The sequence below is a fragment of the Canis lupus genome, chromosome 15 (assembly GCF_048164855.1).
Source record: "Canis lupus baileyi chromosome 15, mCanLup2.hap1, whole genome shotgun sequence".
Classification (NCBI taxonomy): Eukaryota; Metazoa; Chordata; class Mammalia; order Carnivora; family Canidae; genus Canis; species Canis lupus.
Genome location: NC_132852.1, coordinates 46,792,445 through 46,922,158, shown reverse-complemented (window position 1 = coordinate 46,922,158; position 129,714 = coordinate 46,792,445). Strand labels below are relative to the sequence as shown.

General features: G+C 45.4%; 7 protein-coding genes, 1 long non-coding RNA gene and 1 pseudogene across 21 annotated transcripts in view; 6 read left to right on the top strand and 3 right to left on the bottom strand.

The window, feature by feature from the left end:
* The window catches only part of GIMAP4 (GTPase, IMAP family member 4), a 20,830-nt gene extending 14,733 nt beyond the window's left edge, over positions 1-6,097 (top strand). For both annotated transcript variants that reach the window (XM_072777019.1, XM_072777020.1), the window contains 2 exons: positions 2,139-2,208; positions 4,318-6,097. In XM_072777019.1, coding sequence (XP_072633120.1) covers positions 2,151-2,208; positions 4,318-5,249 — 990 coding nt within the window. In that variant the 5' untranslated portion in view covers positions 2,139-2,150 and the 3' untranslated portion in view covers positions 5,250-6,097. The remainder of the gene's footprint in view (positions 1-2,138; positions 2,209-4,317) is intronic.
* A 13,852-nt stretch (positions 6,098-19,949) lies between these two features.
* On the bottom strand, positions 19,950-26,080 carry GIMAP6 (GTPase, IMAP family member 6). Its single transcript, XM_072777018.1, has 3 exons — positions 25,696-26,080; positions 22,790-22,874; positions 19,950-21,691 (listed from the first exon to the last, which is right to left on the bottom strand). The coding sequence occupies exons 1-3, from the start codon at positions 25,867-25,869 to the stop codon at positions 20,925-20,927; spliced, it is 1,026 nt and encodes a 341-aa protein (XP_072633119.1). The 5' UTR covers positions 25,870-26,080; the 3' UTR covers positions 19,950-20,924.
* Positions 23,233-27,401, top strand: LOC140605064 (uncharacterized). The gene is made up of 3 exons (XR_012007832.1): positions 23,233-23,381; positions 23,655-23,911; positions 25,895-27,401. It is a non-coding gene; the product is annotated as an uncharacterized lncRNA (long non-coding RNA).
* Positions 27,402-41,151: 13,750 nt separating this feature from the next.
* GIMAP2 (GTPase, IMAP family member 2) lies at positions 41,152-46,936 on the top strand. Of its 3 annotated transcripts, XM_072777013.1 has the most exons (4): positions 41,160-41,319; positions 41,749-41,912; positions 43,166-43,201; positions 44,274-46,936. In XM_072777013.1, the coding sequence occupies exons 3-4, from the start codon at positions 43,174-43,176 to the stop codon at positions 45,251-45,253; spliced, it is 1,008 nt and encodes a 335-aa protein (XP_072633114.1). In that variant the 5' UTR covers positions 41,160-41,319; positions 41,749-41,912; positions 43,166-43,173; the 3' UTR covers positions 45,254-46,936. The 3 variants fall into 3 exon arrangements, with proteins under 3 accessions (XP_072633112.1, XP_072633114.1, XP_072633113.1); XM_072777011.1 differs by lacking the exon at positions 41,749-41,912 and having other exon boundaries at positions 41,152-41,319; XM_072777012.1 differs by lacking the exon at positions 41,160-41,319 and having other exon boundaries at positions 41,337-41,912.
* Positions 46,937-61,004: 14,068 nt separating this feature from the next.
* LOC140605061 (GTPase IMAP family member 5-like) lies at positions 61,005-69,899 on the top strand. 4 transcript variants are annotated; one of them, XM_072777015.1, is made up of 4 exons: positions 61,005-61,220; positions 62,977-63,111; positions 66,191-66,236; positions 68,150-69,899. In XM_072777015.1, the coding sequence occupies exons 2-4, from the start codon at positions 63,022-63,024 to the stop codon at positions 69,034-69,036; spliced, it is 1,023 nt and encodes a 340-aa protein (XP_072633116.1). In that variant the 5' UTR covers positions 61,005-61,220; positions 62,977-63,021; the 3' UTR covers positions 69,037-69,899. The 4 variants fall into 4 exon arrangements, with proteins under 4 accessions (XP_072633116.1, XP_072633115.1, XP_072633118.1 ...); XM_072777014.1 differs by having other exon boundaries at positions 66,188-66,236; XM_072777017.1 differs by lacking the exon at positions 62,977-63,111.
* Positions 69,900-74,481: 4,582 nt separating this feature from the next.
* LOC140604512 (GTPase IMAP family member 5-like) lies at positions 74,482-75,191 on the bottom strand (annotated as a pseudogene).
* Positions 75,192-91,925: 16,734 nt separating this feature from the next.
* TMEM176B (transmembrane protein 176B) lies at positions 91,926-100,339 on the bottom strand. Of its 3 annotated transcripts, none has more exons than XM_072777009.1 (7): positions 100,184-100,339; positions 96,991-97,202; positions 95,175-95,285; positions 94,784-94,840; positions 94,341-94,577; positions 93,288-93,407; positions 91,926-92,933 (listed from the first exon to the last, which is right to left on the bottom strand). In XM_072777009.1, exons 2-7 carry the CDS (start codon positions 97,192-97,194, stop codon positions 92,841-92,843), a joined length of 822 nt encoding a protein of 273 aa, XP_072633110.1. In that variant the 5' UTR covers positions 97,195-97,202; positions 100,184-100,339; the 3' UTR covers positions 91,926-92,840. The 3 variants fall into 3 exon arrangements, with proteins under 3 accessions (XP_072633110.1, XP_072633111.1, XP_072633109.1); XM_072777010.1 differs by having other exon boundaries at positions 96,991-97,199; positions 100,184-100,334; XM_072777008.1 differs by lacking the exon at positions 100,184-100,339 and adding an exon at positions 97,831-97,888.
* A 373-nt stretch (positions 100,340-100,712) lies between these two features.
* Positions 100,713-105,017, top strand: TMEM176A (transmembrane protein 176A). Of its 5 annotated transcripts, none has more exons than XM_072777006.1 (7): positions 100,713-100,856; positions 101,582-101,783; positions 102,210-102,320; positions 103,343-103,399; positions 103,540-103,761; positions 104,269-104,376; positions 104,716-105,017. In XM_072777006.1, exons 2-7 carry the CDS (start codon positions 101,598-101,600, stop codon positions 104,755-104,757), a joined length of 726 nt encoding a protein of 241 aa, XP_072633107.1. In that variant the 5' UTR covers positions 100,713-100,856; positions 101,582-101,597; the 3' UTR covers positions 104,758-105,017. The 5 variants fall into 5 exon arrangements, with proteins under 5 accessions (XP_072633107.1, XP_072633105.1, XP_072633108.1 ...); XM_072777004.1 differs by having other exon boundaries at positions 100,715-100,856; positions 103,483-103,761; XM_072777007.1 differs by having other exon boundaries at positions 100,847-101,160.
* A 24,116-nt stretch (positions 105,018-129,133) lies between these two features.
* AOC1 (amine oxidase copper containing 1) overlaps positions 129,134-129,714 on the top strand; it is a 7,844-nt gene continuing 7,263 nt past the window's right edge. Inside the window, exon 1 of one of the 2 annotated variants that reach the window (XM_072777001.1) lies at positions 129,134-129,272. The gene's annotated coding sequence lies outside the window, so the exon portion shown is untranslated. The remainder of the gene's footprint in view (positions 129,273-129,714) is intronic. The other variant, XM_072777002.1, reaches the window with a different exon arrangement.

The window sequence follows — 129,714 nt, the reverse complement described above, 5'->3', positions numbered from 1 at the left end:
CAGGAATCAGTGACCTTTCCCCAACAATAGCTACCCCCTCACAGTCCTGGAAACCCTGCTTCCAAAATTCCTTAGAGAACACGCTGTCCCCAAACCCCTCCTGACTCCCAGGTATATAGTGAGCCACCCCTCAGGGGCCTGGGTCAACTGCTCTTCCTGCCCACAGGTCCTGGCCTCGGGCTTTAAAAAAAACCCACCATTTTGCACCAAAGACATCTCAAGAATTCTTTTTTGGTCGTCGGCTCCAGACCTCACCCCACCAACCCTCACCTATATTCCAAAACTTCATCACTTTAACTATTTATAGAATATATAAATAAACTTAAAGCTTTCAGGGGTAGAGTTGGGTAAGCAGACAGAAGTCACTCCGTGGGGAGCAGATGGGAGATGTGAGAAGTACAGCTCACTGTCACCTGCCCCAAAGCCAGCACCTAGGTCAGGCCCAGAGGCTCTCTTTTTTTTTTTTTTTTTTAATTTTTATTTATTTATGATAGTCACAGAGAGAGAGAGGCAGAAACACAGGTAGAGGGAGAAGCAGGCTCCATGCACCGGGAGCCCGACATGGGATTCGATCCCGGGTCTCCAGGATCGCGCCCTGGGCCAAAGGCAGGCGCCAAACCGCTGCGCCACCCAGGGATCCCTCAGAGGCTCTCTTACCCAGCTAACCTAAGTGCCTACTCAGACCTGCCTCCAGAGGGAGGTCTGAGCCTCGCTCAGAGTTGGGGAAAAGGAATCTTAGGAGGTGGGATGACAGAGATGTCCCCCCACCCCCCACCCCGCCGCCCTCAGGTGACTCTCGGCAGTTCAGGAGGAGCTAAGGACCAATGATGCTTGTTTTGTTTTTATGTTTTGTGGGTTTTTTGTTTTGTGTTTTAGAGAAGGAGAGGGGGCAGGCAGGGACCGAGGGAGAGAGAGAGACTTAAACGGGCCCCATGTCAGCATGACCTGAGCCAAAATCAAGAGTTGGCCACTTGACTGACTGAGCCACCTAGGCTCCCCTGGATGCTTATTTTTAGGGAGTAGGAGAACTCAGCCCCCAGAGTCAGTGCCACAAAAGTACAGTCCTCTGTTTTTACATCGGAATTGGGATAAACAGCACAGCACTGCAGAATGGAGAGAACCCAGGGGCACCTGGGTGACTTAGACCCTTGAACATCTGGCTTAGATCATGATTTAAGGATCATGAGATTGAGCCCCGCATCATGATCTGTGCTGGGCATGAAGCCTGCTTAAGGTTCTCTCTCCTACCCCCTCTGCAGCTCCCTTGACTCACTTAAATAAGATTAAAAAAAAAAAATATATATATATATATATAGAGAGAGAGAGAGAGAGCCCACATGCTGGAAGAAGGACCTTAAGAAATACCCCAAAACCTTTTGTTTTCCTTTTCTGTTATTCTACCTACCTACTCCCTAGCACCCATCACTAACATCAAGTTTGTGGCCAAAGCTGATCTTTAAAATTGTGTGATTTCTCTTCTCAGTGTACAAGAAGCTGTTTCTTATTCCTTATCCTTACGGGATAAAGAAATGAACGACTCTTCCTACAAAAGAAATATCTGTCCTTGTAATAGTATTTAGATTTTTTTTTTTTTGATGGCTTCTTATCAGATGAGCCTGGCCTTAACAACTAGTATTTTCAGCCTGTCCTAGTCAAAGTCCGCTCCAATAAGAGTTCTGTGTAGGGAAACAAAATTCAACCAAGTAAATTTGAAGATCCAGTTGGTCTTATTAATGATTCCTGAATCAGGCAGCACCTTATCCAGCAAATAGAGGGGACAACCACTGACCTACACAAAAGAAAGGCACAAGGGCAGAGAGAGGTCATTAAAATAGAAGAAGAAAGGAATTTATTAGCAAGGAATGCATTGTTTAGGCACTGCTGGCTTCAGACAGTCCTTAGGATTGACAGGAAAGGGCACCTGGAAGCAGTGCCTATGAAGTCCTCGAAGCCCTCGAAACATTTGTTTGTGTAGAGAAAAAGGAACAATCTGGAGAGTGGAGAAGCATTGGGAAATCAAGGAGGAGAAAGCAAGAAGCCAGTTTACAGAAAAAATGAAACTGATGGCTACGCGGGGTTGAGGTTTCTACTTACTTTCTATTTCCCTAAAATGACATGTCATGTTTCTTTCTGTCCAGGAGTTCATTGCAATGGCAGCCCTGATGTCCAGTGCAAGCTCCGGTGCCAGTGAACCCCTGAGCAGCTTCGGTGAGAGGGTGTCCGGCCCAGAGGGAGGACAGCTATTAGGGGGTGTTCTCCTGCACTGGCCACCAGCCCTCATGCCAGCTGGAGCACTGTACCCCATCCCCATGTCTGATTTCCTCTCCATTCACTCTGGACCCTCTTGCACTTTCTCCTGGTAAAGGGCCTTTCTGTTTCTCCTCCCCTGATTTTCTGCTCCCTCTCTACCAATGCCCTCAGGATGTCCTGAGGTTGGAGTCTTCCATGGTGCTGCTAACTGAATAATCATCTGAACTCCCATCTACATTTTTCCTTAGATAATCCTCACCATCCTGTATTCAATGTTCTTGATTTCTGGAAGTCACTTGTCTCACCCCAGGATTCTGGTTATCAGATGCAGGCAACTCTGCATTAGGGTTGGTTCTGCTAATCCTCAGAAGGAGAGGGGGATTCCCTATAGATTTCGTGGAAGCCAGAGTTGGGGTTCTGCAATCTCTCTCCTCTATTTGGTATTTTTAAAAGAATATTCCAATTGACAGGGTAGATGGAAGGGGACAAAATGGAAGCGGAGAGACCACCTGGGAGCCTCTGGAAGCATGGATGCTGATGGTAGCTTGAGCTAGTGTAGTGGGCTTCCAAGTGGAGAGAGGCACAGATTTGCAGGTGAAGTCAAGAGAACACGCTGCTGGGCCAGATGTGGAAAGTAAAGGAAAGAGAAGAATCAAGAGCAGTGCCTAGATTTTTGGTCCGAATGGCAATATTCCCCCTGAGAAATAAGATGGGGCTTATAACAGTGTCTGGAATTGTGAGTGTGGTGATGTATGCATCATCTTCAAGCCAAAATGGAAGGTTGTGATACAGGATTCCTCATGCAGAAATCAGCCTCCTTCAAGGGCTATGCGGGTAGGGTCCACCTTCTCGGAGAAACAGGCTCTCAAATGTGATTGCGCCCTGTTTATCCATCCCAGGGGTCCTGGCTCTGTGCTTAACAAATACTGAAGCCCAGGCCCGTACTGACACAGTAAGATGTGCAGAGGATCACTGAATACCAGTGCGGAAGAACTGCATAGATGATTTGGAGTTGCACTCAAGGCTCAGTGGTTGTTCCGAGAACAGAGTTTCTGTTGCTAGGCTGCGCTGTGCAGGTGTTAGCTGTCGACTTTCCTAGGAAGAAAATGTGCTTCATCTGGTGAAAATAAGAGAGGATAACTCCATCGATGTATGGGTTTCTTCTTTCTTTTTTGATCTATCGAAGAATTTTATAGTCCCTTCAGAGAACTGTCAATATTTTCTGGCTATAATTCTTTAATGTCTTAATTTAGAATGTAAAAAAAATGTAGGTAGATTCTAATCTAAGGTCTTTATTTTTTTAAAGAGTTTCTTTATTTATTAATGAGAGACACAGAGAGAGGGGCAGAGACACAGGCAGAGGGAGAAGCAGGCTCCCTGCGGGGGGCCCGATGCAGGACTCGATCCCAGGACCCCGGGATCATGACCTGAGCCAAAGGCAGACACTCAACCACTGAGCCACCCAGGACCCTGAAGGTCTTTAACTTTAAATGAAGGTATTCTGTTCTCTCTTGGGTCACAATCCCTGACAGGATGGTCACACATAGGAACTAGAAAGGGATGCTTTGTCTTTCTGCCCTGGCATCCCTTTTGTACCTCGCAAGGATGGGATGGTTTGTATGACCTGCCCACTTGACTCCTTAATGGATAGAGGAAAAGTTCCATTTTGAATACAGTTTGGGGAAGGAACTCCCACTGAGAGGTCCCAAAGTCAGATTTCGTGTTACTTCCTGCATGGCTCTGATGACCAGCTACCAGCAGCAGCTCTGAGTTCTCTTCTTGAACTATTTTGTTTCCTCTTCTGTGGGCTACTTAGCTATAAGAGGTAAGAATAAGAAGCTCAAGAGAATCCTGGAAAGTATTTGGCCCTTTCCCAAGCGCTGCAAGAGGAACCTCAGGCTGTCTATAGACTTTCAATAGGCTTCTATAGAAGGGTGCTGAAGTCACTCACAGGAGGGGAGCCTCAGGCAATAGAGGAGGGGGTTGTATGAGGGGGACAGGGGCCCTGCTGGGGAAACAGCTAGAGGTCCATCTTAATGCTGTGGCTTCTGTTTCCTGATATCCAAGGGCTTGGATCCCAAGACTGCAGAGACTCACAACTGAGACTTGTCTTAGTGGGAAAGACTGGAGCGGGAAAGAGTGCAACAGGCAACAGCATCCTTGGAGAGAAAGTGTTTCATTCCAGCATCGCAGCAAAATCTGTCACCAAGGTCTGTAAGAAAGGGAGCAGCAGGTGGCATGGGAGAGAACTCATCGTCGTGGATACGCCTGGCATTTTCGACACCGAGGTACAGGATGCTGACACGTGCAGAGAGATTGCTCACTGCATCCTCCTGACCTCCCCGGGGCCTCACGCTCTGCTCCTGGTGGTCCCGCTGGGCCGGTATACTCAGGAAGAACGCAAGGCCATGGAGAAGATTCTGCAAATGTTTGGACCCCGAGCTCGGAGGTATATGATTCTCTTATTCACCCGGAAAGATGACTTGGATGGCATGCATTTCCAGGACTACTTAAAGGATGCTTCAGAAGATATCCAAGAGCTGGTGGACATGTTCCGGGATCGCTACTGTGTGTTCAACAATCGAGCAACAGGAACTGAGCAGGAGGCTCAGAGAATGCAGCTACTCACCCTGGTCCAGCGCGTGGTGATGGAGAATGAAGGAGGATGTTACACCAATAAGATGTTCCAAAAGGCTGAAGAGGAGATTCAGAAAAAAATCGAAGTGTTACAAGAATTTTACAGAGCAGAGCTAGAGAGACAGAGAGTGCAGATAAGAGAGGAGTTTGGAGAGAAAATCAGAATGCTGGAGGATAAACTGGAGCAGCAAAAACGACAGGAAGAAATGGAGATGAAGTTGGCAGAGAGGGAGGCTTTCTACGCTCTAAAGCAGCAGAATGCCAGAAATGAAGTTGAGAGTGAAAGTGGGATACTTGATATCATCATGAAAGTACTGGAGATGGCTTTCCATGTTTTCTTCTACCTATTTAAGGAAGATTAAACTGAATGAAAAGATCTCCTTATTCCCTGTGTGTTTCCTGGTGGTCTTGCCCCACCTCTACCTCCCAACTTGTTCACCAAAGTCAGAGTGCTCCGAGTTGTGTGTCCCAGGCTCTCCCAACTAAAGTGTGTAATAAAGCTCACTGTCAGCAATTGGTAGAGGTCTGGTTGACTTAACAGAAGAGGGATAAATTCTCAGTTTGTGGAACTCCAAAGCAGAAAGTACTGATGCCCTCTGCCTTGTGAATTCTTCAAAGAAGATGACCTCGAACTTTCTCTATTGCTCCCTCATAAAAGTTTCTCCTCTAGATTCTTTCTAGATTGCTGGATCATCTCCCTCTGCTGCTTCTACCACTTATTTTTGCCCTTAGGACATAGTGAGGATAACCTTAGCCATAGGGTTGGTTAGAAAGATCAGTTCTGTGTGTTGGGTAATCTATAGATGGAGATACTTATAGAACTCTTTCCACATGATTGGAAATATGTGTTTAATTATATTTTTACAGAAGGACTCAAATTGTTCCTTACCATCTGCCCCCTGAAGAACAATGGAGCATCTGGAAAATAGATCTCTCAGAACTCAACTAAGTAAAATTCCAGAAAGAGTGGATGAAAGAGATTCAACACATAAGAGAGCAATGTTCAGACATCCAAAGCAGCTCTTTGACCAACCTCAATGCAAAAGTATTTGCTGAATAACCACTTTTCCTTGTGAAACCAATTGTTGCCATCACATCTTGATTATTTACTGCTTACTTATTGCTTTGGAGGTCATCCCCACATTGCCCACCCCCACCCAGTTGAATTGTTTGTTTACTGTTACTACAATAAATCTTTTCTGTTCTCTCATATTTGTATAAAATTGGAGTCCACTCTTTCTTGGAAAATACCACTGCTATATCTTCTAAGAACACAGGGATGAGTTTCATTTTTTTTTTTTTTGTAAAATTTCAAGATGATTTCGGAACTAGTCTTCATCAACCTTCAAGACATCTCTCCTCCTCTTTCCCGGAACACTCCAGCCACAGTTTCAGCCCCTCCACCAGTCCAACACCACATTCTCCTTGATTCATTCATTCTGCACTAATAGAAATCATGTGTAACCAAGATTTCAGAGACCTTTCTGGTTTTCCTGGTGCAAAAATTCCCCTTTGTGATATGGATAACAAAAGTAAGAGGTGCCTCTATCCCTTTTCTCCTGGGTACTTCTCACCTAATCATTTCTAGGGCTTCCCAAAGCACATTTCCATGTTCTACCAACATGTCCTGGTGGAGATATGTGACTTATGCCAACTCTCCTTGCTCTGCCATCTTGAAATTGGCAAGCCACTTTGCTTTGAATGAAGGTTTAAATATAAAACTTAAACCTTAAATATAAACCTCCCTTTAAAGCAATGTAAACCTTCATTAAAGCAAAGCAAAGCAAACCTTCTCTTAAAGTTTAAATATGCCTCTCCCTTATTTTCCCAAACCACAAATGAGTTTGGACTGTACATTTACTAAAAGTTAGCAAAGGCTTGAGGATAAGAGAAGCATAACACAGAAAACTTACATTTTGAAATAGCCACTCAGAGGGAGACAGATTTGATTGCACTCTGCAGAACATAGGTGCACTTTGAGTGTACCGTTTCCATCATTGGAGTTTCAGGCAAAATTCCATTATGAATTTAACATCCTGTTGTGTTATGACCTTCTGTAAGCAAATATTTCATCAAAGAGCCACGTATAGCTCCCCAGAAAAAGTAAATGCAGGCTTAATCTGAAAAAAATGTCTTTAAGTGATTCTTTCCAGTATAAATACATTCGATTGTTCTCACCTTTGCCTTCAGGCTAATGCTGTAGGTGGAGCAGAGAAAAGGTTCTGCTTCTGAAATGCAGGGGAAGATGAGAGGCCCACATGAAGTACCCTGAGAGCAGTGTTACCCATTTGTCTACCAGGGTAGAAGACAGAGAGGAGGTCCTTGATAAATACTACACACTGTGGTTCATACAATAGGAAATGAGACATGGCATATTCCCGTCCCTTGAGTTTTAGGAGTTTATAGCTTTTCATCCATTCATTAATATTCATTGATTGTTTTACTGTGGGGTAGATTTTATATCATAGAAAACATGGAGAATCTAGAGATAAGTAAAACCAAGTTCCTTTTGAGAATGGCTTCACTCACTCAGCATAAAGATTTTGAGACTCATCCAAGTGGTATGTGTCCATAGCTTGTCTTCTTTTATTGCTGGTTAGGATTCCATTTGATGGATGCACCACACTTTGTCACTTCTGTACTTAGTCATCTTCTTTTTCTTCCTCTTCTTTTAAAGGATTTTATTTATTTATTTATTTGATACAGAAGGAGAGAGAGCACAAACAAGGGGAGTGACAGAGGGAAGGGGAGAAGCAGGCTCCCCACCAAGTAGGAAGCCCCACACAGGGCTCGATCTCAGCACCCTGGGACCATGACCCAAGCCAAAGGCAGACACTCAATCGACTGAGCCACTCAGGTGTCCCTCTGTATTTAGTCTTCTGCCCCTAATTGATTTTTCTCATCTCACTGCATTGGCTAAAACCTCCATCATGATGCTTAATGATAGTGGATGGCCACACTTGCTTTATCCTGATATATCTTTTGTGATTTCCAGTGAAGTGAGGCACTGTCTACAGTAGTATATAATGTGTGTGTGTGTGTGTGTGTGTGTGTAGAAACATTTTAAGAAAGTATTCTCCAACCACTTTTTTCTTGAGTGAATAGCTATCATATTATTTGCCTGAATGACTAATATGTTTTGTCAAGGCTTTCAAAAAATCATCTACGGAAATAACCTTATGATTCTTTTTCCTTCTATCTATTAATAAGGTGAATGATATTCTTAGATTTTCTAATAACAAACCAATTTTTCATTTCTGTTTTAAATCCTATTTGGTCTTGATGCACCACATTTAACAATGTGGTGCTGGAGTCTATTTGCTAATTTTTGTGTGTGGTATTTTTGTATTGATACTCAAGAGAAATAATGGTTTATAGTTTTATCTTTTTGTATAGTCTTTGTCAGGATTAGGTATCAATGCTATACTTCTTTTTAAAAAGCAAATAGGGAAATTTTCCTTAATTTCCAATATTCTGGAACAATTTAAAGAGCACTAGGATTATCTGGACATTGAAAGTTCGGAAGGATTTCCAAGAAAAACCACCCAGCCCTGGTACTTATTTTGTGGCCTGGTTCCTGAATGGCTTTCTCTATCTTTTCCATGTAAATTGGTCTATTTCAACTTTATCTCTCTGGTGGAGACAGTGCTGGTGATCTGTATTTCTCTAGAAAATTATCCATTTCATCCAGGTCTTCACATTTATTTGCAAAGAGATCTTAACTTTTTAAAATTTCCTCTAATTCAGGGATCATTACTTCTTATCATTTTGAAAATTTCATTTGTGCCTCTTCCCCTTCTTCTTCTTCTTTTTTTTTTTTAAGACTTTATTTATCATGAGAGACACAGAGAGAGAGAGAGAGGCCGAGGCACAGGCAGAAGGAGAAGCAGGCTCTATGCAGGGAGCCCGATGCGGGACTCGATTTCGGGTCTCCAGGATCCCAAACTGGGCCTAAGACAGAACTAAACCGCTGAGCCACCCGGGCTGCCTTCCCTTTTTTTTTTCTTGAAAAAGTTAATAGTTTTTTTTTTTCAATAAACAAGAATTTTAATTTGTTAGCTAGTTAGTGTTTTGTATTTTCTACTACAGTGATTCTTGTTTTTATCCTTATTATTTGCAAACTTGAGCTTTTCCTTTGGTTTTACTTCACTGGACTTTTCCAATTTTCTCCTGAGGTGGGAATTGAACTGATTCATTTCCATTATTTTTATTGAAATAAGAAGTCTTGGGTACAATGCATTTTCCTCCCCTCATTTCTCTAAAGGAGTCCCAGATCTGTTGCTAGATAGGATTTTCGTTATCATGGTCTTTAAGAAACTCTAAAGCCTCGGTTAGTATTTTTCTTTTCAATGAAAGTTTTTTAGTAGAAGGTGTTTTAACTTCCAGATTACTGTTCAAAATGATTTCTAGTCTTATTGCATTGTGGTCATAAAGTTTGTTTGTGAGACTTCTACTTCATGGAACTTTACTGATGTGTGCTAATGTTTATTAATACATAATCAATTTTTGTGAATATGCCATGTGTGTCTGTAGAAAGAGTATATTCTCTGTTATTTTTTTAAAGATTTATTTTTATTTATTTATGATAGACAGAGAGAAAGAGAGAGAGGCAGAGACACAGGCAGAGGGAGAAGCAGGCTCCATGCCAGGAGCCCGAAGCGGGACTTGATCCGGGGACTCCAGGATCGCGCCGTGGGCCAAAGGCAGGGGCGAAACCGCTGAGCCACCCAGGGATCCCCTATTCTCTGTTATTATAGAGAAGAGACTGCATTCTCAGTATAGCCATGAGATTTATTTTCTTTTTTTAATATAAATTTATTTTTTATTGGTGTTCAATTTGCCAACATATAGAATAACACCCAGTGCTCATCTAGTCAAGTGCCCACCTCCGTGCCCTTCACCCATTCACCCCCACCCCCACCCACCTCTCCTTCCACCACCCCTAGTTCGTTTCCCAGAGTTAGGAGACTTTCATGTTCTGTCTCCCTTTCTGATATTTCCCACTTATTTTTTCTCCTTTCCCTGTTATTCCCTTTCACTATTTTTTATATTCCCCAAATGAATGAGACCATATAATGTTTGTCCTTCTCCGACTGACTTATTTCACTCAGCATAATACCCTCCAGTTCCATCCACGTCGAAGCAAATGGTGGGTATTTGTCGTTTCTAATGGCTGAGTAATAATCCATTACTTTCTTCATTACATTGTTGACTCTTCTACCTCTTTATTTTTTGCCCACTCGATTTGTTTTGTACTGAGAATGGTGTATTGAAGGCTATTATTAAGGCATTCTTACTCATATCTCCTTGTATTTTCTGTAGTTTTTGCTTAATAAACACAGCCACTGTGCTCTGGGTGTGCACATTTTCTTTTTTTTTTTTTAAATTATACTTTTTCATTTATATAGAGAGCAAAAGTAGGGGGAGGGGCAGAGGAGGAGGGAGAGAGTGACTCTCAAGGAGACCCCACCCCCCGCCGAGCATGGAGCCTGATGTGGGGTTCCGCCTCACAACCTTGAGATCATGACCTGAGCCAAAATCAAGAGTTGGACGCTTAGCCTACTGTGCCACCCAGAGCTCCAGTGTGCACATTTATCTTAAGCATTATATCTCTGATACAGTTTTGTGAGCAAGGACAATGAGATGGGGGAATTTTAATTCTATTTTTAATTCCTCTTGAGTTAATAGTTGCTTTTGTAGGAAAGATTCTTCAGCAAGCTTATGCAAATGAGCCCCCTAGGACTTTAAGTCAATTGCTTCTTGTGGAGCAGTGTACATAGCAAAAAGTAAACATAGCAAAAGTAAACAAAGACTACATTTAATATAAAGAGAAGATGCAAAAAATTTTATTTTTCTAGTCTTTCCTATCTCCTATCCATTACTTCTAGGGAAAAACTATAACTAAACATTTAATCTTATTTAAAGTAGCCCAATCTGATCTGTTAAAGAGACCTCTCAGACAGTGTTCAGTCTCCCTATTTAGGTGACTTCGATATTCTCCTCCCCTCCCCCCAGCTATCACATTTCTCTCCTTCAGTGGGTGATAGATGTCTATGTGGTATTGGAGTTTCTTGAGAAAGTTAGGGTCCCAATCCTCAGCCGGTCTCTTCTACTCGTTGGATAATGTCCTGCATTTCTCAGGTTGTTGAAGTCCTTCAGGTACCCAACAAGGAGTCCACAAACTGGTGCAATCCAGAGTTAATCTCTCAGTTTAGGCAGTGCCCTTTTGGGGCGCTCCTTGGCTGGCTTCACCCCACTTTGGTTCTTGCTCATCTAAAATTCTCTATGGCTGATCTGGCAGGGACTCTCATTCAGCCTTGGACTATTAGCTGGAGTGCATTTGGCCGCATGTGAGAGAAACTTCACCAAAGTGGCTTAACAATCAAAGGATTCAAAGTTGATAGGACAGATGGTGATGTAACTCTCCAAAGAATTTGACACCTTGATTTTTGTCTCCTTACCTTCTCCACCATCCTTTGCAAGTAACTTTTGTCTCAAAGTAGCAAGATGGTTGCTTCACTTTCAGCCTCCCATCTGACTTACAAGAAGAAAAGAAGAGGGAACAATAAGGAAGACGGGATGTTACTTGTATTACAAAGCAAAGCAAACCCAGAAATCTCCACCAGGACTTCTGCTTCTATCTCTGGATCATTTGGTTACCACAGCCACATGAAACATTGTGCAATTTAGTATTTCACATGACACATCGCTTTTTTTAAATTAAAGATTTTATTTATTTATTTATTTATTTATTCATTCATTTATTTAAGAAAGAGACAGACAGAACACGAGTGAGGGAAGGGGCAGAGGGAGAGGGAAAAGCAGGCTCCCCACGGAGCACGGAGCCCCAGGGTTCTGGGTTCATGGCCTGTACTGAAGTCAGATGCTCAACTGACTGAGCCACCCAGGCACCACATGACATATCACTTTTGTAAGCACAATTGTAGTTTTGTTAGTAAGCAAGAAGGGCCAAATGGATAACACGCACATGACGAGCAACATGTGCCATATGTCGCTTGGGCGAATCTGCTCTACACCTCACTTCACAGTGACCTTGGTCTTCCCCCATGGTGAATTCCCTTGACAATCTCCCAACCAAATTTTCATGTAATTCTCAACTCTTATTTATTCACGCATGAACCAAGGAAAAGACAAGAAAATAAAACCTCAGAGCTTGAGTCCCGTTCCAAAACCAACAGAGAGGTTTGTAACAGACTAAATATCCTGCAGTTAAACTTTGGATAAACTATGAAGAATCAAATACTAGAAGGCACTGGAGGGCAACCAAAACCAGATAGAAACTAAAGATATTTCTGTCCTTGAAACTACAACAACTATACCCATGTTTAAAAGGCTTCCCCCCCCCCCCCAAAAAAAAGCCTTTCCCCAAGGGCACTCCCTAGACCACAGGTCAAGAAGTGACTAGAGCTCAATTATCCTGTATACTTCTTGCTTCTTGAACCTAGAGAGGCAGAATTTGGGAAACACATCTCATTGCTTTATTCTCCTTTCTTTCTCTCTGTTGTTGTTTCTTTTTTTTTTTTCCCCCTATAAGACAACGGAGTATTCCCAACTCTTATTATCTGGAAATCTACTATATAAAATGTCACTGTTCAGCCAATGAGACATGGGCTTTGTCGTGCAAATTGGGGAAGTGAGAGAATATAGACAATTGTTCTAAAGAAACACCCTGCATTATAAGGTGGTCATCTTTCAACAAAACCCTACTACTATTTTGTTAATATTAGAAGCTGATTTTATTTTATTTATTTATTTAAAAGATTTTATTTATTTATTCATGAGAGACACAGAGAGAGAGAGAGAGGCAAAGACACAGGCAGAGGGAGAAGCAGGCTCCACGCAGGGAGCCGGATGTGGGACTTGATTCCGGGACTCCAGGATCAGGCCCTGGGTGGGAGGGAGGCAGGCGCTAAACCGCTGAGCCACCCCGGGATCCCCTAGAAGCTGATTTTATATTTATTAGGTGGAGGAGGCAAGATGGCAGAAGAGTAGGGGTCCTGGTTTCATCTGGTCCCCCAAATTCAGCTAGATAACTATCAAACCATCCTAAACACCTATGAACTCAACCTGAGATCTAAGGAATGAACGGCTGCAACTCTACGAATAGAAAAGTGACCACTTTTGGCATGATAGGAGTGTGGAGAAGAGAAACAGAGGGGATATATTGGAAGATAAACGGGGGTAGGGAGGGAGCCTTTGTAAGCCAGCTACAGGAAAGTGATACAGCCCTGGGGCTCAAAATCAGGACCTGCAGAAATCTGCTCTTGGGAGAGCTTTCCCCGCCTGAAGAGTGCTCAGTGGTGAAACGGGGCCCACTCGCAGGCCGGCCAGTGAGGTCTCAATATTTCCAGAGGTAGAGAAAGAACAGGGGCACCTCAGCTGGCAGAGTTCCCAAGCGCTAGAGCAAGGAAAGGGGTTTAGGTCAGCGAGCCCGGGAGAAGGTTCAGCCTGTTGTGCCGTAACTGCAACCTTCCCACTGAGGGGACCCTCTCCGTGCTGGGTCCCTGCAAAGGCCTAGAGCGCAGCGCATCACTTTCATCCTGGAGAGGCAAAGCGGGCGCGCACTTGACCGGGTGAATGTTCTCGCTGCCAGGGCCCTGCAACGGCTACAAGTGGGGCAACCCTCCGCTCCCTCCGGGGTGGGCAAAGAGAGTATGTGCACAAGAGGGCAAAACCTCTCCCTGCCGAGGCCCTGCAAATTGTACACATCAGTGTCCCCCTCACCTGTCCGCAAGGAGGATCTGAGTGAGTGGGCACTATAGGAGTCTGCAGTTTGGCACGCGCCAGGATCTCTCAGCTCCGAGGCTGGAGAGCTGGGTGGGCCGTTTCCCGCCCCCCACCCTTATACCTCCAATAGAGAGGCGAAAGCCTCCAAGGACAAAGACCTCACATGGCAAACTGCTTACACTGAGCCTGGCCACCTGTTGTCCCGCCCAAGCATGAACACCTGTGAGCCAGCATAGCAGGCCCCTCCCACAGAAGACCAGCTGGAAGAGCAGGGGAACAGCAAGTTTACAGGGTACACAGGACAGGAAAGCTCTGGAACTAGGGGTGAAATAGTACATAGGACTCGAGGTTTCTCTCATGATTTATCTTTCAGGTTAAAATTTTTATTCTTTCTTTTTTCCCATCTCATTTTATCAACTCCTTGTTTTTACTTTTTTCTTTTTTAACTTTCATATTTTACAATTATGTGTTATAGTCTTCATTTTTGGCTTCCTCTTACCATATTCAATTTTATTTTGTATATATGTAAAATAAATAAATATATAAATATAAATATTGAATTTATAAATATATAAATTTTTGCTTCTTTTTTATAATTTTGGAATTTAGTACCTTCTAACATATAAACAAAAATACACTCAGAACCAGTGGACTGTTGGTCTACTCTGTGAGATTATATACTCTCCCCTCCTCCCTTTGTCGTTGTTTCTCTTTTCTGTTTGTTTTTCTTTTTCTTTTATCTTTTTCTTTTATTTTCTGCTCCCTGACCTCTTAAGAATTGTCCAGTGTGTATTTTGCTTAGCTTGTGGTTGGTATTTTTGACTCTGCTCACTTGAACAGCCATTCTACACAGGAAAAAATGACTGGAAGGAAGAATTCACCACAAAAGAAAGAACTAGAATTTATACTGTCACAGATCTAATGGATTTGGATTTATGTAAAATATCAGAGATAGATTCAGGATTACAATGATAAAGTTACTAGTTGGACTTGAAAAAAAACATAAAAGACCTAGAGAATCTCTTAGTGCAGAAAAGAGATCTAATCAGGCCGAAATTAAAAATACTCTGAGATGCAATCTAAACTGAATGCTCTAACAGCTAGGGTAAACAAAGCAGAAGAGAGAATAAGTGACATAGAAGACAAGATGGTGGAAAGGAAGGAAGCTGAGGAAAAGAGAAAAGCAACCCAAAAAGAGCCCATGAGGAGAGGCTCCGAGAAATAAGTCATAGTTTGAAAAAAAAAATCCATATTATTGGAATTCCAGAGGGTATGGAGGGGGGGAGGACCAGAAAGTGTATTTGAGCAAATCATAGCTGAGAATGTCCCTAATTCAGGGAAGGAAATAGGCATTCATATCCAAGAGGTAGAGAAGACCCCTCCCAAAAACTGATCAACACCCTGACATATAATAGTGAAGTCTGCAAATTTCAGAGATAAAAAGAAAATCCTGAAAGCAGCCTGAGACAAGAGATTCCTAACATATAGGGTGGAAAATATTAGATTAACAGCAGACCTATCCACAGAGACCTGACAGGCCAGAAAGGGCTAGCATGATATATTTAGGGTACTAAATGAGAAAAACGTGCAGCCAAGAATACTTTCTCCAGAAAGGCTGTCAGTCAAATGGAAGGAGAGATAAAAAGCTTCTAGGACAGACAGAAACTGAAAGAATATGTAACCACCAAGCCAGCCCTGCAAGAAATATTAAGAGAGATCCTATAAGCGAAGAGGGAGCCCAAAGAAACAGAGATAATCTGCAGAAACAGGGACTATACAGGTAATACAATGACATTAAACTCATATCTTTCAATAGTTACTCTGAATGTGAATGGGCTAAATGCTCCAGTCAAAAGACACAGGGTATCAGACTGGATAAAAAAGCAAGACCCATCTATATGCTGTCTACAAGAGACTCATTTTAGACCTAAAGACACCTGTAGACTGAAAATGAGGGGATGGAGAACCATTTACCATGCAAATGGACCACAGAAGAAAGCTGAGGTAGCGATCCTCATATCAGATAAATTAGATTTTTTAAAAAGATTTTTATTTATTTATTCATGAGACACACACACAGAGAGAGAGAGAGAGAGAGAGAGAGAGAGAGGCAGAGACACAGGCAGAGGGAGAAGTAGGCTCCATGCAGGGAGCCCAATGTGGGACTCGATCCCAGAACTCCAGGATCATGCCCTGAGCCAAAGGCAGACGCTCAACCTCTGAGTCACTCAGGCATCCCTAAGTTAGATTTTAAGAAAAGATTTTATTTATTTATTCATGAGAGACACACACACAGAGAGAGGCAGAGATATAGGCAGGGGGAGAAGCAGGCTCCTTGCAGGGAGCCTGAGCAGGCCTCGATCCTGGAAACCCAGGATCAAGCTCTGAGCCGAAGGCAGGTGCTCAAATACTGAGCCACCTCAGTGTCCCCAGATAAATTAGATTTTAAACCAAAGACTGTAGAAAGAGATGAAGAGGGATACTGTATCATACCTAAAAGGTCTATCCGACAAGAAGACCTAAAAATTATGAATATTTATGGCCCTAACGTGGGAGTAGCCAATTATATAAACCAATTAATAACAAAGTAAAGAAACACATAGATAATAATACATTAATAGTAGGAGACTTCAACATTCCACATCCCACTCTCAGCAAAGGACAGATCATCCAAGCAGAAGATCAACAAAGAAACAAAGAAATAAGGGCTTTGACTGGACCAAAGGAACTTCATAGATCTATACAGAACATTCCATCCTAATGCAACAGAATACACATTCTTCTTAACTGCGCATGGACCCTTCTCCAGAATAGACCACATGCTGGGTAACAAATCAGGTCTCAACCGATACCAAAAGATTGTGATTATTCCCTGTGTGCTTTCAGACCACAATGCTTTGAAACTAGAACTCAATCACAGGGAGAAATTTGGAAGGAACTCAAACATTTGGAGGTTAAAGAGCATCCTACTAAAAAATGAATGGTTCAACCAGGAAATTAGAGAAAAATTTAAGATTCATGCAAACTAGTGAAAATGAAAGCACAACTGTTCAAAATCTTTTGGATGCAGCAAAGGCAGTCCTAAGAGGGAAGTACAATTCAATACAAGCCTCCTTCAAAAAATTAGAAAAATCTCAAATATGCAAGCTACACTTACACCTAAAGGAACTGGAGAAAGAATAACAAATAAAGTCTAAACCAAACAGGAGAGAAGAAATAAAGATTAGAGCAGAACTCAATGAAATAGAGACCAGAAGAATAATAGAACAGATCAACAAAACTAGGAGCTGGTTCTTTGAAAGAATCAGTAAGATAGATAAACCCCTAGCCAGGCTTATTAAAAGTAAAAGAGAAAAGGCTCAAATTAATAAAGTCATGAATGAAAGAGGAGAAATCATAACCAACACCAAGGGAAGACAAACTATTTTGAGAACATGTTACGAGCAACTATTTGCCAACAAATTAGGCAATCTAGAAGAGATGGATGCATTCCTGGAAACCCATAAATTACCAAAACTGAAACAAAAAGAAATAGGAAACCTGAACAGACCAGTAGCCATCAAAAACCTCCTAAGAAGCAAGAATCCAGGGCCAGATGGCTTCCTACTCTCCTGAAGCTGTTTCAAAAAATAGAGATGGAAAGAAAAACTTCTAAACTCACTATTTGAGGCCAGCATTACCTTGATCCCAAAACCAAAGACCCCATCAAAAAGGAGAATTACAGACCAATATCCCTGATGAACATGGATGTCAAAATACTCACCAATATACTAGCCAATAGGACCCAAGAATACATTAAAAGGATTATTCACCATGACCAAGTGGGATTTATTCCTGGGATGCAAGGGTGGTTCAACATTGGTAAATCAATCAAAGTGATAGATCACATTAATAAAAGAAAAGACAGGAACCATATGTTCTTCTCAATTATAAGTTTATGTGTAACACTAGTAAGGGTGCTTACGGCTAACTTTTGCATTGCAAAACAACAACAATATGTGCTAGAACAGTTGGAGGGAAATTTATTTCTACCTAAACAACAAAGCTGTGTTTCATGGTGAAATTTTTTACACTGCTCCAGTTTTTAAATTTAAGTGAAAAGTAATTATAATTAAATAAAAATTTCAACTTCCTTTTTTCAGGTGTACCAGCCACATTTCAAGTGTTCAAGAGCCACACGTGGCTAGTGGCTACCATTGAATATTGCAACTTCTAGAAAATACTCAATTATTTGGAAATAGTTCTAAATAATCCAGGAATGAAAAGAAGACATCACAAAGAATATAGAAAATATTTCAAACTGAATGATAGTGAAAAGAGAATATACAAAAATTTGTGAGACATAGATACACATGTACAGAGGAAAATTCCTTTTTTTAAAAAAAATGTATTTATTTATTTTAGAGAGGAGGGGGGAGGGGCAGAGGAAGAGGAAAAGAGATACTCTCAAGCAGACTCCCTACCAAGTGTGGAGCCTGACAACCCCCAGACCAAAAACCCAGTGGAAATTAAGAGTTGATGCTCAATTGACTGAGCCACCCAGGCACCCAGAGAGGAAAAATTCACATCTTTCTATCCTTATGTTAGAAAAGAAGAATTAGGGTAGCCTTGGTGGCTCAGTGGTTTAGCGCTGCCTTCAGCCTGGGGCATGATCCTGGAGACCTGGGATCGAGTCCTGCATCGGGCTCCCTGCATGGAGCCTACTCCTCCCTCTGGCCTGTGTCTCTGTGTCTCTCATGAATAAATAAATAAAATCTTTTAAAGAAAGAAAAGAAAAATTTAAAATAATTTATAGAATATTGTAGATAATACGTCGACTCAGGATATGACTATGTCCTGAAGCATATTGAGTTTGTTTTCCCAGGGACTTAAATTACTGGCAGATTGCTTTGATTTTGGGAAGGCTTGGTTTAAACATCACTAGCAAGGGATTACTTAGGTCTTGTTCCTCTTTTAGGGCAAATCTCTTTGTTCTGGTATGGTTTTTACTTATAAAATATGACCTTTTCACAGTATTTCAGTGGAACGTTTGATGAACTAGAATCTCAGATTCCATCTGTGCTGCCACGGGCAACTGCTGACATCTGTGACCAACTCTTTCAGGCTTCCAGAAAAAATTTCCCCTGGACTCTCTGGGGATTACAGTTCCCTATAATGTCTGCCTGCATTTGGTCACTTCCCAGTACCTTCAAACAATTGTTGTAAAATTATTATTATTTTGTATTTTCTACATAGTTTATAAAGTGTTATTACAGGAGCACTGGGACTTGGAAACCTCCCCTGAGACTTGAAAGAGCTGCTCTGACCCACCGGGTAGAAAACAACCTTGTATGCATTGAGCTCTTCTAGTTGCCCAAATCCCTATCTTTGATGCTTTGCTCCAGTGGAGAGATGTTTCAAGAAGGAACAAATTCTAAAGGTGGCTATTTTCACAGCCTTAGCCAAGATGACCCTCCATCCTCAGCCCACCCCCATCTCCATCCACATCACTGTTTTCTTATAGGTACATAGATGTAGAGTTTCCAGAACATACCCACACAAGCCTTCCCCATTCTCTGAGGCTGAGAAAGTGATGACAGGGGAGCAGCATCTATCCCTCCTCCTGAAATGTTATAGGAGTTTTCTCCCCTAACTTTTAATCATAAAGGAGAAAAAAAAACCCACCATATTTGATACAATTTAAACCAATTCTTTTAGGCTTCTGAATGAATGGCATGGTTTCAGTGACTTGCCATTTAGAGCCACTGACTGTCTTTGGCCAATTCTTATATTTTCTGTTATGAAATTTAACCAAGCTAACAGTTAAAACAAGATCCCTTAAATTAAAGAGATTAATCTTCTAATGGAAATGCAAATGATATTAGCTTTTATTCAATAGCTCTGAAGTTGCAAGTCTATCCACTTAGAAGTACGATGGCCTTGATCTATTTACCCTTGAGGTGTCTACCAATCCTTCTAAACTTAATGGAAGACAGGGCAGCCCGGGTGGCTCAGCCGTTTAGCGCCACCTTCAGCCCAGGGTGTGATCCTGAAGACCCGGGATTGAGTCCCACATCGGGCTCCCTGCATGGAGCCTGCTTCTCCCTCTGCCTGTGTCTCTGTCTCTGTCTCTCTCATGAGTAAATAAATAAAATATATTTAAAAAAAAATAAACTTAATGGAAGACAATTCCACCTGGAATGCCCATAGGTTCTTTTCTGAAAAGTAAACAAGTTATTTTAACTCTCACATGGAAGAATAGATGCCTGAGAATAACAAAGGAAATAGAAATCCGTTGAGGAGGAAGTCGGGAGTGCCATATTACACTCAGCCGCTGTAATCAAATCAATATTTTATTTATAACAACGGAAAAAAAGTAGAAAACAAAAACAGAATTGAAAATCCTGACACAGATCTTAGGGAGTATGAAAATTTACTACATGATAAAGCTGATTCAGCTCAGTGGGAAATGGGCATATTTGGTACATGGCTCTGGCACAATGACTATCTTAGTATGCACTCAAGGTAAGTTTCTGTGGTGTTTTGAGACACTTTTCTGAATCTTCTAGCAGAAGAAATGCTCCATCTTTGGTAGGAGTCCATTGAGTCTGGGGGAGATGGGTGTCACGGGGTCTATACCTGGAGACTCTAGTCCATGGGCATGTAATTGTAGAGAATCTCCAACCAGAGGGCAAGTGTCCAGACAGACCCGGAGCTGTGTCCTCTGCTGATTGTCCTCCAGCACTGTCTCCCTGACCTCTACTTCCCACCCCTCCCAGAAGGCAGCTCGAAACTCTCTGTCACACCGCTCCAAGAAAGGAAAAGAAGAGCATAGTGGGAGGCATTTTGCCCCTGGCTGCTCCCATTCTGTTTCCATCAAAGGTCAGACTCCCCAGAAGAACCTAGAACCTCAAAGAGGCTGAGGTGTACCTGAGGTGCATCCATTTCCCTACACAGTCAGATGGCCAGAGCCAGACCGCCACCCTGGCCTCTTCTGAATGCCAGGTGGCTTCTTAGGAACCCCGTCCGTTGGAGCAGCCCTCCAGAGAGACACCTCCGTGTTGAGAGGTTTCCCCCTCAACCAGGCAGGCTGCTCCCTCCAGCGTTTAAGGCCTTCCACAGCTTCGTTTGCAGGCTCCCGATGTGCGAGCGGGGACCTCTGGGACGCACCTGCCCCTGACCGCCTCGGACACCTCCCCAGGAGCCTCGGATGGTCAGGGAGCGGCCCCCCCCCCCCCCCCCCCGCCCCGGGGAGAGAGCGCAAGCGACGGGCAGGCAGCCGGCCCCGGGGGCTGCGGTCCCGCCTCCGCTTAAACGGGCGCCCTCTCCAGCAGGCGTCTGTGCGCCTCCTGGGATTCCTTCTGGAGCCGGCACAGTCCCTCCGGCAGCGGGGCCCGGCCGGTTGCGCCCTCGGGGCCCGGGCCCGCGGGCAGGCCGCGCTGCTGGGAGTAGCGGTAGGCCGGGTTGCTGTAGGGGCGGCCGTCGTTCTCCCACAGGACGCAGTCCACCGCCGCCAGGAGCTCCCGCAGCTGCGCCTCCCGCTCGGCGCCCGCCGCCCGGTTGTCGAAGGCGCAGTGGCGCCGCGCGCACACCGCGTCCAGCCGGGCCAGGTGCGGGTTGTCCGTGCGGCGCACGTACTCCTCCAGGGAGCCGCCGCCCAGGTCCTCCCTGCGCGTGAACACCAGCACCGTGTGCGCCAGGACGCCCACCCCGAAGGCCTCCTGCAGGCCCCGCACCGCCTGCCGGTCCTCCTCCGTGAAGCGGCCCAGCTGCGTCACCAGCAGCACCGCGTGCGGCCCGGGCGCCGAGAAGGCCACCGCCTCGCAGATGGCCCGCGCCGCCGCCTCGGGCCCGGCCTGCGGGGACAGGAGGTCGGGCGTGTCGATCACCTCGAGCTCCCGCCCGGCCCAGGCGCCGCTGCCCCGCTGGAGGTCCCGGGTCACCGGTTGAGGGCTGAGTCGGGACGGGAACTCTCTCCTGCCCAGGATGCTGTTCCCTGTAGCGCTCTTCCCGCTGCCGCTTTTCCCCACCAGGAGCAGTCGCAGTTTCTGCGGGGTCCGTGGGGCCTCCCACAGGCCTGGAAGCAGGGGGACAAAGCAGAGGGAGCGGGGGTGAGAGCCGTGCCCTGGGGTCCACGGGCAGCGCGGAGACCTGCGTCTCGCCCTGGACTGTGACCTGCGGGGCTCCCCTTCTGCCTTGCTTTTGTTCCGCTTATTATTATTATCATGGTATTTATATAGCATAAAAAGTATAGTATAACATCAAACTTATCACTGTCCTCAGTTTTAGGCGCGCAGTTCAGTGGCGCCCAGGACATTCACGCTGTTGTGCAATCATCTCCATGGTGCCTCTCAAGAATGTTTTCATCATCCCAAATTGTAATTATTTTATTTCATTTTCCAAATTGTAATTACATTCGTTTTTCTGTGTTGGCCTTATTTCAGTTAGCACAGTGGTTCCCAGGGCATGGATGTTGCAGCCCAGCACAGAATTTCCCACCTTTTTAAGACTGAATAATACTCCATTGTAGGTATATGGCGCTTCTTGATTATTCCTACACATATATGAACATTTGGGTTGTTTTCACCTTTTACCATTGTGAACAGTGCTGCCATGAAATCCATTCATTTTCCAGCAGTCCCAGATTCTGTGTCCCCAGGTTAGTGGCCACACTGAGCCCTCAGAAGCTCAGCTCCTGACCCTGATGCCATAACTTTTGGGGGGACAGAAGCCCTTGAGAAGGCCAAGTGCAGGCCTAGGATATCCTGCTTGTGCTGGTGGTGCTCTGCAGCCCATAGGACCCCAGGAGCTCTCCCATCGGATCCAGACACCTGTACGAGGTCTGGGCAAGTCATTTGGTCACACTGACCATCAGCACCTCCTTCCTGAGGACGAAATCCCAGAAGGCACAGGCCCTTTCCCTTGGGCCTGGCACAGAGATTTAGTCAAGGTGGTGGCTGGCACTCTCTCTCCCTTCGTCTGCCTGTCAGGGACCTTTCCCTCTTACTTGGCTGAGTAGAGGAGGGCCCCCACCCAAAGACCCTTTGATGGCGGCCCAGGTGGGCAAATCTCTGACCAGGATGAGCCCTGCCGCCGGTCCCTACACACCCACGTACACATTGAATGCCGCCATCCGCACCTCTCTCAAGTTCATTCCTGTTAGAAAGTGGTTTACCTCCTAAAATGCCTGGTCTAGGATCGAGATTCAGCTCTCCTGCAGGGTCCTCCTCCAGAATATGTTCCCATTCTTCTTCCTCCGGCTAGAGATAACCATAATGCGTCTTGTTAGTTTCTCAGCAGAGTTCGGAGAGGCGTTGCCTTTCTCTTGCCAGAAGCATTGGTTTGAGGGGGAGCAGCCTGAAAGAGGAGGGGGCCCGAGGGGTCTCTACTTCCTTTCTTTTTTTTTTTTTTAATTTATTTTTTATTGGTGTTCAATTTACTAACATACAGAATAGCCCCCAGTGCCGTCACCCATTCACTCCCACCCCCCGCCCTCCTCCCCTTCCACCACCCCTAGTTCGTTTCCCAGAGTTAGGAGTCTTTACGTTCTGTCTCCCTTTCTGGTATTTCCCACTTCCTTTCTGTCTTCCTTTCCCCTCCTCTCTCCCCGCCCCCCCACCACTGTGGTTTCTACTGTCTGTTTAGGAGACTTCACAGAAAAAGGGGGATGGCCTCAGCGGCAGGCTGAGGAGCAGGTGGCGTTTTATAGACAGGGACCTGGAACAACATGCTTTGCGAGGAGAGGGAGGAGCAGAGAGCAGAGGCAGGTCTGATACTGGGTCCTGAGAGCAGTGGAAAGATCTGGAGGGCGCTGGCAGGAGGTTGCAGCCACAGGCTGGCTGGGCTGGGGGTGGGGGTGGGGGGACACGTGGGTCTTGGACCAAGAAGAGGGATCCATGCCTGACCTTTGGGAAAGGCTCAGCGGTGAGGGTTGCAGAGGGCAAGAGGTGGGTGGCCGGGTTCTGTGTGAGAACAACAGGGACAGAGTCTGGCTGGGAGCCAGGGGACCTCAGAGCTCATCTCCCATCACCGTCATTTAGGATGAGGACAGCCCCGAAAGGCTACTGGGCCTGGTCTGTGGGCCTGGCGATGACTTCGGTGCTGCCCGGGTCCCAGCAGCTGGCCGGTGGGAGGCCGCTGAGGCCGTTCCTCGTGACCGTCAGCCGTGTGCAGCCCTGCCAGCTCCAAGGCCCCAGGCTCAGAGTGGACACCGCCAGTGAGTCTTGGGAGTTTCCAGGACAAGAAAGTGACCGGCCCAGGTGAACAGCTTCCCCCCAGACCGGTCAGCAACATTCTGGTGAGGACACAGCATTGATCCTCTCCCAGGGGCTTCTGGAACAAGGAGGTTAGCGCTCCTATCTCTGCACCTGGAGACCCCCACCCTCTTTGCCCCTGGCTCCCTTACACCCTCGGTGGAAACTGAGGCAGCGCTTCACCAGGGAAATCTGGTGGCTCCTGTAGCGAGGCTTCCTGGAAGGTATGAGCAGGGCTGGTGGGCAAGGCGGGGGAGGCACCTGGGCAGAGAATCTGAACCGGGCACTGCAGCCGGGCACCCCGAGGGAGTGCGCACCCCGCCCCGCGCCGCCTCGCCCCACGGCCGGCCCTGAGCAGCACCTCACATGTTTGCCACACTTGGCAGTTTTTGCCTCCAGCATGAGCACGAGCAGCCTGTCATCTCATGTTTCCCAGGAAGGTCAGCTCGCAGAAGCGTCTTGCCCAGAATTGAGCAGTGACTTCGCGGCAGGGCACGTAGGGCAAGGGTTCTCCTGACCTCCTAGTCACGGCTCTTTCTATTCCACTGTAGACGCGCGTGCATGCGCTACACGCACAGCACATTCCCAAAGGCTCCCCAACACCCACACTCACTAACACACCCCCCCACAGACTCCCCAATATCCACAGACTCCCCAACACCCACACTCACTAACACACACACACAGACTCACCAACACGCACAGACTCCCCCACACCCACCCTCACTAACACACACCCCACAGACTCCCCAACATCCACAGACTCACCAACACCCACATTCACTAACATACACACACCCATAGACTCACAAACACCCATAGTCACAAACATCCACACTCACAAACATACCCACACCCACAGACTCACAAACACCCATAGTCACAAACACCCACACTCACTAACATACACACACCCATAGACTCACAAACACCCATAGTCACAAACACCCACACTCACTAACATACACACACCCACCAATTCACCAACGTACATACACCCACAGACTCACCAGCACCCACACTCACTAACATACACACCCACAGCCACACAGCCACAAAGATACTCACAAACATACACACACCCACACACTCACAAACACCCACACTCACACACACACTCACAGACTCATTAACACCCACCCTCGCAACCATACACATACCCACAGACTCACAAATACCCACACTCACTAACAGCCACACTTATAAGCATACACACACTCACAGACTCATAAACACCCACACTCACAAACATACACACACCCATAGACTCACACACACAAACACCCACACTCATAAATATACACATACCCACAGACTCACAAACACCCACACTCACTAACATATACACCCACAGACTCACAAACACCCACACTCACAAACATACATACACTCACAAACACACCCACAGGCTCACAAACACAACACACACCCATAGACTCACCAACACCAACACTCACAAACATACACACATACACACAAACATGTCACACATACCACTTACACACATACACTCAAAACACACCACATACACATACAAATACATAAACACACAAATATATGCACAAACATAATGAACACACATACATTCGTACACACAAACATACACACATGGAAACATAAATACACAACACACACATCCACACAAACACATGATATACATAAACACACCCATATACACAAACCCTTTACACACACTCCACCCATACACTCCCAAACACAACACATATTCACACAAACACAAAAACACAACACACACGGGAACATAGGTACATGACACACACACACAAACAACACACACAGACACACTTCCCCACACACTTGGACTTACCACGCTGTCAGCTGCTGGGCAGGAGGAATGGCGATGTTCTCTGTCTCCTGGGGCCACATGCTCTTGTGAATTCTTTGTTTCTCCTTTTGGGGCCGACGCATTGTGGACTTTTGAGGACCTTGACTGAAGGAGGTGGAGGAAAGTGTCCACGGTGTAGGAATAGATAAAGGACATGGCTTGTTTGTTTTTTTTTTTCCAGCAAAATGGGATCAGAAAGCTCAGCTCCGAGAAGTGCCCTTGAGAGAGCAGCTGTCAGGAAGTGAACAGGAACACCCAGGGCAGCCCCTCCTCCATCAGAAGACACTCGCCACCGTTTGCATTTTGTCTGCGGCTTTGGTAGTAGAAACAGGAAAAACATGAACACCCGTGTTGTTATGATTTTGATCCTGCACTAGGACACTGAGATCTCAGAGGCTTAGAAAGAAGCAGCAGATTCTCTAGAAAATGCTGTGCCAGGGGAATGATTTTTTACAGATGTCCCTTCTTTGCGAGTTGCCTGCTTGCTACAGAGACCCCATGCCTTTACCATAGTGGCAGGTGCCTGGCATCTCCTCCTCCCTCCTCAATTCCAACTCCCTTTACACATTTTCTTTCTGGGACTATGGGGCCTTGGGACTTGTCAGCTGAACCACAGTTGAGCCCATCCTGTAGAGTAAACCTTGTAGCCAATTCTTTATAATAAATCTTTTTATATATGTGTGTACACACACGTCTGACAATTCTAATATCTGACTTATAGCTGAGTCTAGTTTGCTCTGTGTCTCCAGATTGTGCTTTTTTTTAAAAGATATTATTTTTTTATTCATGAGAGACACAGAGAGAGAGGCAGAGACCTAGGCAGAGGGAGAAGCAGGCTCCCTGCAGGGAGCCCCATGCAGGACTCAATCCCAAGACTCTGGGATCTCGACCTGGGATGAAGGCAGACACTCAACCACTGAGCTACCCAGGTGCCCCTCCAGACTGTGCTTCTTGCCTCTTAGCACAGCTTGTGTTGACATGCCAAGCTGAACGTGATCTATCAGAGTTTAGGAACTGAGGTAACTAGGGCTGTAGTGCGATGTTTCATGTCCATCTGTCTAGGAGTCGGGCTGTGTTCATGTTTCCCATGGATGTAGGTGCCAGAGTTTTCAGTTTCCTTCAGTGCTCCTGTTGTCTCGTTTCTCTGTTGTCTGTGGGTTTCCCTAAGAAGCCCTTCTTAAATAGAGTTTGTGCAGTGCTGTTCTTTTGGCTTTAATTCACTGTTTTTATACCGAGGCCCTGTCAATGTGGTGGTAGGAGTGGGAGGGGGAAGCATGATCTTGAAATTAAATCACCCTTTCTGAGTGGGTCTGTGATCATCACAATTTATTTAGCTTTTCCTCCCCACCATGGCTGCTTTGGATGACCCAGGTGATATGGTCACTTTGTACTGTTTTCTCACCACTTCATTCCAGCCTCTTTCTTCTCCCCTCTGCTCCCGCCTTGATGGACTTCCTTTGGTTACTTGAATGCTTCATCCCATCTTTTTTCTCAGGAACTGCTGTGAAGAGCTAGAGCTGAAAGGCTCCTCAGGGAAGGTGTTCTGTTAATCAAAAGATTTTGATAAGCATTTCGGAGGTTTAATGGAGATCTGGAGGTTTAAAATGTTAACACTATTTTAAATGTTTTGAGGAAATATACACTAAAACCAGAAATAACAAATAAATCGCATGTATAAAAAACATAAAGTGGATGTAAAATTATCATTATTTCTAAAGGTTGTGATTATATGTCTGAGAAAATCAAGAGAATAAACCAAAGGGCACCTGGGTGGCTCAGCTGGTTAAGCACCCAACTCTTGATTTCAGATCAAGTCATGATCTCAGGGTCCTGGGATTAAGCCCCCCCATCAGGCCCCACATTCAGCAGGGAGTCTGCTTAAGATTTTCTCTCCCTCTCCCTTTGCCCCTCCCCCTGCTCATACACACACTTTCTCTCAAATAAATAAATAAATCTTAAAAACATGAATAAACCAATTGATACGTGAGAGCTAGGTTCTTGTCTCACAGAGTCGAAGAATGAATCGCGCAGACAACGGAGAGTGAGTAAAGTGATAGAAGTTTATTAAGCAAAGATACAGAGGAAGCTCTCAGAGGTGAAAGGGCTCCCAACAGGGTTGCCAGTGAGGGCTTTTAGTGGCAATCTGTTATTGAGAACCTAGCCAGGGAGCCCACGGCCTGGGGATTCTTGTACAGTCTTGGTGTGAGCGGGGACTATTGATAATACCTTAATGACATATTCTTTGTGGTTTGGTGAGTTTCTGTGATTACTTAGTAGCCACTAAAGGGGGATACTCCCTAACATTTTAGAGCTAGGGAGCTGGGTTTCTTTCTTTCTTTCTTTCTTTCTTTCTTTCTTTCTTTCTTTCTTTCTTTCTTTCTTTCTTTCTTTCTTCATGAGAGGCACAGAGAGAGAGGCAGAGGCAAAGGGAGAAGCATGCTCCATGCAGGAAGCCCCATGTGGGACTCCATCCTGGGACTCCAGGATCACTCCCTGAGCCAAAGGCAGATGCTCAACTGCTGAGCCACCCAGGCGTCCCTCTTTCTCTCTGTGTGTGGGGGGGGGTTTTTTGTTTGTTTTGTTTTGTTTTTTGTTTTTTGTTTTTTTTTTACTTTTTTACTTATCTCTGTTTCCTTGGGATGGGTAGGAGCCTGACTCTGGGTCTTTTGGTGTCCTTGGGGTTTATGGGAGCCTACAGATCTATGGGAGCCTGACTTTGGGCCATTCCGTTATCTTTCCCTGCCAGGTGCCATCTGTCTCTGACTCATTCCTACATCACAATAAGCTCCTATTAAGAGCAGTAAATAAATTAATGAGTGCAAAATTAAATAAAAACCATACAAACTGACTAACATAAAAACAATAGCCAACTAGATATAACTTGTGATTTAAAAAATAACAACAAAAAGTAAAATGCCTAAGAATAGACTTGAAAATCGTGTAAACATTCTATTTAAAGGAAACTTCTGAGGTTATGGAAATAGAACTCAGAAGTTGGTAGAACCCCTTTGGAAAAGTCTGCAGTACCCAGGAATAGAGTCAATACCAAGCTATCCTACCAGAAAGCACACCCCCAACAGACATAGGTGCCTGTGTTCCCTGAAAAGGAATGCCTGTGATATTTATAGTGACACTCAGAATAGCACAAACCTGGAAACAACATAAATGCCCACCAAGGGGTAAGTATTCTCACAAAGGAAGGAAGGGAGGGAGGGAGGAAGGAAGGAAGGAAGGAAGGAAGGAAGGAAGGAAGGAAGGAAGGAAGGAAACATAACCTTGTGAGACAGTGGATATGTCAATTACTTGATTGTGGTGAATATTTCACAGTGTATGCCTATATCAAATCATCAAGTTGTAGACCTTAAACAGATACAATTCTGTCAATTTGTCAATTTATCTTGTCAGTAGGTTATTATTATTTGTCAAAATTATACCTCAATATAGTGGAAAATACAATAAAGTAAAAGAGCTGAAAAAGTGTTTTTAAAACAAAAATGCAAAAACAATGTAGACTACATTAATTGGAGTAATTGTATTGATTATATATTCACTCGTAAATTATAAATTATACATATATAAATTGGGTTATAGTCTGTAGTGTGAAAATACAATTTATATACAATGATGAGAATGCACAAAATATTGCTACATATTATAATAGGGATAAAGCTCAAACATAATGGTAAGTAAAAATCAAAAACAAAAGCCAGAGGGATCCCTGGATGGCGCAGCGGTTTAGCGCCTGCCTTTGGCGGGGGGCGCGAACCTGGAGACCCGGGATCGAATCCCACGTTGGGCTCCCAGTGCATGGAGCCTGCTTCTCCCTCTGCCTGTGTCTCGCCTCTCTCTCTGTGTGTGTGACTATCGTAAATAAATTAAAAAAAAAAAATTAAAAAACAAAAACCAGAGACAAGAATTTATGTAAAGTACAAGAATGGCTAAAATTAATCTATGCTATTAGAGGTTCAGCTAAAGGTCACCCCTGAAGAGCATTAGGAGGACTTCTGGGATTTTCTGTTTCTTTATCCAAGTGCTGGTTACTCCTTATGTTATTATTAATCATAAGGGACTCATTGTTTCTAAAGATTGGAGTATTTTTAAAATAATGACATCAAATTTATCTTCCTCTTTCTGTGCAGCTTGGGGATAATAAGACTAAGTCAAGTTTCTATTTTTCACATGTACTCTTAATTCTCCAGAGAGAAAACTATTATTCTAAATAATACTTGCCAGGAGACATTCTAAGGCTAGGAAACAAAATGGCAGGCTAGAACCCTGCACTAAAACCAGCAAACCAGCTGGATAATTAATTTGAAAATTATTTTTTTAAAAGACTTCATTTATTTATTTGAGAGAGAGAGAGACAGCAAGAGAGCACAATCAGGGGGAAGAGGAAGAAGCAGGCTCCCCGCAGAGCAGGGAGCCCAAGGTGGGGCTGGATCCCAGGACTCTGGGATCATGACCTGAGCTGCAGGCATGCACACTCAACCAACTGAGCCACTCAGGCGCCCCTTATTTTGAAAATTCTTAAATGAGAGTTCCTCCAAAAATAAATTTTCAAAAACTAGACTAGAGGTGTTCTAAATAGGATAATTTAAGTAGAAAAGAATCTAGAGCTCTTAGTGGAGCTTAAAATCAATATGAACCAATGGTGCAAAAAAAGCAATCACCAAATAGAAGCCCCTTTAACTGAGGTTTTATTAACAGACATCCAGGGTCTGGGCAGCAGGTACAAGCATGTGGCCAATTCCAGGGACTAGACTTGGGGGTGGGGTGGAGGGTGGAATTGCCAATGTGGAGCGTTCAGAGCAAAGACTATGAAAGAATTGTGCAAAATGATTATAGGGAAAATGATGAAGGAATCGAATAAAAATTTCAAGAGAACATGCTTGGCAATTACACAGATGGGATGAAATTTACTGTCTGTTGACCTGTAATGCTGAGAACAGACAAATGGGCACGTATTTCCGGATTTCTTCACCACAGAGGAAAATCTAACTAAGGTGTCCAAAAATGGAAAAGGGATCCAAACTGGAGTTGGAACAGAGAGCTTGGACTGCCCTGTGGGTTCAATCATGAGCAGGGAGAGGAAGAGGTGGGCGCTTCTGTAGAAGAGCAAGGGGAACCACTGCTGGGGCACATGGCTGGCTCAGGAGCTGCCGATTCTGCCTTCAGTCCAACGGCACAACGTCTATGCGGGACTTGAGAGCCAACTTTTTAAACTCTCCCCCCCTCCACCCTCTAAAGCATCTCCTCTAAGAATCTGCCTCACAGAGACGTGGTTGTAGGGCAGAGGGCAGGGGTCCAGGGTCCAAGCACAGTCCCCCAGGGCCGGGGAGGGAGTCCCTGAAGTCAGGTGGGTGGGTGCCAGGCTGGGTGAGAGGTGGATGTCCCCCACCCCACCCCCACCCCAGTCTTCGAGGGGAGGTGGGCGGGGGTCCCTCTGGCCACCCGGACATGGAAAGTTGAATAGTGAGGGCTTAGGTGGGGAAAACTGTACAGGGAACAATTGGGGAAATTGGCTTTTCTGGTCTTCCGACAGTATTTGCCAGTTTTGGTCCCATTTTCACGTTTGCCCCTTTTTGCGTTGTGTCATTTCATGAAGATCAAGTGGGACGTGGAAAGGGCAATGGCAAACCCTTCAGCAAGGACACGGAAAGAAACAGTCACACACCAAAGGCACTGTCATTTCCTGGGCCTCCTGTAAGCACTCGTTTCCCAGAAGCTTGACTCACAGAGCCCAACCCAAACTCTTACCATCACCCAGTGGTGGAGGGTCCCCATGTGCTAGGTGCGGCTCTCCTGTGCAGCATGCTTGCCCACAGCTCAGGTGTCACTCACACGAGCCCACACCTTGCACTTGAGCTGGAAGGCAAAGGAAGGGCAGAAACACTTGTGCCCACTAAAGTGGTCTCTTGTTTGCTCACTAGAGAGTCAGAACGGCTCATTGTTGCACCTGTTGTGCCCAAGGCCCTAGCATGGGTGTGAGATTGAGGGCAAAATGCACCTGCTTCACCCTCGCCAGGCCAGCGTGGGGGATCAGGGCAATCTCTCTTTGTCCCTCCCTGGCCCCTCTAAACCCTCCAAGTGCCAATGGCCCAACATCCCAGCTCTGTCCTGTGAGGTGACCATGGCATTCTGTGACAGGGAAGGCCAGAGATGGAGGAGGTGAGGTACGAAATGAAAATGTGTTGCTGCACGTCTAGACAAGTGACAAACGCTATCATTCTTACCATTCGAGACGTTTCTGGGAAATAGGCTGACATCGAGTATATACCACAGACTTCCTGGAGATGCACAAGAACAAAAACCCCATCATCTCATTGAAGTAGAACACGGAGACAAGCTTGGCAATTCCCTCAGCAAAACTAGGCAAAAACAAGTAGTCTCACAAACAAAGCTTAACTTGGCTTATTTTCCAAGATGCTGGACATGGGTCATTTCTTGCTTCTGCCTCTGGGAATCACAAGGAAAATTTAAGCTGTTCCCAATTCCCTATTATTTAAGAAGGAGGGGCTGTGCACACCCTTTCTCCATTTTTCCCCCTAATTATATTTATTTGATTTTTAAATTCTATGTTATTATTATTTTTAAATTTTTTATTTAAATTCAATTAATTAACATACAATGTATTATTGGGTTCAGAAGTAGAGGTCAGTGATTCATCAGCCTTATATAACACCCAGTGGTCTTACATCACCCGGTTACCCCATCCCACCACCCCCTTCCTGGACCCCTCAGTTTGTTTCCTATGATTAAGAGTCTCTTATGATTTGTCTCCCTCTCTGATTTCATCTTGTTTCATTTTTCCCTCTATTCCCCTCTGATCCTCTGCTTTGTTTCTTAAATTCCATGTATGAGTGAGATCATATGATAATTGTCTTTCTCTGATTGACTTATTTCACAGCATAATATTCTCTAGTTCCATCCATGTCATTGCAAATGGCAAGATTTCATTTTTTTTTTTTGATGGCTGAGTAGTAGTCCATTGTATATATTTATAGACCACATCTCCTTCATCCATTCATCTGTCCATGGACATCCAGGCTCTTTCCATAGTTTGGCTCTTGTGGACATTGCTGCTCTAAACATTGGGGTGCAAGTGCCCCTTCAGATCACTACATATGTATCTTTGGGGTAAATACCCAGTGATGCAATTGTGGGTCAAAGGGTAGATCTATTTTTAGCTTTTTGAGGATCCTCCGTACTGTTTTCCAGAGCAGCTGCACCAGCTTGCATTCCCACCAACAGTGTAGAGAGGTCCCCTTTCTCTGCATCTATTTTTTTTTCAAAGATTTTATTTATTTATTCACTAGAGACACACACACACCAGAGGCAGAGACACAGGCAGAGGGAGAAGCAGGCTCCCTGCAGGGAGCCCGACATCGACATGGGACTCGATCCCGGGTCTACAGGATCACGCCCTGAGCTGAAGGCGGTGCTAAACCGCTGAGTCACCAGGGCTGCCCTCTCTGCATCTGTTGTTTCCCGACTTTAATTTTAGCCATTCTGACAGGTGTGAGATGGTATCGTCTTGTGATTTTGATTTGCACGTCCCTGATGCTGAGTGATGTCAAGCATTTTTCATTTGTTTCTTGGCCATTGGTATGTCTTCTTTGGAGACATGTCTGTTCATGTCTTCTGCACATTTCTTGATTGGATTCCTTGTTCTTTGGATGTTGAGTTTGATAAGTTCTTTATAGATTTTAGATACTAGCCCTTTATCTGATTGCTCATTTGCAAATATCCTCTCCCATTCTGTTGGTTGTCTTTTGGTTTTGTTGACTGTTTCCTTTGCTGTGCAAAAGCTTTCCATCTTGGTGAAGTCCCAATAGTTCATTATTGCCTTTGTTTCCCTTGCCTTTGAAGACGTGTCCTACAAAAGTTTCTGTGGCTGAGGTCACAGAGGTTTCTGCCTGTCTTCTTCTCTAGGTTTATGATGGATTCCTGTCTCACATCTAGGTCTTTCATCCATTCTGAGTCTATTTTTGTGTATGGTATGAGGAAATGGTCCAGTTTCATTCTTCCATATATGGCTGTCCAATTTTCCCAACACCATTTGTTGAAGAGACTGTCTTCTTTCTATTGGATATTCTTTCCTGCTTTGTTGAAGGTTAGTTGTTTGAGGGTCCATTTCTGGGTTCTGTATTCTGTTCCATTGATCTATGTGTCTGCTTTTGTGTCAGTACCAAACTGTCTTGATGATTACAACTTTGTAATAGAGCTTGAAGTCTGGAATTGTGTGATGCCACCAGATTTGGTTTTCTTTTTCAACATTCCTTTGGCTATTCGGGATCTTTTCTGGTTCCATACAAGTTTTAGGATTATTTTTCCAACTCTGAAATAAATTGATGGTATTTTGATAGGGATTGCATAGGATGTATAGATTGCTCTAGGTAGCATAGACATTTAAGAGAATTTGTTCTTCCAATCCATGAGCATGGAACATGTTTCCATTTCTTTGGGTCTTCCTCAATTTCTCTCGTGAGTGTTCTATAGTTTTCTGAGTACAGATCTTTTGCCTCTTTGGTTAGTTTATTCCTATCTTATGATTTGGGGTGCAATTGTAAATGCACACCTGCCTCCTTGACTACTTTGTGCCAAGAGGTGGATAAAGCTGACTTAATTTACCCTTAAATGTCTCCAACTCAACACTTCTCTCATGAACCTAGAAGTCAAAACCCCAGGACCTGTGGGCTTTTACTGGTGTTGCTCTGACAGGGCTCTTAATTCCAAGCCTCCCAGTTTTGTCATTGTCCCTCCTCTGATCTGGTCACTACCTATGGCCTCCCATTAGGGATCACTAGTCCTCTGAGCCAGCCCTGCCATTACATCCACATGCCACTGGGCTCTCTGCAAATCCACTCAGCCCTGGTAGGGGTTGGTGGGCTGGGGCTTGCACTACCAGCGGAATGGGGCTCTCATGCCCACTGGATAAGGCCAGAAGTAGCGGGCAACTCTAATGTGGTAGTAGGAAAAGGCCTTTGATCATCTGTCACAACCCTCATTTTAAACATAAAATGCTTGAAGTGAGCCTCAGAGGCTCTATGAGTCTGGCCTGCAGCCATAACACACACACAGCCTAATGCCTACAACCTGCACCTCCTCACCCACAAACCCATGTTCTTTCCACTCTGCTTGTGGCACAAATGCTAGAAAACCAGCGCCCCAGTGCTGAGAAAGAGTCCTAATATCACTACATGATCACAGTCAGAGCCTCGAGCCTCTCAGAGAAGGGAGGCCCTGATGTATTGACAGGAAGGGGCAGAGCTAATTTTAGAGGAAGGCTAGAAAAAATGTCTCATTGCGCTCATGCAGTAGAACACAGATTTGGGAGTTTGTACACTCCCCTTGGTTAACATCTGTACAATTCTCTTTTTGGAAATTCAAATTCTTGTCATCGTGTGAGAATGTCTTATGGCCAGTGGGCCACACTTCGAGGAAAAGGGGACCCAGCAACCACCTCTGACTGCCCTAGCAGAATGGTCTGCCTGCATCCTGAAACTTCCTCTATCTCTTGTAAAAGAAATCATTGCTTAGTCTCCAGATTAAAATAATCTCTGAAGCAAATTCTTCATGAAAATGCTCTACACTACTCGGAAAGGATAAAACCTAAAAGTAAAGGATGGGAATGGGTGGGAGTGTGTGTGTGGAGGTGTGTGTGTGTGTGTATGTGTGAGTGTGTGCATGTGTGTGGTATGTATTTTGGTTATGGCAGTATCTGAGATGCACCTTGGGCAGAGTCTAGAGTAGCCTTTTCCAGAAGAGCCTGTGCCTCTGTCTGCTGTTTGTGAGCATCAGGACCTGTCAGTTCTAGAATCTGTCAGGACTGCAAGCTAGGATTGAGGGGAAAGGTGTTCTAGCAAGGTGGGATAGTTCAGATTCCCTGATGTAGGGAGCTACGGCACTGGGACCAGCACTGCTAAAAGGACATTGTGCAAGGAAGAGAGAAATGCAGGACAGAGAGGCACCAACAAGAGTGGGTGATTCAGGGTTTGGGGGATAAGATAGATGAGAGAAGGGAGAGAGAAGAGGAAGTTTACTTAGCTAGAAGGAACTTCTCTCTTGTCCTGATTTCACTTCTTTAATTTAATCTGCGTTTACAGTGTCAAGATTAAGCAATTCAGATTTGCCATGTGTCTGTTGCTCAAGAGACCATCACCACTGTAGATCAATGACCACAGATCATTGTAGACTGTGCTTTGGCCACACATGTTCACTGATGAACTCTGGGCAACTAAAAATGTTGGTGGGGGTGGGGGAGGGTAGCATACCAGGGCAAAGAAGGAGAGGGCAAGTTAGAAAGAGACCGAATAGATCAATGTCTACCATTTCAATGGATAATCTTCAGACCCAAGATCTGGTAGCAAGTTAGGTCCGCAGAGCTCATCTCTTATAAGATGTTGCCCATTTGAGAGCTACCCAAACAAACCTTCTGGTTGGTATCTCAGAATTTGAATCTTCAACTCTGCTTGAATGACTTTGACCTTCTCAGTCTCTCCCTGTGTGTTGTTTTGGTTGCCTACCTGCTATTCCTTGGAAAACCTTACCTCCTGAGAGAGAGACGATAGCTCTAGGGTGGTGGGCTGCAGGCATGTGTTTGCACAGAGGAGTTTCAGTGCCTTCTGATCATACCAGGTTCTCTGCTCCCTCGGAGGACAGTTTGCCTCAGGAGCATCTTTGGGCCTTGTGGTTTTCTTTCACTAAACCAGAAAACTTGTTTTTCAGTCTTGACAAAAACACCCTGAGACCAGGTTCTTTGCAAGGTACAGTTGAACTCAGAGAGAATATGTAACATGAAAGGATTTCGTGCAGAAATGGTTGGTGAGGAAATGAAAGAGGGAGGGCCCAGAGCACAGGGGAAGGTGTCAGGAGACAGACTGCTCACCCTCACCTCCGAGGTCACGGCCACGGCCCCTCTCTTGCTTGTTTTGACCTCAACTGTTCTGTTTCTGTGCACTGAGACGGATGCGGGTAGCAGGGCAGAGGAAGTGAAGCAAAACCTCAGTAAGGCTACCAAATGCAGATCATGTAAAGCACAAGGAGGGACAGGGCTTTCTAAGCCATTCTTCACACAGCCCATAAACACATATATCTGACTGCGGCATGACCCCGAGGCAATCCTGCCTCTACTTCCCACTTTATGTAAGAAAACACTCAGGATCCACACTTGATGACAAGTTCCCAAACAAAGGTCTCTCTCCAACTCCAGCTTCACTTCCACCCACTGCCTCTGGGTTCTAGACATCCTGGCTTTCCTTGGAATACCCAACACAGAGCCATGTTGTCACTTGCCTCAAAATAACACTTCAATCCCTCCAGCTTCTACCTTCTGTGCACTCTTCAACTTCAGCTTATATGATGTTATTTCTAAGAAGTCTTTCCCAATTATCTTTCTCCCATCAGTTTAGCTTATCACCCTGTACACCTACATTCTCCTTGAGAATACTTAACCATGCTGAAGTTTCTGCTCAATGTCAGGCTTGCCTAGGAAAGAAAGTCATGATGGGGAAGGGTGGTGATGATTAAAAAAAAAAATCTTGTTTTCTTAAAATATGGAACTAGAATTCCTCTGGAGTGGAAGAATCTGTTCAGAGAAACAACATGGTTGTTATGTTTGAAAGGAAGAGGGGAGCCCGAAAGCTGATACAGCTGGAACCTGGGCAATGGGGCAATCAGAGAGAGAGGAGCTACTCTGTCTGAGAGATGGATGAGTTGGCTATGCAGCAATGCAAAATCCTAATGTTGCAATTAATGTATAAAATCCAGCAATACCTTAACTGGTAGGCAAAGAAGGATCAATATCAGGAAATGCTTTTGTATAACTGAATGTATTATAAAGCTATGGAGCCACATAATCTGATAATCCCCTTACCTACTGAAAGGTAAGTTTTTAAAATTCAACATCTCATAAACAACTACATTTTTAGCATGGTAAAAATTTCCATCTGAACCTCAAAGCATCTTGTTCAATGAGAAACCCTGAAATATACTCATAAAAGTTAGGAACAGGATAAGGAAGCCTCTTGTCATTGTGATTATTTGACATTCTTCTAGATACTAGCCATGATAAAATAAAAGTGAACAAAATTGGGGGCCTGGATGGCTCAGTTGGTTAGGCATCTGCCTTTGGCTCAGGTCATAATCCTAGGATCCCAGGACCAAGTCCTGCATCAGGCTCCATGTTCCACGGGGAGTCTGCTTCTCACTCTCCTGCTGCCCGCCCCCCACCCCCGCTTCGTGCTCTTTCTCTCTCAAAAAATAAATAAAATCTTTTTCTTTTAAGTGAACAAAATTGATAGTTTAAAGGAAAAAAGCCAAGAAGAGGAAAAATGATCATTTAGTGCCCCATAAAGAACTTCCACAAATCAATATCAAAATGATTAACAACACAATTTAAACACAGGCAATAAATATATAAGTCAGATGTCAATAAAGAAAAAGATAGTTCCTATACATATGAAAAATACTCAGCCACATTCATATTGAGTAATGCATATGAAAAATGAAGATACCATTTTTCACTGATTAGATTGGCAGATAAAATCATAAGCAAAGCTATGGGGAAACTAATAAATGCTGATTTATGTAACTTGACTAACATTTTATTGTGGGCAATCTAGTAACATTGATCAAAATTACAAATACGTGTACTAATTACCTGGCAATGCTACTTCCAGGAATCTATTCAGGTGACCCAACTTTCTCTTGCTGTACAACAAGCCACTCCAAAACTTATGGCATACAACAGCAATTTTATTATGCTCATAATAGGAATTCAGGCAGAGATGGATGGTAAGACTTGTCTCTCCTCCATGCAAACTGGGGCTTCAGGTGGGGAGGCTGAAATGGCTGCAGGTAGCTGGGGCCCAGCTAGACAAGAGCCACGTGGCTCTGGGTTCCTGATTATCAACCATGTTCCTAGATTGTTCTCCACGTTGTGCCTACTGGGGCTGGAACATCCAAGATGGCTTCTCTATTCCTTCACCAAGGGGACAGCCCTCTTTTCCTGATTGTTCTGATTCCCTAGTTCCTCACAGTGAGGGAAAGTCAGGAATTTAAGGGGATTATTGGTCAGCTTTCATCCCTGAGAGAGTAGGAAGGTTGAAGAGCAATCATGGTTGCTGTTCAGAGGGGTAGGGATGGTGTGGGGATGACCTGGTGAAGGAGAGAGCAGAGTGACTCACCCCTGAGGCTCTTCCGTGTCCCATTCCAAGGAACTGGGAACGATCCTCACGTCACGGTACCTGATGCTACAGAAGGGGATGATTGTGATTAATCCTCTGAGGTCATAAACAAAGCAATGGAATAAAGTTCAAAATGGACATCTCGGGGATCCCTGGGTGGCTCAGCGATTTGGCGCCTGCCTTTGGCCCAGGACATGATCCTGGAGTCCCAGGATCGAGTCCCACATCGGGCTCCCTGCACAGAGCCTGCTTCTCCCTCTGCCGGTGTCTCTGCCTCTCTCTCTCTCTATCTGTGTCTCTCATGAATAAATAAATAAAATCTTTTTTAAAATGGATATCTCTTTGTGCTCCCTCATTTGCAGTATACACTCCTTGGTAACGTGACATTGCTGATAATCGCATCATTTAGTGGAATGCTTCTGTTGATATCTTTGGTATGATTTGAAATTTATTTAAACTTTCTTTTAGAGATTTATTTATTCATTCATGAGAGACACAGAGAGAGAGAGGCAGAGACATAGGCAAAGGGAGAAGCAGGCTCCCTGCAGGGAGCCTGACATGGGACTCGATCCCAGATCCCAGGATCACAACCTGAGCCGAAGACAGATGCTAAACCACTGAGCCATCCAGGTGTCCCTAAACATTTTTAATTTAAAAGTTTAGTCATTAATTTTTATGATTATACTATGAGATTGGCCCTTTTTACAACAATGGGCATCAATTCAAACCAAGTCCTTGGCAGCAAGTCCTGTGCTTTATTAAACTAAAAGTTCTTCACACTTTTCAATGGACAAGTCACTAAATCTAACCTATTTAAAAAGACTTAATTTGGGTTTTTTGTTAGTTTGTCAAAGTTTATTTGTTCTGTTGTGTCTTTCCTTGGTATCACCTCCATGAAACTTTGGAAGTGAGCAACAAACCTCAGGAGTGGATTGTTCTACACACCCACCCCCTCCCTTTGCTAGTTCATCTCACACACTCTGACTGCACTTCAAATGTGTGTGGTGAGGATGCTTCAGATCGTCTGTCTTGACAACTTTCAAGCATACAATCTAGAATTACAGCTATAGTCACTATGCTGTACATTAGATCCCCAGAACTTAGTCATCTTATAATTTAAGGCTTTTACCTTTTAACCAGCATGTCCCCATCTCCCCAAATCCCCAGCCCCTGCTAATCACCATTATACTCCCTATTTCTATGAGTTCCCCTTCTTTTTAGATTCCACATATAAGTGAGATTAAATTATACAGTATTCGTCTTTCCCTGATTTATTTTACTTAGCTTAATACCCTAAGGTTTATCCATGTGGTTGCAAATGGCCGGATTTCCTTCTTTCTCATGTCTAAATAATACTCCATTGTATACATCTATCACATCTTCTTTACCTATTCATCTGTTGACAAACATAGATTGTTTCCATAACTTGGTTATTGTCAATAATGCTGCAATGAACATGGGAGTGCAGGTATCTCCTCAAGATACTAATTTTGTTTTCTTTGGATATATACCAAGGAAAGGGATTGCTGGATCCTATAGGAGTTCTATTTTTAATTTTTTGAGGAACTTCCATCTTTCATAATGGCCACACCAGTTTGCTTCCCTACCAGCAGTGTACAAGGGTTTCCTTTTTTTCCACATCCTCACAACACTTGTTATTGCTTGTCTTTTTGGCCATAGTCATTCTGATAGGTGTCAGGACAGCTCGTTGAACACTGATTTGCATTTCCCTAATAATTAGTGATGCTGAGCACCTTTTTATGTACCTGTTGGCTATGTGTATGTCTTCTTTGGAAAAAATATCTATTCCAGTCCTTTGTCCCATTTTTAAATTGGGTTATTTGTCAGGATACTTACATCAGCCAAGAGCTTTCTTTTATTAAAGCCCAAAATATATTTTTTTGTATTCAAAAAAGCAATGTCTTAAGTTTTTACTATTTAAAAAATTGTATATATAGGTGATGTACTGAATTTTATCTATGATTTAGAAAATTGATAGGCTTTGGATTTGATGCATATTGCATTATATTTGTTTTACATATAAAAGACTAGGAAATAGGTCCCTGTTAGGGTTCTGACACAGAATATTTTATTTTTAGGAATAGATTACGGTGATGAAGCCAAAGTTGCCCATGTTGTCTTGTTCTTTAAGTATGTTTAAGGAACTGCCAGTGAAGAACCTGGAGGACAATATAAACTCCGTATTCTCTCTCCCCCCTGCCTTGATGACTGTCATACAAATAAGGAGAAAGAGCATTTGAACGATTTCGACTTTTAACTCGATGTGTTTTACTTCCTGAATATGGACACTCCTGATTATTACTGTAGACACTCTGAGATCATTGCTCCCCGGAGGTGTGGTCCCTGAAATCACAGGGCTGGATAGGAAAGACGAACAGAGGAGCCATGGAAGCCATGAGTGAGTTATTTCAAAATCCTTTCAGGGTTAATGACTGTTAACTCCCAGTCTGACCCAAGAAATGGGCTTCTCACAGGTTCCCCTTTCCACACCCTTTCCCCTCTGCCCAGCGCCCCATTAGAGGGCCCCCCTAACCCCCAGAACCATGCTCTTGTCCTCCCCTGATGATACTTGCCTTTAGAACAGTCACTGCCACCAGTGAGTAAGAGGCTTAACTCCTGGGAAGGCTTTACATTTAGACAAACTTGTGAACCTGAGGACACAGTCTGGGGCAGGAAGGGATCAAATCTAACAGCTGCCGGGACCTGCCTGCCTTTCTTTCCTGTCCAGCTGAAGTCATTCGAACACTGTTTTTTTCGTTCCTGGCAAGAAAATGTGGTCTACACGATAGCCAGTAACTACTGATTAAATTGTCCCATGTTAATACAGCATACGGTAGGGCTTTGTCGCAGCGGGGAAGCTCTGCAGATACCGAGGAGAGGAGCGGAAGAAGAAAGCCGGCGCTTTTGCTTTCTTTTCTTTTTCTCTTTCTCTGAGCTGACAATTCACAGGTTTGAACTGGGAGACATCTGTTTCTTTTGACAGTAACTCAGGTAAGCCCACATTCATGAAAAGTTCCAGTGTTGATTTCGAGTTCCCAGGCTATGCTTGAAGAAAAGTTGTTGTGTGGTTCTTTTTTTTAAGAACAAAACTTCCCTATTTTAAAAAAATATTTTATCTATTTATTTATTTGACAGAGAGAGAGAGAGAGAGAGAGAGAGAAAGCCCAAGTAGGGGGAGCGGCAGAGGGAGAGGGAGAGGGAGAAGCAGGGTCCCCCCTGTGCAGGGAGTCCTTCTCTATCCCAGGATCCCGGAGATCATGACCTGAGCCGAAGGCAGCTGCTTAACCGACTGAGCCACTCAGGATAAAAGTTTCCTATTTTAAGGGAAACAATTTAGAGTGGCTGCCCTTGGCTGAAGTACAGCCAGCTTGCAGGAACTGTAAACTTTGTATAGTTGAGTTTATGTGTTACTGGCAAACAGAGCTCCCTTAGCATGAAGCCAATAAAGAGTGCTAACTGGGAAGAATTTGGGAATTCACATGTGCTTGTGAGTCTTCTGTGCCTTTGGTATACGCTGCCAGACCTAAGCAAAGAGGAAAACCATCTGATGAAAATGAACTGATGCTTCTCACTGCACAGGAAAAGGGAATGGGTCCCAGGGCTTCTTCAAGCTGGCTGTTGAGTAACTTGATGGATTGAATGAAATGTATTTCAGGCTTCAAGGATAGTGTACTCAATTCAGCAAGGAGGCTCTCTGGAGCAAGAATTCCAAATGAGGGGGGAAGTTTGGGGAGAGGGGAGAGGATGGGAAGGGAGGGAGCAAGGTGAGGAAAGGAGGAGAGAAGGGAAGACAAGATTGAACCTATAAAGGAAGAGGAGAGAAGGAATGGGTGAGGCCAAGGAGAACAAGAAAGAGGCTGGGAGGCCACAGGAGGAGGAAGAGGTGGGCAAGAAACCAGGAGTAGGTGGGGCTTACAAACAAAACCTACTTCTTCCAACTCTAACTCACTGGGTGACTCTGGGCAAGTGACTATGTCCCCCATCAACTATGTGTAAACAAACTGAGGCAGGGCTGTGACAATGCTGTAGGAATACAAGGGTCTTTCATGATTCAGAACTAAAAAAATTGTACATATATATTCCTTGAAATTACAGAGCTGGATAGGAAAAAAAGCAGGGGGTCATGGAAGCCATGAGTGAGTTACTTCAAAATCCTTTAAGGGTCCATTACTGTTAATTCCCAGTCTGGCTCAGGAATGTCTATATTACATACATAATCGGTCTCTGGTCTCTCTGTCTCTCAGGAACAGCAATGGACCAACACGAATGTGATCACTCCGGTAAGGACATGACTTCTTATGTGTGATTACATTATCATATTTTGTGCCTATTTCATATAAAAATTATGCTTCCTGGGGCACCTGGGTGGCTCAGTGGTTAAGCGTCTGCCTTCGGCTCAGCTCATGATCCCAGGACCCTGGGATCGAATCCTGAATTTGGCTCCCCGCAGGGAGCCTGCTTATCCCTCTGCCTGTGTCTCTGCCTGTGTCTCTGCCTCTCTGTGTGTCTCTCATGAATAAATAAATAAAATCTAAAAAAGGAAAAATCATGCTACCCTCTCTAAGCAAAATATAAGCTATCATGTTTCTTCATTAGAGAGAATAATTTTACTCTGCTTATTCCAGTATTTCCCCAGTCCAGCCATTTCATGGGTAGTCAAGAACACATCCCCACCCAGTGAGGTCAGAGGAGCCATCTGTGGTCTTGGAACAGTCAAATTGCTTGGCCCACCTGGAGATGGAACCCACAGTCTTGGCTACACATCTCTGATATTCAGAAAACTTGTCTTAGATAGCTAGAACTGAGTGATTCAGGCAAGCCTCACATGACAAGATATGTTTTTAAATCCATATCGTGCCCCAAGTATGTTTTTTTTTAGGATCCAACATGGCTGCATCCTGTAGTCTTAGAGAAACTGAGATTTTTTTTAAACATTTATTTATTTATTTATTTATTTATTTATTTATTTATTTATGAAAGAGAGCTTGTCTGTGCAAGCAAGCAGGAGGAGAGACCGGGGGACGGAAAGAAAGAATCCTTGAGCAGACTCCTCACTGAGCACAGAGCCCTACCTGGTGCTCAATTCCAGGACCCTGAGATCATGACCTGAGCCAAAATCAAGAGCCAGCTGCTCAACCTGGCTCAACTGAGCCACCCAAATGCCCCAAGAAATTGAAATGTTTTAAAAAATCACTGTTTATTTGTTTTGGTAATGGAGCTAGTTGGCTTCTATTTTATGAATACAATGTATTGGGAAACTATCTTTGCCCATAATGTGGGAATATCTCCTATTGTTAAAAATATTCCGTTGATATAACCAGTATAGTCATAACAGGAAACTTGCTCTTACAGGACTGTATATAAAGAACCAAGGTGCCAGAGAATCAAAACTGAGAATCATTCTGGTGGGCAAAACAGGAACTGGCAAAAGTGCCACAGGGAACAGCATCCTCAGGAAGCAAGCATTTGAGTCACGGCTGGCTGCACAGCCCTTCACTAAGACTTGCAGTGAAAGCCAGGGAAGCTGGGGAGAGAGAGAGATGGTCATTATTGACACACCAGATATGTTTTCTGAGAGGGACCACTCTGATTCCCTGTACAAAGAGGTGGAGAGATGCTACTTACTCTCTGCACCAGGACCACACGTGTTGCTCCTGGTGACCCAGCTGGGCCGATTCACCACCCAGGACCAGCAGGTTGTGCAAAGGATGAAGGAGATCTTTGGAGAAGATGTCATGAGACACACAATTGTCCTCTTCACCCACAAGGAAGACCTCAAAGGAGAATCCTTGACAGATTACATCCTCGACATAGATAACAAAGCCTTGTGCAAGCTGGTGGCAGCATGCGGGGGTCGAGTGTGTGCTTTTGACAACCATGCTACAGGGAGTGATAGGGATGACCAAGTGAAGGAGCTAATGGCCTTGATGGAAGACCTGGTATTGGAGAGAAGGGGTGAGCACTACACCAATGGGCTCTACGGCCTAGTAACAGAATGTGAATCTGTGTGGTCAAGGGAAAGGTTAAAGGGTTTCAGAAGAGATCTTATGAAGTACATGGAAAATCAGAGATGTTACTCCACCACAGCCAAAGAAAATTATCTGAAACAAGCCCTAATCAGAACCCTGGTCTTTATTTTATATTTTATTCATTTGTTTGTCAAATTGCTAATTCTGTTATTTTGTGTATTGTATAGAATGTGCATCTTGTTTTGCTGCTTTCTTTTTAGTGTATGCTGTTTGTTCTGTAGCCTACTATTAACGATAGCCAAAACATTAATGATAATTTTGAAAAAGATCACTAGACTGGAAGGCAAGACTCGTAGATTATAGTTACAGGTCAGTGATGGTTTATTCATGGCCAGATACTGGGTGAATCCAACTGCCTCCTCTGTAAGACACAGTGCCTAACATCATTAAATGTTTGCAATTCTGTTGTGTTTAAATCTTAACATCACTCTATTGATGAACCAAGTTCTTTTAAAAGATACTGTCTGTTTTGGAATACAGTATGAAAACCTTTTGAAGGCTATAAACACAAGATTCCTCTCATTTGCAAATCTCTAAAGCCAGTTTTATGTTCCTGGAAACTTGTTTTCTTCTTTATGATACTCCTATTTCTACTGAATATAATAAAAATAACAATAAAATTTCTCCTCCATATAATAACCTAGCAATAATCTGTAAAGTTGCTGAGATCACATCTTTGATTCTGTCATAGTTTTATCCTCGGAAGATGGTGACTGAACACATGGCACATTTACTCTAAAATGGAGCGGATCCACGAGCAGCAACCACACACAGACACATTCACTCATCAGTCGTCTGTTTTACATGCATCAAATTTGCTTAACATTGAAATGGGCTCAGCCAGATTTTATCTCTGGTCATGTTAGTATTAAAACACACATAGAAGCTTACACTTCAGACATGGTGATCGACAGGGTATTCTGCAGCATTGTCAGGGTCCTGGGATCGAGTCCTGCATCGGGCTTCCCACAGGGAGCCTGCTTCTCTCTCTATGTCTCTGCCTCTCTCTGTGTTTCTCATGAATAAATAAATAAAATCTTTAAAAAAGAAAAAAGAAAGAAAGAAAAGGAAGATCAGGAAAACTCCAAGGGTGAAGCAAACAATACGCATAAAAATAACGGGGAGCTAAAACGAGTTGAGAGCCATTAGGAAGATGCAAACGTAGAAGGCAGAGGTGGCCAATGGACAAATGCCCACATCAATTCTGAGTCAAGAAAGTCAGCCTTGGGTGGTCAGTGAAGTAAAAGAGCTGATTCTATGGCTTCTGTATTATGTCAGGACCTCCTTGGAGAACTCATATTACAAACTCATTTTTTAACCAAATATATAATAAGGCCTAGCAGTCTTTCCAAGTTTTTTTTTTTTTTTTTTAATCTAGCATCATTTTGCTTTGGCTTGAAGAATTTCTTTAACATTTCCATTATGCGAGCCCTAGTGGGATAAGTTCTCTCTGGTTTTCATTGTCTTCAATTTTTTAAAACAATTTTCATTCTCGATGGATAGTTTTACTGAATAATGAATTCTAGCCTGATCTTTTATTTTTCTTCAGCATCTTAAACATATTCCAATATTTTCTGGCTTATATGGCTTCTGATAAGAAAGTAGATGTCATTCTTATTGGTTCCCTATATATACTGTCTTTTCCTCTCCTGTGGTTGACTTAATATTTTTCATTTTCTTTGGTTTTCAGTAGTTTGACCATAAAGTGTCTGAGTTTGTTTCTCTTCCTATTTTCTACTTAAGGTTGATTAAGATTGTTGGATTTCAAAGTTAAAGTTTTTCATCAAATTTTTAAAATTTTGGTCATTATGTTGTTGTTGTTTTAATTCCACCAAGTTCAGTGTTATCTTCTTCTTGGATTCTAATTGCATTAGACTGCTTGATGCTATTCCACTGATCACTAGTGCCATATTCATTTGTTTTCTTCAATATTTTCTTCACAATATTTTCAATTTCTTGTTTTAGTCTCAATAATTTCTCTTAACCTGTCCTCAAGTTTGTAGATCCCATCTTCAGTATCCCATATGCTTGTAGGTACATCCACTTGGGTGGTTCTTTTTTAAAATTTCAGATATTTTATTTTCTAGTTCTTTTTAGAGTTTATATTTCTCTCCTGAAATTCTTTAGTTCTTCAGATTTAGTTCTTTCTATTTTTTACTTTTTAAAAAATATGTTATTTATGCATTTGACAGAGAGAGAGAGAGAGAGGAAACACACACAAACAAGGGGAGCAGCAAGTAGAAGGAAAAGAAGCAGGCTCCCCACCAAGCAGGGAGCCTTATGCAGGACTCAATCCCAGAACCCTGGGATCATGTCCTGAGCTGATAGCAGACACCCAACTGACTGAGCCACCCAGGCACCCCAGATTTAATTCTTTTTAGAGTTTATATTTCTCTCCTGAAATTCTTAGGCCATTATATTTATTTTTCTATAAATCTTTAATATGTGTATAATTGCTATTTTAAAGTCCTTATCTAAGGGGCACCTGGGTGGCTCAGTTGGTTAAGCACCTCGTTTTGTCTCAAGTCATGATCCCGGGATCCTGGGCTCAAGCTCCACATCGGGCTCTCTACTCAGCAGAGATCCTGCTTCTCCTTCTCTCTCTGCCCTCCCCCTTGCTCATGCTCTCTCTCTCTCTCAAACAAATAAATAAAATCTTAAAAAAAAAAAAAAGTCTTTCACTGATAATTCCAATGAATGAGTCATCTGTGGTTCTGTTTCTACTAACTGTTTAATCTTTTGATTATAAGTCATATTGCCCTGATTCTTCCTGTCATGTAAATTTGTATTATATTCCAGGCAAGTATGTTTACCCTGGTTTTGTTTATTTCCTGAAGAGTACAAGTTCACTGATCTGTCTGCTGGTTAGAATGATCACATCACTGGCTCCCAAATTTGAGCTGAAATTAGAATGAGCTGCCACTTTAAATAGATTTAATTCACTTCTGATTCATGCAACCTACAATAATCTCCTATACAACCATTACCAGCTTTTGTATCTAGTCAGCATCGGAATTGGGATAGTGTAAGCCTCTAAATGAAAATGGTTTTACTTCACTAATAGGGCCTATTGGGATCAACTGACTTCTGTTTTCTTGACTACTCTACTCTGCTTTTTTAGGAAAAATGTGTGATGGGAAGGAGAGGAGTTATTAAGATAAGCAATTTGGTTTTCCCCTTGGGATCATACAGATTCCAATATATTTTAATAGTTCACAATGTCAAACGATCATTTAATTCCTCCTCCACTCTGCAAAGTCTACTTTCTCTGGTAAGTCAATATCTCCATTTGTTTCTATCCAAATCAAGTGCCTACTCCAGGTATAGAAGACAGACTCCTCCAGCTCTCTGCTCACCTAGGAAGAACTCTTCTACAAAGAATTCAGTTCCTCACTGCTTCTTGGCATCCACATTCTTCACTAGACAAAGAGAAGTATGTTTTCACTCTAATTCCTTTTGTCAGTATGGAGACCAAAGGCTTCTGCATCTTTCTCCAACCCAATCAGAAGCAAAAAAATCCATCATTTCAACTGACTTTTTTTCTTTTTCAAACTTCCTTCAGTTTGTCTTTAATAACAACACACTTTTTGGCTATCGCCCTACTTCTCAAATATTTACACTGCTTTCTCTTTAATGGTTCCTTAATTGTAAGGGTCTTTGGAGTTCTGTCCTCAGCCCTTTTTCCTTTATGCCCTACACATTTTCTCTGAATGATTCCCCTCTCCCATTCATTTGTGTCTTAGAGCACGCTGATGTTTCTTCAAATATACTTCCACCTAAGTCCTTTCTCCTGCTCCTTTATTAACTGAAACTCATCCTGAGTTCTCACACAAATGTCAGGTCATTGTGATATTTGTGTCTCTCTTAGAACTTTAATATTATGCCTTTGACTTCAGTGACCCATTGTACATAATATTTGAAGGTGAAATGCACATTTTAGCTTCTGAATTTGGCTTATAGACTTCTATCTCCTTTTATGTTATGCTATGAAACCAGGAAACCAACATCCTGTGAAATTGAGTCCTGGATACCACCTACTTAGTTGGTATTTCTAACAACTAAACTTTGATTATCACAACCTCTCTCTCCCCACAAAAAGGAAAGTAGAATCTCCATGACACTGAAAGAGTGCTCCAAAATCCTGGGGCACAGTGGGCCAATGTCTTTCACATAGTATTTTATTGAAGGAGTTATTTCCTTATGTACTCCTTTCCTAAGGGAATATTTGGTTTATTTTATCCTTTTGTAACTCTGGGGGTGCTGATAGTTGAGTTCTGAGCACACCAAGAAAAGATAAGGAGATATCAGGCCTGAAGAATCATCCTGGAAGGTTTGAACTTCTCATTGAAGGTCTGTTCAGGGAGGATGTTTTCCTTACAACTCAGGAATTCAGTACTTTCCATGTCATCTTTATTGACTTTATAAGGACAGAGAAAAAAACAATGAACATGCAAATACTGAAAAAGGAGAGAAGAAGTGGAGGAGGAAGAGAGGAAGCAGAGGTCCTGGATAGTTCCAAGTCTCAGGATTCTCAGGGCCATAGATCTCAGATGGGTTCCACAACTGATGGCAAGTCAGTGAGTAACAGGGGACCAAGCCCAGACACAGTGATAAATAATCAGAGGCTAACAGGAATGTAGAGGAAAATGGAGACAGAGACGATTGCTTTCGCATAGGAAGGTGACCACAGAAAGCACCAGTAGAGACACAAGGATATGAGCCGATCCGGCTTGCACTGATGAGTATAAACTGTAGAAACCTGGATATTGGTCTTGTTGGGGACCCCATAAATTTGTGTAGAATACACTTTAGAGTTACCTCACTTGGGGAGCAGTAGATAATTTAATAAGCAAGGACACTGAAGTATCTAACCACTCACTTCTGACTGTCATTGATAAGGTCTGCCCTGGGAAACACTGGCTCTCCAACAACTTCAACCGGTCCCATGCACTAGCTAAGCAATTCTTGTAGCCAGATAAACCTCCACACAGAGAGTTACAAGTGGCTGAAGTAAGACATTATGTGCACTCATAGAAATAGTAAATGATAAGGAATTATGACAGAAGCACTGAAGGCATCTTCATGAAAAGTACATGTCGAGCTTTAAAGATTTAATCAAGGTCAATCTACATGGCTTGGAGTAGGATGAGGCTGGTGAGATGTAGACACCATTTTTTTTCTTTTTCAAGTTTTAATTTAAATTCCAGTTAGCTAACATATGGTGTAATTTAAGTTTTAGGTGTAGAATTTCATGATTCATCACTTCCATACAACACCCGTCATAGGTGGCCTCCTTCATCCCCATCATCCATTCAGCCCATCCCCCACCCCACCTCCATCGACCCTCTGTTTGTTCTCTAGAGTTAAGAGTCTGTTTTACTATTTGCCCTTCTTTCTTTTTTTCTCCCTTACATTCAGCTGTTTTGTTTAATTCCACATATGAGTGAAATCATACAGTATTTGTCTTTTTCTGATTGTCCTATTTTGCTTAGCATAATACCCTCTAATTCCATCTACATCATTGCAAATGTTAAGATTTCATTCTTTTTGATGGCTGAGTCATATCCCACTGTATATACACATCATTTCTTTTTTATCCATTCATGAGCTGATGGACATTTGGGGAGCAACCAGCATCTTACTCTTAAGGAAGCACTCACTTGCAGAGATAGCACTTGAGTGGATGCGGGACGGAGCGCCTCCTTAAATTTTGTGTTCTGGACACCACAGTTACCCCACACTAAGCCTGGGCCTTGCTGATTTAGTAGGAGAACAAGAGGCTTTCTGCTTCAGCAACACTGAATGCAAACAGTAGGGGTGTCAGTCAACCAAGAAATTCTGTCTCCCAAAAAGGATGGGAAATACTGGAAGCTGAGTATCTTCCCTACCTGAAAAAAAAAAAAAAAAAAAAAAGGCCAGCAAGAAAGAGATGGAAAAGCAGCTCCCAGCCCAATAGATTGGTGCTCAGGCTAGGGTCCCCAAGAAGAATAGTCAGCTTCAGAAAGTTTATGTGTGTTAGGTCAGGTCACACAGCTGGTTAGTGACCTTATTGGGTCTATCGCCAGTCTTTTGCAGCCTGTTCGCCATGTAACAGTCGGCTCTAGAAGAGAAAAGAACTAGAATTGGTGATATCAACACAGATATCACCAAGCCTAGTAATAAGGCTAATTTAAGAACTATGTATAGGTACTCATCTTCAATGTACTAGCTAGCCCTTGGGCCTTCTATATGAGCTGGGAAGCCTGCATTTCTTAGAGGATGATGAGATTCTGCTTCCAGACTCTTCTGACAGATTGGATCCGAGAGTAGCACTGGCCACATGAATGTCCAATCAATAGATAGGTGTTGAGAACAGCTATCACATTCTTTGTTCTGAGGCAGAAGACTCTCTAGATCTATTTTATTTCTTAAAAATCCCTAGAGAGTGAAAGTAATTAAAGATTAGATCAGTAACCAATTCTAGAAGTCGAGTCAGCCCTGGGGCACCTGAGTGGCTCATTCGGTCAAGTTCTAACTCTTGATCTTGGCTCAGGTCTCAATCTCATGGTTGTGAGTTTAAGCCCTGAGTTGGGCTCCATGTTGAGTGTGGAGCCTACTTTAAAAAAAAAAAAAAAAGACATAGAGTCAGACCATGGGGGCACCTACCTTCCCATCCTTGGCTAGAGCAAAATATTTGGTACTGGGGGCCCTGCTGGATTCACATACCACCTTAGTCACAGCAGGGGGTAGGTTTTTGTAGGAGAAACGCTGCAAACCCACAACTCATGGCAAACACTTCTGTCCCTTTAAATTGTCACCACTGAGCCCTCCCTCCAGGGTCTCTGAGCTCTGAGAGGCTCTGAGACTTCTTCCCTGCACTGGGGGGAGCAGCCTTCTGTACTCACAGCTGAAGGGAAAGTACTAGGTCAGGGGCCTCTAAAGCCAACATCACAGCCTGTTACTGCTGCTGCAGAAAAGGAGAGCCTGTAGGGGAAGGGGGTCTCCCCGAGCAGTGGGAGCTGTGACCAATCAGCAGGAACATGGTTCTGAGAGTGTTTATTGCCTGAGCACCTACATTCCACTGAACACCATGTGGGTGAGTAAGAGGCAGAGCAATCAAGATCATGCTTCCAGGTTTTTAAAGATGTTCTGAGTTTCAAATAGTGGAAGTTCAGAGAAGTCTGACAAGCATCTTCTCCCGCATGGAGGGTACGCACAACTGTTTAGGGGCAAAGCCTGTCTCCTTCTACATTCTCATAATACAGTAAGAGAAGTGGGTGCAGGAACAAAATACATTTGGGAAGGCACTAAAGATTGCCCAAATTGCATATTCAGCAAAGGCAAAAGATTGCTGTGGGCCATAACTAATCTAACCTCAGAGCAAGTCACAATGTGGGAAATCTAGATACAAATTAATTTGTTCCCCTCCCTCTCCTCACTGCCCACTCTAGGCCCTTAGGAGACATCTGAGGTTAGGAACTGGGTCTTCAACCCCTCTCTCTGCATGACCTTAAAAGGGGTCATCCGCTCTTTCATTCCAGCCTCCCCCTCCCAGCTGCAAGCATACTTCAATTTCCTCATCTGTACAATGCAAGAGTTTGAATAAATAACTGGTTTCCAAATTCTGATTGGTGGACTGATTACATCAGAAACATCGGATCAAGAACCAGACTCTGAGGATGGCCCACAAAACTGTTTATTTTTAATGAACACTCAAGTAATTCTGAAAAGCAGCAATTTTGGGAGACACTGAACCAGATGAACTTTGAAGACTCAGAGTATTAAGAATATGGGCTTCTACATGTTTAAAGTCTCAACAATTGAGAGCCCAGATTTAAGCTGGGGCTTACTTCTCTCTTAAAAACTAGGTTAAATCATTTCAACACCCTTTCTAAACAATACAGAAAATTCCAGGGACCTACTGGAAAGTTCAGTGAATTGCCTACAGCACACTTTCTCATTTCCAGCATTGACAAGGACTTCATGCTGTAGCTACTTTCTTGTTCTGTGCACTGAATCTTCTGGCTGTTTCTTCACTTCTGCTCAGGGGTCAGTTATAGGACTTTGCTGATTTGGATGCATAAGATAACTAATCACCTAAGGCCTGTGGAGTGAACTTTACTGAGGACTTTGGGGACGTGGCAAGGGTGTTACTGCAGAAACACAAAAAGCTTTGGACTGAGTATCAGGCAATCCAGGGGCACAGGCTGTGTGCTTGTGTCCAGGCACTCCGGTGCTCAGGCAAACTTGTTCACTGAGTGTTTAACTGCATTAAATCAGGTCGGAATTGGGTAAAATCACTTACTCTGAGAGGCCTCAGATTCGGGGCAAGGACAGTAGGAGCCAGAGGGCAGTGGCCCATGTCTCCAGCACACAGATCATATTCAGACAAATTGCACAAGCAAAGTGTTTGGTTTTCTGAGAGCTGATCATAGGCTCTTCAGATCAGATATATTCTCTTTCTAATTTCCAAAAACAAAAGGCAAATTCTCTTCTTGCTTTTTCCCCAGGCCAACCACCCTCAGGCGGTTCCCCAAGTCACTGAGCAAATTCCTGATTCCCAGGGTTTTCCAAAGTCTCCCCTGGCTGTGGAACCTCCTGGGAAAACTTAGTACCCACAGCTTAGGTCACTGACACAGAACTACCTGGGAAAACTAGCATCTAAAGCTCCCTCGCTGACACAGAGGATGCGCTATAATCTGCCCTCTGCTTTCTGTATTTGGGGTCCCTGGAAAGACAAGACAAGCCCCCAAAAGTTCTCACGGTATCCTTCCAACGCTAGCCAGGTCCTTCCAATGTTTTTCGCTAAATTCTGATGTTCAGGGGAAGGTAGGAACCGTGCCTTTTTCACTGTGGTGTCACCAGCTCTTTGGACCTTGCCTGACCCATTGTAGGTAGGGGTGACAGATGAATGAATGAGCGAGTGAACCAACCAATTGTGTTTGGAACTCTTTCAGGCAAGCATGGGCGCTGCTGGCGCTGGCGGCGGAGCTGCGCGGGGGGGCCCCGGACGGCTGGCTCCGGCGGGTGTGCGAGCGGCTGCGGCCCGGGGCGGGGGCGGGGGTGCTCGTGCCGCTGGGCGCGCGCTGCTGCTCGGCCTGCTGCTCCGCCGCCTGCGGTCCCGGTGCCGCCGCGCAGAGCGCTGACCGCAGGGCGGGGCGGGAAGGGCCGCGGGCACTCGGCGCTGAGCCGGGAGGAAGAGCTCTTGCCAAGGGAGACCCTGCAGGTCAGACGCGGCTGATTGGCCCAGGAAGCCTCGAGCACTTGTATCAACTCTGCAAAGGCTCAGGGCTCACTTCAAGTGTTTAGAGGTTACCTCTGACTATTTGCACAGTTTTAAATGAATTCGTCTAACTTTAAAACGTCCGTAATTGAGGGCCTCTGGGCGGCGCAGCTGTTGAGCATCTGCCTTTGGCTCAGGGCGGGATCCCGCGTCCTGGGATCGGGCTCCACGCAGGGAGCCTGCTTCTCCCTCTGCCTGCGTCTCTGCCTCTCTGTGTGTCTCTCATGAACAAATAAAATCTTTAAAAAAAAAAAAATCCGTAATTTATTTTAGCAGTCTTGACCCATTTTTCCTTTCTTGAAAACAATAGTGAAGTGACTGGTAGTTTTGAGAAGACAGTGGTTTCATAGCAAAGAGAAAACATTTTTATTTGGAGCATTTATAAAAAGTTAGACACTCGCTTAGTCTGCCTGAGCCGTTACATATTAAAAAGACCAAAAATACCACAGACTGGGCGGCTCATCAAACACAGAAGAATTTTCCCCAAAGTTCTGGAGGTTGGATGTCAGAATGGAGATGCCGGCTGGGTCAGATTCTGGTGAGAAGCAGACTTTGGGTTGCAGACTGCTGACTTCTGGCTGTGTTTTCACCTGGTGGAAGGGACGAGTCAGCTTCCTGGGGCCTCTTTTAGAAGGACACAATTCTTTTTTCTTTTTCTTTCTTTCTTTCTTTCTTTCTTTCTTTCTTTCTTTCTTTCTTTCTTTCTTTCTTCTTTCTTCTTTTTTTTGTATATTCTTAAATTGGAGTTTATTTGCCAACGTATAGCATATCACCCAGTGCTCATCCCGTTAAGTGCCCCCTCAGTGCCCGTCACTCAGTCACCCCATCCCCCCACCCACATCCTTTCCACCACCCCTTATTCGTTTCCCAGAGTTAGGAGTCTCTCGTGTTCTGTCTCCTTTTCTGATATTTCCCACTCATTTTTTCTCCTTTCCCCTTTATTCCCTTTCACTATTTTTTAAACTCCTCAAATGAATGAGACCATATAATGTTTGTCCTTCTCCAACTGACTTACTTCACTCAGCATAATACTCTCCAGTTCCATCCACGTTGAAGCAAATGGTGGGTATTTGTCGTTTCTAATGGCTGAGGAATATTCCATTGTATATATAGACCACATAGAAGGGCATAATTCTGAGTCATAAGGGATCTACCCTCTTGACCTACTCATCTCCCAAGGGCCCCACCTCTAAAACTATCCTCTTGGGCATTGAGTTTTCAACATACAAAACGTGGAGAAACTACACAAACATTCAGACAAAAGCAGACACCGACCCTCCTTAATACCCGTCTAGTTCTTATATATGGCTACATATTGCCCTTTGGGATCCTTCCAGGTTTTATTATTGCCTGTGAGAGAGATGTCAGGTCTTGCATGTTAATGTTTACTTCTGATATATCAGTCTATCTACTTTATAATAATTTATTGCCAAAAAGACAAATGTGAATTATACTGAAAATAATATTTTCCAATTTTGTAGCACATATGATGGTTCATGGCTTACCAACATGAAGTAGAAATTTAGGTAATGTCTTCAACATGATTATTGATCTGGATTTTTATGCAAAAAAAAATTGAGCTCCTCAGACAATAGAGAAGAGAGGGAGCCACAGGTGCATTGGCAGAAAGCCTCAGAGCACCCTAAATTAGGAGCGTATGCTGGTAGTTTGGAGTTTTATGGGGGTGGGCCAGCCCACAAAAGTACTTGAAGCCTCATCATTAGAAAATCAGATGCCTTCCTTGGGTTGTGTAACCAACTGATAGGATTTCCTTATTTCTATTTCAGAATATGACAAAACACTTTAAAGGAAGTCAGTCCTTCTCTTTAAATCAGCCATACTCTAGTCAAGAGGTGTGGATCCCAGAGGAGGCACCTACTCACTTGGCCCAGGGCTCAGGGGTGAGAAAAGAAGGTGGTTGTGAAAGGGGCCCCAGAATCCCAGAGAAGCTCAGGCAGGATAAATACAGAAACAAATACAAATCTAGCCCCTTCACATTCAAACTGTGAAAACCCAAAGATAAAGAGAAAAACTTAAAAATAACTCAGGGGGGGGAAAAAAGGCATTATATTAGAAGAATAAAGATTGTAATTACAGATGATTTCTCGTCAGAGCCTGCAATCCAGAAGACAATTGAGAGATATCTGTGTATCAGGGAAAGAACAGATGTCAACCCAGATTTCTAAAAACAATAGAACTAGCTTTCAAATATGAAGGTGAGCTAAAGACTCTCACAGAAGCTGAGCTGATTCACTGCCAGCCCATCTGCAGTACAACAAATATTGGAAGAAATTCTCTAGACTGAAGGAGTGAATGTGATACCAGACAGACATTTGTGTTTACCTAAAGAAATAAAAAGCTCCAGAAATGGCAAAAAAGAAGATAAATATAAAGGACTTATAGCTCTAAAAGATAATTATCTGAAACAAAAACAGTAACAGTGTATTGAGGAACCTACCACATACCTAAAAGTCCCAGGAGGTAGAAATTATAAGTACTTGTGTAAGTTTCTTAAATTACATATGAAGTGGCCTAATATTGCTTACATGTAGACTGTGATAAATGGTCTAAACACCCCCAAATAAAATGCAGGGACTGTGAGATTGGATTAAAAAGCAAGACCAACCATATGCTATTTAAAAGAAACTCACTATAAATATAACAAGTATATTAGTTTTCCGTTGGTGCTTAATAAATTATCTCAAACTTGGCAACTTAAAACAACATACGCTTATTAGCTCACAGTTTCCGTGGGTCAGGAGTGTAGGCATGGCCTAACTGGGTCCTCTGCTCAGAGTTCCACAAAAGCTCTGTCAAGGAGTCAGCCATGCAGTGATTCTCATCTGAAGTTCAGGATCCTTTTCCAAATTCATTCAAGTTGTTGGTAGAATTGAGTAGCTTGTGGTTGTAGGACTGAGGTCCTTCTGGAAGGTCCTACAGGCTGCCCCTCTTGATAGGCAGTTCACAATATGGATATTTGCTTTCTTCAAAGCCAGCAGAACAATCTCTTTCTTTTAAAACTTTCTTGGGGATCTCTGGGTGGCTCAGCGGTTTAGTGTCTGCCTTTGGCTTGGGGCGTGATCCTGGAGTCTGGGGATCGAGTCCCACATCAGGCTTCCTGTGTGGAGCCTGCTTCTCCCTCTGCCTGTGTCTCTGCTTTTCTCTCTCTCTCTCTCTCTCTCTCATGAATGAATAAATAAAATCTTTTAAAAAAATAAAACTTTCTTGATTAGGTCAGGCCCTTTTGGTATAATCTCCCTTTTGACTAACCTAGAACCAGAAGATCAGGGACCTTAATTCCATGGTAGAGTCCCTTCACTTTTATCATGTAGAATGGCTTCCATCCTATTCACAGGTCTGCCCATGCTCAAGGAGAGGGGAGAGTCCAGGGCACGTACACTGTCATAGGGGGTTTTGGGGGCCAGTTTTAAAACTCTGTCTACCACAACAATATAGATAGGTTAAAAGTAAAAGGATACATAGGAAATACCATGAAAATGCTAATGAAAAGAAAGCTGAATCACTATATTAATAGAAAAGTAGGCTACAAACAAGGAATATTATCAAAGAAAGAGGTGGCTGGGTGGTTCAGTCACTTAAACATCCAACTCTTGATTCTGGCTCAGGTCATGATCTAAGAGTGGTGAAATGGAGCCCCACATCGGGCTCTGCACTCTGCTTGGAATCTGCTTGAGGTTCTCTCTCCCTCTGTCCCTCTTGCTCATGCTCTGTCTCTCCCTCTCTCAAATAAATAAATAAATATTTAAAAGAGAGAGAGAGAGAGGTAAAAACAGACATTGCAGAAGGATAAATACGTCATTTTACCAGGAAGACATAACAGTCCTAAAAATGTATTCACCTAAAACTCCTTCAAAATACATGAAGCAAAAGCTAAACAAATCAAAAGGATAGATAAATCCAAAAGTATAGTTAGAGACTTTAATCGCCTTTCTTAGTATTCAGTAAAACATACAGAAAATCAGTAAGAATACAGGAGGCATAAGATTGGACACTTTCCCCTTAAGGTCAGGAAAAGGCCAAGATATCCATCCTTATCACTCCAATTCAACATCATACTGCACATTTAGCCAGAGAAATGAGGCAAGGGGGAAAAAAAGTCATAGAAAGCGGAAGGGAAGTAATAAAGCTCTTTATTCAGAAATGACATGATTATCTATGTAGAAAATCCTAAAGAGTTCAGGAGAAAAATATCCCAGGACTAATAAATTAGGTTAGCGAGGTAGGAGAATGCAAGGTCAACATACAAAATTGATTATATGTCTGTTTACTGGCAATGAACCATTGGAAATTGGAATTAAATCATCAGTACTATTATAATAGTGAAGCGGGAGAGCGAAGTTCCTGTCTCACAGAGTAGAAGAATGAATCTTGTGGACAAAGGGGAACGAGTAAAGCCTTAGATTTATATTAGGTGAGGTTATAGAAAAAGCTCTCAGGAGTGAGAGTGCTCCCAACAGGGTTGCCACTGAGGGCTTTTAGGACCAGACTTTTATTGAAAGCTAACCAGGGAATTTAAATCCTTTTAACATCTCTACTGATAGCACCATTGAGTAAGGATTAGTGATAACACCTTTAATGGCTTACTTCCTTTTTAGAGACTGGTAATTTTTTGTTGGTCACAAGTAGCTGTTAGAACAGGATCCCACCTCTGACACTTAGGACAGGATGGTCTGGTTTTTTGTTTTTTTTTTTTTTTTATCTCTAGTTTCCTTACACGTCCACATTTGGGGGATTTTTGTGAGCCTGATCCTGTAGCTCCCTATCTATCTGTCATTACCTAGTCCCACCTGTCCCTTACTCAAGAGCATTAAAAACCACAAACTACTTTGGGGTAAATCTAAGATTTTAAAGCTGAAAACTACAAATGTTGGTGAGAAAAATCAAAGAAGACCTAAATAAATGGGGAAACAGCCTACGTTTGTGGATAAGAAAATTCAATATTCTTAAGATGTCAATTCTCCCCCAATTTCATTACACAATGTCAATCAAAATCCGAGTGGGATTTTTTGTAGATATTTACAAACTTCTCCTAAAATTTATATGAAAAAACAAACAACAAAAACTATTTTGAATGAGAAAAAGTTGGAGGATTCACACTCCCCGATTGCAAGCCTTACTATAAACCTACACTCATCATAACTGCAAGGTATTAGTAAAAATGACCATACATATAGATCAGTGGGACAGAATAAAGTCCAGAAATAGACCAATGGCAATATGAACAATAAATTCTTGGCAAAATTTGCCAGGTAATTCATTAGAGAAAGGATAGTCTTTCCAAGACTGGAAAATGGACATCCATTTGGGGAAAAAAAAAAGAATCTCGATGCATACTTTACACCATATACTAAAATTAACTATGTGATTTTGTGAATGGCATTTCTCTACTGTAGGCATTGGTCTCTTTATCTGTAAAATGAGAGAGAGAAAAAAAAGGAAAAAAACTATTCTAGATGAGCTCTGAGATCCTACTAGCTCTCATCTCCCATGGCTGTCTTGCCTTCTGCTTCCACAGAACTCATTTACTCACTGGGTTAAGCTTGCAGATGTGTGCAAGCACGTCTCCCTGAGGTTAATGGCAGCAAAGGCTTTGGGCATCATAGAAAAATGCAGGTGGTGGTCTCTTAGGACTTCTTATGTTGTCACTGAACTGGTTCTAGCACCTCTTGTGCAAATCAACCCCCTTCATTGTTCCCGGTTTTGCATTCACTTTTTATCCTTGCCCGGGGCTGTGCTTCCTGGTCTCTGAGGAATAGGTTTGGAGTTTACTTTCCCCTTGGATAAAGGCAATTACCTAACACAGGTGGTCACCCCAATTAGCAGGTGAATTTAGGACGAATTGTGTGTAACAAATAGTATTGTCAAGTCCTCTTACTTGGAGACTAATTGTAAATAATGCTGCAAATACAGTAGTTCATCTTTTAGTTTTGTTGATTGTTTCCTTAGCTGCGCAGAAGCTTTGTATTTTGGTGTGGTCCCAACGGTTTCCTGAGGCATGAGAAACAAATGCAGAGTAATTGTTTTACATTCACTACCTTAGCCTTAAATGTGAATCAGTTGACAAATACAAGAACCACAGCCTCCCCCCAGCCCCACTCCCAATAAATGGACACAGAAGCTTCAGGCCCCTAAAGCCTCTTAGGGCTGGTTTGTCAGAGGACAGAGAAGGGGCAGCCAGCCAGGAGGTCTGGAGAGTCCTTCAGATCTCGTCCTTAGAGCTGTTCTTTCAGCCCCTCCGTCTACCAGTTCAGCCTTGTGTCCCTGGTAAGCAGGAGCATTCTAGAAGCAGAGCCTGGAACAAGGGTCTGAGGAGTCCGGCGGAGCAGGTGCTCCTGCCATAGACGCGGAGGGGAGTGCCTGGTGCCCCACTAGGGTTTTCCTGGGTCACTGGGGGCGTCCGGGGGTCCGTCACTGCCCTCAGAGCCTCTACCTCCAAATTCTGCTCGTTTTAAAGAGTCAAAAGAAGGACATGGGAGAGGGCATGGCAACCCCGGTAGGCTCCGGCAGGAACCGTCCCCTTAGGGGAGCCACACGCTGCTCTCCGGCCGCTGCGGGCAGGTTTGGCCACGGACCCCGAGGGACCAGGGACCGTCCGCCTCGGCGCGGAGCGGGGGGTCGTGCTCCCTAAACCAGTTTGCCTTCCGGTGGCGCCGAGGCCCAGCCCTGGAACCTACCGCCTCCCGCGCGGCTCCTCCCCAGCTGCACCCCACCTCTGCTTCCTGCTGCGCCCTCGCCCCCCGCCCCCGCTGCGCCCAGAGCTCGCGTGTCCCTGCCGCCCGCTCCCCGAGCCGCCCCAGGAGCCGCCCGCGGTCCCTCCCCGGAGAGCCGCGCCCCCTCCAGCGGCCCCGAGAGCTCCCGCGTCCCCGCTGCCCGGAGAGCCTGACCCCCCGCCCCCAGAGCTGCCTGTGCCGCGAGAGCCGCCCGCCTCCAGGCCCCAAGCCGCCCGGAGAGCCGCGGTCGAGCACCGAGCCCGCAGCGCCGCGCCTGGTAAGGGGAACCCGGTGCCGGTCCCAGCGTCTTTGGGGGTCTGAGGGCCCACGATTTGGTTCCAGCCGGTGACTCTGGTGTGATCTCGCCCAGGTTACCGTCCTTGTGGGTTCGCGCCTCGGTGGACCGGGTTGGTGATGGTCAGAGCCCCGGGCACAGCCGCCCTGGGGTGGCCGCGGAAACAGGCTGGGACCCCCTGACCCTGCGCTCGCAACCCAGCGCATTCCACGGCGCGACGGTCTTCTCCGTCGGGTTGCCTCCTTCTTAGCTCCTACGATCTCCGAGGCCCCGCAGGGTTTCATAAAGCTGGACTGATAATGTCCTCCCATTCGACAGATGAGAAAACAAACTCCAGAGGTGCCCTGGCTGGGAGGGGACACACTTCTCATTCTCAACTCTCCTAACTTCTCTCAGCCCTCCCACCACTCCCAAGCCCTGACTTGTGCCAAATCCCAGAAAGGTCTGGTAGAGAAGGATGGATTCTCAGGGTTGTAAAGGGCAAATACGGATCATTATCCCCCTCCCCACCCCACCTCCAGGAGCCCAGCATTTCAAAGGACATTGTGGACATTGTCTCATGACTTTGATCTGAAAGCCATTCTATTCTCCCCATTTCCTGTGACATGATGTAAGACTCTATCCTGTGACAAACAGACTATGCTCAGGGCACATGGAAACAATCCTTTTGTCCACTAATTCTTAGTGAGACACAGATCACAACATCACAATGACTAAAGTACCCAACAAGTGACTTATACCAGGAAATACAGGGACTGGGCAGATGAGTGAAGGGATACTTATGAATAAGGTAGATAAATACTTTTATCTATCCTAGAACAGCATTAGAGAGCCTGCTTTTTCATAGTTTGATAAAATAAAGTATCATCATGATAAAATCTGGCTCATATAATTTTAAAATCAAAGTGCACTTTATGTTCCTTTGCTTGAAACTCCTACCTAAGCGAGATCCTCCCACAATCCCTGTCTGATATTGTCATAATCTCTGCTTGCATGCTGCCTGCCACTCTCTCGTGATAGCTGGCCCCATTTTGGAGAAGATTAGTAGAATTTTACTTTTGGAGAAGAAATCTGCCTCCATTCCCTGTTTCCACTTTTGCCTACTCTGAGACTGACGCCACATTCCTTTGGGTGTATGTACAGTCCTTCCCCCGTTCTTTTCTGACACTTTATTCTATCCTGTTAATATTTTGTCTATGACTCATTTTAGCATTTCTGTCAATATCCTTCCAGACTCGCCTCTGGACACTTAAAAAAATATTTTATTTATTTATTTTATTTTAGAAAGAGAGAGTAGGGGGATGGGCAGAAAGAGAGAATCTCAAGCAGACTCCGGGCAGAGCATGAAGCCAAGCAGTGGGCTCAATCTCAGGACCCTGAGATCATGACTTGAGATCATGATCAAGAGTCTGATGCTTAACCGACTGAGCCACCCCTGGACACTTTCTTATTTGTCGATATCTGCCTAAAAATCTATCCCTCAGGGAGACGTATGTCTCTACCTGCAGCCTGACCTCTCAGAAGATGGTTCAGGAGAACGACCCGGCTGCATCTCAACCTGAGTTTGATTGGCTTTTGTGTCAGCCCCATTGGTCACACTTAAATCAAAACACCAGATTGTTTTAAATGGAAATACTTCAATTTGGAGTGACTCCTGCACTTTTATTTTTGAATAATCTTTTTAAAAAGACACATGCTATCATAATTTTGCAATACAATTCTCTGTGTTGATTTTAAGGCAAGCTTTCAGTCGGTCAACATCAGTTTATGTCCTGACCGTGGGATGGTAATGTTGTATGTGGTGTCCCAAGAGGCTTGTGAACTTGTTTGGAATCTTCTCTCCTCCCCCCTGTGGAATCAAGAGAATATGCAGGTAAAGGAGCCTTTTTTTTAATCCTTTTTTTTTTTTAAGATTTTATTTATTTACTCATGAGAGACACAGAGAGAGAAGAGAGGCAGAGACACAGGCAGAGGGAAAAGTAGACTCCATGCAGGGAGCCCAACGTGGGACTCAATCCCGGGACTCCAGGATCATGTCCTGGGCTGAAGGCAGGCGCCTAACTGCTGTGCCACCCAGGGATTCCCCCCCCCCTTTTTTTTTACTCTTAGCTCCACAGCAATCTGATGACCTTGGGCAAGTCATTTGATGTTTAATTTCCTAGTATTCTAAAAGAAATTTCAACACCTATCTTGATCACATCACAAGGAATTTAGAAGAACAATTAGAATCACAGATATGAAGGAATTCAGGTTAGGGATGGCTACACAAGGATGCTTCCAATGATGAAGCCCATTGTCAACATCCTCACCACTGTTATCATCGGCTTTTTGAATAGATTGATTCCAGAATATTTTCTGAAGTTCCCAAACCTCAGAAAATGTCATCTAAAATACAAAAGATGCCAGAGAATTTGAGCAGTTTTAGCAAAAGTTGAAGTATAATTTACCAGAGACTAGGATAGCCCATGGTAGTCTGGTGAGGAAAACGCTCTTCTCTGGGCTTAAGGAAAGGAAGAAGAGGAGGAAAAGGAAGGAGAAGGAAAAGAAGAACGGAAATGAATGAAGTAAGTTGTCTCAATATACTCTGATAACGTGGAAGTAGAGAGTTTCTCCCAAAGAGGACCCCAAAAGATCCACCGTGTGAATAGAAGAATGTGCAAAATTTATTTCTATATGACGGGAGCAACCTGAATAGCAAATAAACTATGAAAATAATTTTTGATTCAGTGGAAATTAGCAAAATGCAAGTTTAAGCTAATTAAGATGTCCTTACTTATTATACCCATAAGAGTGACAAAAAAAAAGTAAGTCTAATTAGGTTTAGGAATTCTCAGATGTGGCTGGTGCCAGTGTGGGAGTTCACCCAACCATCCTGGGGTCCTAGTTGGTAGTACCTAGTCATCTGGCAACTGTCTGTCCCAGGTAACTTGTTGCACATGTGACGAAGAGACATATACGGGATCATTCTACAGCATTGTTTGTAGTAGCAAGCATGTAGTTTGAAACAGCTTAAACGTTTGTGAGTGAAGGGGTGCCTAGGTGGCTCAGTTGGTCAGACTCTTGATTTTGGCTCAGGTCATGATCTCAGGGTCATGAGATTAAGCCCACGTCCGACTCCATACTCTTTGCAGAGTCTGCTTGAGATTCTCTCTCTCCCTCTCTCTCTGCCTTTCCCACCTGCTCATACTCAAATAAATAAATAAATAAATAAATAAATAAATAAATCTTTTAAAAATTATTGATAAAATACTACATAAATAGCATCATTTATATAAAAAGTTTCAAATACAAAAACAATACAATATCTATAGAGACACTGTATGTAGAAGTATAAATACACAAATGAGAATGAGCCATAAAATCCTCAGAATATTGGTTGCCTTAGAAGGACAGAGGGAGGGGGACTAAGATTGGAAGCCGAAAAATGTGAATGGAGCCATATGTGTAATGTTTCCACTTCTCGATCAAACAGAACAGCTGCAGCCAAGATGCTGAAATATTTACATTTTTCATGGCAAACGATGTCATTTGTTTTATAACTCTGTGTATTCCTCCACTTAAGAAGTTTGTTTCATAACTGCATCACTTTTCAGACTGAAAAGGGACACATAATAGAGCCTCAGAGTTCCTCTTAATGATAGTTGCATGTCTCGTGCACACTTAACTTTTTTTTTTTTTAAAGATTTTATTTATTTATTCATGATAGTCACACAGAGAGAGACAGAGAGGCAGAGACACAGGCAGAGGGAGAAGCAGGCTCCATGCACCGGGAGCCCGATGTGGGATTCGATCCTGGGTCTCCAGGATCACGCCCCGGGCCAAAGGCAGGCGCCAAACCGCTGCGCCACCCAGGGATCCCACACTTAACTTTTAACATCAAGGAAGAGGACCCAGTACTCTGCCTCATTTGAATGAAACTTTTATGCTAATGGTTGTGTCAATTTCCAGTTAAATCTGCTGAGATACAAAAAATGGTGATTTGGAGGAGACCAGAACCTCAGAGCCCACCAGGAAAGAAGTTGTATTAAAATCTGAGCAGGTGGGGCATGGGCTAAGTGGTTGAGTGGCTGCCTTCGGCTCAAGTCATGATCCCAGGATCCTGGGATTGAGTCCCGCATTGGGATCCCCACAGAGAGCCTGCTTCTCCCTCTGCCTGTGTCTCTGCCCCCCTCTCTCTGTCTCTCATGAATAAATAAATAAAATCTTTTTTTTAATTTTAAAATAAAATAAAATCTGAGCAGGCTATGAGGTTATCTTCAATTTGTCTTGAATGTCGATTCTTTCCCTTCAACTATGGCACCATCTTTTCTCTACCCACGACTTGGAGGGTGGGCAGGGCTGGGGGTGGAAGGGGTAAGGAAGATGTCAGTGCTCACCTCCCTACCACTCTTTCCTCTCCTGTCAGTCCCTGAAGGAGTCCTGTCCCCTTTCCGCCCTACCACTGGAAGGAACCTTGTACTTTCCTCTTTGCCCCTGGAATATCCATCTACCACAGCTTCTGGGACTGGAAATTCTCAGGACTTCTGACAAATCAATGTCATTTACAGAAAGGCAGTTTTTCCCCCTGTATTCTAGCAAGTTCATCTACTTTGATTCCAAACAATAATAGTAATGTCCCACTCCTGCTTCCATAGAAGAATGCACTCTTCATTTTATGCCTTTAAAAGTTGGAGAGAGATAACTGATTTGTTTTAAAATATTTCCTAATTTCCTGTAAGTTGAAAAAAATTTTTTTTCAACAGTGCATTGCGTTAACATAACCTAGCTTTGCCTGATTTGCCTAAAGTTAGTCATAGATGTTTGAAAGTATAATATGAGTTAGAAAATTAGCAATGGAAATGGCTTATCCTAGGATAATTATTCTTAGACGTCTGAATTGAAAGTGTTTCAGGCCTTAGCAACTCCCATATGGACACTTGCTTTTATTCCTTTTCTGTTTTCTATTCCAGAAGAGCATGGAAGGGCTTCAGAGGAGCAGATACGGAACGATGGCTGAAGGTAAGAAAGCCTGGATGTTCTCAGGAGCTCCAGGCACCTGGGAGAGTTGTTGCTCTCCCTCCACCCACCTCCATCTCAAACACAGGGACAGAAACCCCGCTATTCTAAAGTAAATAAGAGGGCAGTCCCGGTGGCTCAGCAGTTTAGCACCGCCTTTGACCCAGGGCCTGATCCTGGAAACCCGGGATCGAGTCTCATGTCGGACTCCCTGCATGGAGCCTGCTTCTCCCTCTGCCTGTGTCTCTGCCTCTCTCTCTCTTTCTCTGTGTGTGTCTCTCATTAATACATAAAATTTTAAAAATAATAATAAAAAAAATAAAGTGAGGAAGAGGGACTCCTGAGTGGCTCAGTGGCTGAGCATCTGCCTTTGGCTCAGGGCGTGATCCCAGGGTCCTGGGATCAAGTTCTACATCAGGCCCCTTGCAGGGAGCCTACTTCTCCTTCTGCCTGTGTCTCTCATGAATAAATAAATAATCTTTAAAATAAAAATAAATAAATACATAAATAAAATGAAGAAGGAGGCAATTATCACTTGTTCCTTACCTTCCCTATTATCATCACACCCCGCACACTGTCATGCCACCTGACCTGTGGGAAACGTGGAAGTGAAACTCCACGTCAGTTTGGAGGATTTGGAACATGATTGTGAAAAACAATCTCTCTTTCCTGGTCTGCTCTGAACTGGAAAGAGGCTAAGTTCCCGTAGAGATTGAGTAATGGTGCTTGCTGCAAATACTTAAGGAGAGGAAGAACCAACACAAAGTAGAAGGAATAAAGCAAGAGATTTTAGGAGACCGAAATGAATTTAATTCATTTGGACTCATAAGAAGTCTAAAAGTCCTGGGGTTCTCACCCGCCTTCATCCCTTGAAGATTTTTTTTTTAAGGTTTGATTTATTTATTCATGAGAGACACAGAGAGAGGCAGAGGGAGAAGCAGGCTCCATATAGGAGCCCGATAGTCACCCTCCCCAACACCACTTCTGTGATCATTTCCGGTAACTCAATCAGACAGATCTCTCCAACACACGTGCTTCTACTGCTCTTCCTCTCTTCTTCAGCCTCCCGTCCAGGGGCATCTCCCAGACTTTGTCCTTGACATAAACAAGTCTTTTGTCATCTCAGTTGCAAATGCCCAACTGCCCACCAAGAGAGTAGAGACCTAGGGCCATTCAGCTGGTCGTTGGCGGAAGGGTACTGTAGCTGGCATCTGAGACGCCCTTTACCCCTGAGGTTTAGATGCAAATGTTGGGTACTGCTGTGCGGGCATGCCTGGGGATATGTGGGTGGAGAAGAGGTGATAATATTTTCTCATTTGTAGCTTCTCATCCTCTGCCTCCTTCTAATCTTATATTTATTTAGCATGAAAATGGCCAAAGCACCATCTGTGAAAAAGCACGGGGACACATTCTTTTTCTGGAAAAAAAAAAAAAAAAAGCCACGTTTTCCCTGCTTTAGATGAAGTGCTTAGAGCATCCTTGGGGCAGTGCCTCACTTGGCCGTGGGTCTAAGCATGAGCTTCTAATGTCAGCTTTTTGGGATCCATGAACATCTTCAAGTGGTATACAAACTTTTGTGATTCTTCAGATATGATTGTTTTGGGGGAGGGAGGTTCACCAGCTTTCGTGAGATACTATGAAGGCCCATAACCTAAAAATACTAAGAATCACTAACTTAGGGGTGCCTGGGTGACTCTGTCGTTGATGTGTCTGCCTTCGTCTCAGGTCATGATCCTGGGGTCTTGGGATCAAGCCCCATATTGGGCTCCCTACTTATGAGGAGCCTGATTCTCCCTCTCCCTCTGCCTGCCGCTCACCCTGCTTATACTCACTCTCTCTTTCTGTCAAATAAATAAATAAAATCTTTAGAAAAATAATCACTAACTTAATAGACACAACAAATTGGTTTTTTATAGGCAGAGACGAAGATAACTGGTTTGCAACACCACCCTCCCTGAGGATCATCCTGGTGGGCAAGACAGGCAGCGGGAGAAGTGCCACAGGGAACAGCATCCTCTGCCAGCCCATGTTCGAGTCCAGGCTGGGGAACCAGCCTGTGACCAAAACGTGCCAGGGGGAGACAGGGACCTGGAACGGAAGGAGCATCCTGGTGGTCGACACGCCCTCCCTCTTCGAGGCAGAGGCTCAGACCCAAGAGCTGTACAAGGCCATCGGGGACTGCTACCTGCTGTCCGCCCCGGGGCCCCACGTGCTGCTGCTGGTGACCCCGCTGGGGCGCTTCACCGCCCAGGACGCGGTGGCCGTCAGGAGGGTGAAGGAGGTCTTCGGGGCGGGGGCCATGAGGCACGCGGTGGTCCTGTTCACCCACAAGGAGGACTTGGCGGGCGAGTCCCTGGACGATTACCTGGCGGACACGGACAACCACAGCCTGAGGAGCCTGGTGCAGGAGTGCGGGAGGAGGTACTGCGCCTTCAACAACAGGGCCACCGGGGAGGAGCAGAGGGAGCAGCTGGCCAGGCTGATGGCCGTGGTGGAGAGGCTGGAGAGGGAGACGGGCGGCGCCTTCTACAGCAACGACCTCTTCTTCCAAGCCCAGCTGCTGCAGCGAGGCGGGGGCGGCACCTGCGGGGCGGAGCTGGGGGGCTACCTGGCCAATGTGCGGGTGCAGGTGGAAAAGCAGAAGCGAGACCTGCGAGGTCCCGGGAGTACCTGGGCCTGCCCGGCGCTCCTTAAAATCACAAAGTGGATGCTTTCTCATATCGGGATTTCTGTGGTCCTTATTATATGCCTTTTGATTTTCCTTGCCACTTTAATTAACCTGTGTATTACTCATGGGCACTGAGCCTTTTCAGGTGATTGCTGCAGTCAGCTGGTTTGTGTGTTCAGAGTCACCATCTCTGGGCCAGAGCCTTTGATTTTTTTACCTAATGTCACGTTCCATTTCTCTCCATCACATCTGGACACGCTGTCCATTTTCTTCAAGCCTTTTAGGTAAATAAAACCCAAAGGAAAAAAAATATTTTTCTTTTTTGTTTTGTTAAGAATTGTGATGGTACAAGAGAAACTGTCACGAAGTGGTTGGGACGTGCAGGGAGGCAGGTGGCGGGGGGCGAAGCCATGGGGATGTGCCACCTCTGGGCCCTGCTTTAAGCCGTTGTGCTGTTGAGGGGAGACACGTGTGTTATATTAAAAGCTGGTGACAGAATGCCTTATTTTATTCAGAAACATGCTCTGATTTCATCAGAGTTAGTCATAAAAGCTGGCACCCACCCCCACCCCCTGGGAGAAAGAATGATGAGGAGGGGTAAGGGCCAGTTCCTGAGACCAGAGAGGCCCTGGAACAGGTACAGGAGGGGGTCATAACAGCACGATAGGGGCTGAGCCTCAGGAAAAGCAGTCACTAGGAAATTATCAGTGGCTGAGAAAACAAAGGAACTGTAATTTCTTAGAGTAGGGGTGGTAGGGCTGGATAGTGAATAAAATTTTAGGCTTAAAAATGGTCTATAGTTGGGTGCCTGGGTGGCTCAGTGGGTTAAGCATCTGCCTTTGGCTCAGGTCATGAGCCTGGGGTTCTGGGATCAAGCCCCACGTCGGGCTCCCTGCTCCTCAGGAGGTCTGCTTCTCCCTCTCCCACACCCCCTGACTTGTGCTCTCACTCCCTCTCTCTCTCTCTCAAATGAATAAATAAAATATCTTTTTAAGAAATGGTCTATAGTCTACTCAATTCTGTCCTGGTAATGCAAAAGCCTCCACAGGCTCCAGGAGGCTGCATTCCCATAAAGCTTGACAAACTGTGACCTTTGAATTTGCTGTAACTTTCACATGTGGCCATGAAAACATTATTCTTCCTCTGATGTCCTCAACCATTTTAAACTGTGAAGGTCTTTCGCACCTCACAGGCTGCATAAAACACCTCGCAGTTCAGACTGGGTCCATCTCACAGTGTGTTTCCTGTTGCTGGTCGAGCTACATCGCATGCAACATCTTAACCTCAAACCCAGTACAGTCCAGTTCAATCAGATGTGCTCTCTGTGGGAATTTGAGGAAAGTGTCGTACCCAACATTTCAATGGTAGTAAAGAGAAGAGGGCAGACCTTGGGGTGGACTCTAAGCCGAGGTCATGAATTCAGTGGAAACAGACAAATCAGATGACGGGGATCTTTGGTAGCCACCCCCTGCCCTCCTTCTCTGCTCCTTTGTATTCTGGGAGGGAGACCTGCAGTCATCCCAGGCAGCCTGTGGCTGGATGGGTAAATAGCTAATTCTGAGGTGAGTCTTAGGGACTCAATGTGACACCCAGGTGTAATCTCCAAACCTCTATGGGTGACAAAGGTACCACATTGACCTCTACAGCTGCATTGAGTAATTGACTCCAGATATGTCAAGAGACGTTATATTCAAGTCCTCAAACCCGGGACATGCCAAGGAACCAAGTTTTCAGACCAAGGACCACCCCCTGAAGGCAGCATTCTCAATTTGTGCCACCTTACCGGATCTCTCCTTGCTTGAGTCAATCCAGTGCAGCTCCATTTACTACGGGAGTGCTGAGAGCTGGGTTCTATGCCGGGCACCAGGAATATGAGATGAATGGTACACGGCTCCTGCTCTACATAAGGGATCACATGATAGAGGGATGAAGGGCACACAGACATGGATGTAAGAGTAATTTGTTCAGAGGTAAGATGTTGGCCAAAAGGAGAGCACACAGGCTCCCTAGACAGGGTAGTGTTTGTGTCTGTCTAGGAACACGCTGGCTGGCCTCTCTGGGCATTCCCTGCTTGGGGAGGCCACTATCCAGGAGGGGAAGGGAATCAGCACTTGAGAGGTGCAGGGAGAGACAGGGCTGGGCGGGGATCTCAGTAGGTCCCTTAGGGTTCCACTGCTGTCTTCTAGAAAAAGGGAGTCATTGGGACGCCTGGGTGGCTCAGTGGTTGAATGTCTACCTTAGGCTCAGGTCGTGATCCCGGGATCCTGGGATGGAGTCCCGTGTCAGGCTCCCCACAGTGAGCCTGCATCTCCTTCTGCCTATGTCTCTGCCTCTCTCTGTGTGTCTCTCATGAATAAATAAATAAAATCTTAAAAAAAAAAGAAAGAAAAGAAAAAAAGGGAGCCACTGGAGGTTTTTAAGGAGATTCGCATATTTTAGGAAGATTCCGCGGCAGCAATGTGGTGGTTGGATTATATAAATGTAAGCCTGGGGGCAGGGATAACATTTAGAAAAGAAGATTTCCATCTGAGCCATCAGGGGTTGAGCTGCAGCAGAGGGAATGGGATGGAGAGGAGAGGACACCCATGGGCCACCCTGACAAAGGGTGGAATTTACACCAGGTGGTTCTGGACAGCAATGCAGACCCTTCCCAATTTCCGATTTCTGAAGGCAGGGCATTCCTAGGAAACCTTTTGAAAGCCAACACGGCGGCGTAAAGCAAAGAAACAATTACCGTTAATTTATATGGAACATTTTTGAACATTCCCAGACACCCCCACCACCCCACCACTCCCGCCAAATGATCTTTCTTTGGCTTTTCCAATACCCTCAGACACATTTTGCTAATGGATGCATGAAATCAGTTGAGAATGAAGCCCAGAGCTGTGGCGGCGGACACCAAGATGCTGTGTGGGGCTCCCGGAGAAGCACCGGCCAAGCCACTCTGGCTGCCCTAGATGCACGCTGCCCCTCCCATCGGCTCATTGCAAAACCAGCTGAATGTTATTTTCACTTTTTGCCACTTGTCGTAAAAATGAAAATCCTCTTCGAGTTTTCTTTCACTAAGGGAAAACAGGCACTAATGTAAATGGTTGTATAAAAGCGAAGTGGAAATGACATGACACGCACTTTCAAAAGCAGGGGATTCCTGGATCAGGGAGGGAACCAGGTTTCAGCCTTGGGGCCCTGGGCCTTCAGAGGGTGAGTGGGTTGAGCAAAAGAAGGTGATCCAACAAGGTTGGGTCTGAATGTGCCAAACTTGAGGCCATCGGAGGCACAAGTCCAGATCCAGGAGACAGTGGGTGACCTTGCCTCCCACCAGGAAGTCACCTGGATGAAGCAAAAACTTGGCCCAAGAAAGCATGGGGGAGCAGGGCTGCAAGAGGAGGGCCTCCCCCCCCCAGGTGTGTGGCTAGTCCATACCCAGCAAGGGGCCTGTTTCCCCACCACCAGCAGCAGTGATGTGCAATAATCCGCATCCCTTCTTTGTTGCTCTCCTAGCCCAAAGAGATTTTATAGCAGAGATGGAGAAAGGGTTTTGTTAAACCTTTACTCATTCGTATTCGAATGTTTGCCAAAGTAATTCCTTGACCACAAATGTTGGAGAGGATGCGGAAAAAAGGGAACCCTCTTACACTGTTGGTGGGAATGTGAACTGGTGCAGCCACTCTGGAAAACTGTGTGGAGGTTCCTCAAAGAGTTAAAAATAGACCTGCCCTATGACCCAGCAATTGCACTGTTGGGGATTTACCCCAAAGATTCAGATGCAATGAAACCCCGGGACACCTGCACCCCGATGTTTCTAGCAGCAATGTCCACAATAGCCACACTGTGGAAGGAGCCTCGATGTCCATCGAAAGATGAATGGATAAAGAAGATGTGGTTTATGTATACAATGGAATATTCCTCAGCCATTAGGAACGACAAATACCCACCATTTGCTTCAACGTGGATGGACCTGGAGGGTATGATGCTGAGTGAAGTAAGTCAATTGGAGAAGGATAAACAGTGTATGTTCTCATTCATTTGGGGAATATAAATAATAGTGAAAGGGAATATAAGGGAAGGGAGAAGAAATGTGTGGGAAATATCAGAAAGGGAGACAGAACATGAAGACTCCTAACTCTGGGAAACGAACTAGGCGTGATGGAAGGGGAGGAGGGCAGGGGGTGGGGGTGACTGGGTGACGGGCACTGAGGGGGGCACTTGACGGAATGAGCACTGGGTGTTATTCTGTATGTTGGTAAATTGAACACCAATAAAAAATAAATTTATTATTTAAAAAAAAAAACAAAGTAATTCCTTGGAAAGTGTTCAAGAGTGAGCTCTGTCTCTCCCCCAGACTGTGAAGGAAGTACAGAGGAGACCTACCCAGAGGTGCTCACATTCCCCTACCCTCTCTGATTTTTTTCAAAATAATCCAACGAGATGGAGTTTTCACTTTACTCATGATTCACTGAGTGTCTACAACGGAGCAGGCACTTTAGTAGTAGAGGTGGGCCCTTCCTAATTCTAGGAACAAGTTCATTTTTCTTCAGTGCACCTTCCTGGAAAGAAGCATGAGAACAAGAAGGCTCTGATAGGATGAAAGATGTTTAAAAAGGAATATGGAGAATTCTTCATTACTTCACATGTTTTCAGATGCAGGTAGAAGCAATTAGGAAATGTGTTGGCAGACACTTCTGAAATCCAGAGATAGAGTGGGCTTCCGGACTGGCTAATTCAGGGCTCAGGTTCATTTCATTTCTCTATCTGCTTTGAAGCATTGGCTTCAAGCTCAGGCTGGCTGCGAGATGGCTGCTGGGGTTCCAAGCATCACGCCCCCACCCAACAAGGCCAGAGGGAGAAGACTGTCTCTCTCTGTGGGTCTCTCCTGAGAAAGGAGAGACCTTTTGTCTCCACCTCTACAGACTTTTACTTACTTCTCCTTGGCCTGAATTGGGTCTCAGGCCCATTCTTGAACTAGTCACTGCCCCAGAGAATGGGGTCATATATAGACCAGCAAGGCATTCCCAGAGCTGAACTGTTGTCCTCTTCTTCTGAGGCACTTGGCTCCGTTCAGGAGAGGTGGGGACCTGAACCAAACCCTAAGTCCGTAAGGAAGAAGGAGAATGGGAGCTGTAGAGACAACAAGCCGTGTCATCTGTGGAAGATGAGAATTTCAGAACTGGGGACACACAGGACAACGAACCATGAGGAGATACTTCAGGAAGTGCTGTGACATACAGATGACAGAATGTTTTTTAAAACTCTCTGCCCAGGGACACCTGGGTGTTTCAGTGGTTGAGCGTCTGCCTTTGGCTCAGGTCATGATCCCAGGGTCCTGGGATCAAGTCCTGCACCAGGTTCCCTGCAGGGAGCCTGCTTCTCCCTCTACCTATGTCTCTGCCAAATAAATAAATAAATAAATAAATATCTTTAAACTCTATGCCCAATATGGGGCTTGAACTCACGACCCCAAAATCAAAAGTCACATGCTCTACAGACTGAGCCAGCCAGACATCCCAGATGACACAAAATTAAAGATGATACAGGATGATCAGCAGAAGTAAGCTGCACAGGATGAGACAAACTCAAAATTCATAAGGAGAAATGAGCCAGCTTTTGATGTGAGGAGCGCGGGCAGGCCCAGGTACTCCCGGGACCTCGCAGGTCTCGCTTCTGCTTTTCCACCTGCACCCGCACACTGGCCAGGTAGCCCCCCAGCTCCGCCCCACGGGTGCCGCCCCCGCCTCGCTGCAGCAGCTGGGCTTGGAAGAAGAGGTCGTTGCTGTAGAAGGCGCCGCCCGTCTCCCTCTCCAGCCTCTCCACCACGGCCATCAGCCTGGCCAGCTGCTCCCTCTGCTCCTCCCCGGTGGCCCTGTTGTTGAAGGCGCAGTACCTCCTCCCGCACTCCTGCACCAGGCTCCTCAGGCTGTGGTTGTCCGTGTCCGCCAGGTAATCGTCCAGGGACTCGCCCGCCAAGTCCTCCTTGTGGGTGAACAGGACCACCGCGTGCCTCATGGCCCCCGCCCCGAAGACCTCCTTCACCCTCCTGACGGCCACCGCGTCCTGGGCGGTGAAGCGCCCCAGCGGGGTCACCAGCAGCAGCACGTGGGGCCCCGGGGCGGACAGCAGGTAGCAGTCCCCGATGGCCTTGTACAGCTCTTGGGTCTGAGCGTGTCGACCACCAGGGTGCTCCTTCCGTTCCAGGTCCCTGTCTCCCCCTGGCACGTTTTGGTCACAGGCTGGTTCCCCAGCCTGGACTGGAACACGGGCTGGCAGAGGATGCTGTTCCCTGTGTCATACATGCATACATGAACACGGTTTTGCACAAACATGGGAAAGAAGTTTGGTAGTATCACCAAAGGGTTTTTCTACTCTGAGCTCATTCTGTTCAAAATTTTAGGTTCTGAAAAAGGTAGTATCAGTAATATTTTCAGCTTGCACTTTTGGGGACCTTGGGGTGGATAATTGTTAACCTTAATTATTTAAGAATAAAGATGAGGCTTAGGAAGTTCAAATGTCCAGATTGGCATGGCAATTACTGGTAAACCTGGGATGAAAGGGACAGAGAGACAGAGATAGAGAGAGGCAGAGAGAGAGAGAGAGAGAGAGAGCAAGCCTTGTGGCTTAGTGGATCCTGGAAAATCTTGTAAGTTTTGCAGAATCTTCCTTCCTCTCCTATACGGCCTCTCTCATTGGCTTCTGGTCTCTTCACACACACACACACACACACACACACACACACACACACACACACACAGATAAAATTTTTTTAAAACTAGCCACAAATTCTACGGAAGGAGGAGGTGTTAGACTATGTACCTGGGAACACGAAAAGAACAGATTGTTTCCTCAAAAAGCCATCCTTGGGGTGATCCATCAGAGATGACAGAAGAGAAGGGATTTTTGTCTTGTTCTGCTTTTTGTAATCACTGTTTCTTTTCTCCCCACCACATCTTTGCAATAGTTTTGTGCAAAACAAATTCTCTACCCAAGATAGTTGGGAGAATGGAGATCCAGAGAAGCCAATGAACATCTGGGGCATCCCAAACCAAGCTATCCATGGCCTTTCACTGGACCCAAATCTGGTGGTTCTGGAAGAAATAAAGATTTCAAAACTGGACATGCATCTCCTCATCCCCACCATGAACCTCTCTGGCATAAGGATAGTTTCTTTTGCATAATTCCTGATGGCAGTGAAGGCTGAGTTCAAGGCAAGTGTCTCACTGAGATGGTCTCTGGCTCTGCTCTCCCTCTTATTTCTCTGCCAAATGCCCTGCCCTTGGATTGCCCATGCTCTGACCTGAGGGTAGAAACAAGGTTTAGTAGGTGTCTTCCCCAAGTGGACTTGCACTTCCACCGAACCTGGGGAGCATCCATCCCCACCCACAATGTGAATTAGGCAAACTAACAGGCAATGCAGGGGGTGGGGGTGCTCTGGGCCCCTCTCGCTGCCCTGGTTAACGTTTCGCCTCTGCCTGCACTGCACTGGCCCTTGCACTGGCCCTTGCTGCAGAGCCCCTGACTCCTCCCGGGGAGTTGAAATGCCTCTCTGGAGACATCCTTAGGGTGAGTGGGGTAGAGTCCCATGGATGGCTTGCATGTTTGTATTCAGATTGATTATTGAAGAACAGCTCTAGCAGGAAAGTGAGATACAGGTAACTCTCGGTTCCTTGCTTAGTTTATAGAGGAGAGCAATTATAATGCAGATAACACAATTAACATTTTGCAATGAAACCCATGATTGACTTACAAAATATCCTCCTATATTAATACTATAATTTTCACTTTTCAAATAATAATGCCTATTACACTGAATGAGGTAGATGTCTGCCCTCTTGCTGTGGAGGATAGAAAGGCATGCGTCTAATATGTAGAAGACGTTTTCCCTCACGAGCTAGAAACACGTTTTCCTTCACCAGCTAGAAACACCTCTTATATCTCGTTTTTGCCAGGAAAAAAAAAAGAGGAGGGGAGCTAAAGATCTGCTCTTCCAAAACAAAAATAATTGTTTTTAATAGAGATTTATCAGCTCAAAACTATCATAAATTTTATTTTATTTTTACTCCTAAAGTCTAGTCATTTAACTGTCTCAGTTTATATTTTTAAAATAGTTGATACACAAGGAAGGAACATTGCTTAAAGGTTTCAAACCCACACAAGCCTTATGAGTTTTTCGTGGTTGAGATGAACATGTAGTTTTATGTACTGTAAGCTACCCAGGCTAACACTCTTGTGTCCCCACCATAGAGAAAAAACTGAATCTTGACCAGCTACTTTCTGTGCATTAGAGAAAACACAAATTAATCATTGGAAACAAGAACCTTGATTCTGTCTTTAGGCATTTCTTCAGTTGCTCTTGTTGACCAAGATGGGATGACTTTCTATTTGGGACAGTTTCCTCTTTCTCTAAACTATCTCTTCATTGAATGGTTGACTTTTTTTCCTATTAAATTATATGTATTTTTCTTGTGCAAGAAAGGCTTTTATTTATGATTCAAGAAATTAAAATATCACTCACTCTCTGTTACACCTGCTAAAAATTCTTTTCTGCCCTTTTCTTTTTTCACTCAGAGTTTGTAATCATTTGGTCTCCTTTTTTCTCTCAGCATTAACTCACGGAAATCCAGTGATAGCATTTCAAAACACAGGTGCTTCCAACCGTTGGTGAAAGAAATATGAGCAATAAAGATGGGAGAAAATCATTCCTTTTCTCCTACAACTGCAGGTAAAAAGAGCAATTGTTGGTCCTACAAAGGAGTCAGTGAGTTAGTGTTTGAAAATTGGAGCTCTGTCCTGTTTCATCTCTGAATGTCTGTAGAATTATATTTGTCTTTCTTAATAATGTGTTTCTCTATTAGTGAGATGTACATTGAAATCTAGTAATTCCTAGCAGATTTAAATATGTACAAGACTTCTTAGACAAATCCAGAGGTCACTGATACTTCCCTCTTATACTACAGGCATGCAAGTAATAAGATAAAACAAAATATCGTATCAAAGAGTTTGGGAATCTTGTCTGGTTTGAATCACAGTATGCTAAGTCAAATAGAACTGTCAAATGTCAGATAGGTTGCAAATACCACCCCCCTGCTGTTTGTCTTAAGTTACTTATGGTACATTTTTAGCTAAGCCTGGAAATTTCAACAAATGTTTTCTTTATGGCTTCTGTCATTCTTAGAAAGCCCCCTATTTTCCCTTTAGTTAAAAATATATTACTTGGGGCACCTGGGTGGCTCAGTGGTTGGGAATCTGCCTTCGATTCAGGTTGTGATCCCGGGGTCCTGGGATTGAGTCCCACATGGGCCTCCCTGCAGGAAGCCTGCTTCTCCCTCTGCCTAGATCTCTGTCAGTCTCTCTGTGTCTCTCATGAATAAATAAATAAAATTATTTATATATATATATGTACATATTACTTATGTCCACAAGAAAATCTGCACACAAATATTTATAGCAGCTTTATTCATAATCGGCAAAATGTGGAAACAGCCAAGATACCTTTAAGAAGTGAATGGATAAATAAACAGTGGTACATCAGATAATGGAATGTTATTATTATTTTTTAAAAGATTTTATTTATTTATTCATGAGAGACACAGAGAGAGAGAGAGAGAGAGAGACACAAGCAGAGGGAGAAGCAGGCTCCATGTAGGGAGCCCGACGTGGGACTTGCTCCCTGGTCTGCAGGATCACGCCCTGGGCCGAAGGTGGCGCTAAACCGCTGAGCCACCCGGGCCGCCCAGATAATGGAATATTATTTTTAAGATTTTTAAAAATTTATTTATTCATAGAGACAGAGAGAGGAGAGAGGGAGAGAGAGAGAGAGAGAGAGAGAGAGAAACAGAGGCAGAGACACAAGCAGAAGGAGAAGCAGGCTCCATGCAGGGAGCCCGATGTGGGACTCGATTCAGGGTCTCCAGGATCACACCCCGGGCTGCAGGCGGCGCTAAACCGCTGCGCCACCGGGGCTGCCCAGCCCAGATGATGGAATATTATTGAGTATTAAAAAGAAACGAGCTATCAAGCCATAAAAAGACATGGAGGAAACTTAAATGCACATCACTAAGTGAAATAAGCCCATCTGAAATGACTACATACTGTATTATTCCAGCGCTATGACATTTTGGAAAAAGCAAAACTATCGATCAGTGGGTTGCCAGGGTTTGGGGGGAATGGGGTAACAGGTGGAACCAAGTGGATTTTCAAGGTAGTGAAACTACTCTGTGTGATATAACGGTGGATACATGTCATTATATCTTTGTCCAAACTTATAAAATGTACAAGAGGGAAGAGGGAATAACCCTCATGTAAACTATGGACTTTCATTATTAATAATGTATCAATACTGGTTCATCAATCATGATAAATGTCCACACTAATGGTAAACAAGTGAATATGAGGACACAAACATTCAGATCACAGCAAGCATTAAATGCTTCTGTCAGAAAAGAAGAAAGTTTTCAGAAAAGTAATTTCGCATGCACCTCAAGAAACTAGAGAAATAACAACAAAGCAAACCCAAAGCCACCCAAAAGTCCAAAAAGTGATAAGGATGAGAGCACAAGTCATAAAATTAAAAAAAGAAGGAACAATAGAGAAAAATAAACAAACCCAAAAGATCATTCTTTGAAAAGACTATTAAATTAACAAAGCTCTAAAAAATATTTACCAAGTAAAAGAAGGAACAATATATAAACTACCAATATCCCCAGGAAAACTGGGGAGACCAGTACTGATCTCACAGAAAGAAATGCTTATGAACGACCCCCTCTGTCCATAGATTTGACATATTAAGTGAAATAGACTTTGAACAGTCTCTCACTTCTTTGAAAGACACAGATCATAACCTAAATAGTCCTATATCTCTTAAGGAAATTAAATCCATACTTTAAAACATTCAAGAAAAAAAAAAAAGAAAAGAAACTCCAGGCTCAGATTATTTTACCATCTACTTCTATCAGATATTTAAGGAAAAAAATATCAACTCTACACAACCCCTTCTGGAAGTAGAAAAGAGAGGAACACTCTCCAACTCATTTGGGAGGCCAGCATTATCTTAATACCACAATCAGAGAAAGACATTACAAGAAAATTCTCATTTATCTCTCATAAACATAGATGCAAAAATCCTCAACAAAACGTCATGAGATGGAATCCAGCAATATGTAAAAAGGATGAAAATGTGTTTCATTGCAGAAATGCCAGGCTGAAGCCGCATTCAAAAATCAATTAATGCAATTCACCGTGTGTATAAGCTAATGAAGAAAGACCATGTAATCGTTTCATTAGATGCAGAAAATGACAAAATTCAAGAACGATAGTAAAACTCTCTGAGGCTAAGAATAGAAAAGAATTTCTACAATCTGGAAAAGGGCATCTGCCAAATTATTATATTATATTATATTATATTATATTATATATTATTATATTAATAATATACAGTGGTGCAACACTGAATGATTTCACCCTAAGATGGGAAACTTAGCAATTTTGAAACTATAGTTTATTATGGTCCAACCAATCAGTAAATATATTGTAGCTAATGAGAACCAGGTTTCTCACTCTCAAAGAAAGAAATTACAAATGAACAAAGGAAGAATATATATACAAGATGAGCCTGGAGTATCTCATAGTGCCAAAAAGTAAGGAAGTACACTATTTTCAGAAGAGGTTTGTATAGTTGACATTATTTCTTCCTTAAATATCTTTTTTAGAGAGAGAGAGAGCATGCAAGGGAAGGGGAGGGGCAGAAGGAGGGAGAGAGAATCTCAAGCAGACTGCATGCTAAGCACAGAGCCCCTCACGGGGCTCAATCTCACGACCCTGAAATCATGACCTGAGCCATAATCAATAGTCAGACGCTTCACCGACTGAGTCACCCAGGTATCCCTGGAGTTTCCTTTTTGTTTTTTTGTTTTTGTGTTTGTTTTTGTTTTTGGAGTGTTTTAAAGTATGGATTTAATTTCCTTGAGAGATATAGGATTATATGGGAGCATATCAAAAGGACCGAAGCAGCAACCTGAAAAAGTTCCCACTGGCCAAAGCCTTCTTCTTTTTTTTTTTTTTTTAACCCCCACCCCCGGGCCTGTGCGCAACGGCTTGCACACACCCACCCACCCACCCAAAGCCTTCTTTTTATAGAAATATTCCCGCTAATAGACACAGGAATGATAAAAGTATTATCATTTTGCAACCCCTAATAAATGAATGGACCTAGGCAAGGATCATCAATGATTACTAGATATCACTAAAAAAGACACAGCTGGATATCATATGCCTCCAAAAGGAAGTATACACTAGTTGCAAGTTACAATGTGTGGACCTTACGTAGATCTATATTCAAATAAAATGTTTTTAAAAAAGTGCATGACAATTGAGGAGTATTGAACACTAGGTATTTCATATTAAGTATTCATCTCCTAGATGTGATATTAATAAAAAGAGTCCTATTGCTTTAGAATTATGTGCTGAAATGTTCACAGATGGAATGATAATATCTAGGATTAGCTTTTGAATAATCAGGAGAGAAAGGGATGGGCTTAGATGAAACAAAATTGCCACATATGATGACACTTGACACCTAATGATGAATACATCGTTTAGTACTATTTTTTCAGCTTCCTTTCTGTATAGAATTTTCCACTCAAAATATATTGACAAAAGTTTGTCAAAGTTCACAATATTTCCATTTTCTAAAGCACTTTAGATATATTGTGTTAAAAAGGATAGCTTCCAGCCTCTCAGGGAAAGAGTAAGAGATATAATACAGTCATTTGATAGGTCTTGGTAAAGCCTTTTTGATATACTTCCCAGAGATTGCAAAATCTAATGTCTCCAATGACTGGCTAATAAATCCTTTTGCAAGTTAAGCAGTTTAGACTATTTTGACTTCAACAAAAACGAAGGCAGATGTATCCATTAACAGACAATTAAAAATTAATGATAGATCACTATTGTGGTTATGAGACATTTATCTTGGAAGGAGAACTAAGAACTGAGTGGCATTGTCATGACAAAATTGTTTCCATTCCTATTTATTTATTTATGTGAATGGGGCTTCTCAGTGTCTGCACCAATTAAAACAAAATATAGGAATAGAATTAATCTGAACATTATCTCATTCTAGCAAAGAATAATAGTGACACATGTATATATGAAATAAACAGGAAAAAGTCTCATTCATCTCATTAAGAGATGTATTTCCAAAATAAAAAAATACTGTTTTTTCTCTAAATGTGATATTCTGTGTTGCTTTGATCAATTGCATACTAATAACATTTGGTAATAACCAAATGCAGAAAAGATTATTCAAACTTAAAGCTTTATGGTCACATTGTTTTTCTTTTCACAGATATTTTTATAGCAGAGATGTATGCAGCTAGGGCGATAAGAATTTCCTGGAATAGAAATCCATTATAATAAAATACAATTCTGCAGGGGAAGTAAATGGACAGTGAAGGAGAAAAAGGAACAGACTATTAGGAAAGAGCTTGTTCATGCATTTTTTAAATAACCTCTGGTTGGTATCAATTTCTGTTTTTTTTAATTTTTTTATTTATTTATGATAGTCACAGAGAGAGAGAGAGAGAGAGAGAGGCAGAGACACAGGCAGAGGGAGAAGCAGGCTCCATGCACTGGGAGCCCGCCGTGGGATTCGATCCCGGGTCTCGAGGATCGCGCCCTGGGCCAAAGGCAAGCGTCAAACCGCTGCACCACCCAGGGATCCCTCAATTTCTGTTTTTTTTTTTTAATTTTTATTTATTTATTTATGATAGTCACAGAGAGAGAGAGGCAGAGACACAGGCAGAGGGAGAAGCAGGCTCCATGCACCGGGAGCCCGATGTGGGATTTGATCCCGGGTCTCCAGGATCGCGCCCTGGGCCAAAGGCAGGCGCTAAACCTTTGCGCCACCCAGGGATCCCTCAATTTCTGTTTTTATATTATTTTTTAATATCTACAATGTGCTAAAAATTGCATTCTTTGCAAGTATTCATGATGAAAAAATTTTATAAGTTCAATTTAAAATGCTCGAGAGAGCACTTAGATTTTTTAAAGTTCTTTTAGTGAATACAAAAGCAAAAAGGTTGGAAGATCATTGCCCTAGATAACCTCTTACATAAACACTTGATGATATTTTTATATGAAAGCTCATCAAGGTTAAAACCTATAACCAAGGCAAATATCCATCAACAGGAGATTGGGTAAACAAATTGCAGAATACTCAAACAATGGAAAAATACACAGCAGTAAAAATGGACAAAGTACAGGTACCAGCATCAACATGGACAGATCTCATATACACTATGAACAAAAGAAGCAATTCCCAGGAGAACATGGAATCTGATTCAATTTTTGTCAACGTTAATAATGGACAAAACAAAAATATATATTATTTAGGGCAACAGACATAACTTTTACAGTAAAACTATAAAGAAAAGCAAGGAATGATGGTCATAAAGAACAGGCGAGTGATTACACCACGATGAGAGGGAGGAAGAGCAATGTGGTCAAGAAGGAAGTGATGGGGATAGAGTGGAGAGGCTCAAAGTCAATACTCTACTTCTTTTTTTTTAATATTATTATTTTTTTTAAGATTTCACCTATTCATTCATGAAAGACACAGAGGAGAGAGAGAGGCAGAGACACAGGCAGAGGGAGAAGCAGGCTCCATGCAGGGAGCCCAACGTGGGACTTGATCCGGGACTCCAGGATCATGCCCTGGGCCAAAGGCAGGCGCCGAGCCACTGAGCCCCTCAGGGATTCCCCAATCTCTACTTCTTAAACTGGATATTTACTTGTTTGATCTTCTTTACATTGGCCATACACTCATTTATATGATATACTTAATTATAAAAAATTTAACCACATTGAAAAGCATGAAACAAGATCTGAATAGAAAAATATGCTGTATTCTTGCATGAAAATACTATACTATAAAAGTATACATTCTTCCAAAATTGATAGACATTTAATCCCAATTGAAACCCCAACTTCTCATGTGCAGAATTAGATAACACTTTCTCCTTTTTAAAAGACTTACTTATTTGAGAGAGAACATGTGCCCCCACTCACACAGAGGGAGAGGAAGAAGGAGAAAGAATCCTGAAGCAGTCTCCTCACTGAGCAGGGAGCTCCACAAGGGGCTGGGTCCCAGGACCCTGAGATCATGATGTGAGCCAAAATCAAGAGTTGACCACTTAACCAACTAAGCCACGCAGGTGCCCCAGTTAACAGTTTCTTAAGGTCCTCATGGGATGAAAAATGCCTGAGCATAATCAAATCAGTCTTATACTGACTTAAGAACAGACAAATCAATAGAATAATACATAGTACATAACGAATCCCAGGTAAAATGGAATTTAACATATGACAAAGGTCAGGAAAAGAACAGTTTATTTAGTCAATGTTGCCGACCTGAATAATTTTCTAACTAGAAGACAATAAAGCTGAGCTCCTACCTCACACGATATACGAATCTAAGAAGAAGAAAATTCTTTTCTATAAAAAATAGAACAAAAATATTAAAATAAAATATAGGAAACTGTACAATCTAAGAGTTGAGTATACTTTCTTAGCCAAAACATGAAGACAGAAGTTATCAAAGAAAAGATGGTTTTAAATGCTTTATAATGACAAAGATGCCATGAAGTTAAAAGAGGAAAAAAAAAACCAACAGATTTGAAAAAAAGATGAAAATTTAAAATCTGTTCTAAAAAGAGCTCACAACAATCCAGAAGTGTGCAGCATATGTGTAGACTGTTCAAAGGTGTGTAATAAGCAGCCAATATACATATGAAAAGATATTCAACTTCACAAACAGCAAAGGAGGTAAAAATTAAAATAACTTGCAAAAATTGGAAAGAGTTATAATATCCACCACAGACAAGAAAACTAGTGATGAGGTTAGGGAGACATACTAAGGATGTGTCGTTCATGTACTGCCAGTGAAATGTACATTATTGCAGCCTTTTTGGAAAGCTCTCTGATGACATTTATTGCCTTTTAAAATATTTATACCCTTCAATGAGCAATCCTCTCCAAAGACTTCTTCTCATAGCAATAAAAGCTCCTGTCAGTGCAGTCCAGCAGCTCAGTACCATTTCCAGGCACAAAAATACAAAAAGTGAAGTCAATGCTCTGCATTGACTCAGCAGGGAGACCAGGGTGGGGGTTGCGGGGTGGGGGGAATACTGTGCAGCCATTAAAAAGGATGCTAAATATGCTATTTGGATGTTCTTAATTTCCCTTCTGCTTCTCTTAGGGCCTGTTTTTCTCTCAGCTCATTGAGCCTCTACTTCCCCCCCATGTACCTCCTTGGCCTTCTGCTCATCCTTGCAAATGAAGGAGGAGCAACCCACTCAGACAGCTGTGCCCAAGCACAGACTCTCCAGGTGCTCCTCCCCACGTGGGCAGTGGGGTCAGGGACTTCCAATCCCTAAAGGAGCCAAGGAGGAGGACCACTTGAAATCTCAGCTCTCCCAAGAGAGACTGCCCAGTCATCCTAGGGAAGGGCTCTTCACGATTTACAACTTTCTGTGCTCCTCTGCCTTGGCCTGACTGCTCTCTGGGCTCCTCTCTGTGTGCGCAGTGTCATCCCATGGATCACAGGATGTCGTGCTGTTGTCTCCCTTCTAAGAAGTAAAATGACACAAGCAGGAGGGTTAGCAATAAAGTCAGATGGCTCAGAGAGGACAAAAAGGATCTACGGGAAGTCTTCCTTCAATTTTTAATAATTTTTTAATGGTTTAATTCAAACTCCTTTTTTGGTTAGGGAATATGCAGAACATAGGAGTGAATATACAATAAAAAAATCTCCCTCCTCCCTCATCTCCTACATGCTCAATTCCACATACATACCACCCCCACCCCTAGGCAGTCAATGTTGCTAGTTTTTGGTGTTTCCTTCCAAAACCACCCTGTGCATATATAAATAAATATCCATACATTTACATATGTATTTGTGTGTATATTTGCCTACATTGCAAAGAATATATACAATCAGTTATGCTACGCATATGTTGTTTTAAAAAGATTTATTTTATTTATTTTTGAGAGAGAGAAGGAGAGAGAGTGGGGGGGAGGGTAGAAAGAGAGGAAGAGAATACTCACTGCTGATTGTAGAACCCCATGTGGGACTTGATGTCACCACCCTGAGATCCTGACCTGAGCTGAAATCAAGAGTCGAGAGCTTGAAGATTGAGCCACCCAGGTGCCCCTACACAGATGTTTTGTAACCCAAATTTGCTTATAAGGGAGCAGTAATTAGGGAAGTGGTGTCAGTATAATGTGAGTCATGTTGGTGCATATGTGATTTTTCTCCCCAGGGTTAGATAATATTCTATCCCACCAAGTCACAACAATCGAGCAAGTACCTGGGTTCACTCCTGGCTCAGGATGCTTTGATAACATGCCAGGATCTGGGATCTAGAGATTCCTGGGCACCAACTCAAATGCCAGTTCAATATCTCGGTCTCTCCATCTATTAATTAGAACTGTTTCAACTGCAAATGGCTTAAGCAAAGGATGACTTACTTGGTCACATACTAAAAATGGTCAAGAGTCACTCTGGCTTCAGACTCAAGCGATATCCCCTAGAGTGGGTTTTTCCCACTTCAGCTCTGATTCCACAGCTTGTCTTTATTCTCGAGTTCCTGGGGTGCTCTTTGGCAGGTCCAAGAGGACCTCTCGCGATGGCAGTAGGGCTGCTACAGCTCTGACTCTACAGTCTTCCAGGTTCAAGTTCAGCGTAAAGAGCAAGAGCCTTTTCAGGTACCCTGAAGACTTACCCTGATGTGACCAACTTAGGTGTGCCCACTCCTAAAACAATCACCAAGGTCTGGGGGAAACGTTCTGCTGCTTGATCTAAGTTTGGGTCACATACTTTATCCCTGGAACTGAGGATAAAGCCCCACCATGAACACATAGCCAGACAGTGAGAAAAAGAGATTTCCCAAATGGAAATCCAGGGCTGTTCCTAGAAAAGGGGGAATGAATACCAAGGCCACTTCATTATGAGATTCCATAGTAACATTAGCCCATTGGTTCTCAAAAAGTAATTCCCTCACTTTAATATTTTTCAACCAAGAAAACATAGATAACTTGAGAGAGCTTCCAGATGGTTCCAACGTATCTCCTAGTGGGAATATTCTTCTGATCCCACATTGAATCACAATGCATATAGAGTGTAACTGGCCCAAACACAGTCTGTGAACAGCTGGAAAAAATAAGTCATGCCATTTATTGATTCGTCCAAAAAATATTTAGAAACTGTCCTCCCAATTCTCTCAGATATCTCTCTTGCATATACAAACAGGAGGGTTTGTTTACCATTACAATTCACTGCTGACTTCCAAATTTACATTTACAAACCATAGGGTCCACCCACGGGAGACTGGCTGAACTAAATGCACTATATGCATAGGATGGAATATCACCCAAGCTTAAACAGGAAGGAACTCTGACACACGCCACAACATAGATGAACCTTGAGATAAGCCAGTCACAAAAGAATAAATATTGTATGGTTCCACTTTTATAAGATAACTAGACCATAACATTCACACAGACAAAAAGGAAAATGGTGGTTACCAGGGGCGAAAGAAGGGGAAAGGGGAAGTTAGCATTTAATGGGGACAGAGTTTCAGCTGGGGAAGATAAAATGTTCTAGAGATAGGCAGAAGTGATGGTTGCACAACAATGTGAATGTACTTAATGTGACCAAACTGTACATTTAAACATGGTAAAAATGGCAATAAATAAATAAATAAATAAATAATGCCTGGGGGCTCAGTGGTGAGTGTCTGCCTTCGACTCAGGTCATGATCCTGGGATTCTGGGATCGAGTCCCACATCAGGCTCCTCACAGGGAGCCTGCTTCTCCCTCTGCCTATGTTTCTGTGTCACTCATGAATGAATAAATGAAATCTTTAAAAGAATAAAATAATAAAATTGTAAAAAAAAATGTTAAGTAAAAATAAATAAATATCATTAGTGAACGCAGATAGCAGAAAACGGCAAAGACTTCAAACTTTGGTGTTGTTTCCTACAGAAAATAAAACAGATAATGCGATAAGCTTCCAGAAATAAAATAGATCCTCAGTGACGTGACTGACTGACGAACAACAGTGGATCAAAAGAGAATAGAAGAAAATAGAATTTCGGGAGGTGTTAAACAAGAATCTAAAATTTCACAGAACGGTTAAAAACAGATTATAATAACTTAGGCAGTAATGAGTAAACTCAGCAAGTAATTATGAAGAAGTTATCTGGAACCCAACAGGTAGAAACAGAGAGATGGAAAATGAGAAACAGAAAAGGAACAAGGAGATCAGGAGGCTGGAGTGAGAGGGTTGAATGCATGTCTGACAAGAATTCAGAAGGAATTATGGGCGGGGGCGGGGTGGGGTGGTGGTGGTGGCAGGAAAGGGACTGATTACAGACGTAACTCGGAGTTTCTCAGGTCTTAAAAATAAAAATGTGGGGGGTGGCTGGGTGGGACAGTCAGTTGAGCCCTGACTCTTGATTTTGGGTGGGGGTCCTGACCTCAGGGTCATGAGATCAAGCCCCACCTCAGGCTCCACACTCTGCACGGAGTCTGCTTCAGGCTCAGACTCTCTCTCCCTCTCCCTCTGCCTTTCCCTGCCAGTGTGGTCTCTCTTTCTTTCTATTTATTTAGTAAGTAAATCTTTAAAAACAAAAGTGTGAGTTCTGGGTCTCAGAATGCCTTAAAATAATTCCTCAGGAAGAATTTTTCAAGGGAAAAGAGATCCACACACACCCACACATTCTGAAGTAAATCTTCAGAACACCAAAGAAAGGGAAAAGATCTTAAAAGCCACCAGAATTTGGTTACATTTAGCTCAAGGTAGGATTGTATATCCAGTGAGACTATTTATCTTGAACTGGATATAATAAAGACTATTCTGATCAATACAAAGTGGGAAGGTTTACCTCCCAAGAGACCTCCAACTTTTAAAGAAACTCAGAAAGGATATATCTTAAAGAAGAAAACAGTATCAGAAAGGAGCCCTGAATATCAAGAAGAAAAAGCACGGTTTTTGTTCTTAATAAAAACATGAGCAAATCTAAACAAGCATCGAGTTCACACGCAAAAATAAGATAATCTAATTTATGAGCTTAAACTAAGTCGAGATAGAACTTGAAATTCCAGGGTAGCCCAGGTGGCGCAGTGGTTTAGCGCTGCCTGCAGTCTAGGGAGTGATCCTGGAGACCCTGGATTGAGTCTCAGGTCAGGCTCTCTGCATGGTGCCTGCTTCTCCCTCTACCTGTGTCTCTGCCTCTCTCTCTGTGTCTCTATGAATAACTAATAAGAGATCTTAAAAAAAAAAAAAAAACAGAACTTGAAATTCCAGACAATATCATCCAGCAAGGAGCATTCTAAAGGTATTTTATTTTTCAGATAGAGGGTAGGATATGGATTAGCTTTGGAATTGTTTGGTTAAGTGTTGGCTAAGTGTACAAGTGGTTTTGGTGTTTGTTTAAGATTCAAGGGAATACACTAAAAAAAATTAGAAATCCTCATGATGGGGGGTGGGGGAGCGGCCTCAAGGAGCAAAGGGCGAGAAATGAACTCAGCCAGTAAATGCTGCAGAAGTTCATAGCAGCACCTAACAGTGAAAACCAACAGCTGTGATGTCTCCTTCCTACTTCAGAAGGAATTTTTAAAATAAAAGTTGACAGTTTTTCCTAAGCCTTCATTGCTCATTTTTTTTGTATGTGTGAACAGTACTTTGGATTGGAGGCTCCAGGGTCTTCTCTGGTTTGAGACACTGGGGATTTTACCCCATTCCCTGAAACATATCTGAAGATTCTGGGCTCTTTGCAGGGGCAAGAAAGAGTAAAGGAACGTTCCCATTTCGCATCTCTCACAGAGGGCAGGGGAATTGCCTGGTGCTTCCCAGATTGAGCAAGGACAGACACTACTCACGTCACTACATTCACTGAGCCAAGGAAGACCCAACCCAGGTCCCCTCTACTGCATCAAGGAGGCCGCCCTGCCTTTCTTCCCCCCTTCCCTGTCCCAGCCTCTCCCAGTCCAGCAGCCCGGTGTACACTGGAGCGGAGAGCCAAGCTCTGAGCAGTGCAGTTTGAAAAATGAACAGGACTGGGTCTTGAACAACAAATGTGAGGCCATTTCCAGGTCATGGAATCTGGAATCTGGTCCTGATGTTAAAGGACCCCATATCCAAAGGGGAAATGGGGAGTTAAGAAAACAGAGTTCAAAGCAGGGATTAGATTGGTACCTCGGGGGCTCAGGGGGCTAAGCCTCTAGGCTCTTGATCTCAGCTCAGGTCTTGATCTTGAGTTCAAGCTCTGCATTGGGCGCCACAGCAAAATAAGTATGTAGAACAGTGATTAGAAAATAAAACCAATTTCCTGTTTACACTCCAGTTTTTAATCCCTCAGGAAATACACATCCGTCTGGGCTTACTTGCCTGACCCCATGTCAGGGTCATGGGGTTGTCTCCATATGTATATATACAGTTTCTCCTCCAAGGTGGAGCCTGCGGATAAACCAGTAACTACTGGTTTCTCTGAGTAAACAAAAGCAAGGGGAGAAGGGTCCGACATCTGATTTCCTACAGAAAAGGAAAAGATTCAGAACCGTGCAGGGCTAGAGGGAGGGCAGGAGGACCAAGAGTAGAGGAAATTGGGGAGGAGGCAGGGTCAGAGAAAGGGAGCCTCCCGTTCCTACCCTCAGAGACTAAGCAACTTGGTAGGGGAGGAGAGGTTGCCAGACTCCGACATTAAGAGATCATAAAGATCATTTCATGCAACAACATCCAACCCCCCCCATAAACCCTCCAAACCCACCAAGTTGACACTGATTTATTAGTATGAAAAATGAAAAACATTTCTATCTGATCTGGCTATAAATGGACCGGTTTTGAAGCACTGACACTGACACATAGAAATTAATAGCATCTAACAAGCTCGTCTGAAGAATGAAAACAAAATGATTAAAATCCAGGGGACTTGTTCCATATCTGAATACTCCCAGCAAGCCCCCTGGTATGATCATCCATCCCCATGCTTCCCAACATGTGCTCAGCAGAGGAAGCACCACCTGTGCATCTTGTGAAAACACAAGTTTTGATTCAAGTTTTGTGTCAGGGGTGGGCAGAGTTTGTATCTCTGCCAAGCCCCTGAGCGGCCCGAGTTGCCCATGCCACAGGCCAGCACATCTGGGGCAGATTCACACTTGAGGCAGCAAGGATATAGGCTCCTGTCAATCACCCAATAGAACTTACCATGCCCCCCACTGTGGTGCCCTAAACCAGGGGATGGCAAACTTTTTTCTGTAAAAGGCCTGGTAGTAAATATTTTCAGCCTTGTGTGCCATTCAGTCTCTGTTGAGATTATTCAACTCTGCCCTTGAAGCATCGACAATGTGTAAAAAATTGGGTTTGGTTGTGTTTCAATAAAAATGTATTTACAAAAATGGGGACAGACTGGATTTGACCCTCAGGGTGAAACTTGCCAAACCTGTCCAATACTCTGAACATATTTTTGTGTCATCTCTGTGACCTTTTCTTATACAGGCTTATTTACAAATCTCTATCTAAGGACTAGGTGGTGAGGGGCCCTAGGGAGACAGACACAGGCCCTCCATTGTGAATCCCCACACACAGGGCCAGGACCCACTCATTTTAGCAACTCTGCACCCGCTCAGCACAGCCCAGTGATGTTAGGTGAAGGTGGGGGCTCTGAGCCAGTCTACCTGGATTTGAAGAACTGTTCTTCCCCTATGGTCTGCTAAGGAGGGATAAATCCTACCTCACAAAGATTTTCATAAAACCACATGGAGATACAAGGCTACTGACTCTGTTTGAATTAGAAAAAAAAAGCCAGAATAATAATCACTTGTTTTTCATTCTATAGACCATAACTTGCTTTCTTACCCTTCAGAAATACTTACATCTATATTTTATTATTTTATTTTATTTTTTATTTATATTTTATTCTATATATATAGTTTATTCTATATATTTATAGATGTATAAAGAAAATGAAAAAAGTTTTTAAAATTCCTATCATTTATTTATTTATTTTTATTTACTTATGATAGGCACACAGTGAGAGAGAGAGAGAGAGAGAGGCAGAGACACAGGCAGAGGGAGAAGCAGGCTCCATGCACCGGGAGCCTGACGTGGGATTCGATCCCGGGTCTCCAGGATCGCGCCCTGGGCCAAAGGCAGGCGCTAAACCGCTGCGCCACCCAGGGATCCCAAATTCCTATCATTTAAAAAGAAATTGAAGAATAATAGGCGTGTGTGTGTGTGTGTGTGTGTGTGTAGAGAAAGAACTAACTCTAATTACTGTAGAAAGGAAAGAGAGAAAGCAAGCAAGAAAGGAAGGAAGGGGGGGAAGCTTTGTTCCAAGCCTCACATAGTTCTATAAACCCCCCAGAAAGTTATCATCAAAATTGTAGATGCTTAAAGACGAATCTCAGCAGGTAAAAAGATTCTAAGTATATGAGAGTTAGTTTCACTTTACATTGAACAGAAGGAAATCATAAAAAGGAAGTTGGCCATTTGGGATGTAGAGTGGAACATAATTAAATTTAGTCTTATTGGGACCTTGTTTGCATGTCACAAACTGGCCCTCATTTGAACCCATCCAGAGAAAGGCATCTTCATAGCACATGATGTGCAGAAGCAAAGAGAGACCACATCTTCTCTGGGCAAAATTATTTTTCCTGTTGTTTCTATTTAATCAGCACTGGAGAAAAGGCTACAGCACCTGTTCCTTGAATTGAGGCCACTGGAGTGGGAATAGCAGAAAAAGAGGAGGCCGGGACACTGGCCAAAGGACAGGCAAGTGTGAGGAGCAGGGGCAGGGAGGGGCCCTAGGGAGTGGATGCTGTATCCTCCAGAGGCCCTGGGCTACTCTGGCTGGGGGCATGCGGAGGACCAGGCAGGGTCTTCAGGAGCTCACAGGATGATGGCAGCTGTTGTCTTCTCCTTGGATGGGGAAGGAGGCACTGAATTCTCCCCCAGTAGCTTTTTCTCTGACCCTTCCTCATCCTGAAAAAAAAAAAAAAAACAGGGAAAATCAATAATTTCTGGAGAAAAGATGGGGCCTAGTTAGCTTCCTGGGACTTGAAATCAGGTACAGGAAAAAAGGTAAGGAAGGAAAAGGTACTGAGGAGGGGTTGCTACCCAGAGACATGGGACAGGAAAGAGTAGAGAAGGACCTGAAAAGGCAGAGGGCAGAAGCTAACCTGAACACGATGCCGGCACACACTCTCCAGCCAAGAAGGAACCGAGCTGAGTACCAGAAAGAAGCTGAGCAAAGCTCCTGGTCCCAGCATTCCTCCCTGTTCCCAGAGCTTCACCAAACAGACCCAGCCTTTCCCCTGTGCCTCCCCAACAGCTCACCAGAGGCCGGGAGCTCTGGCCACGCGAACTTCTAAGAGCCATGCTCAGGGAAGTCAAGGATACGATGACCTGCAGGACACAGATAGCCAGTAGCAGAGCACGGATTCCCAGTAACAAATTCTGGAGATAAAGGAAGGAAAAAGACACAGTCAGGAGCCTACTTCTCTGATTCTTCTCTTATCACCACCTTATCACCCCAGCCACGTATCGAACTGTCCAACTACTTCCCACCGAAGCAGAGTGCATTTTCCAACGATGGGGTAGCCCTAGCTTCCACCCCATTTGCGTGTCTGCAGCGTGATCTTAAAACACCCCGTGAAGAGATGGGTCGATTTCTTCATCCCTAGAATCTGGAACAGCCTGTAACTGTTTTGGACAACAAAATATAGTGGAGGCGACACTGTGCCAGTTACAGGGGTAGCCTTTCACTGGCCTGGCAGCTTCCATTTCCTACCTCCTGAAATATTCACAGTGGAATACTTCCCGTTGGAACCTAGATGTCATGCCATGAGAAGCCCAAGCCACATCGACGAGCCATCGTAGGCTCTCTGGTTGATAGCCTTAGCTGAGCTCCCAGCCATGTGAGCGCCATCTTGGAGATCCAACCCATTCGAGCTCTCAGATGACTTCACCCCTGACTGACATGTGACTGCAACTGCATGAGAAAACCCAGGTGAAGACTGCCTATCTGAGCCCACCCAGCCCACCGAACATGAGAAGTGATGATAAATTAGTCTTTAGCCACAATATGTTGGGTGTTGTGTTATGCAACAATAGGTAACTAGGACAATGGTACACCAGAAAAGATAGAAGGACACTCCATGATATTCTCTCTTGAATGTCTGCTCTTCGCTCCTCCAACCCTTTGACCCAGGGAATTCCTATGCCATGAACATCTGAGAAATGTCTCCAGCTTAAGCTAAAAACCTCCTGAACCACAGACCCAGGAGGACGGTCACACTCAAAGAGTCTACATCTCTGCCCTCCAGTGCCCCAGGTCCTTGAGAACAGACAGATGTGACAGGTTTCTGGAAGACTGGACTTTGTTCTCACCATCAGCATTTGCATGTAGATTCTACACCTATTCTCATTCCACTGTGACCAGCCACTCCTTCGCCACGTCTCTGTGTACCCAGTGGTCGTGTTCGTGACGTTAGATTCTGGGTAAACACACGCAGAGTCGATGTAAACGAAGCCATCAGTTTGCCAGGTTAAGCTATTCACACAGAGGACAAAAGCAGCCACGGCCATGGCAATACCAGCCAGCGTGAGCAGACCTGATGTGCAGCCCTAGAAGGAGAAATGCGGGACGCAAACCCTCCTTATTGAGAGCAGAGTTATGAGGTCCCGGCCCCAAACCTGTCTCCTCTTCCTCATTTCCCAGCCCAGGAAACCCTCCCCACCCCTCCCAGGATACAAGGAACCAAAGCAAAGAAGACAGAAAAATCGAGCAGAAAAACAGACATAGGAGGGGACAGAGGACACACAAGACTTACTGAGAGTTTGCCCCCATGCTTCTCATGGACAATGACCCCAGCTCCTGCTACAACAGCCTGCAGAGAGAAGACGCCAGAAAACTCAGCCTCCAGTTTACTCTCCTGAAGTGACCTCCCCACCACACCCCCTTCCCAAGACAGCTGATTCAAAGCAGGATCCAAGGGACTGGTAAAGAAACCAGTCATATGGACAGGACTCCATCACAGCTGCCCCACCTGCCCAACCTGGCCAAGAGCAACAAGATTGGCTTGCCCCTTAAGGCATGGCAAAGGGCATTCAGATCCGGGTCTTTGGCTTCTTCCCCAAATCCCTGACCCAGATCCAAAGGAACTTTCTCCTTGCCCATAACCACTTGCCTGCCACGGAGCTTAGAGCCCCTTCCTTACTTACCACAGACCCTGCCCAGAAGGCACAGCCCGAGGCACGCAGCTCCATCCAGGGCCCCAAGTAGAGCAACACTCCAAGAGCACAGCTCACAGCCCCCAACAATATCTGGGTCATCTGCAAGACAGGGTAAAAAGCCAACTCCCTTCCTGCAAGCCCATGAGTGCCAGGAGAGGCCACTCAGCTCCTACCTAGCTGACTTTCCTCTCCTTTTCCTGTCTTGACCTCTCTGCAGATTCTGGAAGGTTCTGCCCCCTTCAAATCCAGGAAGCAGCATGTCCTGGCTCTCCCCCATCCCTCTGACATGTCAGGCTTTTCGTCATTACTTTTTCCTCAATACCACACTGTTCTCCCACCTGATGATCCCACTTTTTTCCGCCTCATTCCCCCTTAGGAATCCCATCATCCTGTCCAGAATAGGCCAAAAGGATCCCCTTCAAGAAAGGCGTGTGTTAGCTGACAGCCCTCAGTGGTCAGCAGCTTCAGGGTCCCTCACCTCTCAAGCTACAGGCACACTCTTTGGAGATGGCCACCCAGCCATTGGTGAAGCAAGGTGGTGGGTACAAGGGCCACTTCCACTGAATGTGGCTCACCAACAAAGAGGCAGTACTTGCTCCCAAGCTCCCCACTGGACTGCAGAGACCTCGTTGGGCCTGCATTACGATCTGGCAGCTCCCTTTACCCAATCTTGCTCCTTCCTTTTTCATTTCATAGGTGTTACACTCCAATAAACCTTTTGCACATTTAACTGACTCAGCGTCTGGCCTCTGGAGAACCCCACCATCACTGCCTCTTGGCCATCACCACCTGCACAGCCCTCCAGCATTTCAGATTTGTCACACCCGGGCTCCACACCTCACCCCCCAGAGTCTGCCTCTCCTGCCTTCCAGGGCCTCAGGCTCCTGGTCACCAACACGCCAACTTCAGCATGTTCTTGGATTCCTCTCTTCCCTTGTACCCCAAGTCCACTCACTCCCAAGTCTTGGAGATGCCATCCACAGATGACGGAGATGCCTCTCTTTCCTTGTCATTTTTGCTGGGCCCGCCCAGGTAGACACAGACCCTTCGCCCTTCTTCCCTGGACACTTCCTGGTTGGGAGGCAGCCTAGAGCCCGGGTTCCTGCCCGGAAGCCACTCGCAGCCTCCCCATTACTAAAGCTGATTCAGGACAACTTCTCATCCTGTCAGTCAAGGCTCTCCACAGTTGGGCCCCAGGCTGCATTTCCAGTCTGATCTGCCATGAGTCCTACTCCCTTTACTCTGACAAAACTTGCCCAGTGCTTTCTGACTTCTTCACCCTTGCTTTTGCTGTTCCTTTGACCGGGACATCCTTTTTTCCATCCTTCACCTCTATCTGTCTATACGTAGTCTTCCTCCATGCAAGGTTTGGCTCAGATGCCAACTCCTGAAGGTTGATCCCCGATGATGTCACCCACTCTACCTTTCATTCTAGACATGCGTGTAATGGTCTGGTCCCTTCTGATAGATGCTGAGCACCTTTAGGGTATGGCCTAGGGACTCTCTCTCTAGTTTTCCCCAAAGTGCCTACCAGGATGCCTCACATCTGTAAGCCCTCAGTCCATACGGGCTCCATTAAACTCAGCTAACAGCCACCTGTCCCCCACCTCCGGCTGGGACCACACCCACTATATCAAAGAAGCCCATCATTCTTTTCCACCTAAATGTATGGGGAACCTGCCAAAACTTTGTTTCCCAAAAAAAGATGGCATACAAACAGGAAGTTCTCATGAAGAGTCAACCCACTTTTTCCCCATCCTGTTCAAGGAGAGCTACCATCCTCAGCAGCACCTGGTCCGCTTACCCCCAGTGCCAGCTGCCCATAGCTCATCTTGGTCTTGGAAGGGCCAGCGTCCTGAGGGTGAGAAAAGAACTCCTTCAGGGAAGCCCCAGCTTTTAACAGTTGTGCCAAAGCCGATTCCTGGTGGATGTGGATGTTGATGTGGGTGGGCTGGGACAGTGTAGAGGCCACATCGACTCCATTCACGGTCACCGTGTTTTGGGTCATCCTGCCTGCTGGGAAGAAGATATACAAAAGTGAGGTCTGGGAATCAGCTAAGGGAAAAAAGAATATGTTGCATTAGTAAAGGGAGAGAAAACAGTCCCTTATCAAGATCCAAAGGATCTTCCCAGGACAGGTGGCAGTGTCACAGTGGTCTTAATCTGGGAAGCAAACCCAAATCACCTCTAGAGTTTTTCACCACTTATATTCTTGGGCTTATCCCCAGAATGGTCTGACACTGACACAGTATGTCTGGGTCTTGGGTTGGGCAAGAAAAGGAATCTGAATTAGTTCAGGGACTTAGTATATATATTTATACGTAGTACTTTCATATGGTTAAGAAAATTCAAAAGATACAAAAGGATATACCTTTAAAACTTTCCATCTTTCTCTCCCAGCCATCTAGTTGCCTTCTAGTTGGGAACAAATATTGCCATTTTTAAATATATCCTACGATGACACTTTTTGCATAGAAAAGCATATAAAAATATTTTTTGCATATAAAAAGCATTTTAAAAAGCATATAAAAAATCCCCCTCTTCCCACAAATGGCAGGATTCTGCATACACTGTGTACAATGATTTGTTCACCCAACTGTGTTTTGAAGATAATTGTACATCAATCCATAAAATGCTTTCTTACTCATTTGTCTGGCTTCTCAGTGTTCCATTGTCTGAATGCTTCACAATTGTTTTCAGCAGGCTCCTATTTTTTTTTTAAGATTTTATTTGGCAGAGACAGAGGAGAGAGAAAGCAAGAGAGCACAAGCAGGGGGAGGGGCAGAGAGAGAGGGAGAAGCAGGCTCCCCACTGAGCAGGGAGCCTGACCCAGGGCTCCATCCTGGGACCCCGAGATCATGACCTGAGCCAAAGGCAGACACTTACATGACTGAGCCACCCAGGCACCCCTCAGTGGGCTCCTATTGATAGACATGGATTTCCTCTTGCAAACAGTGGGAAATGGCAGGTCAATGGGAATAGGCATGTATCCTTTCAATAGATAGGCCTTGGGCAAGGCTACCCCATGCCATAAGTAGGAGCAAGTTCGAAGAATGTCCACTACCCCTCTCCGTGACCAGCAGGAGGTTTCAGCAAATTTTTTAATTGTTTTCAAATATGTATCAGGAAAATTATATCCCATTATAGATTTTAACCAGTTTTATGCAGCAAAATGCCCCCCTTTCGGTGGATATCTCAGTGAGATTTGACAAATTCGTGCATTTGTACAACTCCAACTACAATCAAGGTAGAGAACATACTACATCACACAAAGTTCCCTAATGTTCTCTCCCCAGTAAAACCCTCGGCCCCTGGCCCAAGGCAGCCACTACTCTGCTTTCTGTGACTATTTCAGTATAGTTTCAATCCATAGTTCTCTTATTATGAATAATATTGGTCATCTTTTCATATGTTTGATACATTTTCCCCCTTCTTTTGTGAGCTCTCTGTTCATATCTAATGTCCTTCTTGTTTTACTGTTTTACTTTGTATAAGATCTTGGGTATTCGAAAAACTAATCATGTGACGTGATTTCCAAATATTTCTTTACAATTTGTGATTTATTTTTTTATTAACCACAGTTTCCATCTTTATTCTGACTTCTGGGTTTTATATAATACTTAAAAAAAAAAAAAGACTGTCCCACATCAAGATTATCAAGATTATAAAATAATTCTTCCCTGTTTTCTTCTAAGTGGTGGTAGGCTTTCAGTTTTCACATTTAAATGTTGATCCATCTGGGATTTATCTTGCAAGTTGGAAGGTTCAGATCCAAGTTGTTGTGGGGTTTCTTTCCCCAGATGGTTTACTTCTGAAGGGTATGTTCTGTTTGAGGAATATATTATCTTTCTCCTACTGAATTAAAATGTTCTCCTGAGCAAAAACGAAATTCTTATAGGAATTCAGATCTATTCTAGTCTTTATATTCTGCCCATTGGTGTGTCCAACACATCAGGCACCATTGCTACAATGATAAGTGTGAAGTTTAATATTTAATTGAGCTAAAAAAATAATAATTGAGCTATTTTGTGACCCCTTCATGTTATTTTTTTCTTTCATGGACTTTTGCTAGGTTACTTCTCCATATGCACTTTGAGATCAACTTGCCCTGCTCCAAAAGCAATCCTCCATAGTAGTTCCAATGGGCATCCTACTTCAGCGGCACTGATGGGAATCTCAACAGTATTAATAATTATTCTAACATTAGCAATGGTGGCAATCCTAAAGTCCTCCCTTGAATTCTATGTGCCATCCAAAGCAGTGTCATTCTTGTGCCTACCTGGTCTCCTTGGGGACAGGAGTTTAACAATTCTGCCAACACGCAAGTAGGTTCAGAGACACACACAAGGAAGTCCAGCCTGGATTCCAGCAAGATCTTCCCTCGGGTCCCAGGAGCCAGCAGAGGTGGCTGGGGCAGCCCTGAATGTGCCTTGGGATCCAGCTCCCTCTGAGCCCCCTGAGTACCACCACTTCCCCCATCACGCTCCAATGCCAGCTCAGCCAAGCTCCGGGCTCTTCTCCTGGTCCATCCCAGTCCCATGAGGACTCTCCTCCCACTCTACCCTTGCCCTGGTGTGAGGCTCTGCCCCGCTGCCCTGGCTACTCTCTCTGCCTCACTCCTCCCAGCGCTCCTGGAGCTGGGGAGAGAGGATGGGGACCTGTGCTACATCCTGGCCCCTCCAGTTCCGGCATTGCTCTGAAGGACCTCTCACCACCAAAACGCCTGAGCTTTAGCCACCTTACCAGAAACAAAGGAGGGGTGAGGCCTGGTGAAGCTGCTGCAGCCAGACCCATGTCCTTTTCTTTCCCCAGGTCACACCCTGTCTAGAGCATCCTTATCCACCCCCAGCAAGTTCTATGGGAACTGGGAATGGGGAGAGAGCAGTATCCTGTGAGATAGAATGGGGACTTTGGACTGGCCTTGGGGACTCCTCAAGAGAGCAAGGTCATATTTCCCTCCGGGTAAGGGGCCACAGGCCGGTGGGAGCCCTGCTCACCTGCTGTCCTCTGGGAGCCTCAGCAGAGCAGGGCTGGGAGGATCCACCTATAGCTGAGGACCAGCCAGCAGTTGAGAAAGAGAAGAGTGGAAGGAAGGGGTGGAGGGAGGAGGGTCTGACCTTCAGCTTTGCAACTTCCCAGAAGACAGCTGGGACAAAGGGGCCCCTCTAGGGGAATTCCATCTCAAGTAGATAACCGGGCTGCTGAGACGGGCAGAGTGCATACATGTGAGTGTGTGTGCTCACGCGCATGTACACACACACACACACTGCTGACTCACAACACACATGGGGCACACACTCACAGCACCTGAACACTTGTGTTCAAAAAGCACCTGCCCCGGTGGCCGAAGGGGAGAGGACAGCTTCTCGGGGTTCCCCAGGGCTCCTCAGCATCCAGGGCTCTGGGGCCGCCCCCTCACACCCACACCCTGCAGGCCAGAGCCCAGGGAGGGACTGACAGCTGGAAACCCCCCAGGCAGGGGCCCCTCCGCCAGGCTGTCTTCCAGAGAGGCTAATGATCAAGTTCGGCCCCTCCTCCACCCTGCCCTTCTGGTGCTCTATCAGCTTCCTCCTCCATCCTCCTGGTTCCTGGCTCCAGCTCCAGCCCAGCCCAGCCCAGCCAGCAATCCCTGCTGGCACACTCAGCCCCCGGTGGCCCTTAGAAGAGCAGGTGAGGCCGGGGGACAGCCCTTTCCCAGGACCCTGCCCCACTGGACTCCCCACCCAACCCGTCACAGGCCTCTAAAGCCCAGCCCAGAGCTTACTGGGGATGGAGGGAGGAAGAGGACCAACCACCAGTTGCCAATGGACTCCAAGAAGGTGGCAGGAGCAGAGGCCAGCCATGTCCCTGTTTGACACCAAGTCAATCTGGCCTTGACCTTCGCTTTCACCTCAACTTCTTTCTTCATTGTTGGGGGGGGGTGCTCGGCTTGAATAGTCCAGCTGGAACTGTGTGACTGCTGGTGGAGAGGGAGGTACTTAGGGGCTGAAGGTACTTAGGGGTCGTCAGACCTGTCTGCAGAGCATCTGCAGCAACAGGAGCCAGGACTGGGGTTCTGACCTGTCACCCGCGGGCTCAGAGTAGGACTTTTGGTGGCACAGGCAGGCTGGCAGAAGAGGGTGGAGAGGCGAGGCCCTCGGGGCACTGCTGGGTCCAGATCTTGACGCTGTGGGAAGATGGAGGGAGAAGCAGATCTGGGGTGAAGAAGGGGGTTCCAGCAGGTTCGACGGCTGCCACAGCACCAGCAGAGTCAGGCTGTCCTGACACGACACCTGGAGAAAGGACCGGGGATGCTGCTTTGTGACCATGGACCTCCACCAGCCCCAAAGGCCAAGGAAATCCTTGAAAACATTCTTCTAGTTTTTCCTCCCTGACACTCCCTTCCTCTCTCGCAGACAGAGGTCCGCAGGTATGGAGACAGTGGACAGTGGTGAGGTGGCCCCTGGGGCACCCCAGCCCATGCACATTAACGTGCACATCCACCAGGAGTCCGCTCTGGCCAAGCTCCTGACCAGTGGGTGCTCCCTGCTGCGGTCCCACTTCCCTGGGGCCACCTTCCAGACCTGGAGCAGGAGTCGGCTGCTCTTGGCCTCCTGGGTGAGTAGCAGCCCAGAGGATCTCCCAGCCTCCCCATATCAGGAAAAGAAGACCCTCTTTGTGCTGTGCACACCCTTGGCCAGACTCTCTGAACTGGATGCCCGGCAGTTTTGCTCCATTTCTGACTGTTGACTCCCTTACTGGCCTTTGCAATAAAAGCTTTGGGCTAGAAGGGTGCAGGGGAGCCATGGTCATTTAAAGCCGTCGTTGCCGGAGCCTTGAGCCACCCTGTCCCCTCCACCAGATCCCGCTTGGGCTGGCTCCCTCTCCTCCTTTCTCCCTCCTCACATTCTCTTTCATGGGGTTCCACGTATTTATACCTGGAGGGGCAGGACCTGAAAGCTGCCTGAGTCTTGGTGGCAGAGGGTTGCTCCTGGGCCCAGGAATCTGAGAATTCAGTTTCTTAGATTTTTCTTCCTCCTCCAGGTGATACAGATCGTGCTGGGGGTGTCAAGTGGAGTTCTAGGAGGGTTCCTCTACATCTTCTACTGCTCCACCCTGTGTAGCTCAGGAGCTGCCATCTGGACAGGGGCTGTGGTGAGTGGGGTAGGAGGATGGTTGACAGGCCAAGAAGGGGCAGATTCACCTCCTGGCAGGGGTGACAGACCATCACCATCACCGTGGTACTGTAAAATGTCAGTTGTCAAAAAGCCCCAAGGTGGTGGAGGCTGATTCCCTGTTTCTAAAGATGAGAAAATAGCCAAAGGAAGTGGTGCTCTGTCAAAGCTGCCTGGCCCCTGCGGTGGTTTCCCACCAGCCTGGCGGCCTCCTCACCACATTCAGCAGCAAATATCAACCAAAGACCTAGGACCCAGCTCATTTCCAGACACTTGCACTGAGATGGGGAGACAGAACATGGTCATTTTCCATTATCTTCTGCTGGTCCTGCACGCAGTGGGAATCCAGTGGGTGCCACCAAATGACAGTGGTGAATATCCACTGGTGGGGGTGTGCAGTCTGCAATAGGGGCTTGGGGGCAGCTCGTGGTAGTACTGAGGGCCCTTTGGCCTGCCCACATTCACAGAATATTTATTGAGAGAAGGGCCAAAAAATCATCCTCATCCACCCAATGGCAAAACACTCAGATTAGCTACAGCATCGCCAAACAGGATTGGAATCCATCTGTCCACCGGGATATACCACACTTCCTGTTCTGTCAGCCCAGGTGGTGGGACTGCCACCGCTGGGACAGCTGCCCCAACGAGAGGCCACCCACAGACCCATCCTGCGCTGAGAGCTTCTCCAACAGCCTAGGACTTCCACTCCCCCATCTGGAATTTCCACAAAGCACCATTGCTTTAAAAGGAAGATTTTGGAGAAGGGAAGAAGGGCTCTTTGATGTCACTAGAACAGAGGGTCCTGTCCCCTGGGAAGTTTGACCCAGGCCTGACTACAGACAACAAAGCTTAGCTCAAACCTCAGATCCACCTGGAATGTTCCAAGGAAGGACCAGCCGATGACTGGTTCTGTCCATTGGAGCTACAGAGGGGAAGAGAGGCAGCAGCTGGAGGGCTTGTGTCTCCTGTGCTAACTCTGCTCCTGCTTCCATCTCTCCCCAGGCTTCGCTGGCTGGAGCTGTCGCCTTCATTCACCAGAAACGGGGTGGCATCTGCTGGGTGAGTCTGGGGAAGGACACAGGTGGACACCGGGCCCAGAAGCTGGAGGCCACCCCAACCAGAGCCTGCCCATCTCTCCCCAGCCGGGTCCTGAAGAGACTGAGTCTCCAAGGTCTCCCTCTGCCTCCTTGCCTCACCAGGCCTTGCTGAGGATCCTGCTCGCCCTGGCAGCTTTCTCCACAGCCACCGCTGCCATCGTCATCGGAGCCAGTAATTTCTATAGGCACCGCTTTTATTTGAGAGACTTCATCTGTGATGTCTCCTCGAAGGCCTGGTCCTGGGCCCCCCTGAGCCCTAGCACTCCAAGCCCAGAAGAAGCCACAAGGCTGCACCTGTGTCTCTCCTATCTGAGCATGCTGGAGGTAGGGGGGCCAGAGGAAGGGGCGCAGCGGGCGCTGGGCAAGGAGGGCTGTGTCACCTGTTCCCCACCCAGCTTGACTGTCACCACAGATGTGTCACTGAACAGACTAGAAACAGTCCCTGTAGTTGAGGGTGTTACAGACTAGTGGGAAACCCAAACACTGAAATAATCACAAATGAACCAGCGTTGCAAGTGTGCAAAGCGCTGCAGAGGCTCGATCCCCTCCAGCCTTGGGGCTGCTGGGGCACTACACATCGTAACCTGAGCCCCTCACTGTTCGGGTGAGGACGGGGAGGGAGGCCAGATGAGAGGGGTTTCTGGCTACTCTCTGCTCACTAGACTCGTTAACATCCCCCCCAAAACCAGGTAGGGCTCCTTCCTCAGCCTCTCTAGAAGCTACAGACGTGAGGAAGGGGGAGAGAGACTCTGTGTTGGAAATGAGAGTGAGCACAGAACACAGATGGCAACCATCACTCTGGTGCCCATGGCTTTGGTTCTCTGTTCCCAGGCCCTGTTCATAAGCTTTCAGGTCATGCTGTTGGGTATCTGGGTTCTGCTGCTCCTGGCATCTCTGGTTCCCCTGTGTCTGTTCTGCTGGAGTAGGTCCCGACATAAGGTGAGTCCCTAACATGTGTGTCTGTGTGTTCAGGGGGCAGGGGTGTCCAGAGGAGCAGAGATGGGTGGGGCATGGCTTGGGGCAGGAAAGGATCCTTACAGTGAGTCCTGCGCCTGTCTTTCTACCCTAACGGGGGCTTGGCCCAAAGAGCACCTATCCCTGACCGGGTGGCCCCCAAGAAGCCATGAAAGTCTATATCCACGGTGGGATGCTGGGGCTCTTGGCATCGAGTACCATGAGGCTAATGCTGGCTCTGGGTGGCTCCAGAACAAAGCTGCTCTAGAGGAAAAAATGTATGTCTCCTCTCTCCATGTTATGTTGCCCCTCTGCCTCCCTTAGAAAATAGACCAGAAGAAACTGCTGGAAGCAAATGGAATCTAGCCTTGCTTCTCCTAAGTGCTCATGCCTGGACTCTTTCTGGACTGCCTCTGGCTCCTGGGAGAAGGATCAGGCTGGGGAAAAGAGACTCTACGCTAGCTCCAGTTACCTTCCTCCACTGCCAACAGCCACAGCCATGGCCAGAGTCCCCTCCACCAATCATCACACCACTCTTGCCCATTTCTGGCTCACCTTTACCATTCCGCCTTGCCTCATGGCCCCTCATGAGCAATGAAGACAATAAACTGTCTTGTTTCTCCCAACTTCTTGCTTAGTTATTCCAGGGAATTCCTCTTGGCTAAACGAGGCAGAGGAAATGAGCCCAAGCAAACCTCTGATGCTCCTCCCTCTCCCAACCTCCTCTCTAGGTCTGGAGTCACTGGCAAAATGTAGGAAACCAGAGGTGACAGTGCCACACTGGGGTTTGTAACCAAGGGTTGGGGGGTGGGATCAAAGAGGGTGTCATTACCCTTCAGCCCAAAAGATCAGGAAAAGGAGCACTGTGTTTCAGCCAGTGACTACGAAAGCTGATGGAAATGGTGCTTGATTTGAGCTGTCGCCTCCCCAGAGAAATGCCGGCACCCTGAGATGACCTTTCAGAGAGGGATCCTAGGGAATGAACACCCAAACTACCCCACTCTGATCTCTTGCTAGCATTCCTTATTGACCAAATCTGACATCTTAGAACATGAGAGCTTAGATGTGACCAATATAAGAGTCTCCTTGAGGGCACAGAGTAGGCTAGAGGAAGGCAGAAAGACTATCTGGAGAGGCCAATGAAAGCTGTCTACAAGAATGACTTGTGTTTGTGTGAAGAAATAATGTTTGAAAAACCCCCAAGTTTGGTGAAAGCCATAATCCTCAAGATCCAGGAAGTGCAAAGAACCCTACACAGAACAAACTCAAAGAAGTACAAGCATGGACATATGAGGATCTAACTGCTAAAAACTAAAGACAAAGAAAAAAAATCTTGGGATCCCTGGGTGGTGCAGCTGTTTAGTGCCTGCCTTTGGCCCAGGGCGCGATCCTGGAGACCCGGGATCAAATCCCACGTCGGGCTCCCGGTGCATGGAGCCTGCTTCTCCCTCTGCCTGTGTCTCTGCCTCTCTCTCTCTCTCTGTGACTATCACAAATAAATTTTTAAAAAATTAAAAAAAAAAAGAAAAAAAATCTTGAGAACAACCAAACAAAATGGCCTGTTACCTCTAGAGAAGAATGATCCAAATTTCTGTGGTTTCTCATCAGAAACAGTGATAGCCAGAAGAAGTGGCACAATATTTTTTGTAATTGTTAAGCACAGGCACAATGTGGTACAAAACAGTGTGACTGAACAAGGTGTAGCATGAGGGGGCTTTGAGGGCGGTGGTACTGTTCTTTATCCTGATCATGGTGTTGGTTACATGAGTCCATCCATGTATTAAAATTCACAGAACTGTTCTCAGAACAAACTAACTAAAAAGTGAGTTTTACTTTAATAATAAAGAGAGGGCAGCCCGGGTGGCTCAGCGGTTTAGCGCCACCTTCGGTCCAGAGCGTGATCCTAGAGACCCAAGATCGAGTCCCATGTGGGCTCCCTGCATGGAGCCTGCTTCTCCCTCTGCCTGTGTCTCTGCCTCTTTCTCTCTCTGTGTCTCTCATGAGTAAATGAATAAAATCTTTTTAAAATTATTTTTTAAAATAATGATAAGGAGATAAATCTGGGATTACTTGCCTATCTCAATCTCAAAATCTCAGAGTCCTTTCCAGATATATATCTTCATTTTCCCCTTCAGAACACAAACCTCAAGATGGTGATCTTAGCTGTATTTTCAAATAAACAAATTGCTTTTGAGGGGCTTTTTTGTTTGTGTTTTTGTTTTGTTTTATTTTTTAACAAAAAGCAGGGCTGGTGTGACATCGGATTTCCTGCAGAAGAGATAAACCAAAGACCAGGGGCTCTGTGAGGCTTCTGGGAAATAGGGAGGGGAGGGGAGGAGAGATAGGGGACGGGAGGGGGGAGCTGGGGGCGGGGCTTGTAAGGGGGCCAGGTTTTCTCCAAGACTCAGATCCGCCAGATGCAATAAACAAAGGAGGTTGCCAGATTCTGACAGTAAAACACCACTTCCGAGCAGAAGGGCGAGCTGAGCCGCATTCGTTTATCTGAATGAAGAATGGAAAGAATTTACATCCAGTCGAGCCATAAAAGGACACGTTTAGTAACACTATGGAAGAGAAATCCACACCATCTTTAGCTTGGGGAAGAAGATAATTCACCAGGGTCTTTATTTTAACTTCGCAAATATTTCTTATGACAGTATGTTTTTTAAACTTGATGATTGAGTTCAAAAACAAAATTAAAACAAGATCCCATGTAAATTCAAATCTCCAATTCCAATTTCATAACTAAATTCCGCACCCACCCACCCCAACCCCTGTAGATGTGACTAACAGTCGCCACCTCGTGGATACTAAAAGTTTTTTTCAGGAGAAACTAGAAAACAGTAACTTTTTGGTAACAATTCTTCAAAAATGATTAATGCATTACTGAACAAATATCTCCTAGTATCTCCATGTGGCAGGCACTGTGCTGGAAACGAAACTGTGAACAGGTTGGACAGTCCCCTGCCTCGCCTAACCCAGGTGACAGTGAGGAGTCAGAGCCAATAAATCATGACATTTCCCCCTCCTCCATCAGGCCCGCCCTGAAGCCACCCGCTCTGCTTGAGCCAACTGGTCAGAATCTTATCAGTATATTGAAGCATGTCTTCTCATTAAGAAGACCTTCCACACTCACAAGAATGGTGAGGAAGCAACTTTGGGAAAGCTCTCCTTGGAAAATTGGGATCCATGGTCGAAGGGCCCCAGCAGTGGCCTCTCCCTCCCCCATCTAGCCAAATCTTCAGTAGTAAAGGAATCTGTGCACCCCACAGTGGAATCAGGGTGACCCAGGCTCCAGAGCAGAAGGCTCTGAGAACATAGCTCCAAGCCCCCACAATCTGGTCACCATTGCTCCAAAAGATAAGATGGATTTCTTAAACAGGACACACCAAAAAAAAGGATTAGCCATCAAGGAAAAGACTGACAAATCCAACTACACTAAAATTAGAAACTCCTGACCTTCCAAAAATAGAATGAAGAAAACAAAAAGATAAGCAGTGTTAACAGGATAAAATACTTCTCGATATGTACAATGAACAAAGGGCCAGTATCAAGAGTGTGTTAAGTTGAACCACATGCAACTGCCGTATTTTGTAGGTCAAAAATGATTAAACACCAACGATTTCATATGGTTCAACTTAATGTAAAGAATTCTTACTGGGGCAGCCCAGGTGGCTCAGCAGTTTAGTGCCGCCCTCGGCCCAGGGTGTGATCCTGGGGACCCAGGATCGAGTCCCACATTGGGCTCTCTGTATGGAGCCTGCTTCTCCCTCTGCCTGTGTTTCTGCCTCTGTGTGTGTGTGTGTGTGTGTCTCATGAATAAATAAACAAAATCTTTTTTTAAAAAAAGAATTCTTACGAATCAAAAGGCAGACAACTCAATTTTAAAAATAGTCGAAGATTTGAGCAGAGACACTACAGAAGAGGAAATCCAAACAGCCAGTAAGCTTACAAAGTGTGCTGAATTCCATCAACATTCGGGGAAAGGTAAATTAAAGCTACAATAAAATAACATAAGCTAATGAGTTGTATTTAGCAAAAATGTGAAAGTCTGACAATACCAGGCATTGGTGAGGATATGGAGCAGTGGACAGTCTCTTATGCTGCAGGATGGAGATACATATTGTCACAAACTCCCAAAGTAGAAAACTAGATAGGAATGAACAAACAACAACTATATGAAACTGAGCAAAATATTTATGCAAGATACCAAAAAAATGTCTTCAGTAAATATGCAAGATACCAAAAAAAAAAAAAAAAAATCCCCTTACCTGACTAAGCCACTCAGGTGCCCCCAAAGATCTTTCAACAAGTTTTTTTTTTAAAGATCCTATTTATTTATTCATGAGAGACACAAAGAGAAAGGCAAATCTTAACAGGAATACATATTTTATTGAAGTGGTATAGTGACCTGAGTAGGAATTTATAGATTATAACCTGACTTGAAAATCAGAAATTATGTGACCCAACTCTGAGAAGGAACTCTAAATGACCATTTCCTTTAAGATATAAAATTTCCATTTTGGACTCTGAATAGGGCTCAGGGTGCCCCATTACTGTGACAGACATGGATGCAGACACATCTCAATCAGGAAACCCGGTTGTTAAGAAGTCTTAGCAATCTGGAAACACACTCTCCAAAATTGACAACCACAATCTAAAAGATGAATTCATATGCCGGGTAGCACTTTCACGGAAAAAAAATAAAACCAACCTCAGGGATGCCCCTACTTCCCAAAACGTTTGAAACCAGAAATAGCAGGAAATGCAGTGAAAGACGCTGAGCCTAGACGTAAGAAACGAATGAAGTGAAGAAAAGCTGCCGGAACTAAGAAGAGCCGCGGACAAGATTGCTGAACTCCTAAGGGGCCGCGTGGTTCCAATAAGGTGAGAGGAATTTAGAAGCGCGGGGCTGTCCCCAGGGGCATGCAAGCCTGCACCTGCCGCGCAGGGGAATCAGCCCCGGGCACGGGGCCTGCCCGCGGTGGGCACGCAGGCAACCAGGCAACCCGAGCTGAGCGCGTCCGAAACCAGACCCCAGGGCTTTCCCAACTCCGCGGGGTCGCGCTACCCCGACACCAGGTGGCGCTGTTCGCAAACACGGCGTGGCTGGAAGGCGGGGCTTAGGGTGGGTGTGGCCTATTCCTCGTAGCCAATGGAAAACCTGCCTGCCGCTCACGCTCCGACAGCCAATGAGCAGGGAGCTGTGGTCTGGCGGACGGAGAGGACACGCCCCGGCGCGCGGTGGGCTTTTCTGCGGACCCTGGGAGCGAGGGAGCAGCTGCCCAGGTGGAGGCCGGCGCCCAGCTCTGTGGCCTGGCAGGGCGCCACCCCCCAGCCCCACCGCCAGCCGCGTCCCCCGGGCCCCATTCCCCGCCGCCCGGCCTGACCCGCCGCGCCCTGCTGGACGGAACCTCCCAGGGCTGCCCCGGGAGCACCCCCGTTCCTGGAGGGCCTGGGGGCGCAGACCCCGCTGCACTGCCCAGGGGTGTCTGCAGTGACGCAGACCCCGTCTCCACGGCCCTGCTCCCATCTGCGGCTACAGCCCTTTCTCAGAGAGGCGACCTCCCCTCGCTCAGAAGCCCCCATCGACACTTCTAGGCTGCGCGTTCTTTGTAGGGCCTCACCTGCCCCACCTGAACCTAAACCCTGAAGGCAGGACGGGCTCAGGCCTGTTTGCATCTCCCCAGGGGCCTTAGCAGAGGATAGCCCAGGGAACAGGGCTCTTTAAACATTACTCAGCGCGGCCTGACTCCTAGGACGAGGCTGCTTCCGTTTGCCTGATGAGAATAAGAATGAGGCTTTCCTGTCCCTCCATTACCTGGGAAAGAAAACTGGGGGGTGGGGGTGACTGGGTGACCGGCACTGAGGGGGGCACTTGATGGGATGAGGACTGGGTGTTATTCTATATGTTGGCAAATAGAACACCAATAAAAAATAAATTAAAAACATAATAAGATTGTTGTAAAAAATTTTAAAAATAAAATTATGTTGTATGTTAAAAAAAAAAAACAAAAAACTGCGTGGCAGGTGCTACAGAACTACTTTGGGACTCCAAGGACTTCAGGTTGGTCTTGTCCAGGATCCCGAGCATGATGTTCTCTGCCTGGAGGCACATGGATTGAATCTGCCTGAGGCACATAGGTTGAATTTGGGTGCTCAGAATGGAAAATGTGGAAGCCAATTAGGTTCTGCCCTAGAGACTTGGTTTAGGGAGACTTGGTTCTCCCTAACAGAGCACGTGGCCAGCCCTGAAGACAAAAATAAAAGTGAGGTACTTTTACCCTGAGTTTGCAGTAGAAGATGGACTCACTCATGACCACGGAGAGCAACAGAGAAACCAGCCCCGGGGTTCTTGTGGTTTCAGAAGAGAACCGTGGCTTGCCTTTGGAAGGCCAACACGGAAAAAGCTGGGACTGTCCAGGAGAGCCTGGATATCAAGTGTCTGTGTCTCAGGGCCCCGGTGACTGCCAGGCCGGGAACAAGAATGGCTCCAGACTTCCTTACTTGCCACAATGGCATTTCTAGTTGAAAAGGGTGACACCAGAAAAGGAAAGGAAGTGCGGCGTTCCTATGGATGTGAGCATTTTCCTTCCTCCGGCCCCAGACTCGGGGACCCAGAACCAGTCCATGGACAGGAAACCATGGACTGAGTGTGCTGCCCATTCTTCTGGCTCCTCCAGAGGCATTTGCCGCCCTCGCCACCCTGCCCTGTGCCATGGCCAGCTGGCTGGCCTTCATGGACTGCTTTCCTGGGCTCCCTTGTGCCATGGGTTCAGCCCAAGGTGGCCCTGGCAGGTAAATGAGATCACCTTTGAAAACAGTCCCTTCTTTAAACCTTTTTCATTCCACTTGTGAGAATGCCATCTGTTTCCTAACAGGACCCTCATTGGCGTGCTGAATTTTCTTTTACTGGAGCTGACCTCGTGCGCTATACCAATATAAAAGCTCCAATATGCCAGGTCTGAGCTACGAAAGATGGAGGTTACCGTCAATCAACATCGGGATGATGACAACTGCACTGGAGGTTAGTGCCCAGCAGGGGCAGGGCCTGGGAGGAAATGGTCAAGGGGGCACCACGGAGCCAAAGCAGTGAGGCAAAGATGGGGGGACGGGCTGGGCCAGTTCCAAGCAGAGGCAGCATGCAGAGCCCTGCAAGGGAGCTGCAGGCAGCTGGGCGTTGCCAAGGAGCGACTGGAGTCCCAGGTACCACTACAGTCACCGCAGACACAGGTCACAGGAGCCCACCTGAGGGGGCCCCTATGGAGATGACACGACAGCGGATGGTCAGATCTCCATCGTGGAAAAGTCATTCTGGTGGAGACTGACAGATCGGAGGCAAGATTGGGAGCGGGGAGGCCAGAAGGGGTCTTCAGCAGGAATGGGGGTGAGCTGTAATGACCAGATCAGGTGAGAGATGAAGCAGCTGCTCTGGAAGGGGACTCGCTGGTGCAGGAGGCAGGGGGCAGGGCTGCCAGAGAAAGAAGTCTCAGTCTGGGAGGACCCTCGAATGCCAGGCCAGGGCAGCCCAGGTGGCTCAGCGGTTTAGTGCTGCATTCAGCTCAGGACGTGATCCTGGAGTCCCAGGATTGAGTCCCACGTCGGGCTCCCTGCATGGAGCCTGCTTCTCCCTCTGCCTGTGTCTCTGCCTCTCTCTGTGTGTGTGTTTCTCTCATGAATAAATAAATTAAAAATCTTAAAAAAAAAAAAAAAAGCCAGGCCGGACATTTAGGTGGACAGCACTGGCATTCTCATGATAAAGGAGGCAGGACACTCATGTGGACGATATGTTCTGCTTGGAGTTTGTTGAGTTGGAGGTGCCAGTGGGATAAGCAAATGAAAATGCCCACAAGGAAACAAGATATAGGTCTGAAGCTCCGAATAGTCTAGACCACAGTGAGGCACTTCAGAATCATTTTTAAAGACATTGGAGAGGGGCACCTGGGCGGTTCAGTGGGTTCAGCATCTGACTGTTGATTTTGGCTCGGGTCTTGATCTCAGGGTTGTGAATTCAAGCTCCGCGTTGGGCTCCACTTCAGACACAAAACCTACTTTAAAAAGAAAAAGAAAAAAAAAAAAGACTAGAGAAATGGCAGAGGAAAGCTTCCTGCTTCCGTGCTGTTTATTGAAAAGCAGATCAGTGAACAATAACTACAATGCGGAACGTTTCTCCTACACAGGCTGCATGCCAAGCACTCTACCAAGTACTTTATGGCGAGTACCTTTCCCTTACTTGTGGTAATCCTCCCAGCAACCCCAGGAGGCTCTGACTAAGGTTATTCCCATTTTAGAAATGGGAAACTAACCTCAGAAAAGCCAAGTGACTTGCACAAGGCCACACAGCTAGGAACTGCCATAACTGATGGTTGAATCTGGAGAGTCTGGCTCCTGATCCTGATCTGGCTTTTTGTTTGTTTGTTTGTTTTTTTCATCATTTTACTGAATGATGAAAACACCTCCATTATTCCATCTATCCCAAGTTTTTTTGTTTGTTTGTTTCTTCTTGTTGTTTACCTCCAAGAACAGGTAGGCTATAAAGACAAGGCTAGAATTAACTGCACTCTTTCTGCAGACTGTGGATCCTCAAATCTGGATCCGTCCTCGCTTTGCCACCCCCACTGATGCTGAGGCAAGCACAGGGAAAAGGAGCCTTCTGAGTAGGGCTGACTAATCTCCTACCTCCACTCAGATGATTGGCATTTCAAGTAAACAGATGCTCAGAAACTCCAGTCAGGGTTTCTCACTGACTTGTGCAGTGAGAGGTAAAAAAACAAACCCACTTAGGCTACTTACTCCCTGTTGACATCATTCCATTGGCTTCTCATTGCCTCCAGGATGAAGTCCATGTCCTCTCCACATCTGGCCCCCATCTACCTCTCCAGCTGCACCCACCACTCCCCCGCAAAGCAAACAACCCAGCTGTGCAGAACTGTTCCCCGTTCCCGAACATTCCAGCAAGGGTCAAACTTCTGCCTTTTCCCCTAGTCTTCTGCTATGAAAACTGTCAAACATACAGAACGTTGGAGGGGAATTTACAGTGCAAACTCATATATCAGCCACTTCGACTCGACAATTAATGTTTTACGAGATCTGCCTTATCACATGCCTAGCCATCCCTTTTTCCATTTTTTTTATGCATTTCAAGGTAAGTTGTAGACATCTATATATGTCCCCTAAATACTTCAGCACATATCTTAGTAAGTGGAGTTCCATATTTGTTTTTGGTTCCTTTTTTCCCCCTTTGAGGTAGAATTAACATACAACAGGCAGCCCAGGTGGCTCAGCGGTTTAGCGCCGCCTTCAGCACAGGGCGTGATCCTGGAGTCTTGATCCTCGAGTCCCACATTGGGTTCCCTGCATGGAACCTGCTTCTTCCTCTGCCTGTGTCTCTGCCTCTGTGTGTGTGTGTGTGTGTGTGTGTGTGTGTGTGTGTGTCTCATGAATAAATAAATTAAATATTTTTTTAAAAACATACGACAAAATATACAAATCAGAGGTGTATGTATTGGTTTTCTTGTTTCTGGAGCACATCCTCACATACTTAGTGTCTTACAACAAAACAAATTTATGCTCCGATAGAGAATTCTGGGGGCTGGAAGTCCAAAATCAGACTAGACTGAAGTCAAGGTGTGAATAGTCCGATTCTTCTGTCGAATGTGAGCGGACAATCTACTTCCTTGCCATCATCGTCTTCTAGAGCATTCCTTGGCTCGTGACCCCTTCCTCCAATAGTTCCAACCTCTTGCTCTCAGAGTCCCAGCTCCTCTGACTTCCCACCTCCCTCTTCTGAGGACTCTGTGGTTACACTTGGATGATCCAAGATACCCCCACCCCCATCTCAGTGTCCTTAATTGAATCTATCTCTGCTTTCCTTTCGCTCCATAAAGTTCACCGGTTCTGAGGAGTAGGATGTGGTCATCTTAGAGAGCCATCTTTCAGCCTAGCATATGCACCCTTTAGTGAGTTTTTCCAAACACTTATACCTGTGTAAGCCAAGCCCCTCTCAAGACATGGAACAGTCTCATCATTCCCATCAGAAAGTTCTCTTGTACTCCCTCGTAGCTGGTCCCCTCTCCCATTCCCGCTGCCCAGAGGTAACCACTGTTTAGACTTTTTTGCCCCTTTAAGGACCTCCTATGACGGAATTGTATGCTATTTTGTCCTTTGTATCTGGCTCCTTTCACATGAACAATGTTATGGAGATTTACCCACTTCGCAGGCATCAGTACCAGTCTGTTCCTTTTTATAACTGAGCAATTATCTATCATATAAGTCAACTACAATTGGTTTATCCATTCACTTGTTGATGGACTTTGAGCTGTCTCCACTTTTTTTGTCTGCCTGTACTTTTGGACTGGCTGCTGACAGTGCTTGTTCAGCTCGTAGCAACCGCCTGCCCCTGCATCAGCTCCTCTCTCGTGCAATCAGCCCCACATTCATTGGCCTCTCAAAGACTGTCCTCTTTCGAGGCCCAGTACAAAAGGCTAGGGTACCCCCTCGGGAGCACTTGGTAAACCCCTGACCACCCCTGGATGAGTGGACTATCCCTCCTCTGTATCTTGGGCACACTTTGGTATCTGCATCTAACCATGTGTGACCCTTCCTTGTCTACTGGTGTGTCCCCCCTCACTTAGGACCACACCCCCAAGAGCAGGAACCGGGGCTTTCATATCTGGAATGATGCCTTAGGGTCTGCAGGATGGCCTGTAGTCAGTGTTTTCCCTGGCCAGTGACTTTCCAGAGGCTGACTTCCAGGCTGTGGCTGCCTTCTTTGGAAAGCAAAACCCTATAAAGAACACAGACACAGAGAGGGACTGTCAAGGACAGAGCAGGTTGGATCATCTCTCATGAGACCTGGGGGCACCGTGGAGCTTGCGCCCCTGTTGCAGGAAGAGACTCTGAGCATCTTGTGCCCTTGTCAGTGACAGCCCGAGGGCAGACCCAGGAAAAAGCAGAGTCATGGCCCATTTCCTGGGCACAGAAAAATCCAGTGATTAGAGAAACTCAGGGAGATATTCTTGGCATGGGGAACTCATAAAGGGATTAGACAATCTGATAACCAAGCGGCACCACATAGCCAAGACCTTGCTTCTTTGGGCAAGTATCAGAACCCTGTGGCAGAGGAGCCTTTTCTATCAGAGTGCTCGCAAATCTCCAAAGCCAAGGAGGCCTTAGAAAACACTGGCTTATCAGCCCCTACATTTCTAGAAAAGCCTTGAATTGTGTCCAAAGCAAAGGCAGGCTGCTAACAGACATGAACGCCCACACTGGGCAGACCATTCAGCCTGTGCACCTGGAAGTCAGCGCCATTCCTCAGGGGGATGCACTGGAGCTCCAGCCCCTGGCAGGAGTGAGGATGTTTCTCACGTGCAGGACCACCAGGAGTTCCTTCTGGAGCATCATTAGACCCCTACCTTTGAAGGCCCCATCCATGGCCTGAACTACCTGGTCCAGAATGGAGACCAGGATCTTGAAAAGGAGGCTTCCCATGTGTGGACTCCGGATTTATCTGGGAATTCCAATGGCTTAAAATCAGAGATGAAGGGGGATCCCTGGGTGGCTCAGCAGTTTGGCGCCTGCCTTTGGCCCAGGGCGCGATCCTGGAGTCCGGGGATCAAGTCCCGCATCGGGATCCAGGCATGGAGCCTGCTTCTCCCTCCTCCTGTGTCTCTGCCTCTCTCTCTCTCTCTCTCATTCTCTGTATCATAAATAAATAAATAAATTTTTAAAAAAAATCAGAGATGAAGCACCTGTTTCGGTGAAGAAAGGTATAATCCTTACCCAAAAGAGCTAATTTTTCAGACTCAGGCCCTGCCTTCTAGGGAAAGTATAATGCCATTGAGATAGCAAAAGATATACTAGAATATATATTTCAAGAATTTTTAAAGCATGCATAAGCAATGGCATGAGCATGGTTAGTAGCACGGTGGGTCTTTTTGCTCACATTCACCCTAACATAGACACAAAAGCTTCTTCCCAGAAGCAAACTTAGAAGGGCTATTCATGCTGTTGAAGTGCACTCAAGACAGGACTCTTGTATAAGATGATGCCCATTTGCTCCTCATATGGCTTGACACCACTTTGTCGTAAGGAAGAAATGCCCTTCAGGGATGACTGCCGGCTCCAGAGATAGAGACCCAAGTGAAAATCTAGCTGTGCTGTGGGATGATGCCTATTTGTGGGATCATCTCTAGGATTAAGTAAGGCCAATGCACATAGAGCCCCTGGCACAGCGGTGCCTGGGCCTCCATGAATTATGGGCATGCAGGTGGCTATTCCCTCTCAGTAGGACACAGAGTTTCCCACACTTTGTGGAAGGGACCCCCCCTAACTATGGGGAAGAGCTGACCAGTGGCCTCTGCCCATCCCCTAAGTGTCACCTCTTTTGGGTTCCCTGCTTGCAAGCCCCACCTTCCTTCATTAACACATGAACCCTTACCTCGCTTCCCCTTCACACAGCTCACTCAGGGAAACTTGTAAAACAAAACTGCGCCAGATCCTAGTGGGAAACAAACCAAAAAGAGGACAAGAACAGAGCCTAGTGTACGGAGTGTGGGCACTGATGCTGCAGAACCAGAGCCCAGGGAGCCCGCTCTCCTTCTGTTCTCTCGGAGCCCAGTGCCTCTCCAGCCCTAAGATGGCCACAGCAGTCTGGCTGTCCATCTGAGCTGCTTGCCTGGACCTCATCCATCCCTGGTCTGCTGTGAAAATTCACAATAATATATCATCTTTTCACCTTTAGCAAAAAAAAAAGCAAATATTAACAATGGCAGTAGTAATAATAATAAAAGAAGAAGTCTCTAAGCTGGAGAGGAAGCACCTAGGCACAAGTTTGGTAGCTGAGGAGCCTGACACGCAGTCCTGCCTTTCACAGTGCTGGTCGCAGACTGGAGTGTGGGGCCCCCATTAACCCCAAAGCCTCCTGCCCAGCCACTGCTGTCTGCTGTGTGGTGGGCTCAGAGCAGCATCTGCAACCTCACTCCTTCAGTCCCCTGTCCCCTCCAGACTCACGTGCCCTAACTCTGCAAGTGGGCATTTGCCAGCCTGGCACCCCTTATTTCAGCAAATGGGGAGTCACGTAGGGGAAATAGTGCAAAAAGAGCAAAGGAGTAAAAGTCATGAACTGGAGCCAGCAAAGGTCAAGCTCAGAAGCAGGCACCTGAGACTTTGGCCTCATTACCTGTTACCTGTTTACGGCTGCCACCCATCTGCCTGGAGCCTCTCTTCCCACCCCCTGACCTGGATCCTTCTGCAATTCAGCCTCACCCCTTAATCTTATCAATCCAGCTCATCTATCTTCATTCTTGCTCTGCACTAGCCTGGCTGCCCTCCACCCTGTCTCCCTGCCCTACCCCTCTTGGGCCTTCTTCCAGGTCTAAACCTTGACCTTGTAAAGCCAGGATCAGCTACATAAATTGCACAACCCAGTATCAAATGAAAATGTGGGGCCCTTGTTCAAAAGGTAAGAATTTCAAGACAGTGATAGTAGAGTGTAAGTTAAGTACAGGACCCCACCCTGAGTGCGGGACCCTGAAGGACCACACAGGTCATGTGTCCTTGAAGCCAGAGCTGACTGGCACCACTCTCAGGTGTCCTCGCCCTAAGGGGAGAGGACACCTGATACCACTCTCAGGTGTCCTCGCCCTAAGGGGAGAGGACACCTGATATCATATAATACTCCTCCCCTCAGGGGACCTAGGTGGCTCAGTGGTTGAACATCTGGCTTTAGCTCTGTTCATGATCCCAGGGTCCTGGGATCAAGTCCCACATTAGGCTCGCCACAGGGAGCCTGCTTCTGCCTCTCTTTGTGTATCTCTCTTGAATAAATAAATAAAATCTTAAAAAAAAAGACCCCTCCCCCTGTTGACTACCCCATTCCCCATCTATGTGGTCATCTTCATAGTAACCTGGATGTGGGACTGCATCAAACTAGAAAAGCCTCTGGAAACCATCAACAAAATGAAAAGGCAATATAAGGAATGAGAGAAATTATTTGCAAATCATACATCTGATAAGGGGTTAATATCCAGAATACAGAGAGAACTTATACAACTTAAGAACAACAACAAGAGCAATAAATCATATTTTAAAGTGAGCAGAGAACTTGAATGGAAATTTTTCTAAAGAAGCGCTCAACATCAGGGAATGCAAATCGAAACCACAATGAGATGTCACCTTGTACCTGTTAGAGTGGCTGTCATCAAGAGGACAGAGACAAGCGTTGAGGAGGGACCCTCGTGGGCTGTTGGTGGGGATGGAAGTTGGTGCAGCCATTATGGAAAACAGTGTGGAGGGTCCTCACAAAATTAAAACTACAACTACCATATGATCCAGCAAACCCATTTCTGAGTATACACCCAAAGGAAGTGAGATCAGGATCTTGAAGGTATATCAGCACTCTTTTTTTTTTTTTTTACCATTATTCAAAATAGCCAAGATGTGGACACAATCCTAAATATCCATAACCAAAAGGATAAAGAAAATGTGGTGTGTGTACATGAGTATTTTTATATTCCAATGTGTGTGTGTATGTGTGTGTGTGTGTACAATTGAATATTTTTCAGCCACAAGAAAGAAGGAACTCCTACGACTTGTGACAACATGGTTGGACCTTAAGGGCATTATGTTCAGTGAAATAAACAAAACAGAGAAAGACAAATACTGTATGATCTCACTTGTTTGGAATCTAAAAAATCCAAACTTGGGCACCTGGGTGGCTTAGTCAGTTAAGCATCTGCCTTCAGCTCAGGTCACCATCTCAGGGTCCTGGGATTGAGCCCTACATAGGGCTCCCTGCTCAGCTGGAAGCCTGCTTCTCCCTCTCTCTGTGCTTTCGATGTCTCTCTCAAATAGATAGTCTTTTTTAAAAAATAAAAAATAAAAATAAAAAATTCAAATTCAAAGGGAGGGGTATTTTTTTAAGATTTTGTTTATTTATTCAAACAGAAAGTAGAACGAGGGTTGTCAGAGGTGGGGAGAATAGGGAGATGCTGGTCAGAGGTAAAAATCACCAGTTAAAAGACCAGTAAGTTCTGGAGATCTAATGCACGGCACTGCGATTACAGATGACAATACTGTGCCTCATACCAAAAAGTTGCTAAGAGAGGAGATCTTAAACGTTCTCATCACAAAAAAAGAAATGATAGTGACATGATGAGATGTGGGTGCTAGCGAAGGCTCCAGTGGTCATAGGATTGTAATATTTAACTGTACATAATCAACACATTGTGCATCTTAAACTTACACAGTGTTCTTTTTTTTTTTTTTCTTCAGAGAGAGTGTGAGAGAGAGAAAGAGGGAGATATCATGAGCAGAGGGGAAGGGTAGAGGGAGAAGTAGGCTCCCTTCTCAGGGGACGTGGTACTCGATCTCAGGACCCTGGGATCATGACCTGAGCTGAAGGCAGATGCTCAACTGCCTGAGCCACCCAGGGGCCTTTTGCCAAGTGTTCTATGTTAATTAGATCCAATAAAGCTGGTAAAAAACAACAACCTGATTGAAACTTCACCACACAGCATGTGTTTTCTGAGACTGCCAACAGCAATCAATCAAAACTCTTCTGATCTCTGGGTTTCTAACGTCTCTTGCATCCCCCCTTATGCCCATCATCAGTCCATTCATTCACTCCGAAAACAAAACAGCAGTGCCCACTGTATGCCAGGCACTGTACTGGTTTCTGTATATCTGAGGAAATGAAGACACTTAGTTGACCTCAAGGAGGTGGGAGAGGAGGCCAGCTTGTGACCAGAGAGCTGCAAAGCGCCAAGAGCATGCCCTAAGGGAGCCGGACACCTGCCCCGGCTGCAGGCGTGCTCCCAGCTGCCTGGAGAGTGTAAAGCAGCTTGAGGGAGGGGCTGTGGTGCTCAGCCTGGACTGCAGGACCTGGGCAAGTGAAGGAGGAAAAAGAGGCTTTAGGCGAGGGAACAAAGGAGCAGAGGCCAAGGAGCGCTCCCCCGCCCCCCAGCCTGGCATGGTTCCGTGGCTGGAAGTCAGGACAGGAGGTGCCTGGAAGGTCAGGGGGCTACCACAAATGAGAAGAAGATGATGGAGCTAGGCAGCAGGGGGTGTTTAATGACAATTAAATCATTTAAGTGTTGTCCAATAGGCAGCAGGAACCCAGCAAAGCAGGGAGAAGACCATAATCAGAGTTGTGTTCTCACAAAAGGTGGAAGACAGAGTGAGAAATCCAGGTGAGAGCCGGGGGTTGGAAGCTGTCCCCGCTTCCAGGTACAGTCAGGAGGGTTTCACATGGACAGGTGGTTCTCTGCAGGAGGACATTTTTGTGCTCCCCCAGGAGATACAGGCCCACCTAGGAGATACTGCGGGTTCGGGTCCAGACCACTGCAGTAGAGCTAATGTTGCAATAAAGGGGGTCAAAGGAAAGCTGTGGTTTCCCAGTGCATGTAGGTCACGTGCACACGATGCCGCAGTCTGTGCGGTGTGCGACAGCATTGTGTCTGAAACAACAACCTACACGCCTTCATCGAAAGACACTTTATTGCTGAAACCCGCTGACCGCCATCTGAGCTTTCAGCGAGTCCTGATCTTTCTGCTGGTGGAGGGTCTTGGCGCCGCCGGGGGCTGACCCATCAGGGTGGTGGGCGCTGGAGGCCGGGCGGCTGTGTCTCGTTTTATTCCTTAAAACAAGCCAACCGTGCAGTTTGCCGCATCGATGGCTCTCCCGGCACGGACGGTTTCCCTGCAGCCGGCGGTGCTGCTCGGTGGCACTGCACCCCCCGGAGAGCCGCCTTCAGAACAGTCCGTCCTCGGGCCCGGGGGCTGCACCAGCTAAGCTGCTGTCCTGCTCCCAATCCTTGGTTGTCGTTTCAACCGTCTTCACGGTGTGTCCACCAGGAAGAGGCCAACTCGGGAAACCACTTTCTTGGCTCGTCCCTGCATGTTTGGTGCTGAGCTCGTCCCTGCACCTGCTCGTCCGTTCATGTTTGGTGCTGAGCTCACGGCCGTTCAGTCCCTCGGCTCCACTCCTCGTCCGGTTCTCTTGCTGTTTCTTCGTTGCTCTATTTCGAGAACACAGGCACAGTAGACTTAGCATCATCCTTAAGGACCCTGAGATTTTCAGAATGGTCACCGAGCACCAGCTTCAGCCTCGTCACCAGCTGCACTAGCCCCTCACGGGAGGGTCAGCCTGGCCTTGGAAGCCTCGGAGCCGGCACTGACCTCTCCTCTCCAGCTGTGAAAGTCCTAGCTGGCAGCTTCTTCCAGTAGAACCTGTTTCATCTACACTGAAGATGTGTTCAGTGCAGCACCCTCATTGGTTATCTTAGCTAGGTCTTCTGGAAAACCTGCTGCTTCACATTGCACTTCCGTGTCGTGGAGGTGGCTGCTTTCCTTACACCTCCCTAACCAGCCTCCCAGCCTCAGACTTTCCTTCTGCAGCTTCCTCCCCTCTCAGCTGTCCTAGAACTGAAGGGAGTCAGGGCCTTGCTCTGGATTAGGCTTTGGCCTAAGGAAACGTGTGTGATCTCCTGCTGTGATCTCCTGTCGGAACCACTGCCACTTTCTCCACACCAGCAGTAAGGCACAGAGCTTAATCATTTCTAGTTTCTCACTTAAAGGGAGAGACATGGGTGCCTGTGTGGCTCAGCCGGTTAAGTGTCGGACCATTTATTTCGGCTCAGGTCATGATCTCAGGGTCATGAGATGGAGCCCCACATCAGGCTCTGCACACAGCGATGAGTCTGCTTGACAGTCTTTCTCCCTCTGCCCCTCCCCTCCTCACTCTCTCTCAAATGAATAGGAAGAGTCACAGGTCTATTTTTCACTTGAACACATAGAGGCCCTTGTAAGGTTATTAACCGGCCTAACTACAGTATTGTTGTGTCTCAGGGACGAGGGAAGCCTGAGGAGAGAGGGACAGATGGGGGAACAGCCAGTCAGTGCAGCAGTCGGAGCACACATGACATTTATCCATCCGATCCATCATCTCGTGTGGGTGCAGTTCGTGGTGCCCCCAAAAGATCGCTGATCACAGCAAATATAATAATAATGAAAACATTTGAGATACTGTGAGACTTGCCAAAATCTCACGCAGAGACACAAAGTGAGCAAATGCTGTTGGGAAAAACAGCACCCACAGACTCGCTTGAGCCAGGGTTGCTGCAAACCTTCAGCGTGTGAAGCACACAGAGTCTGCAAAGGGCAAGGCCTCGCAGCGCAGTAAAGCAGGTAAGCCCGTATTAGTCAATGTCCGAAGGCATTTTTGGTTGTCACAGCTGGGCAGTGGGGGGGGGCGTGCTGCGGTATCCAGGGAGCAGAGGCCGGGGAAGTGCTGAACCTCCCACGGGGCACAGGACAGCCTCATCACAACATTCAGACTCTAAATATCAGTAGTACCAGGGCTGTCCTAACTAGAGACCCTGCATGTGGAAAGTGGTAGAATTTTCTCTTTGCAAACCAGCCTTCACTAACCAGAGATAAAGCTTGTGATGTTGGGGTGCCTGAGAGGCTCAGTGGTTGAGCGTCTGCCTTCGGCTCAGGTCATGATCCTGGAGTCCTAGGATCAAGTCCCACATCAGGCTCCCTGCAGGGGGCCTGCTTCTCCCTCTGCCTGTGTCTCTGCCTCTCTCATGGAAAAATAAATAAAATCGAAAGAAGAAAGAAAGAAAAAGAAAGAAGAAAGAAAGAAAGAAAGAAAGAAAGAAAGAAAGAAAGAAAGAAAGAAAGAAAGAAAGAAGAAAGAAAGAAAGAAAGAAAGAAAAAGCAAGCTTGTGATGTTGGCTTCAACCTAGTGACCTGGCACCCCTCCCACACCCCCTACACCCCTGTCCCCTGCCCTGCCCTGCATCCCCAAGTGCTGGCCCCCATAGAGCTCTGGCTTTCCTGTGGAAACAATCCCAGTCCCATTCTCTAGATCTTCTCCCATGACCTCTGGTATGTTGTGACTTTCTGGAAACAAAATATCAAGATTTAGCAATGGAGCGTGATCTGTGGCTTTCTAACCTGGGACACTAGATCCAGCTTCACACCTCGTGCTGCCCCTCCCCACAGACAGACTTCCTATCCCCTACGAGATGTCATCTGCAAAGTTCTGCCCCTTTAAGAGAGGCAGGTGGCTGGGAATTTAAGGGACAGTCTTTGCCCAAGTGTTATCTGTAACTGTTACCAATCATTAACTCCAAGAAGAGAGATTTATTTCAGAAATCAAGGTCATGCACGATAGGGAGGGACCAGCAGCCAGACATGGAGCGCGGAGAGCTAGGAATAAGGCCCATAGCACAGCAATGAGCCTGAATTGCAAGAACTTCACACCTCAGTTTCCCCACCTGAGTCAAAACCAACAGCTCCCCTCAGCACTCCTGCCCCCAAGGGTTCCCCGCATCTCCGTTTCCTCGGGGTCATTCCTATAGGCTCCTCTTCCCCCCCATGGTGTCCATGGCATTGGCTTAGGCCCCCACCTCACCCCCACATTCCTACAGGGGGGCACAACATGGCCCTGGCCCTGTCCACGCCCTGCACAACATCTCTACTCCTCCTTCTGGGCCGCAGCGCCCCATCCCCCCTGGGACTCCCACCAGGTGCTCAGGGTCCCGTCTCCGCCCTGTGGCCCTGCTCCTGCCTGTCCCCTGTCCAGGGCACCCTCCCCTCCTAAGTCCCTCCCATACCTCAGGACCGCACACAGGCTCTGGTCCATGAGCCCGAAGGTCAGCAGCCCTGAGCTCAGGGCTCAGAATTCACTCAGCTGCCATGGACCGGCATCTGCAAGGTGGGGCATGTAAAGAGGCTGCGCTGGATTTCATCATGTCCCCCAAATTTCGTGTCCTTCCTGGAACTTCAGACTGTGACCTTATTTGGAAATACGGTCAGTGCAGATGTAATTAGCTAAGACGAAGTAGGGCAGGCCCTTAATTTGGTAATGGGTGTCTTTCTTTAGTAGACGAGGGACACTCGGAGACGCGGACACACAGAGACCACCACACCACGGTGGAGGCAGGGACGGGGTGACGTGTCTACCAGCCAAGGACCCAAGAGATGCCCAGGATTGACGGCAACACTAGAAGCTGAAAGAGACCAGGACAGACCACCCCCCCGCCCGCCCCGGGGCCTTCACAGGGAGCCCTGTCCTGCCAACCCCTGGAGTTCAGACTTCCATCCTTCAGACCTGTAAGAAGAGAGGATTCTGTTGCTTTAAGCCCCCCCAGTCCGTGGTACTTGGCTATGGCAGCCGTGGGGACAGGGCCCAGAGGAGACAGGGCCCCACACCTGGAGAGGCTTGCTGTCCTCAGGGACATCTTTCCAGACTCCAGTAGGACTTGCCCTTGGACCCAACTCTTGTCACACTTATTCTGTGCTACCTCGTAATATTATTTATCTTTCAATGTACATTTTAGGTACTTCTTTAAATAAAAAGTGAGATCCGTGCTCGTGTGTCCCACCTCCCTACCTGCGTCCAAAACTACTCCTTGCCCTCCCCACCCACCCTTCCTCTCCCAGGTGGGAGACCTGTAGCGGATCCTGCTCCCAAGCCATCTCCACCCCGGGGTGATGACCTGCAGCCACTCACCTTTCCTCGCAGACCCTTCTTTTATTTATATATTTATAGACATCCATTGCAGAATTAAGCATGTGCCTGGGGGTTCACGGACCTCATCATCGCTGCCCATACAAGGCTCCTCTTGTCTCTCTTACATATGTATGCATACGTGGATGGACACACGAATGGGTCTGTACAAACGTGGGTGTGTGAGCATGTGTGTACATGTGTGCATGTAGGTGTATGCATGCGTGTGCTTGTGGGTATGTGTGTTCCCACTCCCACCCTACCCAGGCAACAATTCTCACGTATTATGTGTATCCTTTTATTGGTATCTGTTCTTGAAAACATGTCAGATTGCTTTGTGTGCTGGTGTTTTGATTTATGTAATAGTATTGTGCTGTATCATTCATCCTGTTTCTTCCTACAATCTTAAGACCCACACCCAAGTGACTTGCTCTGTGGACATCTGGTCCTATGCTGTGCAGTGCCCCATGGTGCACACTGACCACCTCTTGCTGGCTCACCATCTCAGTGACGGACCCCCAGAGGGCTCCCAGCTCCCCATCTCCACCACGGTGCATGTCTGTGTCCCACCTGGTGCAGCTGAGAATCTCTCTGACATATATGCCAGAAGCAGCATTACTCAGTCCTGTGGGGTGTACAGTGAGCTCAGGACCCACGTGGGGCCGGCCCTGCAGATAGCTGGATCATCTGCACACCTTTCTGCAAGCTCCGCTTACGCTTCCTGCTTCGCCACATCACTGCCAACACTTGGTATCAGCTTTCCCATTTCTGCCAACAATGGTTATCAAATGAGAGCTTGTTGAATAATTGCATTGTTCTAGTAGCCACCACATAGGAGCAGCTTCTGGTTTTCTCTTCTGTAAGGGGCCTTGAGATTCTCTGCTCATGTTTCCGGTGGGATTGCTTCCTCTCTCTGGCTGATGCATAGGAGTTCCGTGTGTGTTCTAGATACAGTCCTTCTCACTAAAAACAAAAACAAAAACAGCTCTCTGCAGTTATTCACATGCCACATATAATAGGTAATCTTTTCTAACCAGCTTCTTTCATTTAGTGGAATTTTCTTAAGATTTTATTTATTTATTTTATTTTTTATTTGTGGTACGGTATGTGAATAATAATAATAATTGTTCTCTCTCACACAAATAAAAAATAAAAGCTTAAAAAAAGAAACTCCATATCCATTAGCTATCATTCCCACTAGGCCCCCCAGCCCTAGGCAACCACTAATTTACTTTCTGCCTCTGTAGATTAGCCTATTTTGGACATTTAATTTAAGTGAGATCATAAAATATGTAGTCTTTTCTAACTGACTTCTTTCATTTGGCAGAATTTTTTTTAATTTTTATTTATTTTTATTTGAGAGTGAACATGATGCGGGAGGGGGCAGAGGTGGAAGGAGAAGCAGACACCTCGCTGAGCAGGGAGCCTGATGCGGGGCTCCATCCCAGTGCTCTGAATCATGACCTGAACTGAAAGCAGATGCTTAACCAACTGAGCCACCCAGGCGCCCCTGTAGGGTGCATCCACACTGTAGGGTAAAACAGTACTTCAGTCTTTTTTAATGCCAAATAACATTCCATTGTGTATCCATTTATCAGGTGATAAACCTTTGGGTTGTTTCCACTTTCTGGCTACTACGAGTAAGTGTGTTCTGAACATTTGTCCCAAGTGTCTGTGCGGGGGCATGTTTTCATTTCTCTTTGGGTATTTATCTAGCAGCAGAGTTGCTGGATCAGATGGCAGCTCTGTGTTGAATTATTGGAGGAAGTGCCAGACTGTTTTCCACAGCAGCTGCTCCTGAGTAAGGAAAGGGTTAAGGTACAGGCAGGGAGAGACAGGCTGCCCCTGATAGCAGAAGCCCTGAGAACAAGAGATAAGGAATAAATCAGAACACCCAGCCCAGATGTTCAGGACTATTTTTCTTTGGTGGCTGCACTGTAATCACAGAAAAATGACCAGACTTCAAAGAACTAAGTCATTAAGGATATTATCGATAGTCCTGGCTCAAACCAAGATGACACAAGAATCTCAAGCCCACAAGCTTCTTGGTCAAGTTTTCAATAAAAGACCGGCCCTATAAACCCTCAATGGCAACCCTGTTGGGACAGGTTCACTCTAGAGAGCTTTTTCTTTCCTTTCCAATCTCACTTTCACTTCATAAACTTTCACTTTACTTCACCTTTTCCTGTAGGCAAGATTCATTCTTCGAGTCCATGAGATAAGAACCCTGCAATCCTGCAACACTCCGTTTATATTCCCATTAGCAGCATCTGAGCTTTCTGATTCCTCTACAGCCTCACCAACACTTGTCTGACTTGTTGATTCTAGCCACCCTGGTGGGTGTGGGTGTGATGCAATACCCCTTTGTGATTTTGATTCACATTTCCTTGGTAACTCATGATGTTGAGCATCTTTTTCAAGTGACCATTTGTGTACCTTCTTTGGAGAAACATATATTCAGATATTTTGCCCATTTTTTCATTGAGTTGTCTTTTTATTATTGAGTTATTATTATTCTACAGACAAGTCCTTTATCAGATACATGATTTGCAAATAGTTTCTCATATTCTGTGGGGTGTCTTCACTTTCTGATGGTGTTGTTTGAAATATGAAAGTTTAAAAAAAAGAAATATGAAAGTTTAAATTTGGTGAGGTCCAATTTATCTGTTTTTTCTTCGGTTGTTTGTGATTTTGAGTCATGGCTAAGAATCCTTTTTAAACCCAAGGCCAGGATCCCTGGGTGGCGCAGCGGTTTGGCGCCTGCCTTTGGCCCAGGGCGCGATCCTGGAGACCCGGAATCGAATCCCATGTCGGGCTCCAGGTGCATGGAGCCTGCTTCTCCCTCTGCCTATGTCTCTGCCTCTCTCTCTCTCTGTGACTATCATAAAAAAAAAAAATTAAACCCAAGGCCAAGAAGATTTATTCCTGTTTCCCTCTAAGAGTTTTACGGCTTGGGCTGTTACACTGAGGTCTCCGATCTATTTTGAGTTAATTTTTGTGTATAGTGTGAGTTAAGAGTCAAACTACATTCCTTTATGTGTGGTTCCTTTCTCTTTTAGTCTTTCTAAGTACCTTCTCCTGATCTGTCCTCGCTCCATTTTTTTGGTTATGATGTCTTTTGTGGAACAGAACAGACCGTAATTCTCAATGTCCAGTTGTTCCTATGACTCTCTTTGGATCCCACATCCTCATGTGTGCGTGAAGTTGGTGAGCTCAGAATGGAGACTAACCAAGTCTCAATCCTCCAGACCAATAAGAGGAAAGGATGTAAAGGAAGTCATTATATAAGTCATCATTTTAGCATTTCAAGCTAATGCCCTTCCTTGGACACACCAAAGGCTTTCTGGAACTGCCAACAAGTAGTAGGTTGACTAGCTGTTTTCTCCTTCCTTCATCTAGCTGCCACTAAATACCAAAATGCCTTGCAATGCAAGTAGCAGGGAGATAATGATGTGAGATACAGAAGTCATATAATAACAAAAGAATAAGCCATGAAGACTTGAGGATGGAGAAGGGAATGGGGTGGTGATCTTCTTCCAAGCCTCACACTGTTCCTGATTCTGTCTTTATCCTCTAACCAGAGCTTCCTCCTTTGCCCACATCTACCTCACTGTCTCTCTGAGCCACATCATGCTGCACCTTGCTCCCTTCCTTGGTTCCTTTCCCATTCCCCTCTCTCTGGGCCAGAACCCCAGCCATCCTGACTGGTTTTGTCCCCGGCCAGCTCCAACCTCCTTTCTCCATAGAGATAAGACCTTTTGACTAACTCATTGGCTTCTCTCTCCCTGGCTATTTGGTCTCTGGTTCCCTATTCTACACATGAGTCAGATCCTCTGTTATTGATGATGGTGTCCATCTGTGCCAGTCCCTGCCTCTGCCCATAGGTCTGTTTCAGGTGAGGCAACTTTCAAGTAAACTTGCCTTTGTGTTTGTCTCTGACCTCTGAAACTCACCACCTCCTTTAACAGATCATGGCACTTCGCAGCTCGAGAAAGGGAAGATGACACATGACTCATGTGGAAGATGCCATGGTGGCAGGAGAAGTGAGAGGGTAACAGACCTAGGACAGTGTGCTGGAAGTGGATCCTGGTCACTAAAGGCGGTGAAGGACTGGGGAGTTTCCAGACGTGGGTCCTCGAAGGGGTAACAGAAGCCCCCCAGGCGTCAGCAGCCTAGAGCCCCATGCACTTCCCCATGCCACTGCCCATGCCCACCGTGGAACCCCTGAGCTGTAGGTCTCCTCCTTGGTCAGCCCATGCCTCACCCTGTCCCTCCCTCCAGGGCGGGGTCAAAAGAACCATAAAGCTCAAGGGGTCAGAGACGAAGGCTGGCAGCAGAGACAAGCCCAGAGCAGAACACACAGGTGCGTTCCGGTGGGGCATAGAGGGGGCAGCGGGCAGGGGAGCTGCGGGAAGGGAAGAAAGGGAAGAAGGAAACGGAGAGAGAGACAAGAGAGACACAGACACAGAGGGTGGGTGAGCCAGAATGCAAGGGGCAAGAACCCAGAGGATATGACTCCAGGGGCACAACGTGCTGGGTTGCAGGCATAGAGTGCCCAGAGGCAAGATAGGAAGGGCACAGGGAGGGCACGGATGCCATTCTCAGGGTGCCAGAGATAAGGAGTGGGGAGGAGGGATATGTTTCACATGTGGTCTCACTGACCACCCACTTCTCCCTCCTCGTGTGGCTTTATTACCATCATCGTCTACCTCACCCACTGCCCACTTGGACTTCGGAATAGAAGATTATGCTAGGAAAGGTAAAAGTTAAAGAATAGCCAAGTTCAGGTTAAAAGGACCACAGAT

What these genes read in the sequence shown, in the direction of transcription:
- TMEM176B (XM_072777008.1), bottom strand. An exon ending in ATGGGCAGCTGGCACTGGGG is followed by an intron (nt 95,286 to 96,990) that starts GTAAGCGGACCA and finishes CCTGTCTTGCAG; the next exon opens with ATGACCCAGATATTGTTGGG. An exon ending in CCTTCTGGGCAGGGTCTGTG is followed by an intron (nt 94,841 to 95,174) that starts GTAAGTAAGGAA and finishes TTCTCTCTGCAG; the next exon opens with GCTGTTGTAGCAGGAGCTGG.
- GIMAP6 (XM_072777018.1), bottom strand. Translation starts at nt 25,869, where the DNA reads ATGTCCTTTATCTATTCCTACACCGTGGACACTTTCCTCCACCTCCTT. An exon ending in GCCCAGCAGCTGACAGCGTG is followed by an intron (nt 22,875 to 25,695) that starts GTAAGTCCAAGT and finishes GGTTATCTCTAG; the next exon opens with CCGGAGGAAGAAGAATGGGA. An exon ending in TAGACCAGGCATTTTAGGAG is followed by an intron (nt 21,692 to 22,789) that starts GTAAACCACTTT and finishes CCCTGCTTCCAG; the next exon opens with GCCTGTGGGAGGCCCCACGG.
- GIMAP2 (XM_072777011.1), top strand. An exon ending in ACACGAATGTGATCACTCCG is followed by an intron (nt 43,202 to 44,273) that starts GTAAGGACATGA and finishes TTGCTCTTACAG; the next exon opens with GACTGTATATAAAGAACCAA.
- TMEM176A (XM_072777003.1), top strand. Translation starts at nt 100,956, where the DNA reads ATGGAGGGAGGAAGAGGACCAACCACCAGTTGCCAATGGACTCCAAGA. An exon ending in CCATCTGGACAGGGGCTGTG is followed by an intron (nt 102,321 to 103,342) that starts GTGAGTGGGGTA and finishes ATCTCTCCCCAG; the next exon opens with GCTTCGCTGGCTGGAGCTGT. An exon ending in AACGGGGTGGCATCTGCTGG is followed by an intron (nt 103,400 to 103,482) that starts GTGAGTCTGGGG and finishes ATCTCTCCCCAG; the next exon opens with CCGGGTCCTGAAGAGACTGA.
- LOC140605061 (XM_072777014.1), top strand. Translation starts at nt 63,022, where the DNA reads ATGGTAATGTTGTATGTGGTGTCCCAAGAGGCTTGTGAACTTGTTTGG. An exon ending in GGAATCAAGAGAATATGCAG is followed by an intron (nt 63,112 to 66,187) that starts GTAAAGGAGCCT and finishes TTTCTATTCCAG; the next exon opens with AAGAGCATGGAAGGGCTTCA. An exon ending in ATACGGAACGATGGCTGAAG is followed by an intron (nt 66,237 to 68,149) that starts GTAAGAAAGCCT and finishes GGTTTTTTATAG; the next exon opens with GCAGAGACGAAGATAACTGG.